Source organism: Natrix helvetica (assembly GCF_964273705.1).
Source record: "Natrix helvetica genome assembly, chromosome: 4".
NCBI classification, from domain to species: Eukaryota; Metazoa; Chordata; class Lepidosauria; order Squamata; family Natricidae; genus Natrix; species Natrix helvetica.
This window is the reverse complement of record NC_138550.1, coordinates 126315399-126459577: the sequence shown is the minus strand read 5'-3', so window position 1 is coordinate 126459577 and position 144179 is coordinate 126315399. Positions and strand designations below refer to the sequence as shown.

Here is a 144179-nt window from a genome sequence, read left to right as displayed (position 1 = left end):
AGAACAGTAGATTTCATACATTAATTGCTTTCTGCTGATTCAAGGATAAGATGTAGTGCATTTCAAGTCAGAAACAGAGAGAAAGCTCCAATAATATGTAAAATTATTGGGCCTGAACTGCTTGCCAAAGAGAACCTAAGGGCCAACTCAAAATAAGCAGATAACTCAACCCTGTATTTGCACACGCTGTGGTACTATAGTGTGCAATAACTTTTTTATCTTATACATTTCAAGGAAGCAATTTTTTCATTCTTCCTCTGTGTGAACATAATTTAGCATAGAAAAGCGTGCATAATCTCAAAGGTTTGTTGTAAAGATGGGCAAACCCCACATTTATGCATCACTGTTTCTCCTTTGAGTTAGGAAATCTAGATACCATGCCCATTGCAAACAATGTAGATTTGCCAGAATAAGGCAGCTGAATATTTTAACAACCAGAATTTCTCAGCCTTCAGGAAAACATGTGAGCAGATAAGGAAATCCCAATCCTATAAAAGATCAGTAACTTCTAATAAAGAAAGATTATATTAACCATCTAGAAGAATACAAATCAAAACTTTTCCCATTATAGTCGTTCACTGTTCTGCCCATGCCCAATTGGCTTTTCCATTTCAAGGTAATAAACATTATGCAAAGTATAAAAAAGTAGTAAAAAAAGTAGTACTAGTAAATAAGAAAACAAACTATAGCTAATTCTAATTAATTCAAATCATATTCAATATTTTTATCCATATCTTACTGTCTTTCCCCCACATTTATCATCCATAAATACATTGAAGAACCAAAGTAACTTGTACATCCACATCTTAGTCACTGATCAGTGTTGAATCATTCATTAGACATTTCTTTTTACATGCATATTGTTTTATTCTATGCTTTGCCACATTCAGTAACTGATCTTCAACTCAATACTTGAACATTCCAAAATTTAAATATACTTATTGTATCCTACCCTTGAATTAACAGTTCACACGAGTCATACTACTCAGTTCTAACAGCTTTCACCAATCATTTTTACCTCTACTCACATCATAACTTTCACTAATTCACTAATTCCTCTTGTACAATTGCTACTTCCTTGACATCATTTTTTTTTAAAAAAAATAGTGGAGGGGAGGGAAATAAGAACTGATTTCTTAAGAATTAGTATAACTTGCATCAATTTCAGTAAGCCAATCAGAATTCTAATTCCAGGATAATAATTCAAATTGATGAAAATAATAAAATAAAATATACTTTGATAGGACTTATATTGACTATACAGCTGTCAAAAGGTGCACTTTTATGTGCAGCTTTCAGTAGGGATTTCTACAGAATATATTTATCAGAATCATATTACATTTCAAAAACCTTACCAAAACAAACTGCTAAAATTATCTTGGAAAGTAGGAATTCTGTCAAATCTGGCCTTAAATCTTTGCAATTTAATAGGTATCCATTAAATAAATACTTGAATGGCTCTCAGACACACACACACACACGCACACACACCGTTTTTACATCCTTCCTTCTAAGGTGTTGGTAGATGTGCATGATCATATAATCCTCAGGCAGCACATAAAATAATCAAATTCTAAAATAATACCTAGTCAAGGATAATAAATGCTGAATTGACTTATAAGATCAAACCTTTTTCTGAGTGGGAGCTTATCAACCATTATTAACCCTTATTCAGTCTCAAGATCCTACTCTACCTTCAGCCAATCAAGTTCTAGTTAAGATTAAACCTATTTTTTTTCCAGGAATGTAGTGTCTTCCTTTCATTATCCCTCTTCTCAACACTGATCTTTAAATCCAGAAAATATTTCCAGTGACAGTAATAACAGCTTTTCTCTAGCCTTGAAATCTAAATTGCAGTGGAGAAAGGGGCATAAATCCAGGGCCCATGATCTTAGGCAATATTGTTTTTAACAACAATGCCTTTTAAAACTCAATATTAAAAATCTCTTTTTTATTAAAAGTTTCCCCCATTAAAAAGACATGGGCATGATTCTTTATTTCTCCTGAAAAAAAAGACAATCTTTCTGGCTGATCTAAGATGAAAACAGTACTTCAGAGGAACAGTTGTTAATATTTTTCCTTAAGTATGTGCTTTTTTATTATTTGGTTATGGAGAAATCTTTTTTTCAAGTAGTTTTCACAAAGGAAAGCTTTCAGTTGAAAGGTTGAGAACTGATTTATTATTGTCTACTTTTTTTGATGATGGCTCCCCAGATGGCAGAGAACATGCAATTTATTAAAATCCCTTCTCATTCCACTCAAGTTCAGGTGTCAAAGATGTTTTATTGAAAATCCCTGTTGATTTTTACCTTCATGTTCCAAGTCTTATTTCCAATTACCTTTATCTCCTACAGCTGGCCACAGTTTTAGCATCTGATTCTCATTTTCAACCATAACAATATGCAATGTTACCTACAACTGACATGTCATTTTATGAGTCATCAATGCATACAACATCATAATTCCCAAAGATCTATTTAATGTGCTTGGTGTCCAGTTAGATGTTATGCTGTTAACCTTTTCGGAGGGTGGGGGGGGTGGCACCGTAACATTAAGTTAAAATTGCTTCCTGAATGTTAGTTGTATCGCTTAACATTAGTAGCAGGTTTCAGGTGGTTCTGCTCAGAAAATACACCAAATATTTATAGTCTAAATTTTCCCAACCAATTCCCTTGGTTTATCTAAAAGAATGGGCAATTGATTCTGGCCAAATGTGGCAATATCACTGTATTCCATAGACAAATATTGCCTAACCATCCAACCACCAGCATTTTAATTAGAGTTTATTTATTTAGGTTAGTTGGATACCATTTCTTGCTTTCCCAGCCAAAACTCACTAATGGCTTACATTATCAACTCCTGAGGTAAGTGCTAGATGAACTTGTGATTCCAAAGTTTTTTTAAGCAAATTATTCCCATGTTTATAAATGTGACCAATGCGTATTACATACAGATATTTTGAGGCTAATTGATTCTTTATCTGTCATCACAGGTTCTTATTAAATGTATTAAAGAGACTCATAATTTTTATCTGATACTCCTTCCATCAGTTACTTTTAAACTAGCCAAATACCAATAGTCCAAGCAGAATTATTTGATGCTAACTGAGTGCTTCTTTTAAAATCCTATATTGTTAGAGTACACATTGAAAATATATTTAAATATATATTTGTAAATGCAGAATGTATATTAAGACTGAAGATTAATTTGGAAATGGAATGAGGAAGATTTAGGAATGAATACACGTAAAACGAATATATCCTGCAAATAAACAAATTGAACCATTTTTAGCAAAACAAAGACATGAAGGAAAGGATTAGGGGAACTGTGTGAGGAGACATCTGGCTATACAGTGTTGTTTATACATGAGCATTACTTCCCTAAGAACAATATCGACTGCAAGCTCAAAACTGAAATCAACAGACAAGAAAAGTAAATGAGCTGCTGAAGTAAAATATTGCCTTGCTTTTATACAGAAGAAATAAAGGAAATTGATAAAAGAGAAATATTAACCAGCAGAGCTGTAATTTCAGACTTTCTTAAAATAATTGTAAATGCAAGCCTATTCAGATACTGAGCTATTGTATTGTCCAAATTGATGCAAAGAAGATATTAACAGATATAGAACTGTGATGTTAATTAATAGAAACAGAAGTCCAGGCAGTTGTGTGGAGAGATGAATATTCCCATTTGTATCATTATGGAAAGAGATTTAGACTAATCACTGACCCTAGGCTTTCAACCATTTAGATTTAAGCCATTGGTAATTTGGAAATGGAGACTATGTCAGCAATTCTTCAATTACAAAGAGAGTGACTTGTCTCATTATCAACATAATGCAGAATAAATTAATGTTCCAAATATTGATTTCAATATTCAGGTCATGTGCTGTAGACTAATTGGAATAACAGTTAAGAGGTTGGATAGCACCTGAGGAGGCTCAGATTCAAATACAAAGTCAGTCATGAAAACTCACTTTAGGTGAGTACCTATCAGAACAATAGAACTCATAATTCTTCAGTCATATTCTCTCCCCTCCCCCTATGATAAGGCAGCATAGCAAAGCTTGTGAGGGTCTTTAGCCAGTGGTAAGATATTATTTTCTAGATCTCCAGGAGATTCAGAATAAATGTCCAATAACATACTGGTTTTATGGGTCCAAAATTGTGTGTTGAAAAGGGATACAAACCATTTTCTCCCTTATATTAGTAGGGAAACTATTAGAATTTCATGGACAAAAATCAGCAATTTGCTGCCCAGTTTTGATGATGCAGTGTGGAAAATATAATGACACAATCAGCCCCTGGTCACAGATTGCTCACACCTGTCCAAAACTATTATGAAATTGTAGTATGGCCAACCTTTTTGAAATTATGTCCTATGCATTCCCAAACTGAAAGCAGTCTTGAGATTTTGGCTGTTAAATAGAGTCACATATCTTTCCCTCATCTCCTTCCATCCCCTTTTCATTCCTTTAACTGATGATTGTTAATTGTATTGTTCTAGAGATGTGGGCCCTGATTCTTTGACCTCTAGATATGCCATTTATATGACACCCTTTCTTAGAGAAGCTCTCCCCTAATTTTATGTCCAAGAACAACCTTGCAAAATTGAATGTGCTGAGAGAATGTAATTGTCCCATGGTCAGGTAGAATTGAAACAAATATGTCATTTGTTTTTAATTAAATCTTTTCAAAGAAATTAATTTTGGATAAGTACTGGCATCATAAAACACCCCATACATTGAACCCACAGACATATACTATCATCCTCCATTCATTGAAATTTGAGGATACAAATTACACATGCACTATTCTTTTTGCTTTCTTTATGTAATTATGGAGGGTGTCATTCCCTGTCTGCAGACATTATCAAGCCATTTGAACATTAAACAAAATATGTCAAGGAGTTGTGGAGGCCTTACTGGTAAAAGATGTATGCTTTAATTCTTTCTCTCCCAAATATCAGGTAGAAAACAGAGGCGACTCAAAGATGCTTTGGGGTGTTGTTGTTTTTTTGACAGATCCTATTTATGGAATGCATTTGCTCTTTTAAAAACAGCTGCTTGGTTGATCAGGGTTGTTTTTTTTTTTGGATAACTTCACAATCACACTGTGGTGTTTTGTTCAACTGTTCAGCCAGCCATTGCCAAATACAGACAGATGTTGCAGCTCTTGACCTGAACAGTTTGAGAGGTGGTGGAGGAAAGGGGCAGGCAGGGAAAGAATTAAGTCAGTTAGTCAAAGAAAAAGAAGGCATAAATGAAACAAAAATACACACCAAGCCCTCACCATACACAATAGCTGGAAGGCGGGAGTGGAGTGGTGTTTTCCTCTGTCAATGGATCAATGTGTTCTGTAAGCATTTCCATCCTGTCAGGTCCCCAACTCAGTCTCCACCTGCTAGTTTGCCAGCTCTAGAAGAACAGTGTCCTGGCCCCTCCCTCACTTTGCTGGCGCCAGCGTCTTGATGGGCTTTGCACTTTGATTATTTGTGTTAACAGTTAATTTAGCACCAGGGACACGTGTGCCAAAGCTGCCTCCACTTCCTTCAGCCGCCAAACAAATGGAACTTTTATGAGATGCTTTTTAGGACTCACCCGCATCCTTTGCCTGGACTCCATCTCCTCCCCCCCCTTTCCCGCCTCCAGACTCAGCTGTAATCTTTTCTTCATCTTGCAGGAAAAGAGCTATTTCTGGCATCTCTGTCTCTTAACACTCACCCCCGTCAAACTGATTTAATGGAGATTTATAGAGGCTGGGCTCTGGAGCTCTCTGAGGCCCTTTCCCAAACTGTTGCGCCTACATTAAGTATGGAATGTATTTAATGTTTTATATAGAAGCATCAACTATTAACAACACTATAATAGATTTACCTAATGGGGGGGAGGGTGTTGCAAGCAAAATGCAAGCAAAAATGTGTTGTTCTTGGCCCCAGTTACAATCTAGATCATCCTAGGACAACTAGCCAAAGGTATTTTACTGCCTAAAGAAAGGAGGGCAAGAAGACACTGTTTGACAATTTATCATACTTGTTCAAAACAGATAACAGGACATTATACTCTATGCATGCTGACTATGAAATTCTAGGAATTGAAATCCACACAACTTAGTGTTTCCAAGGTTCAGAAACACTAATCATAGATGGCTATCATGCATGATATCACTGCACTCTTCATGATTCTCCTGAAACCCAAACTCTGCCATCCGTATCTAGTAATGGTAAAGAAAGACAGTTTAGCTTCAAGCAAACCAATTTATGTGAGAAACCCAGTTTAGGTCCATTAAAGCTGAGCTGATATAGTTAAGATCATAGTTGAACAACATCTATGTGTATTGATGGTACTTAATAAGAACTTTATCAGACGAAAAGAACCAGCTTCAGGTCAGAGTAGGCATAGCATGTATTGCTCTGATGATTGGACAACCTTTTATAACTAAAGTTACACTTTTTAATCTTGTCTTTTGGTGGATTGAAAGTAACAGGACACGTAGATGATGTGAGGAGATCGTTGGAATTTTCTTCCTTCTTTTAAATACAGAGGTACTGTATATGTTTAATAGAGACCCAGGGGATGTTTTAAAATAGCTTTGTGCACCCATCTTAGTGCTTACTTTCTTATTTTAACAGCATAAAAACAAAGCCCAAACATCAGCAATTTGGAATCAGTTTTGTCAATGAATGTTTGTTTGCTGCAAGGTTGGGAGTTCACATGTAGCCTGCAGCCACCATTGTTTCATGAGGATTCGCAGAATCAATTTTCTTTCTATGCTTTGCCATGCATTCTTTACATTATATTTCCACATTCTAATGTTCAATTTTCACTTTTTTATGGTCTCAATATTTTCTTCACCCATAAAGAGAGATTAAAAGGCATAATGTGCAATACAGTATAACTGCTGGGACTGTTTCCCATACCTCCTGCTCTTTCATGTTGGTTTACTATATTGCTTACTGAGTCTTGACAAAGTTAGATTGCTAATAATGTGGCCCCTTCTGCACTCCCAGGGGGTGCCAATGCAGGATCAGCACCACACCCTGTGTGTCCACAATGCCAATGATCTTGAGGATGTTTTCAGCAGCTGAGCTAATTAATGTCTGACTTCAGAGGAAATATGCTGAAGAAAGTGCTGCAGTATTTCCTCTTAAGCTGTGAGACAGGCAGTTTCCCATTGGTGGAAATTCTCATCTCATTCAACCTTCCTGTTTCTCAGCTTTTCAGAAGAAAATGTACTGTTCTTCCATTCTGCTGAGTGGATCTGAGGAGCACTTGGGTTGTTTCAATGTTCTATTGTTTTTGTTTTCTATACTGCAAAACTAATGGGATACGGCAAGGACAGAAATAAGGATATTGATAGGAACGCCAATTTTTATGTATCGCCATTCGAAAAAGTACTCTTCATGGTAGAAGCAGTGTAAATAGTTATAGAATGCAGCTCTGAAGGTTTGTGAGGCGTAAAAATGATGGCTATGTATCAGTCTCCTCTTTGTTCTTATCCAACAACTGAAACAGGGTCTTCCATGCTGTAGAGACCTCAGATTCCAAGTACAAATGCACCCTGGGGAAGTTCTCTGTCTAGAGCAGCACTTGAATTATTGCTATTGTTAGCCAAGTGTTCAAAATCAACCCAAAATTTGTACAAAATCTCAGCCCATATTTATCATAGTGGAGAATCTCTCAAGGTATCCAGGGAAGGTATGCAGAGCAAAAGATGCTGATAGAGTAGTTAGCAATATTCAGAAGACTACAGGTTTCTGTGACTTGTATTAACATCTGTGGGGGAAAATATGACTAGCCACTGCAGTCTCCCCACATAATTAATATGAGGTAAAGGTTGATACATAATAATTCAGGTGTTAAAATAACTTAAACAATAAACATCTATTGTTCCATGTTTACAACCCCACAAAACACCATCCAGAGCATCCTTAGCAATGCTTTGGAAGCCTATTCACAACATACAACAGTCATTAGAATGGCCTGCTGTAATGTTGTGAAATGCTTTGTTTTAGGCAAACACAACAGTCCCCAATCACACAATAGCCATCCCAGAGATATTTATCCTGTAAGGGAAGGAAGGAAAGGAGCGTTTTCAGGGAACTATCAACACTGAGAGGCATTCAGATATAGTTCTGTCTATCTGAAGTCTTAACCATACAGTCTCAAGAGAGAGCTAATTCACAATATTATGCATTTGAAGATGAGCTGTCGGTGATAAACTACCTGACATACCCAGGGAAAATTTGTGTGGGGTTTCTATCATAGGAAAATAAAGGAATATCAAGATCTGTGAGAAAGTGCCCCCCGTGATCACAGGACAGAAGAAAACTGGGTTGAAAGAAACTTCAAAGATTTAAGGAACTGGTACGCAGAAAGGCGGTGCCTACTGTTCAGCTCTCTGCCTCCTCTCCTTTTCATTTCTAGTCACTGCTCCCCACCTTGGAACAACATTCCAAAGAAATAATCCACATGGCTGAGGGTAAAATGAAACAACACATTAGAAACTGTAATTTAATCTAATATTTGAGGCTTGGCAAATGTACCAATGGGGTTTTAATGAAAAATCCTATATCTTTTTCATTTTTGAGCAATTAACCAGAGGCCCAGTTCTGCTGGCTCCAGCAAGCCGCTTAGCTCTCAGTTTTATTAGCTATTTCTCCCTTTGCCTGCATGAGCTCCGGTCCTTGCAGCTAAAGCACAAAAGAACAAATCCCAGACTACTAAGGTGCTGCAAAGGGGCCACCACAGACAAGTGCCAGGCAGTGATTTCAAAATTAATGTGGAGCACACATCAATGTGACATATTTAGATCCAAATGCTGTGGTGTGGAATCATTTATGTGTGGCATAATTAAAAACATCCAGCAGTCATTTCATGGAACCCAACTAAGAACAGACATAAAGTCTAGCTTGTCTTCTCCCTATGCCCCTCTTCTGCAATTTTAACTCTTGGAGGAAGAGCAACGAGGAAACTTGAGTTACTCACTGCAGTTACAGAAAGTCTTTTGTTTATATTCCACTTTATTTAAACAGAGTACAAGACGCTCAGCCAGGGCCCAGAGGGTGTGTGTGTGGAGATATAAATAGTAATCACATTTAACTAGCTCTAAAAATGTCCCCTCCCCCCCCCCAGCAACAATGCTAGGAAATGAATTGTTGATTTGTACAGGGTGCATTGTTGGAAATTATGTGGCAAGATTAATTATCTTCTGGGGTTGGAGAAGAGAAGGGCTATTTCACCATACAAATCATGCAATTCACAATTCATAAAATTTGAATTTTGTACATGTCTCAAAAAAGCATGTGCTTTTTGTTGTTATATATCAGTATCAATTGATTGCTATGTTCATGTCTGTTCTAGAACTGAATTTGGACACCATAGACAGGGAATACTATAATATGATAATCCAGACTCCATGTCTCAGAGTGAGCTACTGCAAGCTGTTATAGTTAAATGCTTGTTTCCAGAATATAACAAGACCTCCTTTACAAGTTTGTTGAGAAGACAATTAAAGCCTAGGCTTTGAATATTAAACTTAGAAACATGCAGTTAACAGGATAGGCATGTTTTTTTTCTCTTAATTCTGCTTCCCATATAAACCTACTGTATTTATATCAAAAAGCAAAGGAGCATTCAAACCAAATCTACAATATTTCTCTCTTTTGCAACTAATAGTGAATACAGTATTCCTACTGACTGTAAATGAAAAGTGTGTTAACTGACTGCAGTGCAAGTGTTTAACCTATCACAAAAAGGTAACGGTAAAGGTTCCCCTCACACATATGTGCTAGTCATTCCGGACTTTAGGGGGAGGTGCTCATCTCCTTTTGAAAGTTGAAAGTCAAGGTTGTCCGAAGATGTCTCCGCAGTCATTTGGCTGGTATGACTAAATGCCGAAGGCGCACAGAATGCTGTTACCTTCCCACCAAAGGTGGTTCCTATTTTTCAACTTGCATTTCTACATGCTTTTGAACTGGTAGGTTGGCAGAAGCTGGGACAAGTAACGGGAGCTCCCTCCATTACATGGCACTAGGGATTCGAACCACCGAACTACCGACCTTTCTGATCGACAAGCTCAGCGTCTTAGCCACTGTGCTAACGCATCCCTTGCCTATCACAAAGCAGTTTACTATTGTATTAAGAGGGAAATACACTTTAAAATCTCATTATATATAATGAAAAAGGTCAGGGTAAAAGCCTTTTTGGTCTCTTATACATGATTATTTTGTCAGTTCCTTTTATTGTATTGACTTTGGGCCCCCAATGGATTGAATTGTATACCCATTAGAAAGTGCCTTACTTCCTGGGGAGGGGGGGTGTAAATTGTATTCTTTTCCCATCTATTTCTAAGCAAAGGCAAGCCATACAGGGGCCGAACTCAGAAAATAGACTCTTGGGGTGAGGGTCACAATAAATAAAGCTTGGTTATATGCAAGCACTAAATTTCATTATGTGATTCAGAATGCAATGCAAACATTGTAGTACATAATTATGTGGCACATTGTACAGTCCCTTCATTCCTTATGACCTTGCATTATCTGCTTAGGATATGGGGTTACGACTTTTTCAGACAGCTAGTTTCACAATTCAGCAAATTTATGCCAAAGCCATTTCTTTCTTTCTTTTTTTTAACAAAAGGTGGCTCAGCTATTGCAACATGTTATTAGATTTTTCAGTGTCAACCTGACATTTTAGTGTTGGTTTGACCAGATTTCACCATTCTTTACACAAGTTTGCAGCCAATATTGATGGCCTCCGGAGACTTCAGCCATGCTTTTAAAAAATGGAATGGAAGAAACTAATTCTGAGAGTGCATAGATGTCATTGTGAGGGTCACAGATGTCCTGGCTTGCAACCTTATTGATTGCCTTCCCTGACAACTGGCAGAAGTGAATAATTGCTAAAGAGCTGGTTCTGAAAACCAATGGTCATCACACACTTGGTTTTCATTTAGCCCAAGGGTGTCAAACTCGTGACATCATGGCAGCATCACGTGACATAGCATGACTTTTTCCCCCTTCGGTAAACCAGGTGTGGGCGTGGCCAGTGCATGGTGCATCTGGCCCGCTGGCCCAAGTTTGACAGCCCTGATCTAGGCAGTGTGTATGAGAGGTCTTGCAAAAACAGAGCCACACACACACACACACACAGTTTACTATTATAGCAAAAGTCACACTTCTGCATAATCCCATCAAGGGCACAAACACCAAGCAGCTGCCATAAACTATTGCAAGAGCATACTGCATGTTATGAAACATCATCAAGTCTTCTAAAAATCAATAAAATTTAGCAGTCGCAGTAATTAAACCCACAGCAAACTGTAAGCACAGTTTGACAAAATAAGACTTTCTTCTAAGTAAATAAGTCCCTTTTCACCCTTCCAATGGAACTGATTTCCAAGAACTAACATTTTCTATTTGATGGAATGCATGCTTAACAGTAATGTAATACAAGTCAAGATAGAAATTAAGTTAACCCTGCAACTTTATTAACTCTTTATTAATTCTTAACATAGGAAATCTACAGCAATGGTATGGGCTAATTCCTGTGCTGAGACCAAATTTGTCTGGTAATCTCCTGCTCTTGCAAATGTTCATGTGCTTAAACTAACTCAGAATCTGAGCAGGTACACTTGGTTGTTTCGACTGGTTCCAATTACAACTGCCCTTAAAGTCATAATAAAAGTTTAATCTTAACAGTTTCCAATTCATATTTAAAGATTGCAGCAAGGAAGGTGTGCCTGTGGCCCCAAATCCTTGACTGCTAAGTATAATGGTTTGATGACAAATTCAAGTTGTGCCCAATATTTGGAAGTCTGCAGGTACTTTATCCCTGACCTGCCTAGCCTATTTAATCAGCATCACATCTACTTATTCTTTACCTGAAGAAGAAAAAACCCTTCATTCAGTATTTACGTAATTAAATATAATCTTTTTTTATCAATCACTGATGATGCAAACTGTCCTTGCAGTTTAATAATCCTGAGGACTGGTGACTCCTTTCAGTACAAATATTAGAATCATAGATTCATGGAAATGGAAGGAATCAGAATCTCTGCCATTTTGCATGAACATGATGTAAAAGCTATTGATAATTTATTGCTACCCTTCATGACACCAGTGCCTTTATTTGTTTCTTTGTTCATTTGTTTACACTATTTGTAACCTGCTCTAATCTGGGAAACTAAATTAAAACCAAAATGTATACAAATTATACATAATCCTGAAAACAAAACACGTAAGGACATAATTGAAAATTCCTCGATTATAATCCTTAATTAACCCCAACTAAAGTTCCTCTGTAACAAATATTGAATGTTTTTTCTGTACACTTGTGTAGGATTTGTGCAAGAGTGGTGAGGCTACAATGTGAATACTAGGCTTAAAGAAGAATTCACATTTGGTGTTTCATACTTAAGGATCATTGTCTGCTAGTCTTTGAATCTTGGGCTTTGCAGATGCACCTCATTAGTTTCTTTAGTAACAATGATGTCATCTGAATAGCACTCAGTGTCTATTCAGTGTCAGTACTCTCCCATAGATCTCTGCCAAAGTGCTGTGCAGATGTGACTCCAAAACCAAGCCTATAATAATGATATGACCCGTTGTGTATAACAAATAGATAAATTTTGGAATCTTCTTCCATTTCCCTCTGTAAATAAACCTCTGCTGGGGCTAACAAAAATATCCTCAGTTCAAGTATTACTCAATGTATAATAGTAGATTAACGATAACTTTAAATTCACCATAGATCCTGGCAGTCGGATTCTTTCCAGCTACTAGATTCCGAAGTATAGGACATGGGTTCCAATCAGTGTTTGGGGGAGAGGGAGAATCCCTCAGCTTGCATCTAATCTAGTTCAGTTTCTTCCTTTGTGCATATGGCACATAGAAATGATCAGAGGTGGGATTCAACATTTTTTACTACCGGTTCTGTGGGCATAGCTTGGTGGGCATGGCATTGCTTGGTGGGCATGGCAGGGGAAGGATACTGCAAAATCTCCATTTCCTCCCAAACAGCTGGGACTCAGGAGACAGAGAACAGATGGGGGCAGGGCCAGTCAGAGGTGGTATTTCCTGGTTCTCCGAACTACTCAAAATTTCCGCTACCGGTTCTCCAGAACTGGTCAGAACCTGCTGAATACCACCTCTAAAATGGATATGCTTTTTTGAATCCTAGGTGTGGCGTTTTCTAGGACACTATTTAATGTTTTGTGTGCTTGAGTATACTAAAGTCACCTTTGACGATAGATGAAACATTATCACACAAAAGCTTTTCCAGCTTAGTCTCAGTGATTACAGGCTCTTAATGGAACTCAACTCAAAGGGCAATTTCCTCAACCAATCATCGGCCCATAGTCTGGTCCACCCATTTTCATAATATGCAAGCCAAATGCACCTTGCTAGTTATTGTACTTTGCTATCGTTCAGTGGAAATTATCTTTTCTCTAGTATCCGTTTTTTAATTATATTTTTGATGACTTGAGTTTAAACATCTCTGAAATCTTGCTAAAATTTACCTGTAGTGTAACTGATAACAGCCATGGGCATCAACAAGAGCTTGCTTTTTATAATAATGATGAAAGCACTATTGCAGTATTATGCTGCAAGCTCCGATCCCTTCACACATGCATGTGAAATCATGAAACACATAGAAAAGGCATGGAACTTGTACGGTGATGCTGCAATACTTCTTTGCTCTTCTGCTCTAGTCTTGCCTCTCCTAGCAACATGCTTGCCCGGATGCAAAAGAGCCAATGCCCAATTGCATTTGGATGGTTTTGACATTCACCTATGTTGCTGGTTTCATTTCGTTATTTTTTTTGTACTATAAATCTCCAGGTTATCAATCCCAATTTCACTTTGTTACTGAAATTCCTTATGTGTACATTGCATCGCTGTATCTCTTTTAAAGTAAAGCTACAGTGGCTTATCTTTAGCAAATGGTTTGCTTTTATCCTGATTAACGAGCTCTCTGAAAATACCCTAACGTAGTGTGTTTTCTGCACCTTCTCCTTTAAATTTACTTTGGGATGCAACAGTACAGTTCACATTTATGTTTTCTTCTGTTTATATTGCAAGTTTATTCACTTGGCTTTTATTCCTGCCTGCTGCTCCCAGCAGTCTCCATGGAGATAGCAATTTCACATGCTCTCTTCAACGGTATCCCTGCATCTTTGAATGCTCTCTTTCACAATTCCAGACCAGCCAATGGCTCAATGCATCCTTTGGCCAGTCACCAAATTTGTAGACATTCAACTGCACATGCTGCAGTAGATTCCCCCTCTTTCTGTTTGTACTTTGGAAACCTGAAACGCTCGCCATTCACTAATACTTTTGATGCCAAACATTCCTGGGTTATTTTTATTAGTTCTGCAAAGCTGAATTGCAAGAGAAACTTCATAATAAGGAGTATGGTTTTCTTCCCACAACAAACAGTAAAACAGACATATTTTTTCTGATCTGCCTCAAAAAAAATCTTCAAACTTCTCTGTATTTCATCTCCAGTCATTGGAGCCACGTCTCTCCAATAAAAATAGTCTTATTACTGTATTCTTTCCGCCTTTGTTTTTAATCACTGTGACCCAATCAGTGTTATTCGTTCTCTGTTTTCTACCACCATTTGGCTCATTTCAGAGATAAAGACAAGCTTGAGGACTTTTATGTTTTATCATCTCACCTCATTGCCATTGTTGTGACTTTTTGACTGATCTAACAAAAGACACTAGAATCAGAATAGGTCGGGGGGGGGGGCTTTACTTTATTAACAAGTAGTTCCAGTGAATCTGCAAAAATTGCAATGCAGGATAAGATAATCAGGTAGAATTATATTCTTTTACTTTACCCTTGTTTATTTAGCTTGTTTATATTTTTGTTTTTGCTTTCTCTTAATATAAGCAGTGTTTTCTTTTTAAAAATTGAACCTGCTGAACATCAGAATCTGCAATCATCAACATAAACTACATTAATTATAGTCTGTAAATGTGTTTCTATGTGCAGCTAATTTAACAACAATCCTACAGACTTAATTTATCCTGGAAGACTTATTAGCTTGTTAAGGGGTATCAAACTTGCAGCCCAAGGGTTGGATGCATCACACGCTGGCCATGCCCACCCACCCCCTCGGTTTAGCAAAGGGTCACGATACATCATGTGACAACAACGTGATGCCACAAGTTTGACACCCCTGGCTTATTTCATTCCCTCATCCTAATATCACCCAAACAGATGGTAATTCCTAGCCAATCTTGGCTGATAATGAAAGCTAAGCAGGGCTGGATTTGAACAGGAAGTCATCAGGAATCCCAAGGCAATTGCCTACACTGGAAAGGCTTCAAAACAGCCCCAAATCCAGCAATTAAAAATATGTCCATAGCATGTCAAGAAATCTATTGTACATGGGTGGGTTTGTGTAGAACAGGATTTCAGCTGGACACAAGTGACCCTTTATTTTATTCTAATTTATTTTAATGTATTTATTTCAATGATTCATAGAACCACTGTTTCCTTGTATTTATTAAATCTATATGGTTAGTAAGGAATGATAAAAGGAGCAAGGACTTCTGTTAAATTCTACTTGTCACCCTTTAATACCACCGGAGCAAGCAGTTCAATTGGATGCAATAATTATTGCTTATTGTTTCATAAAAAGAACCAGTCATAGGCATGAACAGAAGAATGAAGTCTCTGTCAACAATAGAAAATTCTTCTAGTTATAATCCTGATAAAGATCTATTCCATTTATAAATGAAAACAGATCATGCTTTATACAGTTTTCTATGGCTGAAAAGTCAGCCAGACGATGGATTTGGACTGCCCTAAATTCTCCCTGGGTTAAGAAGAGATCTTGAGATTGCCCATATGTACTGCAGAGACCTGGTTTGTTTGTTTGTTTGTGATAAATAGCAGCAAGTAATGTTTTTCCGGTCTTTTGCAATCTGCTGTCTGTCATGGGATTCCATTGTGCTCAGAGCTGCTAATCAGGGTTGGTAATCATTTACCTTCCCTACCAGTTCACAAATATGAGCGCGCGCTCATGCGCTCCACCTTCCGCGCATACACTTTGCCTTTAAAAAGAGGCTAAATGGGACACCGTAGAGCCAGGGTGGGTGGGCGGCGCCACCCACGATTTCTGCTGCCGGTTCGGGCAAACCGGTCCGAACCGATAGAATACCACCAGTGCTGCTAATGTAGAATTTACGGATTCAAAGATTGACCGAACCTCATTTTATAAATCACCTTGGAGTTTTTTTATTATTATTATTGTTTGTTAATGATTTAAAAACCTTCAAAATCGTAAGTATTCACTGGGTGAGTTTCTTTTCAGTTTGCTTAGAAAGTTACATGAAAGGCACAGGCTGCATGTAAGTGTCTCGTGCTCTCTATTTATTAAAATCCTGCTGGGATTTCATCAGGAATATTTTTCAGCTCCTGTGACCTGCACTGGGCCTTTCACAGTCTCCCCCATACCTGAGGCACCCTGCACTCCTTACTTGGGACTCCATCTGCTTAATGACTCATGATATTCCTTAATGACCATAATCAGGGAAGCCAGGATTGCAGCATTGAGTGAAGTGGTCACATGATGCCTCCCTTAACAACTGCTTTACTCAGTGACTCACATTTTGATCTCTATTGTGGTTTTAAATTGAGGATTATCTGTACATTGTCTGTTTTGTGCTCCCACCAGTACAATAGAAGTGTCACCATCTTGACTTCTTATTTTATCATACTCTGTGGACTTTCCTACCACTGATGTATTCTTGGATATGACAATTCTAAAGAATCCTGGGGCACTAACCTATATTAAATTAAAAAGAAAAAGGAAAAAAGATGATTCCTGGAAATAGGCAGTGGCAAAGAACTTCTGAATTTCTGTAACTGCTGGAAAAGTCATCAGGAGTCAACTCAACTTGAAGGACATTTAATCTTATGCTACATTTAAAATGAGATGTAAATATGCTGACATTCTTAAGGAATCCCAAATCTAGAACAGGAAATCATGCCCCATTTCTACTTCAAATCCCACTGAATTCTGTCAGTTAATTCCCCAATAAATATGCCAAGGCTGTAGCCTAAACATATTTTTTAAAGTCTTTGTCTTACCTGAGGCAAGCAAGTAGCAGGATTAAGTTCCTACCTGTTTAAAAATCTGAGACTTGAATGTTTTCAGTGAGAGAATAAAATTGCAATTTTTAAAAATTATATAAAAACTGGCTTTACAAACTGTGTTGCAAAATTGACATGGAATTGGAGAAAACAATAAAGTTACTTATTTAGATTTATATTCTGCCTTTTCTCCAAGGTTCAAAGTACCTGACATGGGAATCTTCCTTCACCTTGGTGTCATAACAATCCTGTAAGAAGATTGAATGAATGAAAGTGACTGGCTCAAAGTAACCCCTTGAGTTTTCATATCTGAGGGTGACATGAACTTGGGATTCCCAGTCCATTCCATATTTTAATGATGACACCACACTTGCTTCTCAAAAAAGGTTTCTAAAATCTGTCAGGTACATAAGAATTATAGGTAGAAAACAACTGATTTGTATGAAGCAGAAGTGTCAAACTCACGTCGTCATCACGTGATGTATCGGGAATTTTTCCCTCTTCGTTAAACCATGGCCTGCACATGATACATCTGGCCCCCGGGCCATGAGTTTGGCACCCCTCGTAATGAAGGAAATGAAGGAAAGCATCTTATTCAATGTTGTCATAGACATTTTTATAATAATACCTGTGATGTTTTGAAGAGAAAATATATTCATATTCTCCAGGTGCCAGTCCCAAAATTGCAACGGTTGCTCTACTTAATGAGTCAGCAAATTCCATCAAAAGTTTTTCTGTGGCTCTTGGCAGAATATTAGTTATAAACTGAAGGCCAAAATGAAAACCATATGTATGATTTTTTAAATACTATTATTATGACCAATCATTTATGTGGTAGGCTTAAATACATGCTGTACTTCTTCAGAAAAGCTTAAGACACGTTCTTTTTAATTCAGGATTGCTGTGTTTGACAAATGTTTGCTGAATAGATTACAAAAGTAACAAGTTCATAATTTTAAAACAATTAGCATTAAAAAATGAGACAAATTATGTTTCACTTCTGCCACTTGTTTCTTTGTTCTGTTTATGGTACACCTTACAAATATGGAGGGTGGGGGTCGAGAGCCTTCACTCTCATGTTATATACTAAAAATGTAGCAAAGGAAAAGTAAAAACAAAGCAAATGTCTATGGAGATTCGCAGTCATCCAGGTCCAAATTGTCCCAAAGATTGTGCTTTTTTTTTTCCTCTTTCAAGAGACAACTGGACTTTCGGGAGGGGAGGAGGGGGTTGAAGACATTTTTATTATAATTGAACAGAAGATGAAGAAGCTTCTTGGATGAGAAGTGAAACGTCTTCAAAGAAAAACCAGAAAGTCCAATTGCCTTGTAGGAAGTTATCACCCAGCCCTCTCCCAGAAAAATGAAATATCCTAGGAAATATTGAAAAGGCAGAATATTTCTCTGGATGTGAAAAGAAACATGTTTCAAAAAGACAAGGTAACTCTCCCTGCAGCTTCCTTCCTCCATCTTTTGTCCATGAGCCATTAAAGCCCAAGCTAGTCCACTTTACATAATAAAAGACTTCTCCCCTTCAGCTCCAGGGGGATGGGAATGAAGGCATGGCAATATAAGCCTTTAATCAACTGACCACATGGCATCTGAACTCAAACCTGGATTCAAAACTCAGCCTAGAGGATTGCCCTTGCATGGGCCCATGTGAGTCTGAAACCAATCAGAATACATTTCTTACACAGGAACAGGAAACAGAGAGGTGGGACTGAACAGATTATAAAAAGCCCTGCAAGCCCTTCTTCGACCCTTCTTCCCTTTTCTTCTTCATCAACCAACACCTGGAAGCATGTGATCACCTTTTTCCCCAGGACCTCCAGCCATGCGTCCTGTCCTCCATTAAAACATTAAACCATCTTTGTAAGCAGCCTCCATTCCTCCAGTGTATTTTTCCCCACTTGGGGGCGAACCCAGAAGGACATTTCTTCCAACAGCCTGTTGAGAGGAAAAAAAATAAAGCACCTTTGGGATAAAAAGAAAGCATCAACTGCAAAAAGTAAATATTCTATTTATTACCATATGCTTTCAACAACAACATTGTGGGAGCGGGGGATTCAAAAAGGCTTGGTTCTGCCATCTTTTTTGCCCTTCTGGAGATGCCATTCTCTCATATGCATTTTTGTCATTATTGTCCAATATATTTTTCTGAACCATTTTCTCGCCAAATTAGACATATGAAAGGCTGCTTTTAAAATATATTTCGGAAGCTTTACTGAGTATAAAATTCATTAAAATATAGAGAACCCTTTTAGATAAATGCTGGGTCATATCTAGACTTTTCTACTCTGAAGTCTATTCTGATTATCCCAGAAGGAATTGAGTGTAACAGTTCTAACCATTCCAGAAGTATTTGAACTCAGTTTCCTGCTCTTAGACTGGTGCCTTAAGCACCAGTTCAAACTGGTATAAAAAAAATCCTGCCGTGTTTTGTCGGTTAACCATTTTGTTGTTTGCTGATGTTTAATAAATAAACATAAAACTGTATGTTTGCTAACTGAACTGAGCAGTATGTGTGTTTGCTTTGATCTAGACACAGGGATAAACTGGGGAGTGTGCCTGATGCAAACCAAATTGGATGTTACCCACAGCAGTTTTCCAATGTGAACTCAATGCTGCACTTTTTAAAAATGCAATTCAGTTGAAAAAGATGGAGCTTTGGTTGAGTGTCCCTGCTAGATCTTCCCACTAGAAAACGATCTGTAACAAATGATAAATGACAAATGCGTAAAAATTTAAAGGATAGGTCAACTGTAAAAAGGCCATTTTCCTGCATAATGCTGGAATGAACCCTAATTAAAACAAGCCAGTATTTCTCAACCTTGACCAGGAGTGAAATTCAGCATGTTCTGACAGGTTCTGGAGAGCTGGTAGTGGAAATTTTGAGTAGTTCGGAGAACCGGCAAATACCACCTTTGGCTGGACCCAGAGTGGGGTGGGAATTGAAATTTTGCAATATCCTTCCCCCAGGAGTAGGGAGGGAATTGAAATTTTGCAGTAACCTTCCCCTGGAGTGGGGTGGGAATGGAGATTTTGCAGTATCCTTGCCCTGCCATGCCTACCAAGCCAAACCGACAGAACCAATAGTAAAAAAAAAAATGAATTTCAACACTGACCTTGACCAATTTAAAATACTGTATGTGGACTTCAACTCCCAGAAATCCCTAGTCAGCATGAAGGGATTCATACAAGTAGAGGCAATCTCTGAATTATTCAGATATGTCAAATTACATCTCTGTCTATCTCCTTTATTCTTTTCTTTCATCTGCCCCAGTTGCTTCCTCTTCCTTCAATTCCACTTTCTTTTTTTCTCTAAAGCAGGGGTGTCAAACTCACATTGTCACAGTGACATCATCTTTTCTAAACCGGGAGTGGGCGTGGCCTGCATCTAAAGTTTTTTTATGTCAGAAATTCTCTCCCAGAGCAGCTTTGTGGAATCCTTTGAACCAAGAAACATCTTAGGGAAGTTATTTGAATAGGCAAAGTCAGGGAAAGGGAAAGAGATGGAGAAAGTAGGATCACATATATTTTTCCCGTGCTCAAAATCTAGCACTAAGAAATATATTTGAGATAGTTTAAATTCCAATCTTCAAATGTGTAAGTGAAACCTAAAAGAATGGAAAACATATAACCTAATATACATGATTTGTACATTCAAATAATGTATAAAAGCAGGTATTCTCTTCCTTAAAAGTTCTTCTACACCATCTTTAATATGAAGTCTACTGGTTAATTCCTTAGTCCTTTTTCTTCAGTAGATCTATAAGCTGTGTATAAATGGATTTGTACACATTGATTTCCTGTTATCTTATACACACACACACACACACACACACACACACACATTTCCTTTCTTTCTCTCCGATGTCTCCTTCTTTATCAAAGCTTATCCTATATAAACCGCAAAGCAGAAAACTGTTGTGCTGCATAACTTATGCAATGAAGTTCTGTGAATAATGATGACATTTGTAAATACATCAGGGAAAGAGTGAATGAGTGAGAAGACTCACAACCTAAAGGCCTGAATCAACATTTTTCAGCTGGCCAAAATTTAACTTAAAGAAACCACATCTCAGCCAGGGGTGGGATTGAAAGAATTTAGCAACCAGTTCTCTGCCCAGTTGCTGGGTGGGTGTGGCCATAGGGGCATGGCCTAGTCAACTTCCTGCACCATAGTAGGCCCATTTATCACTCTCCCCAGGCTCCGGAGGCTTTCCTTGAGTCTCCGGGAGGGTGAAAACAGTCTCCCCCGGGCTCCGGAGGTCCTTCAGAATCAGGTCTGTTTCTGGACTTCCAGAATGTATGGTAGGCCCATTTGTCACCCTCCCAGAGCCTCCGTGCTGGCCCTGCACTTACCTGGCATGATGAACGGGCTGCATGGGACTCCTGGGAGGGTGGGGTGAGGTGGGCAGGGTCAGCCAGTCCTTGTAACTACTGGTTTGGCAAACCAGATTAAAATTAACATCCGGTTCGCCTGAACCTGTCCAAACCTGCTGAATCCCACCCTTGCTCGAAGCCCTGTTCATGTATTACATAGAACCACTTTCTTAGTTAGGCAACCCCCAATGCAACTCTCTCAAGTCTTCAAGCAATATGCCTTATTATGTTCACAGATCCAAAATCACCATGGCTGGGTCAGGTTGACAAGAAGCCATTATGAAGAAGCAGGTTGCTTTCTCCTTTGTTTATCATATAAAAATATAACACTGGGTTTTTGAGACTGAAATTAGTCCACTTCAACAGCTTGCAAGCAGATTTGGATTTTTACTGACAATCTATGGCAGAATGAATATGAAAAAGAATGAAACCTGGCTAACACTGTATTCATCCTTTCCGAGAAAAGAAAATCCATTACAGAATAAGTTGAGGATTGCACATCTTTTCTAACATTTCTTCTGTGGACAAGGAATCTCTTTGATCCTGTTTTTTAAATCATAATATATTGAAATGGGTAAGTACAGGGTTTTTTTCTGGCCACATTCAGTGCAATATTAAACATCAGCATTTCTCCATCCTTATTGAGTCCACCAATAGCCAGTCAGCTGCCCTTGTTTAGGGTGACCTGCTTCCTGCTGATCAGGAATAGTCTACTGGATTATCTACAGAGCTGCTGTGGAAAATATTCAGGCTATTTGGTGGATAAGATCACTCAAGTTGGACCCCAGAGGGCAGGTGCCAGAGACTTGGTCTTGTGGTGACCTGGGATAAGTTTGAGTCTGTGACACCCGAGGAATTGAACAGGATCTCTGTACTCTTAGTTCAGACACCTGTTTATTGTACCCGGAGAAATGACCTATAGTTGGTTCAATGCTGTAGTGTCAACATTGTTGAGGGAGGAGATATAGTCTTCGACATAGAAAGAGACAATGGTACTTCCCTACTCTAGAGATTGGCCTTGGATGCAACAATTTTAGATGGCTACCATCCTGTCTTTCTTTTTGAGGGAAGGTTGTTGAGAAGATATTTAGTCTGCAGACAATCCTGGAGGAAGTGGATTGCCTATATCCATTTCAATTCAGTTTCAGCCAGGATTCAGTACTGAATAGAGTTTGCATGTTCCAGGTCCCTTAAATTAAATCTGTCAGGAATCAGGAAGCATGCCTGTTTTGTCATGGTATCTTTGCTACAGAGAAAGCCTCCAATAGAATCAGAGATCCTCTACATTTCGGGCAAACAAATGTAACTACTATGCTATTAGAACAGTATTAGTAGCAATAGCTGCAGCTAAACTTAGAGAACAACAGGGAAACCACTGTTGCCCCCCATATGTGACCCACCCCCCCACACGCTTGTGTGGCAGACCCAAAGACCAGGAGTCTGGTGGGAGGCATACGCACACGCATGTGTGGCAAAGCTGAACTGGGGAGACGACTTGCATGCCAACATAGAGGGCGCTGCATGCCACTCCTCACACACATGCCATAGGTTTTTCATCATGGCCCTAGACCATACCTTGTACAATTCTCCTTCAGAAAACTCAGAATGGAAAATGCGAAGCTGGGATTGTATAAAAGCATCTGCCTATATGTTACATCTAATGTAGGGTAAGGAAGGAATGGTTTGGGCAAGGTAATGGGGGAGGATATTTTCTTTTATACTTTCCTAACTGTATACTCTGTATCAGCAGTCACTAACTTATAGTACATGAGAAAATTTTGGTGGTCCACAGAAAAAATATTTGCATTTTTTATATTGCACTAAATCAGGGCTCCTCAAACTACAGCCCCTGGGCTGGATACGTGCAATGAACGTTTGTGTTGCTGCAGAGAGTCTCCCCCTTCAGGGTCTTTTTGTGTGAGTCAGAGGAGGGAGAAATTCCGACTTGGGGTCTGCTTCGGCCTCCTGGTACGGGGCCTTGGGCGAAGGCTGGAGGGAAGTGCCACTGGTGGCGAAGAGCCAGAGGGCCTTGTTCCAGTGGGACTGCATCATGGCCTGGAACTAGCTGACCATCTCAGCCCGCTGAGCCTCCAGGTGCCGGTACCTGACCTTGCACTTCTGCAAGTCTTCCCTCTGCTTGGAAAGCCTTTGCTTGTTGTTCTCAGTGAGGTGCTTCTGCTGAGCCTCCTTCTTGGTCAGATCCAATTTGAACTGAGTCAACTGTTTTGCCAACTCTTTTTCATGGTGGCTGCTTAGCTCCAACAATTGCTTCCTGTTGGGACCCTAAGGAGCCCGGGTGGACAGGCGAGGAATGGGTAGGAGGGCAGGGGCGAGTAGAGGCTGGCAATGCACCCCTTGACATGAGTGACATTGAGTTAGCTACCCAGTCACATGACCACCGAGTCACGCCCACCCAGCCGGTCATTAGGTAGATCATATTAGTGGTCTGCAGAATTTAAAATTATGAATTTAGGACATCCCTAAGGTCTGAAAGGTTGGTGACCCCTGCTCTGTATCACTATTTTGCTAATTAAAATGTAAAAGAGTTGCTGCGCTCTGCTCAAATAAACCAAAAGCCTACCTAGTCTTCTCTTCAGCTGCCTCTGGAAATTCTAAGCAAGCCAAGTAAGATTCTTGTAGGAAGAAAAGAACTGTTATCCATATCTCTGACTTATGTTAGCCATCTGTTTGGTGACAATTTCTTTTCACTCTTCGGTTATATGCAGTGTATACAAGTAAGACATGCAAATTAATAACAGTCTTCTAGTAAATGGTTCATTTAAGCAGGGGCTTTTTATGCCAAGTGGGATAATTGCCTTACCATTTGCTTGTCACTTTTAATGTAAACAAGCAATCAAATCAACAAATACTATAGGGCTCATTTCTCAGTGTCAAATTGATGGGTGATAATAAAACGCTTCAAAAGGTAGTTGCAATATATATGAGGGAACACTCATATAAGGCAAACAATTGTCAAAATTCTGCTGAGTTTCACAGCTTTTGTGAAACATATTTCAGAGGGAAGGGGATCACTTTATTAGTATCTGTTTGTAGAGACATTTTTAGTTTCATTTTAGATTTGCGTCATCTTTTTTCCTCTTGTATTGTCCATCATTTTTACATTCAGCTGTAAAAATAATCTCTCTGACAAGCTTAACTTTTTTTTTTTTTTGAAGAATTAGAATTGAGAAAATTACTTCACACTATTATTTTCCATTTGGCCTGTATATCTTAAGACCACAAATGTGAATATTAAACATGTGATAAAAAAGAAAAGGAGACAATATCCTTAAGCCAACCAGTATTTATAGCATTGGAATGAAGCTTTCCATTTCACATTATATAGAATATAGTGGCCATTATTCAGTTCAAAATACTACTATACAAATATACCAACAATGTGAATGAGTTCTACTTTTTTCCCACAAGTCATTCATAATAGTTAAATCCCATGCATAGCAGGAAAGAAGTAAAGTATAAGACTCCATCAATGGCTAGGTTCACACATGCTCAGTAATAATATGATATGTGGATTGTAGCATAGTGCAATAGGTGAGCCCATCCATTAGAGTTTTTTTTTTAAATCTTTGCTAGGGAAAACAAATTGAGTTGAACTTCTCTTGGGCAGTTTTCTCATCAAATCTTACCTGTTTTGATGTGGAAATTTAAACTAGAACTTAGTATAAAATATGTTTTTAATTCAAAATATTTTCAACAAATTGGCAGACAGAAAATACTACAGTCTTTTTTTATTCCAATTTATTTCAGAATGCTATGTTCCTGATATAGCACTTCTGAAGGCAACAAGCTACTGTGTAGTCCCCTACAATTTCACAGGTGAGATCTATGAAACAGTTCAGCTGAGGAGTTAGGAATGTCAACGCTATTAGTGGATGTATATGACAGCCATGAATCAAAAGCAGCAGATTTTCATTGTATTTCCTTAGGTGTGTGTTTTTTAAAAAAAAAAATTGACAGGGAAGGTGCCAAAAATTGCACATCTATTTAGTTGCAAAGGCTAGGAGCATGTCTTAAAATTTGATTATTCAGAAAAGAAATATAACTATTCTGGATTGATGCCATTTCAGAATGCATATAAAGGTTTTTTAAAAGGTTGCCTACATCATAAACTCCCAACCTACAGAAACCCTAAAATCTTTGAAACAAGTTTCATATTTTCCCTTATACATTGTGTTTCTTCTATGTGAGAACATTTAAACATGCAAGTCACATTCACATTCCAAAATAATGGGATTCCAGAATAACAATATCACACTATGTAAGGTTTCAGATTATTTTTAGACTCAAATCCGTCAACTTTTCTGGAGGATAATCAGATGTATGCATATATGAAAATTCTAATAACTTATTATCCCAATTGCAAAACGATGCATCATCAGGATGCTTCCCATATTAAATCCAGGACAAAATATTTCAAAATAAGAATGAAATTCATTTCAGAAATGAAATTAAGTTTGCCCACATGACTTTTCTTTTGATGTTCTTGGGCATTAGGGAACAAACTAATAGAAGAAAAAGCAGTGTGTGTCCTAGGGCACATTTTAAAGCATGATCTCATGCCTTAAAAGTCAATATACTAAATACAGTTTATACATAATTACATTTTGGGGTAATGTTTTAACTCTTTTCAGGTATGCATGCTGGTCATGATTCCAGCAGAGACAGAGAGAAATATTTCCTCAGTGTAACAATTATGTACAATATAATTAATATATGAAAAATAACATTTATAAAGGATTTTGTTAATGTGAAGTATGTGCTGATCCTATACTGAACATTCCAATAACTTGGAGTAATAATACAATAATACAATAGTAGAGTTGGAAGGGACCTTGGAGGTCTTCTAGTCCAACCCCCTGCCTAGGCAGGAAACCCTATACCGTTTCAGACAAATAGCTATCCAACATCTTCTTAAAGACTTCCAGTGTTGGGGCATTCACAACTTCTGGAGGCAAGCTGTTCCACTGATTAATTGTTCTCACTGTCAGGAAATTTCTCCTCAGTTCTAAGTTGCTTCTCTCCTTGATTAGTTTCCACCCATTGCTTCTTGTTCTACCCTCAGGTGCTTTGGAGAATAGTTTGACTCCCTCTTCTTTGTGGCAACCTCTGAGATATTGGAATAATGCTATCATGTCTCCCCTAGTCCTTCTTTCTCTTAAGCTAAACATACCCAGTTCCTGCAACCGTTCTTCATATGTTTTAGTCTCCAGTCCCCTAATCATCTTTGTTGCTCTTCTCTGCACTCTTTCTAGAGTCTCCACATCTTTTTTACATCGTGGCGACCAGAACTGAATGCAGTATTCCAAGTGTGGCCTTACCAAGGCATTATAAAGTGGTATTAACACTTCACGTGATCTTGATTCTATCCCTCTATTTATGCAGCCTAGAACTGTGTTGGCTTTTTTGGCAGCTGCTGCACACTGCTGGCTCATATTTAAATGGTTGTCTACTAGGACTCCAAGATCCCTTTCATTGTGAGTAGAATCACAATAATGTACAGTATTTGTCCATGAAACCTCAAACAACTGGATATGCAACACTGCATTTTATTGGACCTTGACTTGACTGAGGCTGATGTAGAAACAGCCATGAACCAAAGTGCAACAAATGTGCAACAGATGTGCTACTGACTTGCTGCTCAAATTCATTCAAAAAATTCATCCTTCTCCTCCAGGGAATGGAACAAATAGCTTCTTTGAAGAAAATGGAAAAAACTTCAATTGAATAACCATATACTTTCAATAATATTTCCTTTAAAAATGAACGTTTCAGGGGTTTAGCAAGTAGTTTCAATATCAAACCCTGCATTATGTCTTTGACTTATATCATCTCTTAACTTGGCTCAAAATCTAAGAAAATGATCCAAAAGCGATAAACATCTGCTGAGGTCATTTTTATAATTCTGTAGTGCTACGGTTCTATCCAATGCGGTGGGCCATGCATGGGACACATTCCGTTGTATTAAGCAAGTCCTGCTAAGCTTTGGGAACTTGTTGCAAAGAGTGGCATCTAGTGGTGCCTATCAGCAGGTGGGTTTTATGCATCGACTCAAACTTGGAGCAACATAAAGAGCTATACAGAAAAAAATACGAAAGTGCCTACAACAGAAGTTTTTAAGATGCAAAATAGCAATTATAAAGCAACAGGGTAAAGGCAGCAGGAAATCATTCTTTGAGAAAATTCTTGGCTTTGTACCCAGCTCTGCATTATGTGTCAGAAGTGCTTTGCTGAAGCAACAAAACAAAACAAACCCCTTTAGAAAAATGGTTGATGGTATCCTTGTAAATTAACCTGTTTGGGTAGCCATGAAGCAGAAATGAGCTGTGCTAAGTCAAAAATCACAAGAGGAAACTAATTGCCATATTCAGGGTTTTTTTTAATCATTTAAAATGATAGGCATTTCCAGAATCAGAATTCCAAAAGCAATTTTGGCTTCTATTAACCGGCACCCAAAAGATTTGATCAATATGCAATGATATATGGTTCCCTAAAAAAAAAGCTCTGAATGGCCCCCTTTTAGATCAGAAGGCTAAAGGTGCTTGCAACATCTAGAACCTATTTTCTTACAAAAATGCTTGTAAGAATGCTTGTCAAGAGGCAGAATTCCCAGGAAACTTTACAGAAAAAGATCTGAGAAATGGTTGAGTTAGCTTACTCTATAAAATTAATTGATTAAATAAACCCAAATGAAAGAATAACCAGTTACAGGAAATCTGAATAATTAACAAATCATCCTAAAAAATGGAAACTTTTACCCCAACACAGTCCCCCATTTCCTAGATCAGAAATCTAACTTGTTTCCATTTCCTGAATAAAAACTACCTTCTGCATCTTTTGTATGCTGTTCTATGCTGTCTCTATTTTCTATACTGCCACTTTTCATTAATGATTTTTATTTTCATTATTTGTTTTTCAAAAATGAGCTTAGAAATAGACTTTGGGTTAAGCTGAAGTCTACATCATAAACCAGATTGAGTTGTAGCCAGTGTGGAACAGAAAAAAAAACAATTGATCTCTTTCAATTCAGATTCTCAATTTTCACAAATCTCCTTCCCTCATCTATTTGTTTGGAGTTCCATTATATTGGAAAATCATTATTTAAAAGAACAGCATTTTTGTGACATTCCATTTTGGGCAGGAAGAGGAAGATGTGAGAGAATTGCATTGACAAGACTGAAGTGATGTTGGAGAGATCCTAGTGATTAGTAACTGTGACAATAAACTCCACCACATTCAGAAAAGAGCACTATCATTTCTCATTTCTCTCACCTTTTTTTTTGCATATTGCACTCCATGTTCTAACCAGAAACTGGCCAAGCTGTTCCCCATTACAGGGATTGTCATCAGCAGTGGGTTTCACATTTTGTTATCATCAGTTTGCCATGTGCGTGCCCGCACGCTTCCCAGGCGCATATGCCCCTTCTGCACATGCGCCCAGCCTTCTGTGCATACACTTTGCTCACAAGCATGCCTTCTGCACATGTGCCCTGCCTCAAAAACATGCCTAAATAGGACAGCATAGAGCTGGCGTGGGTGGGTGGACCCACCCACAATTTGTCCTACCAGTTCGGGTGAACCAGTCCGAACTTGCTGAATACCACCTCTGATTGTTATTGCTGGAATTTTCATTAACTTCCATCTCAGAAAATTAAATAGTTCAAAAACAATATCTTTGATTGCCATAAATTGGGCATACTTTTACATTCAATCTGGTTCAATGTATCCATTGAAACTGGATTGCATTAAGCTATCTCTGGCCTAGATCAAATAATTTCTGAAGGTCCAAATTGGAATCTAGGTGGTCTTTACATCAAATCCATGAACTAAATTTGAATAACCTACTGTAGACTCCTGGCATAAGAGAACATGTAATGCCAGTGGAAGAATTCTATGTTTCTTATATGCCTCTCCATCTATTTCCTACAGATTTATGTTGTTAGCATGAGCCCAGTAACCAAACTTCACAAAGAAAACTCCAGCATTTTTTATTATTGGATCATTATTTAATACTGGATCATTATTTGGGGAGGGGCTTTATTATTTTACTTATATAAAATTTAAAAGTACTGTGGATACAAATAAATATAACTAATAAACATATTCATTAGATGAATTAATAATAACTTATAACACAGAAATATTACATACAAATAATCTTTTAAATGAATTTGTGCACTAAAGACTAGTAGGTGATCAAGCAACTCTTACTCAAGTTTTATTAATAAAAATAAAATGATTAGAAAGTGGAACAGTGTGAATGCTAGTTCTCCCTGAAAAATGAAAGATGGCTAGGGATTTGAGGCCAGTCATATTATCTCAGCCCAACCTGGTTTCACAGATTTGGCAACAGCTGTGACCACAGGGAAAGAGAGGTGTAGTGGCAGTGATTATCTGAGATAATTAGAAGGCATCCAAGCACCTTACTCCACAGATTGCCCATTGTGAGATACTGTTTCTTAAATTGGGCAACAGCACAGGAAGGCTGGGATTATTCTGGGATTATTAACTTCACTGCCTGAGCTCCTGCAGAGGAGACAGGGGAGTTTCCTGGAGTCATGGTCCTAGGGACTTTAATCTGCCTTCACTGGGCATGGGTCAGAGGTAGCTCAGGAGTTTGTATCTACTATGGCAGCCATAGACCTGGGCCAACTCATAACAGTGGTAATACACCTGATCTGGTTTTTCCTGTTGGGACAATGCTGGAACTTTCTGGATTGAAAGAAATATGAATGTCTCCCTTGCCATGATCCATCCAGTAGTGCCAGATCTCTGCTGCCATCCCTCTTTACTGGGAGTCTGGGCCTACTAGATTGGCCTTTTCCAGGTGACTTATGGACCCAATTGAGTTATAGAGGGAGCTTAAGGTTATTCTACACAACCTGTTTCTAGGTCTGATTGAAGCTTTAGCAATTGCATGAATAACAAAGCAACAGCAGCTTTAGATTAAATTGTGCCTAAGTGGACTCTCCATGCCCAGCTTTCCGAATGCTCACCATGGTATATGATGGAATTCAGAAAATTAAATGGGCTAAGAGATGCCTAGAGCACTGCTGGTGAAAAACAAGGCATGGAAATGACCAGGCATGAAGAAGAGCCACTATTAGGCCCTGTCTTGTGGGAGTAATGGTAGCAAACTGTGTACTTAAAGAACTGTCTTTTCCCAAGAGTCTGTACCTGGCCAACAGATTGAGCATGCTGCAGGTCCTATCAGTCAATGAGTGTCCAATGATGGGAACTAGAAGACTTTTCTGCTATAGTTGCTGCCTTATGGAATGTTCTTCCCTTAGAGTTTAGAAAAGCCCCAATCCAGTTGGCTTTCACAGCTTTAAAAACTTGGCTATGTACATGAGTAAGAGGCTCAGAATGTAATAAGAGACCCATTACTTTACTATTAGTTTATTAACCATGATGGTTGCTGTTTGTACTTATTTATTTATTTGTTGGGTGTTTTTGTTGGATGTTTTACTGTTTTACTTTCTTAATTGTTTTATAATTTTAAAATTGTAAGTCACCACAAGTCCCTGGGTCGAGTTGGGCAGCTATAGAAATTGAATAAATAAATAAATTCATCTAATGTTGCTGTGGGGAAAATAGGAAAAAGGAGTATTATATACACCATCTTACACAACAATGCAACAAATTAAAACTATTTAACTTGACAGACTATGCCATCAAAAAAATGGAGTTTGCTAATACCTAGGAAATACCCTGTCAGAGGATTATTCCGTTCTGGGGTTATATGATCAGCCTTAAAATTAAAAACACCTAGACTACAAACTGATTTCCCCTAACTCAATTTGTTTGCCTTTGGTTATTATCCAATTTCAAAAGAGTTCTGATGTTGGCAATTCCTGTTCATGTGTGGGACCAAATAAAGAGTTCTTTTTTCCTTTGGGTTAGTCAATGTATTTTTTTTTATTTGCTGTATGACAAATCACCAGGGGCAATGATCCTCTAGAATAGGATACTATTAAATAAACTAAGAAAAACACAGGTTGATTAATCTGGTTAAAGTAAGGAAAATAGAAATGAATACATGGTGAATGTTTTGAAGCACTGAGAAATAAAACAGGATATCTGTGACTTGCTAGATACAGCTGCATGACTAAGGGAGAAAAAACCTGAGTAATTTATACAGTTAGAGTCATGGGTCACTGCAGCAGTGGTGGGTTCCTACCACTTTGGACCACTTTGGCCAAACTGGTAGTGGCTTGGCAGCCTGGTCACTGGAACCAGCAGCGATCCAGGCCTGCCACGTCCCGAACCAGTTTCCCATCTTGTTTTCTGCATGCGCAGAACAATTTTAATCACACTGCACATGCACGCACAGCATGCATCAAGTGCACGCACAAAGCGCACATAGGAGCAAACAGGCAGTAGTGCCTTCAGGAATCCACCCCTGCACTGCAGTGATTGCAGTTCAGAAGAGCATCCTTCTGTAGCAGAATATATTGTATGATTAAAGAAGACTGATTTCAACTGCATTGGATTCACAAATTTCACTTAATATACATTTTATTGTTATCTTCAACAAAAGACATTACTCCAAAGCAATTAAACTATATGTTTTGCCTAATATACATATTGTATACACTTTTAAATACTGTAAGTTACAACACAAAAATCAGAAGTGTATTTTGGCATACAACTATATCAGTGGTGGGTTCCGGATTCCGTTCCAACTGGTACAGTTGGAATGGGCCCGGTGGCGTCCACATGGACGTGTGCAGTGCACGCGTGCAACACATGCGCACATGTGTGAAGTGTGCCCATGCATCTTATCATCCAGTGGTGCCTCCGTGAACCTCTGGGATGCTCCAGCTGCTTGGCAGAGCATCGCACAGGTGCTGTACTTGCCATGTGCACGGAAGCATCGAAGACTTTAAAGACAGGTAAGGAGCACGGGCAGGTGGGTGGGCCCTCTGGAGCACCGTACCAGAATGATACAAGTGCTCCGGGCAGGCTCCGGTACACCCTTACCGGGGCATATCACCTGCAACCCACCACTGAACTATATTCTAATTCACAGACAGATTCAGGAAGTAGAAATGGGTAAAGTCTTATTAAACTAGGAACTAGTGCAGATACATGAGCTAATATAAAGCCTCTAGAACTGAATGAGCCTATTGTATTCCAATTATTTTTTATCCAACCATTGTGAGAGTAAAGTACAATTTTCTCTTCATACATAGCAGAGTATTTCACTGAAGTAGATCATGATCTATGATATAATTACTAAGTATAATGTAAAAAGTAGCTTTTAGATCGTTAATCTAATTATTTAATAAATAACTTTGATTATATTAACTTTTTGAGAACTTTTAAGTATTCAATTAAAATTCTTTTTGAAAGTACATGTGGAAAATTTTCAGATTTTGTTCATGTGTAATCTTCCAGTGTTTTGGCAGAGATTTTAAGAACCATGAAATTAGTTCTTCACATACTAAGTAACCTTGGAGCAAGGATTTTTCAAATTATCCCTCTTCCAGATAATTTTAAGAATAACTTCTACAACAAATAGTGAGCTTGGATATTAGGGTTTGTTTTTTTAATAAAAAGTAAAATCTCTTCACAAATATGTCAGAAGACATGATTAGCTGATTAGCCATCAAATCAGTGTTTGACTCTTAGTGACCTTGTAGACAGATCTTTTCTAAATTGTTCTGTGCCCAGGATGGCCTTCAATTCTCCCAATGTTGCACCTATAGTTGCTGTAATCATCTTGCTACTAATCATCTTTGTTTCTTTCCTTTCCCTTTTCCTCCCTCTCCTCAAGAGAGCTGCTGTCAGGCCTGCAGCCATCATCCTTTTGGATCTTTGGCTTGCCACACTTCTATTCTACTATGTTATTTTCTATAGTGGGGAATAGGGAGGGGGAATAGTACAGAGTAGAATGTTATGTAGCCAAAATAAAATTCCTTCCTAGATTGCCAGGGTCATCCTTTGTCTTGGTATCTCTGCACCTGACGGGAACTGGATGGGTGGAACTGCCAGCATGGCAGTGGAAGATTGGACTATGTGATGGACTTGTGGGTGTGGGGGCAAGATCATGAACTTTAACTTGGGTTGGGAAAACTAATAGGCTTCAGATTCGGGTTTTCCCAGATGTACCAGCATGGCTGTCTTAATAAATTGGAATTTGAGCAATACTTTGCCTTGGACTCTGATTTAATTTTGGATGCTATCTGGAACGCTGACAGCTGCATTTTCATATAATGTGTCCAAAATACGATAATTTGATATTTATGCCTCAGAACTCTGCATTAATTTGATCCATTTGTTTGCTTTCCTAGATGGCCAACCATAGTATTCTCAGGACTCTTTCTTGGCTAGTCACCGTATTCTTGCAAGGTTAAACTACTTTGTTCTATGATCCAATTGTTTGTGTTCTTGGCTATCCCAAGTTCAAAATTGTCTTTCTGCCTTGCTCTTTCAGCTTTCACTTCCATGTTATAAAAAGTCCACTTGCAGTTAATGCTTGATCATTCTTTTCAGCATTGGATCAATTATTTTACCAATTATTTTTTCATCATTACTATGCCAAAAATGTAATATAAATAATTGCAGTTTATGTCAAAAATATTAGATCTTATAAAATGTCATTGACTAGCATCCTCTACATCAGTTTGCTCTGTTAATACATCCAATCCACTAGTTATGATTAATCAAATTTTGCCATTTGCTTTCAGGATGTGTGTGTGTGTGTGTGTGTGTGTGTGTGCGTGTGTGTGTGTATAAGTATGCATGTATGTATAAAATTGTTTTATGATGATCTAGCAATACATTTTAAAAAACAATTTGCAGTATTTGGGGAAAGTATTTCAGTAAGCATTTAAATAAGTAAAGATTACTGATTTTTCTTCCCTAAACAGGGTGATAATCTTTTGCTCCATTCTTTCCCAAATCCATCCTGGATTGTTTTCCAATTTTCTTCATATATAGGTGACATATTATAGCAATGCTGATTTTCTGAATTTTTTATATCAGTAAAGCATAACATTTTTAAGCTGAGGAATATATTTAGTGTCCAAAGGTTTGCGAAGGCCATATTAAAAATATGGTAGACCAAAACAAAAATTTAATGACAATTTAGTTTAAATAAAAAGAAATATGTACAGCATACATGATTACTTCCCTGTATTTAATTAGTTTCTTCTCTATCATATTAAAGCATTACAATTTTTGATACACTAGGTAGACTTCACCAAGCACTTATAGAAGCTTTATACAGTCATAGTGTAATCTTTCAGCTCAAAATAACAACAAAGCTTTGCTCGCCAGATTTCAAAGCTTTTTCTTCAACATTAGTTTAGTCTGTGATAGAATCTTGGACACAACTCAGTGACAACTCATATCTTTATGAAGATAAAATTTATTGAAGACAAAAATGAAGCAAACTATTATAGAAGATCTGCCTACTGCAGTATATAAGAATCAGAGCCTATGTATGTTAATATTCTATATATATATATATATATATATATATATATATATATATATATATATATATATATATATATATATATATATATATATATATATATATATTCTTCCTCCTGCCATTCTGAGTTAAGTTACATATACTGTATATAACATGATAGATAGATAGATAGATAGATAGATAGATAGATAGATGATAGATAGATAGATAGATAGATAGATAGATAGATAGATAGATAGATAGATAGATATAAAACAGAATATGTCCTATCTTAGATTCAGATGCAAACAACTATGCAAGTCATTCATTTATTCATTTGTTGTAAAACAGTCACAATGGGAATTGTGCATGAACCATATATCATACTTTGAACATTAAAAACCCTATAATTTACGATATTTAAATATAAACAAGTTATATATTTCTATCATTCACTATGAAAAATGTTAAGTCTACCATCATCACCACTGCCACCAAAAAAAGAATACAATAATGTTTGATGGTTAGTTCAATCTTCATTTGGATTATTCCCTAGTCCAAAAGCTCATCATCTGAGTGAGGTTGGTGTGATGCTTTCTGGGATCCCAGTTTTTTTTCTAGTTGAAAGGATATCAGATCTTTCCTAGTGATTATGCCAACAACTTTATTCTGCAAATCAACTACTGTTAAGTGACGAAGACCCAGAGATCGAAATATGATGTATGTGCGTTGCAGTGAGAAATGAGCTTGAACTGATACTGCTGATTTGTTTATATATGGATCCTGAAAGATAAAATAAAGAACAGATTCAGAGAAAAAGATTGAAACTTTAAAAAAAAATCTTACTAGTAGTTTAAAATGATTAAAAAAGGAACAATTACAACAACAATTGGAACCAGAATTTCAGTGTCTAAACAAGGTGGTTATTAAATGAGTCATACCAAATTTTATGACCTTTTTTGGCCACAGTTGTTAAATGAATCACTGAGGTTGTTAAGAAAAGCACATGGTCGTTAAGTAATCTTGCTTCTTCAACTGACTGCTTGTCAAAACCAGGCTGGGAAAATTGCAAATGGCAATCATTTGATCCAAGGATGTGGCATGTTGTTCGATTAGAAAAAGATCAATAACTACATTTATCAGTAAGTGGAAACCCTTATAGACTTTTTGCTTGAAACAAAGAGAAATTGTGATTTATTTGAGGATTGAAAAGAACTTTATGGAAAGAAGGAAAGCATGATGTAACTTTAGATAGCAAGGGTAAAATATAAATGCATTTACAACCACAGACTATTTATTTATTTATTTACAATTTTTCCTCATGTTCTTTCTTTTCTAATATTTATACTGTTTTTTATCTAGTTAGAAATTTCTTTGATAAAAGTTACATTTTTTAAAAATAGCACATTTTGCAGAGGGATAGCCAGACTGGTGCGATTTTTTTTTTTCATTTATCAGCTCCCTGGTTTTCATTGCTATATTATTAGGGGTATGGCTAGAGAAACGGGGGGGGGGGGGAATGAATGCAGAATACTGCGCCTTTGTGGTTGCATAGAAATCAAATATTGACTTTTAAAGGATATGTTCTATTAACATTGCATCTTTTTGATAATCTGAAACATTTTAATTGCTGGCCCACATGCAATGGTTGTTTTCTTCTTTCCTTTTTTTCCCCTTTGTTGGCTCATTGTATCAACATCTGTTATGTTTATATAATATGAATTAAAACTCAGGAATGCTGTTTGTACTCAGTTACTTTTGTTGAGAGTATATCGTCCCAGGATTGGCAGTGTTTATGTAAATCAGTGTAACTGACACAGCCGTCATAAACAGAAGAGAAAATATAACAAACACATTGTAGGCAAAGGAAATGTGTGCTTTTAGAATTGCTTTCACTCTTACCAGATTGATGAAGAGTTGCTGATATCGAGGGTCTGTAGTATAGCAAGCCAACATAGCAGTCATCCACTGCTGATTGGGTAATTTCTCAGTTCTGATCTGGAATATACAGTATAATTGCTAGAATAATACAGTGTAATTATATAGCATACAAAGACTCCAACTGTGTAGAACAATTCAACCAGGTTGGTTTTATAGCAAGAAAAAGAAAACTCTGGAGCACTGAAGAATGCATGCTTTTTTTTTTCATTCTATGATGCAAAATCCTTGTACAAAATTCAATATTTACTTGCAATTTTTCTCTCTGAAAATCATTTTCCTATGTAGTTATGTTTTAAAAAAGCAACAAGTGCTTTTTCAAAAGAATAAGATATATTCGAAAATGTATTGCATAAGATTAATAAAATTGCAAAGCCCAGTAAATCAAGAGCTGCTTAAGTTCGAGCAGAGAATACAAGCCAATAATTATGTATACATATACGGTACTTTGTTTTGCAATTGTTGTAATTTATAAGGCTTCATGAATACAGCAATATTCTGAAACAAGTTTATTATAGCAATACATAATAAATAGAAGTAGAAAAACCATGGAATAAAATATTCTATTTTTGTGAATAAATCAATTCATTATTGGTGAATAAGTGCAATTCATCAAATAATTTAGTCCACAGATGTAATAATTTTGGAGCAAGTGTTTGGTAATCAAACAATCATATATTAAAGAAAGAAATAAGGAAGCTTGCTTCAGGAAGAATACCATTTTTGCAACTTGGGGAGCTATTTAATCTTTGTTAAAATAATTATGGTAGACTAAGAAACGTACTTCATTCACAACAAAAAGCAGTTTTTAAGAAATAAAAAGAGGAACAGTGGGTAGAAAGATAGGTATACTGGTTGGCTTTTTGTTTATATTTTTCAAGCACTGACAAGATTTTTGAGGACAGATGCCAGTATGGCTTTAATGATGTCAGTAGCAGTAGTAGATAATTACTATAATAGAACTGCACAGTTGTATATAAATTATCTCTAAATTTCTTGTGAGATCAGGAACTAAATTTTCCTATGAGGCATACTGAAGCTCTATCCTATTATTTTAATAATTAAAAATGGCTTTGATAACACACAACTGCAGGTTCATGTTGTAGAAATACAGTTATGGGCCAAACCAGGACTTTTGAAATGTAATGTATGATGTCTCACTGGAGTAGAATAATAAGGAAGGAAGGAAAGAAGCAAAGAAGGAAGGAAGCAAGCAAAGAAGGAAGCAAAGAAAGAAGGAAGGAAGATACATCAACTCAAAGTGTTCTATACTATTTATTTTAAAACCTAAAATGCTGTATTATTTCCATAGTGAACAACCTTCCTTCCTAACTAAATTTTCATATGAGAGACAATTTTAAAAAGAAAGCAAATATTACCTTCTGATAGGGCAGAAAAGGTGGATGGGATTCAGTGTCTTCCATTTCAAAAATGGTCTCATTTTCCAGTAGCACACAGAGCTCAGGCCTAGTTTCACAGAAAGAACATTTATCACCAGATGTCCATGTCCAAAACTTCTATGAGACTTCTATGAGAATGTTTTTGCTTTGTTTTCTTTTTAATTGGCAAAATTTTGAATTTGTGGACTTTAGTTTTTTTTAAATTTAGGATTGATGTTCTTATCATATTTGGTCCTGCTAGCTATGGATTATGGGATCCATAATCCAAAGTCACTTGTGGACCCAGGATAGATCATAATCTCTGCATCAGGATAACAGCAGTGACAAAGTTTTGCACTTGTACACTTTTTTAATTTCCCTGAAAGATGGGAAGCCTAAGGAAAAATCTTTTTATCTTTATTTCAACATTTGTTTTTAACAGACTTGCAAATACTAATACAGAGGGGGGGGGGAGAGGGAGAGAGGGAGAGACATATATATTCTGATAATTAGTTTAATACAGTAAAGCATATTTAAAACATCAGGGAATACTGAAAACTATTTATTTCTTATATTAATAAGTATAAGGTATGGGTAGGTGATCATTCATATAACATAGAACAGTGATGGCTAACCTTTTTGGCACCGAGTGCCAAAAGCGCACATAAGCACATCCATAACGCAATGCACGCATGACTCCCCCACATGTGCCCGCCCCCACGCATACTTTCATGACCTCCCACGTGTGCCATGCACATGCAACCCCCGCTGCTCCCTGTGCATGCTTTTGCGACCCCCTTTGAATGTGCATGTGACCCCCTGTGTGCCCTCTGCCCCACGCAGGTGCACATGACCCCCCATGTGCGTCCTTCCCCCTCCACAGATGTGCCCCACTCACCCACACAACACACGCCCCGGCCCCTGCTGATGTGTGCACAACCTGTGCATATGTGCCCCGCCTCTCCGTGCATGCACAGCAGAGACCTGAAAACCAGCTGGCCATTGGGAGATGTGTGCATGCGCCGTGGAGCTGAGGTGGGGCGACAGCTTGCATGCCCGCAGAAAGGGCTCTGGGTACCACCTGTGGCACATGTGCCATAGGTTCACCATCACGGACATATAATAAACAGCATTAGATTACATTTTGATCTGATCTAGAGATCTATAACATCTTTGATCTTTATTTCATGCCCTTAACACCTGTGTATGTCAAAAGAGACACCTCTTCAATTTTCAACCTATTGATATATAAGCATACATTATATGATCCCAACTTGTTTGCTGGAAAATATTACTATTAGTAATTAAAAACCCAACATGATACATGGTACACGTAAAGGCATAAATTGCAAGCGCATAAAGAAAGAAAGAAATCCACCGGATCAAGAACTTTAATCAAAATAAGAAAAACAGCATTGTACCACTACTCAAGCTTTATCCCTTTCAGTTAAATGTTAATATAACTGCTCTTTTTTTAAAATATATTTTTATTATTTTTACATTTAAAACAATGTAGTACCGCGAAGTCGAAGTGACCATATATTCACATTACATACAGCTAGTCTCAACCATTAACAATTAGCCTACTTAATACATTGTCTATCCTTTTGTCCAATCCCAATATATACAGTTTGGTCCAGTCTTGTCACCTTGTCTTATACCAATCATAAAATCTGTTCCAGACTTCAAAATATTCTGATTCCCCTTTATTTTTAAGTTCAAGAGTGAGCCTATCTGCTTCCGCACAGGCCAACACTTTTCTGATTATATCTAGCTCTGATGGTGTATTCTCTTTTTTCCAATATTGTGCATAAGTTTTCTTTATACGCCATAGCCATTGTTAGTTTCTGATTAAGTATCCAAAGTTTTTCCCACTTAGCCAATTCCACATTATAACCGAAATTTTTCTCCCAGGTGACCATAGTTTCTTTGACATGTTCCTCCTCTAGTTTATATTCCAACAAAAATCTATACAATACTTTGATCAGCCTGTTTTCTGTCTGTATCAAAAGTTTATCTAATGTTGTGTAATCTTTGGCAATACCTTCCTTCTTCCTATCCTGTGCAAACCTTGATTGTATCTGTAAATAAGACCACCATTCTACTTGTACCCCTTGTGATGTCAATTCTAATCTAGTTTTGATCTCCCCCTGTCTGTTCAATAACTCTCTTTTTATAACTGCTCTTTTTGTCATCTGCCCCTCCCTTGATCCTCCCTCCACCACAGATGTCTTGGGTACATGAGCAATTTCATTTCACTTCACCAGTTCACTTGTTTCAAACACAAATGATAAATAAAAAATAAATTAATAGTTTGGAATTATAACAAAATTTAGGGTTATAATTTATTGTATCTGAGCAAGTAAATACTTTAAACTAGTAGTTGTTTATTATACTAATAGTGGTGTTTTGGTGAAGTTAAAATGTATGATACATTGAGTACAATGGTAAAGATCACAAACATTGATTTAGCATAAGAGTTTGACTAGCAGATTCAAAATTATTCAGAATTGGTCTGAAATAAACCAATAGGGCATCACAGAGGAGTCAGACTTTTTGTGGGGGGATCTATGTAATGAAAAAGACATATGTACACATATTGAAAGAAAGAGTTAGAACACAAGCAAAAAATGAGTGTCCATTGTTTGACTTAGACTCACTGAAGTTACACTTCAGAAATATAACAAACTTATTCTTTGACGTTACATATATCCTTCCTATCATGTCTTCAGGTTTTTAAAACTGAACAGCCTGAGCATATTTCACTATATTTTCACGTTAACAGGAAGTTCTAGAGATCAGATATTGAATTGGCAATTGTTCCTCTGTTCTTTATTTATTTAGAAAGGAAGAAATCGCTTTAGTAAAAAGTATATTTTACAAAATAGTCTGGCAAAGTGATTTAGCATTTCCATTTCATGGTATAGGCTTTACAAAACAAACATCCTATACCCAATTAGAATAGGATACTATTACTTCCAACTCTCACATTAGATATTAACTTTCCCATTGCTTATGCTGAAATCTATAAGCTTGGGAAATGTTTTTTGCATCAACCCTTGCGGAAATGGCCATTTATCTGTTACACATTACAATGACAGAAAATTTAAGAAATTGTTTCAAGCCAGCTACAAAAGATATATACAGTTAGAGTCTTTCTGCACAACAACATTATGGCACAATAAAGTCTGTAGGTCTAATAAAAATGTCCAATTCATACCAATTTACTGGTCACCCAGATGATAACAATATTGTAATATCCAGTAGCTAGTTCAATTATGGCACCTCATTTCTTTTCAAATTCCATCTTTTCAAATGCAATCTTTCTTCATGATTCAGTCTATCATTCAAATGTATGGCAGTTTCACAATGCTTTCTTTTTCTAAAAAGTGCCAGGATTTCATTTGCTCAAATTTACATTGTTATATCTCACTCTCCCTGCCTTCCCTAACTAGTTTCCAAATACCTCATATTTATAGGAGATAAACTGATGGATTGTAAAAATAGAAGAAAAAAGCAAACTGCTAGCCCATTAGTCTACTATTTTTGGTGGAAGGAAGGATGATGGAGTGTTATATTCCAGTCTCACACATACTCAGCAGAAATAGCAGAGGAACCTGGAAACAGGCAGGAAGATCACATTTTAAACACTTAAATGAGGTGTAGCCAATCTGATGCCCTCCAAATATTTTATGATTCAGTCTCAGACTGAATCCCAACTAGCATAGCCAATTACAGAGATAATGGTCTAAAACACCTGAAAGGTATTAGTTACCAGTAAGAATAACAAATCCTTAAAAGTCTTCTCATAATCATTAATTGCACTTCATATTACATTTCCATTCTAGTCTCCAAATGAAATCTTGGTGACCTGTTGCTCACAATCAAGTACACTCAAGATTTTGTCTCTTTCACAGCTTTCGGTAGCTATTCAAAACCAGACATGGGCTTCACCAACTGACTAGCTGATATTTTGTATTGATTGATTTTATTTGTATGTGAAGAACTACTCTCTTCAAATACAACTTTGAGAGGTCATACAAATTGAATAAGGTAATTGTGTAGGTGATAAAATGTAAAAATAACAACAGTGTCAAGGGTTGCATATGTTTAAAAGCAAAATTGCAGCTGAGAAATATTGTATCCAAATTTAATGATGAAATTCACCTGAAAGAAGGGCAAGAATGGATGGAAAATAATCAAGGAGAGAATCAACCTCGAACTAAGGAGAAATCTCATGAATGTTAGAACAATTACTCAATGGAACAGCTTGCCTCCAGAAGTTCTGAATGCTCCAACATGGGAAGTTTTTAAGAAGAGATTGGAAAATCATTTCTTTGAAATGGTAGGGTTTCCTGCCTTATTTATATTTCATGGAAAAATACATGGGAAAATGCCTTGGCAGAAAATCCACAGGGTTAGGAATAGGTCTCCATCAATTTGGAGAGGAAAATGGACATCGCAAATGGATTCAGAACACATCAGTATGGTGAGGAGGATGCATAATTTTCAAGCCTGCCTTATCTACAATTTTGATAAAATACATGAGAAAATCACATTCATGGAAAATCCATTTAGGATTAGAGTTAAGTCTTCATGAATTCGTAAAGCGAAATGGACATTGCCAATGGATTGAGATCACATGAGTATGGTTTGGAATGGACATTCCTTTTGAGCCTGCTTTACCTACATTTTCTGAGAAAATACATGGAAAATCCCATTCACCAAAAATCCGCTTAGGGTTAGGGTTATGTGTCTATTAATTCAGAGACCTTAATGGACATCACGAGTGGATTCAGAGCCCATGGCTATGGTTAGGAGCATGCATACCTTTCAAGCCTGCCTTGTCTACATTTCCTGTGAAAATACATGGAAAAATCCAATTCGCCAAAAAAAATTAAAAAGTCCAATTACCTTTCAATTTTAGACAATTCTACCATGTACTTATTGTAAGCTATAAGACAAATATAGGATCAATATTTCTATGCATGCAATTTTTTTCACATACATGACATCAAATTGCTCTTGCCTCAAAAACTCTTACAGATTGCAATTCAGCTACATTTGTTTTTAACAGACCTTTCAGAAATTTAATTCACATTCTATATTATTTTTATTTGTTCTGAGGAATGTGCATCTGCATAGCTGCTCATGTAAAAAGTGAACTCTTGATGCTTAAAATAATTTTAAAAATCATCTTTAAGATCTTATATAAAATCTTTACCCAAGCACTTCTCTAAATAATAGTTATAAAAGCCCTACATAAAATTAAAATGGTGCATAAGTACCTGTGTGTGCATTTGCATTTCTCAGATTATTTCTATTTACAATACTAAATAAGAAAAATCTGTTCAGAATTAAGAAAAAAATACTTTTTAACTGCATCAGTTTTATAGGCAGACGTTCAAATGCACATCAAATGTAGGAATCCAGGCAGTAGTACAAGACTGGAAATCATTGTTCATAGGTCAAAACTGTTACTGTTGTTATCTTAATAAAGTGCTTAGTAAAGTGTGTACCCTATGCTTTCTAGCAGTGCTATGCTTTCTAGCATTGCTTCATCAAGTCATACTCACAAGAGAGACATGTTTTTTTTATCACCAATCTAATTTCTCTTCCTCTGCCATTCTCCTGAAAACCCGTAAATAGTGCAATCAATGCCTCAAACCATTCCTAGTTTTCAAAAATATTTTTCTATCTTTGCATGACATTAATTTCTATTAATCTAATTTAATTCCATGATGGCAAAGACACATTTCTTGGTCCACAGATGACTTACTCTCTGGAAACAAATATTGTGGGGGTAAGACACCCCTAACACCCCTCAGTGTGTGTGTTCTGCTAAAATACAGCCTGTTGTGCCTTTAAATGGCTTCTACTGTACTGCTGTAAAATGGCTTCTACTGTACAGTGCAGTGGAGTTGCCATGGTAACAACTTCACAGTACTCCACAAGAGGGCTTTCTCTGGTAAGGGGGAAAATCCAACATTAGAAATTACATTTGGTCCAGACATTTTCCCCCTATAAATAAATACCCAGGCAACATGAGGTTATGGGCTAGTTACTTTCTAAAACAGGGCAGTTGGAAAATATTACAGACTGAATGTTATTGTGTGAAAATATATAAGCAATGTAAGAACGCCTCTATAAGATTGTGCTACAGAGGACAGCATATATTCCAAAGTATTGCTTTAAATACGAAGTCTTAGTACTGTTAATTATGACTCAAACCTATTCATAATATACTTATAGCGTTGATGCAATAAATTATATGTAGAAATAATACAATAAATTTGAAAATTTTTACCAGATCTTTTGTACTTCTGTACTCAGCAATTGAAGCAATTCAGAGAAGAGAAGATTGGGAGATTGCATTCAACAAATGAAAAATGCATGCATAATTATTTATTTGGTTTTGTTTTGTTCATTTGTTTTTCTTTAGAAGAGAGATGATGCAGAAAGCAGTTGGATCAGTTTAAGGCACTATCAAAATTCCATCAATATTTATGGGATCTTCGTTATTTATATAAGAGGTTCAGAATGGTCAGACATCTTTCCTTTATTAACATTAGTTAATTGCAAAATTATTGTACTACTTAAGTTACTAAACATGAGCATCTCTCTTTTTCCTAAAAAATGGTGAAGATCAATAACTGCTTTTGAAGGAAGAAAAAAAATTATGGGATTATTCAACACTAGATGTTGTATCAAGAACTGTGACCTACATATCAACTCTACTTTTTTGCTCAAGCAGCACATATCCAAAGCATACCTTTACGCTTCTGGAACAAATTGGCCCCTTATCATTTTGGCTTAGTAAATTTTTTATTCTCTTTGTCAATGAAAAGAAATCACTAAAAATCACCCAGTAATATATAGACATAAATAAGTTATTTCTGTCTCGAAGGATAATGCAGCTTTAAGTTTTCAACTTTGTCATATTTTCTAAACTATAATGTCTTCAATTTACTTTCAATTATGCAACATGCACTTTACTGGAGGGAAAGCATGTTTTAGCTAAACATTGTAGTTTGGCTTTAGTATTCCCATGGATCATTGTAAAAATGTTTCTCTCAGCAATAGTGTCATTATTGTTACTAAATACAGCTGCTCAGCCATCACTAATACAGATGATTTTTAAAAAACTGATTTGTCTACTGAGAAATTAGTTCAGGACTATGGCTACAATCAGGTAATCTTTAAACCATCAAGTTCTTTCTCTGTCATATTTCTTGTCCTGCTCTCACACCTTCTTCCTATTTTTAATATTCTGTTGCAACTGAGTATGTATGGGTAGAGCGATTTCTCCAAAGAAGGAAAGCAAACTGCGATCAACTGAAGTTTTACTATTTTGGTACTACATAGAAGATGTTGATGTAGTTTTGACTCAAATGCTAAGTATTAGCATCAGTTCAGGTGAAGATTAATTCTAGGGTCATATTACATATTGTTTATATAGTTTGAAGAAACTTCACAGTCTTTTTCCTCATTGCTCATTGTTCTTTTCCTGCTAGGTAGGTTCTCTAGATAGAAAATTCAATTTTTTCATTGTCAAATTTATACTATAGAAACTCCAAGAGAGTTGCTGGAATTCACACATTAGAAATTTGATACCATATATTTTGGGGGGTTATATTTTGGTAAAGCAACACTGATTCTGCAAAGAAAGCTAAACCTGCAAATATTTTTATAATAATGAACCATGAGGAATATCTGGAAATAAGGGATGAATGAATCATCTAATGATTATAATAACACTTCAATATTTATGACCTAAGGTGTGATTTTTTTAAAAAAAATATCCAGGAGAAGAGAATAATTCTAAAATGTTTCATTATTTCATTTTTAAAAGAATAAACAACGTCACTTGCCATAAATGATGTTGTTTTACTAGTATAAATCCATCCCAAAATTGGAAATAGAAATGCTTGGTATTTATGCAAATGACAATGTTTAGACATTTGTTTCTGTTTTGCAAAAAGTACAGAGAGGAAAGAGAGAAAGGGGGTTTCTTGATTCCTTCCATTTCTGCACTGTGTTTCTCAACATTGTTCTAAGCCACTTTTACAAATGGATAGAAAATATGGGGTCTTACTATCTTTTCCCCTATGACTTTGGGGAGGAGTTAAAGGATCTTTCTTCCTCCCAATTCATCCATTCAAATGAAGGAACTCTTACACCCTTTTTCAGTTAAGTTCCCTAGGACACGGGTGTCAAACTCGCCACATCATATTGCCATCATGTGACATATCCAGGGGTGGGATTCAGCTGGTTCTGACCAGTTCAGACAAACCGGATGTTAATTTTACATCTGGTTTGCCGAACCGGTAGTTGCAAGCACTGGCTGGCCCCACTCCACCCCTCCCAGGAGTCTCCACGCAGCCCATTTGGAGGCTCTTGGAGGGTAAAAAACTGGAAGTTCTGGGAGGCCAGAAATGGGCTCATTTTCGGCCTCCGGAGGGATTCCAGAGGCCAGGGGAGGCCGCTTTTGCCTCCAGGAAACTCGAGAAAAGCCTCCAGAGCCTGGGGAAAGGCAAAAATGCTGAAGTTCAGGAGGCTGAGTAGGCCACATACACCATGGCCACGCACACCCAGCAACCAGGCAGAGAACCGGTCGCTAAATTTTTTGAATCCCACCCCTGGGATGTATCATGACATTTTTTCCCTTCATGGAGCTGGGGTGCGCATGGCCTGTGTGTGACGCATCCAGCCCATGGGCCACCAGTTTGATACCTTTGCCCTACAGAGGCCATGCAAGGAGGCTAGAAAACAAGCATTTAAAAAAGAGTAGTCTGGTTTAAAAGCACTGATTTAAGAGCACAGAAAACCATGGATCAGTAGGAAGGGATATTAGGCAAGCTGGAGAATAAAGAGAATGCTGTTCATACATGAACTATGAACAGAATCTGCCCAAGAATTATGGTTTTCTTTTTTAAAAGAAATATGAAAATTGAATTTGGTACTGTATGAAAAAGCCTGCTGCTCTCTCCCAGAAAATAACAGGTTCTATAGAAAAGGAATAATGATAACAGTTTAAATATTTTAAGGTCTCTACTTTTTAATCTTTTACTATTTCACATGTGAGACATACAGTACCTTTAGCTTTTTATTCTAGTTGTTTTAAAATGTATTATATAGGGTGTATAAATATAAAATCCAAATATCTGAACTCTACCACTCTCTACCATTATAAGATTCAGAATGCTATGGACAATTTAACAGGGAGAGAATGAGACAATCATTTTGGCTCACTTATTTATTAGCATCAGTTCTTGTTTTATTGCAGCAGACAGCTGGGAAATAAATGAGTGGGTTAAGCTTATTTAATGTAACAAATTCAACCTGGTGAAAACTCCATAGTTTACAAACTATTAAGAAGTGTAGCTCTGTGATTTTTCAGACACTTCTTAATGACATTTAATGGATGCAACAATAAGACAAAAGTCAAAGCATTTTAAGAATGTCAGCTGGCCTATTCAAACATTGGGTAGGATCCAAACTAGGTTTGGTGAACTTGTTTCATTGAGATCAATAGGCTGTTATTTGTGATTTAAATCTAATAATTTCAATGAGAATTAAGTTCATACCAACCCATGTCTATGATTTGGCATACAGTACAAAGAGTAAGGTAACTTGATCAATAGATTGATTGAGTCTACATTATGCATGATAGAGATATGTTCAAAAATGGTATACAACGTGTAGATAAAACTTTGATAGCTTGAATTTAAATCAAATCGTTCTAAGTGTAATGAATAATTTGGAATTTGCTTAGAACACTCAAATGATATGGATAATTTGATCTTTTTATCCACCACCTTGAATATGAAAGAGATATCTAATTGCAATAATATCTAATTGTTTTAAACATTTGTATTCCCCAATACTATGGATCAGTATAATTGCAATCCATTCTACTTTCTGTTTTACAAGGTACATTTCCTCTGTCACAGCTTTATGTCCACATAAATTCACTGCTCTGCTTTGGGGCAGCCCAGATTCCATACACGTCCATAGCATTGCAAAACTTTCCTCAAAAGCTGCTATTCCCTCAACTTCCTAAAGGACCATGCATGATAAGTTGATCTGTGACTTCTGAGGAAGCACCTGGGCAACTCAGAGTATGTACAGAAAGTATGTGCAACTTCAATTGGTCTGAGGAGCATTATAAATCATGTGTACTATGTCTAAAAGTGGGTAATGTTTTAAGGAATTTAAGCAAGTGATTTTATTCTTTAATATCGTCCTATTTACAAATGCAAAAGGGAAGGGCTAAAATGTCTGGACCCACTTAACACTAGTGGGTCAAAGGCAGCTCTGGAACACATTTTGGGCAGCTTTGATGTAAAGCTTTTTTTTTTATTTTGAAGGGGGAGAAGGAAAAAGAAAAGCCATGAAATGGCTCTAATGACTTTTTATTAATGGCTCTAATACATTTTCAGAAAGAAAACTATTTTTTCCCCTGAGGACTTAGGTTGAGTTTCATCCTACTATGTTTAATATATGCTTCATCTTACTTAACTTAATCTTGCTATGTATGTGCTGGGGACAAGAAAAAACAATGCCTACAAATGTTAAATTATTTTGCATTCCTATTCCTCTGCAAGCAATTGTAGTGTTTACCTGAAGTTCTTAAATTAGCAATCATGGTACCAGCATTGTTCTACCAACATCAAATACTCCATTGTGGCAGGAGGGGGGGGGAGAAAAATCCCAGATCCCAGATTGGTTTAAAGATGACCTGAATCGAAAGTGTTACAGCTATTTTGTATTTCTACAAGTGCAAGTGGGCAAAATCAGGATGTTATGATACATTTCTAAATGATTTACAGTGGACAAGATTACAGCACATCTCCCAGTTACAATAACCCCAGATCAGAACTGGGCTAGATATAGTCAAGGCTTCAGATACAAAAGAGGAGCTGTAGTGTGCAAGATTATGTAAAGTTAACTTTTTCCCCCAGAGGAAAGATGTATATTTTGGGCATGAAAGTAAGATGATAAGACACCTAAAATACTTTGCAGGCTAACAAGTAGCAATTGAGTCAAGTCAATACTAATTTTCTGGCAAGGAAAGAAACAGTAATTTGCATTTTTGATTCTCTGCAATCTGTAGAGTACTGTAGATGTCCCACATGCAATTATCTTTGATGCCTATAATTCATCTGACCACCCTCTTCAAGGTATGCATGAGATTTCACTATGAATCAGTAGACTCTCCTAATAAGAAAGCTGCTTTTGTAGAAGTGCCCTAAAATTATCAGTTTTGATATGAATTCCTGATAACCATGAGCATTGGGAAGGAGGTGGTAGTAAAAATATCTGTCATTAATTTCCATAAATTATGTACCTGACTGATAAGTTGTGCTAGATCGGGTAAAGGAAGACATAAAAGGCTAGCGATAACAGCTCTTTATTGAAGTATGTGCAAACATCCACTGAGGAGATGGTCGGACAGCTCCCCTTTTTAAATGGGAGCTGTCCAACCTCTCAGCCAATCAGGTGCTCCTCTATTCCCGCTGGCAACAGAGGACCTGAGTGGAGACTTCTATTGTTTCGAAGCAATAGAGGGGGAAGTATCTAACACCCCTCCCCTCTAGGATGGAACATTCTAACTGGTAATGTAGTCCCGTAAATAGGCAGGCCTTTGCGTTGCCCTGATGGACCTGCGCAGTTCAGTTTGCTGATTGCCCTCGCGCAGGTTGGATGGACCTGTCGTTTCTTCAAATCCGCCTGGTGGAACTTCCTGGAACCTGGCTAGAACTTCTGGTGGTGGATCTCCCCGGCCCACATTGAAGTCAGATAAGTCCCGTGATATGTCCGGAACTGTCGGGGGTGGTGCTGCTCGAATTGTGGAGGAGTTGCTGTTAGTTGTCGGAGTGGGGAGTTGGTCAGTCGACCCCGGAGTTGGTCAATGTGTCTCCTCCAATGTCGTCTGTTCTCGAGTCTTACAGAGTAGGATCTCGGGCTGGTGATGCCAACGATGGTCGTGCGTATCCACAGCGCCCCCCCCCCCGTGTAATTGTATGCATATACCGGGTTGCCTATGCTGAATGATCTGACCTTGCTTGTGGAATCTAGGGGTGTTTCTGTGGAATAGTTGGGGTGTACCCAGTCCAGGTGGGACCTGAAACGGTGGCCCATGAGGAGTTCGGCCGGGCTTCTTCCAGTGGTGGCACTGGGTGAGATGTGTTGTATTAATAGGTCTATTCACGTTTGCCAGTCGCCCAGGCCCATCTTGTTGAGGGCTTCCTTTGTGGATCTCACCATACGTTCCGCCTGGTCATTGTAAGTCGGATGGAACAGTGCGACCAGGGCATATTGGATACCTTATGCCGCTAAGAACTCCTCAAAACCCCTTGCCGTGAATTGTGGGCCATTGTCTGACACTAGCACATCGGGGAAACCATGAGTCGCGAACAGCTTCCGTAGTGCCTTGATGACCATGTCTGTGGTAGTGGATGTCATCAGGACTACCTCTAGCCACTTTGAGAATGAATCCACAATTATGAAGAAGGTTTAGCCGTGGACTGGCCCGGCAAAGTCTATATGTATTCTAGACCACGGGGCTTGAGGCTGCTCCCACTCTTTTGCGGGCACCTCTGGGGGAGCTGGTCTGGATTCCTGGCAGGGTGTGCATGTGGCTACCCACTCCTGTATGTCTCTGTCCATGTTGGGCCACCACACATAACTCCTCGCCAGTCCCTTCATCTTGACTATCCCCAGGTGACCCATGTGAAGCGCCTCCAAAACAGCTATTTGTAGATGTTTTGGAATGACCACCCGGGGCGCCCAAAACAAACAACCCTTGATTGCCGACAATTTGTCCCTCTTCGAAAAATACATTTTATATTCCGGCCCAACCGGCCCATCCACACCCAGTTCACCCAGTGATGATGGGGTCCTTTGTGGAGTGGTGTGTGACATCATGGGAGGAGACGGGTCTGGAGTCTAGGCAGTCAAGCAGGAGCACCACGGCCTCAGGGGGTGGGGTCATCGAGCAGTTTTGGTAGAGGGAAGCGGCTCAATGCATTGGCGTGTCCTAGTGTGGTGCCTGGGTGGTGGATGAGCCGATAGGAATAGGCAGCCAGCAAAATAGTCCATCGGGTCATTCGGGGGGAGAGTGACACCGGGGTGGGGCGGTCCCCCGCCAACAGTCCCAGAAGAGGCATGTGATCTGTAATTAGGTCAAAGTCCCTGCCGTACAAATATTCATGGAACCGCTTGACTCCCGCCACTGCAGCCAGGGCTTTGCGGTCCAGCTGGCTGTAGTTCCATTCCGCTGTGGACACTGCTCTTGAGTAGAATGCGATGGGGGCTTCCTTTCTGTTCGGCATCTGATGGCTCAGGATGGTGCCGATGCTGAAGGGGGAGGTGTCGCAGGTCAGCACCAAGGGCAGGGTCTGGCTGTATTGCACAAGGAAAGAGTTTGCAGATAACAATCTTTTCACGGTGGCAAATACTTTGGCCTCGGCTTTGCCCCATGCCCACTCTGCGTTCTTTGCCAGCAGCTGATGTAGTGGTTCAGCAGCCATCGCTTTCTGCTTTAAAAACACGCTATAGGAGCCTGAGGAACGCCTGCAGCTCGGTCTGATTCCTCGGTGTGGGGGCTTCCTTAATAGCTTTTATTTTTTGGTTAGTCGGGTGAATTCCTGAACCATCGATCATATAACCCAGGAACTCCACTTTTGGTACATTTATTTTACATTTTTCTCTTTTGAGATGGAGATCCTTGTCTCTGATTCTGCTTAGAATGGTGTGTACTCATTTTTAAAGTTGCGCTTCATTGGCGGCTGATACCAGTATGTCGTCGAAATAGTGGATGACTCCTGGTATCCCCTGCAAAAGTCATTCCATAATACTTTGGAACAGTCCAGGGGCGATACTAACTCTGAATTGCAGGCAGTTACATTTGAACGCCCCCCTGTGCGTCACGATGGTTTGGGCCTCCGCAGTAGCCCCATCTACTGGCAGCTGCTGGTATGCCTGCACCAAATCTAATTTTGCGAAAATCTTTCCCGGACCGAGGGAGTGTAACAGATGCTGGACTATTGGTACGGGTATGCGCTTTGTTGCAATCCTTTATTAATTGTGCATTTATAGTCAGCACATATTCTGATAGATCCATCAGACTTAACGGGGGTCACGATCGGCGTCTCCCAGCAGGCGTGATTTATTGGTTCGAGAATGCCCTGGCTTACCAGTTTATTGATTTCTTTGTCAATTTTTGGCCAGAGAGCGAAAGGTACTCGCCTGGGCTTCAGTCGAATTGGAACTATGCTTGGGTCTAAGCTAAAGGAAATTGGATCCCCCTTGTACTCACCCAGACCGGAGGCGAAGACATTCTCAAACTCCTTAAATATGGTTTCAGCGGCGCTCCCGGTGGCGGCAGCTGGCCCTTCTCCGGTCTGCTGCTCGTCCACAGCGTTGACTTCAGCCACGACCATCCCCAAAGCCTGAAACCAGTCCAGTCCAAAAAGGCTTTGTAGGTCGTCCCTGACCATGATCACATGTAAGTTCTTGCTGATCATCTTGTAGCGCACCCTGAACGTGCCTTGGCCCACAAAGGGAACCAGGTTGCCCTGATGGTCGCGAAGGCGGATGTCTGGGTGTCGGAGCTCCTTCTTTTGGATAGATGGCACCGTTTGTTTCAGTACCACTCATGAGATTATCGTTAAGGATGACCCGGTGTCGATCTCCATCTTGCAGGGGGCATCCTCGATAAATACTGTGACCTTTAGCTTCTTGGGTCGACTTGTTCGGATGTGCCTCACCGGAACGGTGATGTTCGGCTTTTTGGTGCGATCCAGGTGGCCTCAGCTGGTCGACGTGAGGTTGGTGATCCTGTCGTCAGCCTCAGCCCTCCCGGGGTACCTCTAGTTGGTACGTTGCCTTCGGCCCGGTCCTTTCTCCGACCTCTCGGGTCGACCGGAGGCTGTGGGGAATTCTCTGGGGCATACCCTGGTGATGTGCCCCTTCCGTTCGCACCACTGGCATGTCGCGTCTCGGAAATGGCAGGACGATCTGATGTGATCACCTCCGCAGCTGGCACAGGGCAGATTTTGTGGCTTGAATTTTTGCGCCAGGGTTGTTCGGTTACTGCGCATGCGATGGCTATCTTCATCCTCGCTCTCGGAAGTTTCGGGTTCTGTAGTTTCGCGGTGGACTTGGGCGTTCTTGGGCGCTTCCATCTCTGAGTTGTGGTGCTGGAGGGTCTCAACAGACTTGTTTGCCAATTCTGCCGCCCTCACCTCGTCAAGCGCAATTTGTAGGGAGAAGTTGGATCTGGCCAGGAATCTCATCTGTAGACTCCGATCTCAGACTCCCAGTATTATCCGATCTAGGAGAAGATCGTCCAGTTCGCGGAACTGGCATTGGGCTGCGGCTTTCCCGAGGCTGCCACATGCTCGTTTATGGACTCGCCTTCCCTCTGGTTCTGTGTATTGAATTGGTATCGGTGAATGTACTTCAATGGCTTTGGCGCATAGTGTGTTTTCAGCATTGCTTGGACCATGAGACGGCGTGCAGGGATACCGGCTCTGAGAGGTTCTTCGCCATTTCCAAGACTTCGGGCCCGTAATAACCTAGGAATAGGTTTTTCTTCCGAATTTCCGGAATGCTGCCGAGATCGTTCGCCTCTAGGAAGACTTCAAATCTCAATAAGTATGCGTCCCAGTCGTCTGTGGCTGGGTTGAATGGAGGCGGTTAGGCGTAGGTGGCATCCCGATCTCTCTGGGTACTCAAAACTCACTAGGAATCCGCAATGGCCCCGCTGTTGCCTTTCTTGCGCTCCGGGCGGATGCTGCCGCACGATTAGGCTCTTTTTGTCCGATGGACTTCGCTCTTTTGTCCGCCTAATTATCTTCCGATCCCACCTTTGTCACCAGTGTTAGATCGGGTAAAGGAAGACACAAAAGGCTAGCAATAAATCTCGTTATTGAAGTACGTGCAAACATCCACTGAGGAGATGGTCAGACAGCTCCCCTTTTTAAATGGGAGCTGTCCAGCCTCTCAGCCAATCAGGTGCTCCTCTGTTCCCACCGGCAACAAAGGACCTGAGTGGAGACTTCTATTGTTTCGCAGCAATAGAGGGGGAAGTATCTAACAAGTTGGATCATCAGACACAATTATATAATGGTGGAATTTGTGTAATGACATCATCAGGCATGTGTCTTCTTTTATATATGTCACCTCTAGTGGTGAGCAATGAAAATCAACTATAGCACAAAAACTTTTTTGTGATCCTTCCCTACAACAAAATCCACAAGTATTGCCATTTTCCTTCCTTAATGTATATCTATTCAATTCCTGCAGCTATACTGGGGCAAGCCATTCTAAGTATTAGGTCTTTCCTTTGCTGTTTGAATGTTGATCTACTTTATCTTTTTTTTAAAATGAACTTGGATACAAATAAGAAAGGTGGCTACTGATTTCCCCTCGTTCCAGTTGTATGAGAAGTATGACTAAAGAAATGTTTCTGTCTTTTTCTGGAATGCCTTCAAGTCCCTAAGATTTTATTCTGTTTCTAATGTCATATTGGACAGTAATTCAGAGTAACACACAAAGAACCTTTTGTGTCCAATATTGGATAAAGCTATATACACTGTTGTTTCAAGAGCAAACAGTTGTAGCTTGTAAGGCATCTACTCATAATACACTGTGTTAAATTCTAAACATTGACCAGAGGGGCTACTCTAAGGAGGAATGTAGTGTCTTACTTTGTAATTGTTCCCAGAAACACCTTGGACTGGTCTGGTTTAGATTTGTAAACTACTGGGAATCCACTATGGCTGGTGCTGGCAAGGACCTGAGCCAAGAAAGCAATGTTTTCCTTTAAATTGAGGACTCTGACGTGAGGTTTCATGACATCTTTGGCAGCAAACAATTCCAGATTTAACCTGAAAAATACAAAGCAGACAGGCATAATTTATTTAGTAAACAAGAAACTAGGCATGCAATACCATTTTAGCATGTGATGGTTTTATAGTGTGCTAGTGAAGTACTCCAAGCTAAAATTAGGTTTATTTATGAATATTTTGTTTAAAGCATAATTACCCAATAAAGAAGTGATCAAGCATAGCCTTCTTTCCTATGAGTAAAATCCATGATAAATTCAACCAGATGCAAACCATGTTTTTTTTTTACTAGAGGACAAGCACCTTTCGTCAATTTTTTTTTAGCTTTTTGTTTTAACATCCTAACTGAAAATGAAATGCCTAGAAAATTACATTCAGTTAGCAAAATGTTCTTGGAGTGAAGAAAAGTATGACAAAAAGATAAATCAATCTTAATTTTATAATACTAGAATAATGATTATGTATGGGTGACACCAATTGTCCAGTTCAATATCCTGCTTATGACAGTAACCTGTGAGAATGGTTGGTGATCTTAAAAACCATGAACAACTGCTTACACAATGAATAACAACATTTGTGAACATGATGGTTTTATTTAGAATATTTTTAATAACGTAATAAAATCTCCCACAATTTTCATAGAGTTTTCATGGATATAAAATAGAAGATATAAAATTTGAGATAAAATCTGCTGGTCTTCGAAAGGAATCAGTTATTACAATGCAGCAAGGCAATTAAGTCACACTTAAGATATTTGGGTATGGAATTAGGTATGTCTAGTTTAATGAAAAGAAGGATTGGGGGTTTCATGATAGCAGTGTTCCAATATCTCAGGGGTTGCCAAAAAGAAGAGGGAGTCAACCTATTCTCCAAAGCACCTGAAGGCAGGACGAGAAGCAACCTAGAGCTAAGGAGAAATTTCTGAGTCAGAACAATTAATCAGTGGAACAACTTGCCTCCAGAAGTGGACGTTTTTAAGAAAAGATTGGACAACCATTTATCTGAAATAGTATAGAACAGGGGTGTCCAAACTTGGGAACTTTAAGACTTGTGGACTTCAACTCCCAGAATTCCCCAGCCAGCCATGCTGGTATAGTAATTCCTGGTATAGAATTTCCTGCCTGAGCAGGGGATTGGAAGGTAAAGGTAAAGGTTCCCCATGCATATGCGTGCTAGTTGTTTCCAACTCTAGGGGGCAGTGCTCATCTCCATTTCAAAGCTGAAGAGCCAGTACTTTTGTTTCTTTTAGAGAAAGATATATTTTGTCCAGACTTGAACTACAATGAAATATATTAAACTAGAATTATCATAACTAGGTACAAGGATCCTGGCATTCAAAATAAAACATCAGAATGTTTCGTATCATTTTGCTGCCATCTCATGGATATCCAGATGCTTGCAGTTGACATATAATCCTGCTATAAACCTACGAGAACATTCCTCTGGAATAACTTTTTTTAATAGAATAAGGATCCTTATACATAGCCATAAGGATCAGTGCAAAGGAACAGACAGTTTTATTTCATTCATAAGTTTTACCATAGTTTGTGTTCTCACTCAAGATATTCACTTCATTTGGTGGGAATGTTTATCTGTTATTTAGCTAGAGATTTTCATCAGAACAACATTGGATTTTAGTTTACTTTCTTGTAAACCATTTTTTTATTATGCTGAGTAACTATTAAACCTTATATAAATATATTTCATGAGTTTATTTTGGAGATGGCTTTATTTTCATGGTAATTGCCAGTTTCATTTGGTTAGCTCAGCAATGTTTGGATTCTGAATTATATACAACACTGTAGGTTTGCCTGTTATTATTAACTAGATCTATGACTAAATCATATTGGTTGTTTACCATTTATGACTTTTTTGCAGTTATTCAGTGCATCTAGTTTGCTTGGAAAAAAGTAATTAATGTCACTACTTATAAGGTTATGTTTCATATTCACATTTTGATTCTTTACATTGTTGAATGTTTATATTTTATTTTGGTACACCATTTAATAACTAAATAAAAAACTAGAAAAGTCTCAGTTCCCCTTTATATCTGATTTTCTTTTCTTTCAAAATGAGGGAAGGATTCTAGCAATGTCAGGTGAAAATTCTCTTAGGTTATATAAAAAGAAAGATGATTTGATTGTTCAGTTACAAAAGCAGGTGGGAACTTAAATTTGAAATATATTTCAGTTAATTTAATGCATGTGCCACTTGTTCATCCACAGAAGATTTTAAAAGTTAGTTGTTTTTCAACTAGTAGTAGAACAGATGAGACATAACATTCTATATGTATTCTGAAGAGAATGCAAGTCACAAATCTAACCAGAACAAAATCATTTTGAGGTTTTTTGAAGGCATATCTTACTTGAATCCATCATCTGTGGGCATTTCTATTGACTTTTATAAAGTAAGCTAGCAAAGATTTTTGCAGCTGGATTTTACTGCAAAAATCCAGTAAAATCATTTTGCTTCCCTCTTTTGAATTTTTCTTTGTGCTAAAAGAATTTTGATAGTGAGAAAGCCACATTACTACTCTGAGTTCTATTATAGCAATACTTTATTTATTGTGATTGTACGTATATATACAATTTACACATACAATGAAATTCACATAACACCCAGAGATCAGGCCCAACACACATAACAATCCCAAAACACCCCCTACCCACCCCAAAAAATTCCCCACCCCTAAACCACCCAAGCATCCATACAACAGACCAAGTAGCTGTCCAATAGCTTACTGATGGTGGCCTTTAGCACTTAGACTTACAGTATATACTGCTTCACAGTGCTTTACAGCCCTCTCTAAGTAATTTACAGAGTCATCATATTGCCCCCAACAATTTGGGTCCTCATTTTACACACCTTGGAAGAATGGAAAGTTGAATCAACCTTGAGCCTGCTGAGATTTGAACTGCCAAATTGCAGGCAACCAGCAGTCAATAGAAGTAGGACTGCAGGACTGCACTCTAACCCCTGCACCACCATGACTCATTATCAGTTGTTATATTCAATATCATCTTAACAACATATACAGTATTAAGTTACAGCTGTAAAAATAGGATTTTTTGATTTCCAACAATTTTCTGAAGCTAGAATTTAATCAATAGGAGGCTGAAAGTGTTCATTTCTGTAATGTTTCTAGCACTTCTCTGCCAATCATGTGGCATCATCATGATTGAATAAATATTCATGTCCGCAGTTAATATGCCTCCAGTGTCAACAAAATGTTATTTTTACTTTTATCTATAAAGCATTGAATGTTGTATTTAATAATATTTAGATTTATACTTTTCGTTACATCATACAATCTAGCTATTATTTACTGCAAATAATTTTGCTCCTCAGTCAACAACAGAGCATCATCACAAAAGGTACGCATATATTCATATCCTAATCCATTAAGTGTTTAACTTCATATATATTTATCCATAAATATATATTTATAACTAAAGGGACATTACAGATTTACTAATCTCTGCTCACTGTTGAGCCAGTTAAAAATATATATAGAAATATTTTTTTACACGTTTCACTTCTATTAAATATTCCTCTTAGATTAGTCAACCAACATTAAACTCAATATTAGCACAAAATAATCCACAATTTAGGTCTATTCACTTTGTCATATGCTTTCTTTAAATTAAAATACAATAAATTTTATTTTTTGCAATCCTATTTTTCAATTATTTGAATAAATTTATGGTTAAAACACATTCAGAACTGAACTTTTTCTAGTAGATAGTCAACAAATAATTACCCTTTTCATTAATTCCCAGAGGCCCAATAACTTCTTTTCAGCTCAGTAACTTTAATATATTCTCTTATCTCGTTCTCACCCATCCATTCATGCTCTTTAACAGAATAGTTTTTCCCTGGATCCCATTCATCCAGAATGTTGCATAATTTCCATAAATTCACTCAGAATAAGGCTGAATAAATCATAACTGGCCAAGACAAACATGTCTAGTGACACTGTAAATAATGAATTAAGAAAGGCTCCAACAGTCAACCATAAACCAGAAAAATGTGACATGATCTAATCAAACACATGTTAAAGCACCATAACAAATATAAAAGCTATCTCAATTATTCATAAGCAATTAAAATATAGCAACAAGACAGTGGCGATTAGAAGTTAAACAAAGAGGCTTTAAGTATATATTGGAAACCAAGCTTAGCACTTGGGGAGGTCATTCTACAATCTAGGTCTCAGAGAAATGGTATTATCTGAACCTCTCCAGCTTTCCCATTATGCCAATAGATATGGAATAGGATTCTGGCTGCTAATATTAAATATCAGACAGAAAAGAGGGGGAGAAAGGAATCACATTGTTATTATTCCTAAAATACAACAGATCTTTGCATTTATAAATAGACCTCAGTTTAAAAAATAATAATAAGCCAGCTCCATCGGTGTCTGCATTATCACAGTGGGATGATCTGGTTGTTTTTAAGCAGAAAACCTCAGTAATTTCTTTTGTCTGCCAGCTGGTGACTAGATATTGGAACAGCCTTAACTAATTAGTAGATTGTCCCATCCAATAACTAGATTCACTGTGTCTACCACCTGCAAACTACCGCATCTGAGATCAATGAACTTCTTTCTGGCACATAGAAATGATTCAACCTCTGTTTTTCTCTCTCAGCAGGAAGTCAGTTGCTCTCTGCATATTATCTATAATAGCCCCCAAAAAGAATGGAGGATACATAAGCAGTCCATAAGCCTGAAACAAAATATATGAACTCCATATGTTGCTCTCTTGAGCTTTGTTCTGCAAAATAGACATGGAAGAGATTTTATTTCATGAAGCTTATCAGAAATAGGAAACTTAGAAATCAGTATAGTAGGAGGGAGTGTTTTAATACAACACAAATACCCATAAAGAATAACAGTTTTGGCTACAGCATCTGCTGAGCTTTTGCTGGTGTATTGTTCAAGTACTAAGAAAGAATGTTCTTGTCGTACATTACTGGATTAGGTAAAAAGTAGACATGAAACCCCACAGGCAGAAGAAAAGAGGATATAGGGTTTAATGTATTATGTGAAGGATGGTCTAGATAGGCAGATCCCAAACCAAAGATAGGGCTTCCGCAAGTGGTCTGTGGAAATTAATTAATGAATTAATTAGTTAAATAAATTGTATCATGAACAACCTAAAGTATAATATGAAATAGTGATGCTAATCTTCATGCAGTTTCTTTTATCATTCATGTTAGATACTAGCTTCAGCTATAGCGGTTTCCACCAAGGTCCTCTATTCCGGCAGGAACAGAGGTTTAATCTCATTGGTCGAAGGATCTGACAGCTCCCTATAAAAGGACTGCTGTCAGACTCAACCTTCACTGGATTGTACATAGTTGCTACTGAGTTAATAAAGAGCTGTTGTTACCATTAGCCTGTGTGTGCCTTTCCATTACCCGATCCAACAATTCATTTCAGTTATATGTATATACATGTGTACTGCTATATGCTCTTGATATATTCCATGATGGAAAAGTAGAGAAAATTGCTATTATGCTACTGATATTAAATTGCGTTCTAAAGTGTATTGTAAAATGTTTTCTTTTACCTGGAGAATGTAACTATTAATAACTTTAATAAATAAGATGTGGGGTTTTTTAAAAATGTTGTTAACTTGAATTGTACTCTGCTCTTCAATAGGATTTATAGGGCAATTCATCATCCTATTAGAATCATCAAAATTTAAAACTGATTGTCATATGATTGTTCAACAAGCAACTTCTAGGATTTACTATATCACAATTAAAATATGGGTATTCTAGCGGGCATTTCTTCTGTCTTATTTTTCATCTTTAATCTCATGAGATTGCCAAAATGTACAACCTCGTACCTCAGATCTACACACTTCTCTCAAACTCACTGGGAAAAAAATACCCAAATCACCCTAGAAAAATTGGAATTATTTCAGACATAATTTACATTGAACTTTCAGGTGACAGATTCCCACCTAAAATGTTTCAAAGTAATTTTTCTATGCACTAATTCCATCAATTATAAATATGCATACATTCCAATTTTCAAAGTCCATATTACATTGTGGAAGAGGAAATTTGACAAGTATGCAATAAAATCAACTATTCAATATAATGCCATCCTGTTTTTATTTAAAACAATGTGCAATGGCTACAGCAGGCTACAGAATTCTTGGCTTCAGCTTTATCAGCTCATCAGCGGTATTATGTGGTATGGCAGGCAGAAATCTCCAGTGAAAGCTTTGACAGAAGTAATGTTAAACTAGAACAGACTAAGCATCAGACTGACTCAAGTCTTTAACTGACCTTATCGCATTAAAGTGCTAGATGTAAGATATTTTCTCTTGAAGTGTACAGGGGTTTATAAAAGCAAGAAGCTCTGCCAAGTTGTGGATGTGTTCAAGAACTCTTGCCCTTATTAAAAGGCACTTCTTGGCACCTAGCAACTCTGAGCATTCCAGCCTGCTAGTTTATAGCTAGTAATGCAACATAAGTAGAAGTCAAAGAGCATCCTTTTTACTTACATTCATCTCAATCAGCCAAAATTTAAAACATAAAAGCCCATGTGATCAGAAATAAATATTTGCACACAAAAGTGAATAACTACACTATGCAATAAGAAAAACAGCCTTTCTTGTTCATTGTTTATTAATGGAAAGCATACTCAACATTTGAGACTTTCAATCTGGGGAATCAGTCAAACTTGGCTGAAAACAAACCACGATGAATACATTGCCTTTTTCTCATCTCAGAGTACAAAGAAAGAGCAGTTCAATGTATATCTATTCCACAAAAGAGCAGAGAGACAGAAGAACATACATATATGTTCCTATTCCTCCTCAAAAAAAAAGGAGTGCCATCATTCATTACATTCTAAGTCACTTTTAATTATAACACTGAGCCATTGTGGACCCGCTCCCGGATGGAGGACCTGGTAGCCGCATGGAATAGTGCGGCCGCCGGGGGCCTTAGACCGGGTTGCGCCTTTGCGGCCTCTCCTGTGGCAACGAACCACCCTGGCTCCTTGGTTTACCGAGGAGCTAAGGGCGATGAAACGCCACAAGAGACGCCTGGAGAGCAGATGGAGATCCTCCCGTTCCGAATTTGACCGAACACAGGTAAGAACCTACCTAAGGACATACCTTGTGGCATTAAGTGGCCAAACGCCGACATTGTGCCGCTCTTATTGCGTCCGCAGACAACCGCCCTGCCGCCCTGTTTCGGGTGACCCGCTCCCTCCTGTCACAGAGGCCGCGGGAAGCCCCCTTGCAGGGCAGGGCAGAGGAATTTGGGGGATATCTGCAGGATAAAATCGCTCAAATCCAAAGGGAATGGGTCCCCCTCAGTGATCTAGGGGGGACGTCCGAGGCAAGTCTTGAGAGACCATTCTGGGAGGAGTTTGACTCTGTTGCCACCGATGATTTGGACAGGTTGCGTGGGCGACTGCGAGCCACCACATGTTTATTGGACCTGTGTCCCTCCTGGCTTGTACTGGCATCCTGGGAGGTTACACGAGGCTGGCTCTTGGGACTAGTGAACGCTTCGTTGAGTGAGGGGTCCCTACCGGCCACCTTGAAAGAGGCGGTTGTGAGACCCTTACTCAAGAAGCCTTCTCTGGACCCAACTGAGCTAGCTAATTATCGTCCCATCTCCAACCTTCCCTTCTTAGCGAAGGTTGTAGAGAGTGTGGTGGCCCAACAGTTCCCACGTCACCTGGAGGAAACTGATTATCTAGACCCACGCCAGTCCGGCTTCCGACCCGGGCACAGCACAGAGACGGCCTTGGTCGCGTTGGTAGATGATCTCTGGAGGGCCAGAGATAGGGGCTGTTCCTCTATCGTGGTCCTATTAGATCTCTCAGCGGCTTTTGATACCATCGACCATGGTATCCTATTGCGCCGGCTGGAGGGGCTGGGGGTAAGGGGCACCGTTTTGCGGTGGTTCTGCTCCTACCTCTCCGACCGGACGCAATGTGTGTTGGCAGGGGAGCAGAAGTCGACCCTGAGGCCGCTCACTTGTGGGGTGCCGCAGGGATCGGTCCTCTCGCCCCTCCTGTTCAACACATATATGAAGCCGCTGGGTGAGATCATCCGTGGTTTTGGGGTGGGATACCATATGTATGCTGACGATACGCAGCTGTACATCTCCACCCCGAACCACCCCAACGAGGCCGTCGAAATGATGTCCCGGTGTTTGGAAGCCGTACGGGTCTGGATGGGAGACAACAGACTTAAGCTCAACCCCTCCAAGATGGAGTGGCTGTGGCTACCGGACCCCCGGTTCAACCAGTGGATTCCATAGCTGGCCATTGGGGGAGAGCAACTGGCCCCCGTGGAGCGGGTGCGCAATTTGGGCGTCCTCCTAGATGCCCGGCTGTCTATGGATGACCATGTGGCAGCCGTGGCAAGGGGGGCGTTCCACCAGGTTCGCCTGGTGCGCCAATTGCGCCCCCTATCGGACCGGGATGCCCTTCGCACAGTCACTCATGCGCTGGTGACGTCCCGCCTGGACTACTGCAATGCTCTCTACATGGGGCTCCCCTTGAGATGCACCCGGGGACTACAGTTGGTCCAGAATGCAGCCGCGCGGGCAATTATGGGGAGTACGAGATACTCCCATGTAACACCTCTCCTGCGCAAGCTGCACTGGCTTCCTGTGGTCTACCGGGTGCGTTTCAAGGTATTGATTACCATCTTTAAAGCGCTCCATGGTACAGGACCTAGTTACCTGCGGGATCGCATCCTGCCCCATACATCCCTGCGACCAATTCGCTCACACAGAGAGGGACTCCTCCGGGTGCCGTCCACTAAGCAGTGCCAGAGGGTGGCGCCCAGGAGTAGGGCCTTCTCTGTGATGGGCCCAGCCCTCTGGAATGACCTCCCCCCCGACATTAGGACAACTACTGATCTCCGCTCCTTCTGCAAGAAACTCAAGACCCACCTGTTCCAACTAGCCGGCCTGGCTTAATTAGAACTTTATTCTCTAATCCCCCTGGCAATTTTAAATTGTAAATTCTAAATTTTAGGGTATTTTAATTGTTTTTAACTTTATTGTTACTGTCTTTTAACTCTGTGGCTATTGTTATTTATGAACTGTAAAATGTTTTTTATGTATATACCTCCTCCTGTGCCATATGCTTGTGTATTTAATTGTACGCCGCCCCGAGTCCCTTCGTGGAGAGGGAGCGACTTATAAATTGAATAAATAAATAAATATGTGATTATAAAAAATATGGAAATAGGACAAGATACTATTCAAGGCCAATAAAGTCTTGGCCAATCAGTTATAGCCTTCTAACTGAGAGCTGCAACCCATTGGAATTTGTTACAGAGGACCTGAATATAGGACTTGAGTGAATGGTCTTATATTGGGACAGGCAATAGACCTACTGAATAAGTGAACTTGAACAGCTTGCTGCTTGGTAGAGCATATTGCCATTGATGGAAGATAAGAAAAGGTCTATGAGTTTGCGGTCACTTGAAATTGGGCACCAAGAGTGAGATTGGGGACATATTCCCCCCTTTCCTCCCAATGTATCATCTTGGCCCTAATCATCTGCCATGGGCTTACCTAGAAATGTCTCCAGTAGTAACCAGATTGTCCCCAACTGTGGTGGGACAGAGAGTTGTTGCCATCTAGATTTGAAAAAGTAGGGGTAGATGGCTTGCAATATTATGTTGTAGGAATAATTCTTAATATTGTATGTTTGAATGAATGGTACTATTGTATACTGAAGGGAGACCCAGTGAAAGGTATTTCCAACAGCAGGCTCTGTGTGCATTCTGGTTGGGTTGAAGACTCCCATTTAGTTATATGGGCATGGCGGTATTAGGTAGCCTCAGCAAGATTTGGGCATAGATAGTTATATCTTTGAGGCTAAGGCAAAGCACACTAGATTGGCCACTGAAGGAGTAGAAAAACCTCCAATATCATAGAGATCTTGATTTCTGACCCACCCTGAGGCACCATCCTAAGAGTCAGATGGCTAATTTGCTGGGTTACTTTGCCTCAAGGTTCTTAATGTAAGTGATGCCAGGTCTTTTTGCCATTAAACTACTACTGCAGTTGTTGGCACCAGAGAGCATGTCAGAAGAAAATTGGCCCCTTTCAAAGATGTGAAGGGAGGAGGTGAAAGAGAGAGAGAGAGAGGGAGAGGAAGCTTTCAAGCCACTGGTCACCTGGCTTGGCAACTACCTGGACTACTTCTTTCAATTTTCTAAGAAATATGAAAGATATAAGAAAAGTGTTTTGTCATTGCCTTCTTTGTAGAAGTGAGTGAGAGTAAATAGTCCAAAGTTATGTATCTGGCTTTATACCTAAGGTACAACTAACCATCTCCCTGTTCCTAACCTGGTATCTTAACCACTACACCAAACTAACTCTCTTAGAAAGTATTAGTGGGATCAAAAAAGTGGTGGGATTCACATTTTTTTTACTACCAGTTCTGTGGGCGTGGCTTGGTGGGCATGGCAGGCTTGGTGGGCATGCTGAACATTTCATCAAAACCTTGTATCCTTTATCAATTATTTCCATTTTTAATTATAAATACGAAAATCAATAATGCCATTTTTCCACTAGCATATGTACGGAAAGACTTGTTAAACACTTATTTCAAAAATATTTTCAAGACAAAAGACAAAAAAGACAAAAAAGATAAGTATAAAAAGTGGAGGGGGGGGCATAACGAAGGCAGAATATCAGCAAATAGCCCAAGCCTGTAAAGATGAAGTGAAGAAAGCTAAGGCTCACAATGAAGAAAGGCTTACCACAAAAGTAAAAAATAACAAAAAAAGATTCTTCCAACATGTTAAAAACAAGAAAAAAGTTAAGGAAACAATTGGTCCATTGCTGGGAGAAAGTGGCAAGAAGGTGACAAGCAACAGGGAGAAAGCAGAACTATTTAACTCATGTTTTGCATCTGTCTTTACACAAAGGGATAAAACAGTCCAAACTATAAAAAACAGCACCACAAAAATCAGATTAGGAACACAAGTCGAAATAGGGAAGAAAATGGTAAGTGAGCACCTGTCTACCCTAGACAAGTTCAAATCACCAGGACTGGATGGATTGCACCCCAGGGTTCTGAAGGAACTGGCAGACGAGATATCAGAACCACTGAACTATATCTTTCAGAGATCCTGGAGCACCGGGGAACTGCCAAAGGACTGGAAAAGAGCTGATGTGGTTCCCATCTTCAAAAAAGGGAAAAAAACAGATCCAGGAAACTACAGACCTATCAGCCTGACCCTAATACCAGGAAAGATTCTGGGAAAGATAATCAAGCAATGAATTAGCGAACACCTAGAAGCAAACAAAGTAATAGCCAAAAGCCAACATGGGTTTGTCAAAAACAGATCATGCCAGACTAATCTTATTGCATTCTTTGATAATGTGACAAAATTAGTGGACCAGAGGAATGCCGTCGATATACTTTATTTGGACTTCAGTAAGGCATTTGATAAGGTAGACCATAACCTACTACTAGATAAAGTAGAAGAATGTGGTTTGGACAGCAGCACCACCAGATAGATTCGTACCCCAAGGTTCTGTTTTGGGCCCAGTACTCTTCAACATCTTCATCAATGATTTGGATGAGGGAATAAATGGGGAACTCATCAAATTTTCAGATGACACCAAGCTGGCAAGAATAGCCAACACTCCAGAACATAGACTAAAGATACAGAAGGATCTTGACAAACTTAAACATTGGGCACTATCTAATAAAATGAAATTCAATGGTGAAAAGAGTAAGGTTCTACATTTAGGCAACAAAAATGAAATGCACAGGTACAGTATAGGTGGTACCTTGCCCAACAGTAGTCAGTGTGAAAGGGATCTTGGAGTCTAGTGGACAACCATTTAAATATGAACCAGCAGTGTGCAGCAGCTGCCAAAAAATCCAACACAGTTCTAGGCTGAATAAACAGAGGGATAGAATCAAGATCACGTGAAGTGTTAATACCACTTTATAATGCCTTGGTAAGGCCACACTTGGAATACTGCATTCAGTTTTGGTCACCACGATGTAGAAAAGATGTGGAGACTCTAGAAAGAGTGCAGAGAAGAGCAACAAAGATGATTAGGGGACTGGAGACTAAAACATATGAAGAACGGTTGCAGGAACTGGGTATGTCCAGTTTAATAGAAAGAAGGACTAGGGGAGACATGATAGCAGTGTTCCAATATCTTAGGGGTTGCCACAAAGAAGAGGGAGTCAAACTATTCTCCAAGGAACCTGAGGGTAGAACAAGAAGCAATGGGTGGAAACTAATCAAGGAGAGAAGCAACTTAGAACTGAGGAGAAATTTCCTGATAGTTAGAACAATTAATCAGTGGAACAGCTTGCCTTCTAGAAGTTTTGAATGCTCCAACAGGGGAAGTCTTTAAGATGTTGGATAGCCATTTGTCAGAAATGGTATAGGGTTTCCTGCCTAGGCAGGGGGTTGGACTAGAAGACCTCCAAGGTCCCTTCCATCTCTGCTATTGTATTGTATTGCATTGTAAATTAATTCTAAAAATATAAAGAATGTTAAAGCTAAGATATTAGTGAGTCTTAAATTCAATAGCCATATGTGCCATATTGGTCTTCCATACAGATGCTTGTTAAATATTTACTGTTCTCATTCATTGTTGTCTCCAAATGGCCTATTTTTTCTGCAACTTTTTTCCATGTTTCCACCCACCCAATGTTATTGACAGTAATTATATACAGTATTGCACACATATATCCCAAAATATTTTTGACACTATTATAATTTAAATTAAATATGTTTCAGCTCTACAACAAATTTCAGATCAGAAGTCACACAAAATGTCATCTGATGTTTAATGCTGAAAACACGACTGAGTAAGGCACACCACCCATTGTATGGTCATTTGATCCACCACTTTCCCAGATTTCATTTAAAATGTATGTTTGGGGGGGGGAAACACTCACCCATTTTTATTCTGGTAAACAAATGGTTCAACATCTAGATATGGTATGCTTTTTAATTTCAGTAAAGAACTGTACAAAGACATGTTAAACCAGTCGCCAACCATTTTTGCTAACATGACAGCCAGCATGATGAGTAACAAGGATTGTACATCGTTTGTGATTTCTACCTAAATGTGGAGAGAAAAGAAAGAATATATTACTAGAAAATAAATGTATCAATGATATCAATAGCCTTATATAACCCTTAGTTATAATTACAATGCAGTCTTTAAATAATTATTACCATTAAATGAACTATGTCATCCGGAGATAGAATATGGCACATAGTAATTTTTTACATCATATTTCTTTTCTGATGATTTTCTGCCTGACAACGTATTGTTTTATTTAATTCTATAGAGAAGCCTGCAAATTGTACCTTTGACCTTTCACTTGAACAGCATGCCCTCTACACTGAGCATGGCTGGCAAAGTAGGAAGATATCACTGAATAGTTCAACTCCAGCAACCACTCTAGATAGTGTCTCCAATGACTTGTTTCTACCTATAAAAGTGATAGATACTTTTTCAAACTTTGTGTTAAAATTAGTCAATTACAGCTACAAGGCTGGTTCCCCTCTTTATTATTTCAGTGTGCATGAATCAATTCATTGGCAGTAGCATCACCAACTATCAGAGATAATCTGCTGCTATCAAATAGGAACTCTTAAACCAGTGTAGACTTCATTAGGAAAGTGCTGTGAGCAATATCATCTAAGTTGCAACATCTTAATAGTAAATGGAGGATAGAATGTGGGAAGGCAAAGAAAGCAAGAATTAGAAATGGAGAGATAATTTTTCCCTGGGCTATTGTCTCAGGTAAAATCATCTCATAAACTTCAGTTTTATCCATGGGCAGAAAAACATATAGTTATTTCTCTTGGGTAATATTCTTCTATAAAACAAAGAGGAACTTTGGATGATCTAAATTTCCCTGAAATTAGAACAAAGTAAAGAATGAAATCAATCTTCCCACACCATTGCCATCCTAATCCCAATCAGGAGAGCCATCGCTGGCTTTCATTGTTCATAAAAAGAAAAATAAACAGTGAGAGATCCTATTCTAATGCTCCCATCAGATTTGCTTTGTGGCATGCATGACTTTGAAGCTTAAAACCATATTTAGGTGAAAAACTAACATTTTTATTAATAGCTTTAGATGCTATTCAATAAAATAACCATGCACCTTTATGATACTAGGTACATAACAATTTATTAGGCTCAAGGAACTGAGAAAAAACATGATGAATAATTGCTCAGAGAAGTTTCTTTATTCCTGTTAACCCATAGACAGGAATCTTGCCAAACTAAAGCACACTCTGCATAATTATCACACATATCCTGTGAAGATTTAGGAAGGATCTTTCCTAGGCCTCTTTCTGCATGCCAAGGACTGATTTGCCTCTTAGCTGTTTGGGAAAGACGCCCTCCCTCCTGCAAGAACATGCAACTGTTACAATTCTGGAATTATATCTTAATTCACAGCAACCCTATTAAATAGAAAAAGTAAAACTAGTATGATGATATGACATTGGTTTAACCCCCCTCCCAATGCTTACCCAGAATCTTAATACAATTCTCTCCGATATAGTATTCTACTATGGATTTTAGTCATCCAGAGGAAAAACCAGAAAATAGTGTGTTCAACTAAATGTCCTTAAAATGTATACATAATCAGGAGTTGTGCCTTCTCAAGCTTCCTGATAAACAAATGATTCAAAGTATATTCAATATGCATTCCAAAAAATAAATCAGATTTAGTAGTGAATGCATGCAACAACAAAAAGGAATTAAAATAACCTACATTTGAAAATGCCATAGAGAATCCTTGCATAGGATTTTCTGACCTTCTCTACAGTATTACTTCTTGAATATGCATTTCTATGCACATTCAATAGACAAAGGCTGATTGTACATGATGTTAAGTCCTATTTGACATAGCCGTGTGGATTTTTAAAAAATAAGGATGGGACAAATTGATCAGGGATTTTATTGCATAGAGAAGGGGATTTAATCTTTTCTTCCTGTACTGCAATCTTAATCAGTCAAGTTCCTTTTGGAAATGAAAGGTTAATTTCTTTTCACTAAATAACAATTATTGGGGGGGATTTCAACCAAGTCTGCAGGGCTAATAGAATAATCTAATTATCCCTTCTCTCAGGGCCTATAATAATTCTATATGCATCTTCTTACCTGTCAACAACTTCTTCAGCTTCAACCTCAATAATACACAAGCAAACAATCAATACAAATTCAAGGTAAAAAGCTCCAAACTCGATTGCAGAAAATACAACTTCACCAACAGAGTGGTCAAAACCCAGCTGGTTACATCCTCAAACCATCACAGCTTCAACCTTAAACTGTCTACTGTGGACCTCACCCCATTCCTAAGAGATCCGTAAAGGAGACATGCATAAGCGCCCCAGCATGCCTACCATCCCTGTCCTACTGTCCCCATTTATTTGTATTCATTTCCTTTGTTTCTGCCCATGTTCATCCTTATATCTACTATCTTGTACATGTTTGACAAACTAAATAAATAAAATAAAATCTTCCCAATCTTAGTCTCAGTTTTCAAGTGCCTATACCAAATGTTTAATTGGGATTCTCATTGTTTTAAAATTATGTCCTGGTGCTTCTTTTTTTCCCCCTCCAAGCATACCATCTTTTTTTTTAAAGTACAAACATTTTTCTGGACAGGAATCCCAAACCCATAAAAATTTGAAGAAACTAGTTAAAGCAACTTTTGGAAGCACATTAGTAGTGGTGGCATTGCAGTAGTCAGGAGGAAGCAGGGGTTTACTAGTGCCTCCCTCCTACAGTAGCTGGGAAAGATACTGCAAAATATCCGTTCCCACCTCACTCCAGGGCAAAGATACTGCAAAATCTCCATTCCCACCCCACTCTGGGGCCAACCAGAGGTGGTATTTGCCGGTTCTCCGAACTACTCAAAATTTCCGCTACCTGTTCTCCAGAACCTGGGTCACCCCTGGTCTTGCCCCTTCCTGCCCTCTGATAAGCAGAAATGAGGCAAGACAAAATGGCCAGTAAGCATGCAGACAGCATTTTGGAGCTCGAGCGTGACCGAGATTGCTCGAGATTTTATTCTTGCCTGGACAAAGAGAGATTTTACTTCCTTTACCAAAACATAATATATAAAAGCTAAATTGACTGAACAAACCCTGATTTATCAAAGAAAGGGTTGATCTGAGAAGCTGTTCCAAACCCTTTTATCTCACATATTGGTTTGTTGCATTTCGCCAATTGTTGTGATGCATTTCTATGCCAGTTGAGTTTTCATTATTTGGAATATATTCTCAGGTAAGAGAAACTAATACAATAAATATATATTCCTCTAGATGTCCCTCACTCAATAATTGAATATGTTTTTTTTCCTTTGGGGCTTAGGAGAAGATTGCTCCCATAATGGTGAGCACTGCTTCATCCCCATTTATTCTATTGGGGACCTATTACTTTGCACTCTGACAGACAAAATGTGTTCTAGGAAGAAGAGCAAACATTTTTCTCTGCACCATATTGAATTTTTAAAGTACATTCTTTTTTGCCCCTAAACTTCAAATGTGGTTACCATATGATGACTGTTAGGTATAATTATAACTTTAGTTAATAATAATAATAATAAATTTGGATTTATTAGCCGCTCCCTTTCCGGGCAGGACTCGGGGCGGCGTACACCAAGACATATATAAACATACATATATACAAAAGACATACATGCACGGAGGAGGTAATAGATTAAAACATTAAGACAAATTAAAACCATTAACAAATAAAAAATCCAATATACAATAAAAATTTAAAATTTAAAAAAGACAGTCAGGAGGAATATGAGAAGATTACGGTTGAGCCAGGCCGGATGATTGAAAGAGGTGGGTCTTCAACTGTACACGGAAGGAGCGGAGATCGGAAATAATCCTGATGTCACGGGGGAGGTCATTCCACAGGGCTGGGCCCATCACAGAGAAGGCTCTGCTCCTGGATGTCGCCCCCCGACACTGTTTGGCGGACGGCACCCGGAGAAGTCCCTCTCTGTGTGAGCGAATTGGTCGTAGGGATGTGTGGGGCAGGATGCGATCCTGCATGTAACTAGGTCCTCTGCCATGAAGCGCTTTAAAGATCATAATCAAAACCTTGAAACGCACTCGGTAGACCACAGGAAGCCAGTGCAGCTCGCGCAGGAGAGGTGTTACAGGGGAGTATCTAGACCTCCCCATAATCACCCGCGCGGCCGCGTTCTGGACCAACTGTAGTCTCCGAGTGCATCTCAAGGGAAGCCCCATGTAGAGAGCATTGCAGTAGTCCAGGCGAGACGTCACTAGCGCATGGGTGACTGTGCGTAGGGCATCCCGGTCCAATAAGGGGCGCAATTGGCGCATCAGGCGGACCTGATGGAACGCCCCCCTAGCCACGGCTGTTACATGGTCATCCATGGACAGCCGGGCATCTAGGAGGACGCCCAAATTGCGCACCTGTTCCATGGGGGCTAGTTGCACGCCCCCAATGGCCAGAGATGGAAGCACCTGGTTGAACCGGGAGGCCGGAAGCCACAGCCACTCCGTCTTGGAAGGGTTGAGTTTTAGTCGGTTGCCATCCATCCAGACCCGTACGGCCTCCAAACACCGGGACATCATTTCGACGGCCTCATTGGGGTGGTTCGGGGTGGAAATGTATAGCTGAGTATCATCAGCATACAGATGATATCCCACCCCAAAGCCACGGATGATCTCGCCCAGCGGTTTCATGTATGTGTTGAACAGGAGAGGCGAGAGCACCGATCCCTGTGGCACTCCACATGTGAGTGACCTCCGGGTCGAACTCTGCTCCCCTGCCAACACACGTTGCGTCCGGTCAGAGAGGTAGGAGCCAAACCACCGTAAAACGGTGCCCCTGACTCCCAGCCCCTCTAGCCGGTGCAACAGGATACCATGGTCGATGGTATCGAACGCCGCCGAGAGATCTAATAGGACCAGGATAGAGGAGCAACCCCTATCTCTGGCCCTCCAGAGATCATCAACCAATGCGACCAAGGCCGTCTCCGTGCTGTGCCCGGGTCGGAAGCCGGACTGGCACGGGTCTAGATAATCATTTTCCTCCAGGTGACGTGGGAACTGCTGTACCACCACATTCTCTACAACCTTCGCTAAGAAAGGAAGGTTGGAGACAGGACGATAATTGGCTAGGTCCGTTGGGTCCAGGGAAGGCTTCTTGAGCAGGGGCCTCACCACCGCCTCTTTCAAGGCAGCCGGTAAAGATCCCTCACCCAGCGAGGCGTTCACTAGGCCCAGGAGCCAGTCGCGCGTAACCTCCCAGGATGCCAGTACAAGCCAGGAGGGACACGGGTCCAATAAACATGTGGTGGGTCGCAGACATCCACGCAACCTGTCCAAATCCTCGATGGCAACCGAGTCAAACTCCTCCCAAAGCGGTCCCTCAAGACTCGCCACGGGCGTCTCTACTGGACCACTGAAAGGGGCCCATCCCATCCGGATTTGAGCGACTTTGTCCTGTAGATATTTCCCAAACTCCTCTGCTCTGCCCTGTAAAGGGGCTTCCCGCGGTCTCTCAAACAAGAGGGAGCGGGTCACCAGAAACAGGGCGGCAGGGCGGTTATCTGCGGACGCAATAAGAGCGGCACAATATTGACGTTTGGCCGCTCTTAGTGCCACAAGGTACGTCCTCAAATAGGCTCATGCCTGTGCTCGGTCAAATTCGGAACGGGAGGATCTCCAACGACTCTCTAGGCGTCTCTTGTGGCGTTTCATCACCCTTAGCTCCTCAGTAAACCAAGGGGCCAGGGTGGTTCGTCGCCGCAGGAGAGGCCGCAAAGGCGCCACCCGGTCTAGGGCCCCGGCAGTCGCACTGTTCCATGCGTCTACCAGGTCCTCTACTCGAGGGCGGGTCAGATCCACAGGAGGTGGCCCAAGCTCCGTCTGGAACCTATCTGGTTCCATCATGCGCTTGGGGCGGAACCATCTAATGCCTTCCGGTTCCGCCTCCTCGCGGTGGGGGGTAGCACCAGGGAAGTCAAGCCGGAGAAGTGAGTGATCCGACCATGACAGGGGAATAATAGCTAGATCCCCTATTCCCAGATCACTCGTCCATTGGCCAGAGACAAAGACAAGGTCCAGCGTGTGGCCTCCCTCGTGAGTAGGGCCCTGAATTAACTGGGTCAGGTCCATGGCTGTCATGGAAGCCATGAACTCCCGAACCCCCTCAGACGCTTCTCCCATCGACGGCAGATTAAAATCCCCCATCACTAACAGTTTGGGGGTCTCAACCGCCACCGATGAGATCAGCTCGAGGAGTTCAGGCAGGGCCGCTGACGTATAGCGAGGAGCCAGGTATACTATCAGCAGGCCCAACTGCCTCCCTGGGCCCCATCTCACGACAAGGGACTCACACCCGGATGTCTGTGGCACAGTGAACTCTCTCGGCTCTAAGTCTTCCTGGATAATCACTGCTACCCCACCGCCCCTTCCCTGGGCCGGAGGCTGGTGAAATGCTCGATAACCTGGCGGGCACATTTCCACGAGGGGTAAACCACCCTCGTGGCCCAACCAGGTCTCGGTTATTCCTGCGAGGTCCGGCACCCCCTCCAAAATTAGATCGTGGATGAGGGGGGCCTTATTGACAACGGACCTCGCGTTGCATAACATCAGTCTCACAGTTGAGACTGACAACATCAGTTGAGGTAATAATTTAATTAAAAATGAATAAAACACATGTTTGATTTTAGTCTATGTTTCCTCAACATTGGGAGGGGTAAGCCTAATCAGCAAACCCATGATTCTGGAAAAATGTTACATAAAATTACATTTTCACGAAACTGTTTTAGATAGATATACTTTCCCATGAAATTATACCTTTTTGTTTTCTTGTTCATAAAAACTGAACAGTTCCATTTTGAAGTTGTGCTGAACATAGCCAGAAAAGCACTTAATGTCACCAACAGATGTTTTGCTTTGCCTTTTTGCAGCAGATGGAAGCTTTGTCTTTCTTTCCCAGGAGGAAATGCCAACAGGGTTGTGATCCAGCCATGACATCAAACTGCGACAGTTTACTCCTGAGTATCAAACCTTTATCACTGCTATGAGATCTTGCCATAGACTGCAAATATTTATGACACCAGCTGTACTACTGTTGTAAAGACACGAGTAATGATATTCTGCTTCTGTCAAACCTAGGTTTTATTCTATATATATTCATGCTTAGTAAAAGAGTAAACTCTTCTATACTTTACCACAGTAACAATGCAAGAGAAATGTTTATCACTTTCTGAGTTAGTTTTTGCCATTGCTTGTCACTATTTGAACATAAATAATATACATCCATCTGGAATATCTATGGAAGTTGAAAAATGTACCAGGTGAAAATATAAATCAAGATTTATTTTTACCTGTAGAAATGACTTCCCTATTATTAAATTGTCTCTTGTTGAATTACTACTTTAGGAACTCAGAATCCTCCAAACTTATACAGCAGTGTTTCAACCTTGCTGCCCACTTTAAGAGGGATGTACTTCAACTCCCAGAATTATCCAGCCAGATTTAGTTGAAGTCCATTCCTCTTCAACCGGGGGGGGGGGGGGGGATTGAGAAACACTGCCGTAGTGGCAGTGCCAGTCAAAGCTCCTGATAGGATCAGGAGTAGAATCCTTCCACCTTTAATTTCAAAGGTGGAGGGAAGCTAAGAAATCCAGAGCATAAGGACAGGTAAAATCCTGCAGGTATAGAAGAATCTAATTCACCCAGAAGTAGCAACTTCAAAATTATACCATGACAATCCACTTCTGTGTTGTTGCCAAAAAGCCCACATAAACATAGCTGAAATGTTTAAATCAGTCTGGGAGCCAAATAAAGGTAAATATAAAGGTTCCCCTCGCACATACATGCTAGTCGTTCCCAACTCTAAGGGGCTGTGCTCATTTCCATTTCTAAGCTGTCCAAAGATGTCTCCATAGTCATATAGCCAGCATGACTAAACGCCAAAAGCACACGGAGTGCTGTTACCTTCCCACCAAAGTGGTCCCTATTGTTCTACTTGTATTTTTTACATGCTTTCGAACTGCTAGGTTGGCAGAAGCTGGGACAAGTAACGGGAGCTCACTCCATTATGCAGCACTAGTGATTCAAACCACTGAACTGCCAACCTTCTAATAGACATGCTCAGCATCTTAGCCACTGAGCCACTGCGTCTCCATGAGCCAAATAAAAAGACACCTAAACTGGATAGACACTGCTGTATTATTGAGGAAAAAAGTGAAACTTTCATAAGCAGATGTGGAAAAGCAGAGGATGATATCAATTAGAATTAATGGATATCCAATGAACATCAATTTTACACACACACACACAGTGTATACGTGTGTGTGTGCGCGCATGCAATAGAGAAAGACATTGAGGAATTTTGTGACAAATTGTAATATGTGCTCAATCAAGAAAAGATGGAGTACTATTAATCAGTGACTGCATAGCAAAAGTTTGAAAATTGAGATAGCTGGAATCGCTGGAACATTTGGACTGAGCAATGAAATAAGGGAGGAGAAAGGTTTATGGGGATTTCTGAAGAGATTATTTGTTTATTGCCAAAGCCTGCTTCAAGCAAAATAAACTCAGGTTCTATAAAGGGACACCAGCAGATGCAAACACTGGAATCAAATCAAATACATAATGGACAACAGAAGATGGGTAAATGCCATCCTATCAGACAAAATAGTTCCAAGTACAAACTACACAACAGACAATAAATTGTGTTAAATATATCAAGTTACGATCGGAAAATTCATGAAAGGAGCAGGAGGAGTGGAATAATGTAAGTCAGGATATAGGATGAACATAAAGAAGAGACTAAGTATATTTACCTAATGTACAAAAAACCATGAGACACTATAGGAAGAGCTAAGATATACTCTTATGAAAGCTGAAGCAAATATATTATAAAATTTCAGTGAATCCAAATGGATTTTGGAACAAGTTATTGTGATAAACAACCACCCACCCATTCTTCGATCTCCCTGTCCATGTTAGGCCACCACATGTAACTCCTCGCCAAAGACTTCATCCTGACAATTCCAGGATGTCCTACATGTAAAGCCTCTAATACTGCAATGCGCAGTTTGGGTGGAACGACGACTCGGTTCCCCCACAGCAAACAGCCATTAACAACAGACAATTCATCTCTCTTACAATAGTACATTTTGAAATCAGACACAACAGGCCCCTTGGGCCACCCCTTCCACACCCAGTTCAAAATTTGTTTGATGGTGGAGTCTTTTGCAGAGTGGCGAGCAACGTCACTAGACAAGACAGGGCCAGTCTCCAAGCAATCAATAAGGAGGACTGGCGTCTCGGGGGTAGGGTGTACAAGTGGTTCTGGCAGCAGGCAGCCACTGCAGCCAAAGCCTCATGGTCCAGCTGGCTGTAGTTCAGCTCAGCAGCAGACAAGGTCCTTGAATAATAGGCTATGGGAGCCTAGTTCCATTGAGCATGCAGTGGCTGAGGACAGCTCCGATGCCAAACGGGGAAGCATCACAAGTCAATACCAGTGGCAGGGTCTGGCTGTACTGCACCAGGAATGTGTCTGCTGAGAGAAGTCTTTTTACCACGACAAATGCGGCAGCCTTGGCTCTGCCCCAGGACCACTTTGCGTTCTTCGCCAGGAGACGATGTAAGGGCTCAGCAACGGTGGCTTTCTGTTTAAGAAAGACGCTGTAGAAATTAAGGAGCCCAAGGAACGCCTGCAGCTCGGTTTGATTGCGAGGTGTAGGGATGTCCTGGATTGCTTGAATTTTTTTAGTGGTCGGGTGAATCCCAGAGCTGTCAATTAGGTACCCTAAGAATTCAACCCTTGGCATGTTAATTTTGCATTTTTCTTTTTTGAGACTGAGGCCTTTGTCTCGAATTCTGGTCAAAACAGTTTGCAAATGTTTGAAAAGTTGCACCTCATTTGCAGCCGATACCAAGATGTCGTCAAAGTAGGGGACGACTCCTGGAATCCCCTGCAAAAGCCATTCCAGGATGCTTTGGAACAGTCCAGGGGCGATACTAACTCCAAATTGCAGGCAGTGACATTTGAATGCACCCCTGTGCGTCACAATGGTTTGGGCCTCCACCGTAGTGCCATCTACAGGCAATTGTTGGTATGCCTGTGCCATGTCCAATTTAGCGAATACTTTACCAGGGCCTAAAGAAATGCTGTACAATGGGTACAGGGTAAGCGCTTTGTTGTAACGCTTTATTGATTGTGCATTTGTAGTCCACGCAGATGTGGCCAGACCCATCAGATTTGACAGATGTCACTATGGGGGTCTCCCAGCATGCATGATCAACCGGCTCTAGGATTCCCTGGCCTATGAGCTTTCCAGATCAATTTTTGGGCGGACAGCGAAAGGTACTCTCCTGGGTTTTAGCTTTATGGGGGCTATGTTGGGGTCCAAATTAATTAGATTGGAGTCCCCACATACGTACCCAGACAGGTGCCGAAGACGTCCTCAAACTCCTTAAAAATTGCTTCAGCGCTCTCATCTTTCAAAGGGTTGATACCGGTCACTTCTAGGCCCAGGGCTTCGAACCAGTCAAGCCCCAGAAGGCTCTGCAGGTTGCCATTGACCACCATCACTGGGAGATGGCTGCTGTATTTCTTGAATTACACCCAGAAGGTGCCCTGGCCCACGATGGGAACTCGGTTCCCCTCGTAATCGCAAAGGCGGATGTCAGGAGTGCGTAGATGCTGCTTCTTCAGGCTAGGAATAGCCCGTTTGAGCATGGACCATGGCATGATGGTCAGTGATGACCCCGTGTCGATCTCCATTTTGCGTGGAGAGCCCTCGATGAGGACTGTGACCTTCAGCTTTTTTGGCCGTATAGTGCGGACTTGGCCGATTGAGGTGAGGTAGGTGACTCTGGTGTCACCCTCTGAGCACCATGGTGGCTTCTGCCATGCCCCTTGGTTGGGCCTCTGCTGGCGGTTAGATCGGCTTCTTAATTAATTTATTAAACTTCTAGACCGCCCCCTCTCCCCGAAGGGACTCTTGGCTGCCAGGTCCTCGTGGGATGCTCGCTTCTGCAAACTTTGGCGATGTGCCCATTTCACTCACAGCCCTGGCAGATAGCGCCATGGAAACGGCAAGCCGATTGGGCATGGTCTCCTCCGCAGCTAACGAAATGTGGGAATCGTGGTTCGAATTTGTGTGCCGGCTTGGCGCAGCTATTGCGCATGCAGCAGCTGTCATCTTCTTCACCTTCTGAGCTCTCGGCCTCTGCAGCGTCGCGATGTACTCATGTGTTCTTTCGCATGTCTTGAGGAGTGCTTTGGTGCTGCAGGGTTTCTGTTGACTTGATGGCCGATTCTGATGTCCTGGCTTCATCCAAGGCAATTTGTAGAGTGAGGTTAGATTTGCCAAGTAACCTTCTCTGTAAATTAATGTCCCACACACTGCATATGATGTGGTCAAGAATAAGTTCGTCTAGGTCTTAGAATTCGCAGTACGCTGCGGCCTTTCATAGTGCCACAATGTACTCGTTGATTGATTCGCCTTCCTTCTGGTTGCGAATATTAAATTCATGCTGGCGGACATGCTTAGACAGCTTGGGAGTGTAGTGAGTCCTCAGTGTCTGCTGGAGCATGGACCAAGCCACCAATTGTAGCGGCGTTGGCTGTGATAGGTCTTTGGCAGTTTCGAACACTTCCTGTCCACAGTAACCGAGGAACATGTTCTTCTTGCAGCCTTCAGAAAGGCCCATGAGGTTGTTGGCTTCGAGAAAGCAGTCAAACCTCAGCATATACAAGTCCCAATGCTCGGTGACTGGGTCATACGGAGTCGGTGGGGCATGCATGGCCATTTTGTGTTCTGAGGGCATTTTGAGTTTGCCACTCAAAAATGGTTGCTCGAAGCCGTGCTGAACTCCGGGATGGATTTACTTGCTGGATTGCTACAGTCTTTTTGGTTCACCTAGTTGCCTTCCAATCCCATCCTGTGTTCAATCGGGTAATGGAAAGGCACACACAGGCTAACGGTAACAACAGCTCTTTATTGTAACAGAAGGTTGAGTCTGACAGCAGCCCTTTTATAGGGAGCTGTCAGACCCTTCGACCAATGAGATTAAACCTCTGTTCCCGCCGGAACAGAGGACCTTGGTGGAAACCATTATAACTAAAGCTAGTATCTAACAGTAGATATTGGTCCATGCTGTCCAAAAGAATAAGGCATGTTAGGCTTATATCCCTGCTCCTACAAATTTCTGTTTGTCCTTCTCATTCTTTGTCTCTATATTATTCTTTTTCAATGTTTCCTGGAACATCTATATCTTCCTATATCTTCTGTTTATGTCCTCTTTTTGTTTTGCTACTTCTGCACAAGTTCATAGGTTGCTAGTTCTCTTTAGCTTCTTCACAGAAGAATATAATAAGTTTCATAAACTATTCATACTCCTCTTCTGACAAAGCTCAAGGGAAATAGTAAAATGCTGCTACATTTTTAGTAGCAATTTAAACAGCAATCCATACAGCTGCAGGACTACATCCCACAGGAAAGTGGTGATAATATACTAGTACAGATGGCAGTAACTGGATTTAGATGATAAAATAGAATGAGGAGCAAATGAGCTGGAGAAAAACATTGTAAATCTCAAGAGCCAAATACATTTGTAGCCAAAAATAACAGCTGGGAAATTGGCCTTCTTTGCCCAAGAGAAAATCAAGTGTCAGTTGGAAAGTAATCTTCACTTTCTCTTGCAATAGTTCTGCTGTTGTACTCAGACATTGAGAATAAAATATTATACTTTTAAAAAGACAACATAAAGCCAATGGGACTGGTTTGGGAGCAGAAGTGTAGCATTCTCCTAAATTCTCTCTATAAAAATATTTACTTACTTCAAAAGTCTACTAGCAAATGTCCTCACAATGAGTAAGCTTAAAACTGTGATTAAAGAACAGGGCACAATAAAGGAGATTAATAGATTGCATGTGTTTTGTAAATCTTTTGGCTTTATATGTCATGCAAGCACAGGTCTAGACTACTTAATATTATAATATACCAGAGATTTAAACTTCCCATCAAATTAAATTGAAAGGAAATATCTTTTTGTTTATTTATTTTATTTATTTATTATTCACATTTATAGACCGCCCCCTCTCCCGGAAAGGACTCGGGGCGGTGTACAGTCACTAAAATGCATTATAAAATACATAGACAAAACAGTTAAATAATTAAATACGTAGGTGAAGGAGGTTATAAGACTGTAATAGAATAATAAATATAGTACATTAAAAGCTTATTAAAACCCCAAACCCAATTAAAATGAATAAATCCCCGGGAGGTGAAACTAAGAAAGTGCCAGGCCAGCTGATTGAAATAGGTGAGTCTTTAACTTTTGCCGGAAGGAACGGAGGTCGGTGGTAGTTCGAATGTCTGGGGGGAGGTCATTCCAGAGGGTTGGGCCCATCACAGAGAAGGATCTACTCCTAGGTGTCGCCCGCTGGCATTGCCTAGCAGACGGCACCAGGAGGAGCCCCTCCCTGTGTGAGCGGATAGGTCGCAGGGACGTATGTGGAAGGATGCGATCCTGCAGATAACTAGGTCCTCTGCCATGGAGCGCTTTAAAGATGGTGATCAATACCTTGAAACGCACCCGAAAGGCCACAGGTAGCCAGTGCAGCTCGCGCAGGAGAGGTGTTACGTGGGAGTAACGTGTACTTCCCATAATAACCCGCGCGGCTGCGTTCTGAACTAGCTGCAGTCTCCGGATGCGTCCCAAGGGAAGCCCCATGTAGAGGGCATTGCAGTAGTCCAGGCGAGACGTCACCAGCGCATGAGTGACCGTGTGCAGGGCACTCCGGTCCAGTAGGGGGCGCAATTGGCGCACCAGGCGAACCTGGTGGAATGCCCCCCTTGCCACGGCTGCCACATGGTCCTCCATTGACAGCCGGGCATCAAGGAGGACACCCAAATTGCGCGCCCGCTCCACAGGGGACAATTGTTCGCCCCCTATGGCCAGCGATGGAGTCAGCTGGCTGAACCGAGGTGCCGGTAACCACAGCCACTCGGTCTTGGAGGGGTTGAGTTTGAGTCTGTTGTCCCCCATCCAGACCCCGACGGCTTCCAAACACCGGGACATCACTTCGACAGCCTCGTTGGGGTGGTTTGGGGTTGAAATATACAGCTGAGTATCATCAGCGTAGAGATGGTACTCAACCCCAAAACCACGGATGATCTCACCCAGCGGCTTCACATATGCGTTGAACAGGAGAGGCGAGAGGACCGACCCCTGTGGCACCCCACAAGTGAGTGGCCTCAGGGACGACCTCTGTCCCCCTGTCAACACACATTGCTTCCGGTCGGAGAGGTAGGAGCCGAACCACCGCAAAACGGTGCCTCCGACTCCCATCCCCTCCAACCGGCGCAATAGGATACCATGGTCGATGGTATCAAAAGCCGCCGAGAGGTCTAATAGGACCAGGATAGAGGAGCAACCCCTATCTCTGGCCCTCCAGAGATCATCAACCAACGCGACCAAGGCTGTCTCAGTGCTGTGCCCGGGTCGGAAGCCGGACTGGCGTGGGTCTAGATAGTCGGATTCGTCTAGGTGTCGCGGGAACTGCTGCGCCACCACATTCTCGACAACCTTCGCCAAGAAGGGGAGGTTGGAGACTGGACGATAGTTAGCTAGCTCCATTGGGTCGAGCGAAGGCCTCTTGAGCAAGGGTCTCACCACCGCCTCTTTCAAGGCGGTTGGTAAGTATCCCTCACCCAGTGAGGCGCTCACCAGGCCCAGGAGCCAGCCTCGTGTCACCTCCCAGGCTGCCAGTACCAGCCAGGAGGGGCACGGGTCCGTTAAACAAGTGGTGGGTCGCAGCCGTCCACGCAACCTGTCTAAATCCTCGGGGGCAACAGAGTCAAACTCCTCCCAGAATGGTCTCTCAAGACTCGCTGTTGGCGGCTCGTCTGGTCCACTGACGGAGGTCCACCCGCTCCGGATCTGATCGATTTTGTCCTGAAGATATTCCCCAAACTCCTCTGCTCTACCCTGTAAGGGTGTCTCCCGCGCCCTCTGCGATAAAAGGGAGCGAGTCACCCTAAACAGGGCGGCAGGGCGGTTATCCGCGGACGCAATAAGAGCAGCACAATGTCTACGTTTGGCCGCTCTTATTGCCACCAGGTAAGTCCGCAAATAGGCTCTTACCTGTGTTCGGTCAGATTCGGAGCGTGAGGACCTCCACCTGCTCTCTAGACGTCTCCTGTGGCGCTTCATCACCCTAAGCTCCTCAGTAAACCAAGGAGCCCGGGTGGGTCGATGCCGCAGGAGAGGTCGCAAAGGCGCAACCCGGTCCAAGGCCCCAGTCGTCGCCCTATTCCAGGCAGTCACTAGGTCCTCGGAGCGGGAGCGGGACAAGGCTACAGGAATTGGCCCAAGCTCCGTCTGGAATCTATGAGATTCCATCAGGTGCCTGGGGCGGTACCAGTTTATAGAGTCTGGTTCCGCCTCCTCGCGGTGGGGGATAGCGCCAGGGAAGTCCAGCCGGAGGGATGAGTGGTCTGACCATGACAGGGGCGTGATGACTAAATCCCCCATTCCCAGATCACTCGTCCACTGTTCAGATACAAAAATGAGGTCCAGTGTGTGGCCCCCTTCGTGAGTGGGGCCCTGCACTAATTGGGTCAGGTCCATGGCCGTCATGGAAGCCATGAACTCCCGAGCCACCTTGGAAGCCGCTCCCATTGACGGCAAGTTGAAGTCCCCCATGACCAAAAGTCTGGGAGTCTCAACTGCCGTCGCTGAGATTAGCTCGAGGAGCTCGGGCAGGGCTGCTGATGCATAGCGAGGAGCCAAGTATACAATCAGCAAGCCCCACTGCCTCCCTGGGCCCCAGTTCACACCAAGGGACTCACACCCGGGTATCTGAGGGACAGTGAACTCCCTCGGCTCTAAACATTCCCGCATAACCACCGCCACCCCTCCACCCTTACCCAGGGCCCGAGGCTGATGGAATGCACGGAAACCCGGTGGGCACATTTCCACGAGGGGTAAACCACCCTCGTGGCCCAACCAGGTCTCCGTTATCCCTGCAAGGTCTAGCTCCCCCTCTGAGATCAACTCATTAATGAGGGGGGCCTTGTTGGTGACAGACCTTGCGTTGCAAAGCATCAGCCGCAGGCCCTGGCTCTGTAGGACCTGTCCACCTAGACTGCAGGGGTTGGTACAAGCGACCGGGCGTAACCAACAGCCACGGTCTCCCAACCGACCTTGGGATCTTATCCTGTCCTCGCATCCCCTCCTCCCCGCGACCGTTGCAATAGGACAACCCTCTGCTTTAGTGACCTTTATATTCCCCCCCTCCACCGCATCCCCGTCCTTCCTGGACTCACCTGTCTGTCCGGCTCTGGCCCTCCTCCCGGTCTGATTAACCCTCCCCCCCACCCTGGGACCCCCTAAAAAAGATAAAAAACATTTTACTAAAAATCCCCTTAGCTTCCGGTTCCTGCACCTCTCGGGGTCCACGAACCCGTCATCAAGGCGGGCCCTTGAAAGAGCCAAGGGCCATGCCTGCGAGAGAGGGGCCTCCCGCAGGCGGAGCAGGTCTAACCTCGAGTAGATTGTTAAAAACCCAGTGGGGTAAGGGTGCTGGTAATAAAAAGTTGGTAAACGGGGGTAGAGTCTCAATAGGAAGTAGGAGGCTTCAATGTCCAGATTAGTACTTGGATGAGGGGGGGGGCGGGAAATGATCGAATATCCTCAAGTGGTGAGAGATGGCAGAGATGACAGAAAGGTGGGAGACAATCCAAGGTGGTTCCAGATGGGGGGGCGTTCTTGGCCCAGTTGTTCTTGGCCTAGGTAACTGTTCAGGCCTATCCATGGCCTTGAAACAGGGCCTCCAGTGGCCTCCGGTGTTCCAGGCCACCCCCAACCGTTGTTTATACCTTCGCCCTCACTCCTGGTTTCCATCCAAAACGCCCAGGTGGGCACGCTCCACCTTGGCCCCCCACTCGGCGCTCCAAAGTTCTCCACTGATTAGGATAATGTTCTCCAAAATTCTCTAAGATCGTAAACCATTTGGCGTCCTCTGCTGGCGCCGGCAAGGCCCGGGGGGGGGCATGGGAGCAGCCAGGATACGGCAGAATACCAGAAAGGAGTCCCTGGCAGCGGCGCCACTCTTTCCACTGTTGAATTTTGGGGCACAGAAGCTAAAGTATAATAAAGCTTAGAAGTGGTAATCATTATAGAACTGCAGGTACTATATGTTTAATTTACTATCTCTAATTCAATATGCATCTGAACAAATAATGAAAATAAGATGTATTCTTGCCAAAGAAATCTTCCAGACTAGCCTCACCAAGTCACTGCTCTGGCAATATAAGGCCTGTTTGCAATAGTGATTTACTGCCATAGCAAGACACGAGTTATGCTATTAATTAGTACTCTGGAAGGCTTCTGGAAAAGCCCTGCGTGGTCACAGGATTTTTTTCCCTTATATTTGTTTTCACACAAAGGGGAAAAAGTGGGTCAGGGGATGATTTCAAGGACATTGGCAGGGAATAACCTACACTTCCTGCATTATATTTAAGTTGTCTTTGTAATGGATTAGAAAATGGGAATAAACAAGATATAACTAAATGAGCCGCATGACTTAACCAAAAGCTAAATCTTCCTCTAAAAGCAATTCCTATAAAATCAGATTTATGGAAAATGTATGAAACAGTACATATTATTTTTTTCTTTCTATGTTATTGTACTAATAACAAAAGAAGGTGTTTCTACTTTATAGATAAAGGTAAAACACCATCAGATTCTGTAAATGTAGCTGAGCAATTTTTATACATTCTAACAAACAAGTCTGACACTGTTATCCACGGTATAATAAACAGAGGTGAACCTCCTCTAGAACACTGGTGCTTAAATCCTTAGTCAATTCATATGACCTGTTAGGTCAAGGAATGTCCATTTATTCCAGAATATAGTCCCTGATAATTTTCAGAATTACCCGCACATCCACTTCCTCATCTGAGGCATATGGTCTTCTAGTCCAACTCCCTGCTTAAGCAGGAAATCCTATACCATTTCAGACAAATGGCTGAATCTCTTCTTAAAAACCTCCAGCATAGGAGCACCCACAACTTCTGGAGACAAGTCGTTCCATGATTAATTGTTTTAACTGGCAGGAAATTTCTTCTAAGTTATAGGTTGCTTTTCTCCTTGATTAGTTTCCATCCATTGCTTCTTGTCCTACCCTCAGGTGCTTTGGAGAATAGCTTGACTCCCTCTTCTTTGTGGCAACCCGTGTGATATTGGAACACAGCCATCATGTCTCCCCTAGTCCTTCTTTCTATTAAATGGGTTTAATGGGTTTCATTAATATCCAGTTCCTGCAACCGTTCTTCATATGGTTTAGCCTTCAGCCCCCTAATCATATTTGTTGCTCTTCTCTGTACTTCTACATATAAGATGGGTGATATTAAAAGATTTAAGGCTATCTTAAGGTTTAAACAAATCCAGTGAGTTTTTAACAAAATATACTTGCAAAATGATAAGGGACTTGTAATTTGCCTTATATGTAACCTGCCTAACTACACTCCCTGCTCCAATCTTGCTTCATTTTTAATTAAATCTTACATCAATTCTTACTCCAATATACTATACTTCATGAAAGCTTCTGCCTTTTAATAAAATTTGTTAATTTGAAGACTTCTTCTGATTCAGAGCTTCTACAGTTATCTGACTTATCCCACTGCACAAAACTTTGAAGTAGTTTGTCTGGTTATACTTCAATATACCGTATTCCCATGCACATTCAAATATAATACATGCCCACCTCTTCCTTTACATCCATCCATGCATTGCTTATCTGTACCTTATACAGTATTTCTCCATCTCGCATAGTCTCTGAGAGACTATGTAAAAAGCCAAAACAAACATTTCAAAATTATTTTGGAATCTGTCAGACAAAGAAATGTGTGCATTTACAGTTTAGTTTTTCAGCTATGCTATTACACTGTTCATGTCCTTTTACTCTTGTCAAAAATATATGATGCCTGTATTTACTTTGGAGCAGTGGTGGGTTTCAAAAATTTTTAGAACCTCTTCTGTAGGTGTGGCCTGCTTTGTGGGAGTGGCTTGCTGGCCATGTGACTGGGTGGGAGTGGCTTGCCAGCCATGTGACTGAGTGGAAGTAGCTTGGCATCATGTAACTGGGTGGGCGTGGCCAACTTGTAAAATGTGGTGAAACTCACTTAACAACACTCTTGCTTAGCAACCAAAATGTTGGCTCAGAAACTCTGGCATTTGAAACATGCAAGTCTTAAAGTTGTTAAGTTACAAGACTCTTGCACCCCTAATCCTTTAGAAAAAAACACCCCAGGTGTGTTCAAACTTGACAGCTTTAAGACTTGTGGACTTCAACTCCCAGAATTCCTCCTCCAGTCATGTTGGCTCAGGAACTCTGGCATTGAAGTGTGCAAGTCTTAAAGCTGTCAAATTACAAGACCCTTGCACCCCTAACCCTTTAGAAAAAAACCCCAGGGGTGTTCAAACTTGACAGCTTTAAGACTTGTGGACTTCAACTCCCATAATTCTTCCTCTCGCTCTTCATCTTGATGATGTGTGGACGGGCGGGGGAAGGAGCTGGAACCGGTTCTAAAGGCACTATAGATTTGTGGAACCTCTTCTATAGAAGAGGTTAAAACTGGCAGGAACCCACCCCTGCTTTGGAGGGAGATGAACTGAAGTTCTACGTCCCAGTCTAAAGAAAAGGACTCACAAGTGTTATAATCGCCATTTAGAGGTGCAATGCTAGGGAGCCAAAGTTAATACTAGCCATTGCTTTATGCTGCTGCTATCCTTTTCTGCTTCTATGGATATTGAGTTTTCCTGACCTTTTAATCGGAAGTCAGTTGCACTGAACATAACATTCCACAAAGCTCCTGAACAATGTTCAGATAAAGGTTTTGTTTTGCTCTTCAGATATTTTATTTCCAGAAAAACGATATTAAGACTAGGGTTTCGATTGTCTTAAAGTCCAAATAGATCCTTTAGTTATTTCATTGGTAGTATATAAGTAGTCCAAGATAAATAATATCTATATTCTATTTCAAAAGAACATTGATAACACATTTGCTATATAAAAAGCATTTATTATTGGGAAGTCAATGTCCTCTAGGTTTAGATTTTTTTAAAGGAGAGGAATACACCTTGAAGACTTATTTGTTTGAATCTAGATCCAGTGCCAAAATCAGGGATTGAAATAAGATGAACTATTGGCTCTTCAGACCCAAGAAGGAACTTTCTTAAGAACGTTCTCTAAATTTATAAAGATGTTGATTATGATAACCAAGAATTTGGTTCCCATGCCCTCATGTCTAAAATGCCACATGTCATCTATGTTTTATGCCTTCTCCCCAAATTTCCTATTATATCTTTATTTATAATGCCCAGTCAAAAGTATAGAAACATTTATCTTGTAACTAATTATCAGTTTCTTTAAGAAATGTGATATTCCTCAAATCCTAGCATTTGGTCAGAATTTAGGGCAATTCTAGACAACATCAGCCAGATTGGAAAAATCTGAATTCCAGTGGTATTTATTAAAGCCTCACCTTTAAAGTTATGCTTATTCTAAAGTGACATTGTATTGTTTTGTGTGTTTTTTATATTTTATACTATACTTAATGTAGTTTTCAATTATTGACTGCCTAGGGAGGCAATTTGTGAGAGGCCATATTGTATAGAAACATAAGATAGAAGAAAAGAACTATTACAGACCTGTAGGCATAAGTTTCTATTTACATCAAATAGTTATACTTCACCCAATTAGCAACATCTGGGTGAATCCAGTAAGTTTCTCATTATCCCTTCCTAGTGTAGCAAAATCTTCCAAACTTTCTTATATAAAAAAAAACCTTCTTCAGGGCAAAACTCTAGTGATTCCAGCCACTCATTCCCATACTGTTAGTCTCTCAGTCAGGCAACACTTCATCAAATACTCTTTTGATCTAAGGCTTTTGATCAAACGTCTCTTCCTACATGTTATCTTAAACATACCATGATGACTGTAAGGGATATTGTTAGTCTTGAAACACCACTGAAAAAGGAAGCTGCTCCAATTGCAGCAAATAATCCAGGATCAATCCATGCATGACTTTCATCAGTCTGAATTCCAAAAATGGAAACTAATACCAAACCAACAATTCTCCCATATAAAGCTCCTATGTATCTGCAAAAGAAAAAGAGAGAGAGAATTCTGCACTGAAAATGCTTCACATTGTGCCTATTTGATGATAAACTATTAGTTTTATAATGATAAAATTTGGGTTATAGTCTGATTCTCATGTTTAATTTAGCAATAATGCAATAGAAGGATAGCTTTTGACTAACTTTGGCTGACGTGATTAGAGCACCAGGAACTCTACGAGTTAAATTGGAACATTAAAAAAATATTAACCAGTCTGTGGCTAACCATTTGTTTATTGTTGCCAAGAAAATTATATGAATAAATCCATGTAGTAACTAGGAGTCATACTTAAATCAACAAATTAATATTTGCAAATATTTTATATTTTACTGCACAATAATTCCCCTAAAAGTGTTATTGGTATTCACAGCCCAGGCTGCTTTTTTTTTTTCAAAATTATGAAAGTGGTATTGTGTTGTAAGTTCTGCCCCTTTATGACATACATGTGATATCTCAAAGCACATATCAAACAGCTGGGGCTTTGGAGTTCAACAATGTTGACACTGCTTTCACCATATTGACTGATTTGGCCATCTCTGCAGATGCCACTGAAAATGTCCTGATTCTTCCATAACTACAATTAAGTTACAAAGGAACTTCTCCCACGGGGTTGTTCAAGAAACAGAAGCAGTGAATGACATTATGGAAAGGTGTGTGTAACAAAACATGTGTGTAGCTCAAAAACAGCCTCAAAAGAAATATTTGAAATATTGAAATGTTGAAAATAAGTTGGGGAAAATATTTTCTGTAATAGGAGAAAACTTTGGGAAAGTTAAAGGACAGCACCATTTAAATCTTGAACAGAAATCTTGAACAGAAAAAACAGTTTGTTTTTTGCTTTGCTTATCAAAGATGACAGCATCCCAAAGCAGTAGAAAATTAATAGCATACTTACAGCATAGGTATAACCAAGCCACTTGCAACAGCAGAGCCTGCAGTCAAGCAGGACAACAAGAAATAGAAAAGAAGTGCTATAAAAAGAGAGGGATATCCAAATTCCTCATGAGTCCCACGTCTGAATAAGTACATGATTCCTTTCATGCCATTTTCTGCCAAGAGGGCAGCAGCTTTAAATTTGGATGGAGAGAGACAGAAGAGAGGAGAGTTCATAATCTAGATTTGTAAAACATACAGACACAAGATATACACCACATTCATTATGGTTCCCCCTTTTTTCTTTTTAGTTCATCATGCTCAGTAAAATGCATATGGATACAGATTGTAAACTGTTGTTGTTATTGTTACTATTATTCCAATGATCTATGTTTTCTTTCAAAAGGATGTTAATAGAATAACGGAGTTGGAAGGGACCTTGAAGGTCTTCTAGTCCAACCCGCTGCTTAAGCAGGAAATCCTACACTATTTCAGACAAATGATTGTCCAATCTCTTTGTAAAAACCTCCAGTGTTGGAACACCCACAACTTCTGGAAGCAAGTCATTCAAGTCTTTGTGACTTGGCTACTTAGCTTAATGTCTTACATAAACAGTAAACGCTCATATCCTAAATGAGAGTTACAAGCAAATTTATTTGCTATTATTATTATTATTATTGACTCTAATAGGCAGAGGTGGTGTCTGATGATGAGATCATCTTATCAAGGGGTTTGGCCAATTTTTTTCAGTCTTTCTCCTTTTACTTTTAATTCTTTTTTAAACTCTATGGAGGAATCTAATCCAGATTCTTATATTCAAATTTTAAAAGCTGAGAGTTTTAGGTGCATCATGGCATCAACAACATATTTCATGCAGTTGGGTGTTCCAATACATAAAAGGGCTTTCATGCTATCCCAATGAAATGTGCTGCCTTCATCCCTGCTGTAAGTACATACTGTAAAAGAAGATACCACATCCATTATGCCCCTGTGCTGTGGGAAAGGTAGATTCTACTAAGCATGTCCTCTTTTACTCCCAGTTTTATAGGGAATCCCATAGAGTCCTAATTATTCCATTTCTGAATAATGTCACAGAATTTACGATCCAGCAAATATGCATGGTTCCTGCCATCTGACCCCAGTTGCAACATATTCAGATTATATGTGGATGAATATGAGCAGCTGAACATGTTTGATTATGGTCTGCTAGATATGAAATTACTTCCAGCATTATATGTAGGATTACCTGTTGTTTATACTAGCCAAAACCACTTGTATTAAGTGGTAAAACTTTTTCTTTTAGTTAAAATTTCTGTTTTTAACTTACCCCATCATTTATTTTAATGTCTTTAGTTTTATTCTTGGATCAACTATTAACTGAAACATTTTATCTTTAAATTTTTTTCAGTTGAAATTACATCTTTACCCTCTGTGTTGGTTAGTAACTACAGTAAAGATTTGATTTAGCCTCCTTTTACCCCAAAGGAGGAAATTGACAGCACCGGAAACTATCAGTATTACTAGCAATTTTGGTTGTACAAACTGGGATTATAAAATAGGGTAAAGACTGCTGGGTTATCCATCCCTGTTCTGGGAGAAAATATTGAAAGAGTATAGTATGGCTGGAATGTTTTAAGTAGCGAAAGTTCACAAATTCCCAAAGTGGCATAATTTGAATCCAGATATTGCTGAAAACCAAGTTTAACAACATCATAGGGCTTCTTGTAAAACTGATAGGTTTGTATTACAATCAGGGACTAGTCTTCAAAACATTTGTAGGTGAATCTTGTAGAAGAATATTTAAGCAAAGTTGTTCTTGAACAGAGAGGGGAAGGGAAGAGGTTTTTTTTTTCTTTTACCTTCATTGAAGGTTTCGTTGAAAAATTCTGTTTCATTTGATCTACTTTGTAAAGTGGCTGGTTTACAGTTATAGTCGCATATTCGCCAGCTAAGATGATGTATAATTGTAACCAAAATAAAAAGAAATCATAATCAGTTCATGATAAGAATATATAATGCAGGTGCCAAGGTAACTATTATCCATGTTCTCCTTTCCCAACAGTATCTGAAGCTCTTAATTTGCAAAGTTCCTTCACGTACAAGATTTCATCTGAGCTAAATCACTTGAACAAAAATATTCACTAATGTCAAAAAAACGCTTTCAATTTCAGTCAAACATTTGGGAGGTGGTTGAGGTAGAATACATTTTTTACCTATATGATTTTTTTAATGCATCGTGAAGTCACTCATCCACCTATTCAAAAAAGTTGTTTCCCAGTGAATAATTCTAAAATTGGTGATTATTTGTAATGTTCTACTGTATGTATACTATCTTTTCAGAGTGATGTCTGATTCCATACTTTTTGACATCACTCTGAAAAGATGCTGGTACTATCATAAATCATTACAGAATCTCTAATTATGAGAAGTACAGCATTGCATATCTGAAGTGAGTATATATTCCATTTCCTGTGCCTCCACTATGAAATATGTTTATGGACTAGCCATCCAAGTATTCCACCCAGGTCATATGACATGCCTTGAAGCTACACAATTGAATCAGTTCTCAAACTGAAGTCTGAGCCATTTTAATATACATGTGCTTCTATCCCTTTCACTACTTACCTCTGTGACTTACTAGTTGGATCAGATGCTGGCATCCTCCTGACAGGAGTGCAGTGAAAAAAATATGGCAAGTAGACCGTAGCAGTAATAGTTAAAACCTGCACATAGTATTTTAAAATACAGAAATAAATGTTTAATGATAGTTTAAAATCAGTCAGTTCAACACCACAGGAACATCTATAGTTATACTCACTCAATCTAGATAAAGCAATTGTACCTATCAGATTCACACAATATTTCAGAGAGGAGCATTTAAGCTCATGAAAGAGCAAAAATCAGAGCCAATGATCCAATAAAAAATTATCTTCATAATACTAGAACTGTCAAAACTATTTTTACTCATAGTTTACTGGTCTCCAGATTGATAGTTTGCCCATAGTTTGCTAGTCTCCAGTTCTGCAAACTGTTACCCTTTAGAAATACTGTAATTTAATTATTGAATGCCACTGCATAATGAATTCTAGGAATGGTGGGATACATGAGTGGCATAATGGAAGGCATTGGATTGGGAGAAACAAGAATATTGCACTTCTTTAAAAGAGAAAGATCTGTTTCTGAAAATGGTCTGAAAATTTCATTCATCTAAAATAAACTGCAACACAATTAACAGACTAATCGGGTCATGTTACAGCTTGATGTTTGATGATGATAATCTAATTCAAAACACCACTTTGTATTTGGCCTGAATTCAATCAACAAGTTTGGAAGTGTGTTAGAATTGTACTTCAATTTATCTGATCACGTCAGCAGAAAGAAAGGCATTTTGTTCTTTAAGTATGCTTTATGTACTGTACTATATGTATACTTGGCCAAATAAAGTTCAATTCAGTTCCATCCATACGTAATGAACTGAGTTTCTCTATCATACATTTACATATTCCTATATTCATAAACAGTATTTATCAATTATATTTCCTTAGCTTCATTCTTAAACATAATTCAGATAGAAGCATTATGTTACATTTGAATTTTTAAAGTAATGTTTCCAGTTCTTTCAGCTGTTCACCAGTATCAGGGAAACTCTGTTTTGTTAAAAACTGAATATTAGATTTCCTTGTAACAAAAATTTGCAAGGAAGAGAACAGTCTGATTTTATTTTTTATTAATAGTTTTACTATTTTATAATATTTAAGATTAGAAAATGAATATTATTTTTAAAAGAACATGTTTTCAGTTAATTTTTCTTTTCTCTATTATATTGGCATGTTTTATTTCCCACCTTTGTTATATTTATAGATGACTCAAGGTGGCAAAACTACCTAATCTTCCTCATCCTATTTCCTCCACATCAACTCTGCGAGGTAGGTTGAGCTGCAAGAGAATGACTGGCCCAAAATCATCTGGCCAGCAGGATTATAACTCACCATCTTTTGGTTTCTAGTCTAATGCCTTAACCACTATACCAGGGGTATCCAAACTTGGGAACTTTAAGACTTGTGGACTTCAACTCCCAGAATTCCCCAGCCAGCATGCTGGGGAATTCTGGGAGTTGAAGTCCACAAGTCTTAAAGTTCCCAAGTTTGGACACCCCTGCACTAGACCAAACTGTCATTTTTATGTCTTTTTAGTCAAAACTACTTTTAATTTCTATACATATAGTAAAGTAAAATAAGTTTAAAAATATATTGATTATGAATGTCTGTATTAATGGTATTTTCTGTTGGTTAAGGAACTATTACTACTCAAAGGTTGCAATTTTCAGTCCAAATGCAATTGATAGTGACCAAGCCTTTGAGAAAATTCAGAAAGAGTGTAAAACATTGGAAGAAAATAGCAATAGCACTTAGACTTACATACTATATCACAGTGTCCTACAGCCCTCTCTAAGCAGTTTGCAGAGTCAGCATATTGCCTCCAACAATCTGGGTCCTTATTTTACTGACCTCAGAAGGATGGAAGGCTGAGTCAACCCTGAGCCAGTGAGACTCGAACTGCCAAAGTGCTGGCAGCTGGCAGTCAGCAGAAGCAGCCTGCAGTACTACATTCTGCAGTACTGTGCCACCATGGCTTATGGTGCAATGCAATGATGATGAAAAGGTAGTTTCTCTGGAAAAGCCAACTCCAAGGAAATTCCTTCTTATGGTCTAACAGATAGCGACTGAAAAAACTGCCAGTTTCAAATGTTTAAAAATTGAGCAATGTTGGACTTCAGGGCTTAGTTACCACGGTCTAGAAAACAGATTTCCTGATGTTTGCCAGAAACTATGATTAGTATCTTCTGGAGGAATCTTCTGTATAGCAGACCACAGCTGCTGGCAAAATGTCAAGGTATCTGTTGTTTAGACCATAGTCACTAAACCTGGAAGCCCAACACTACCCAACAGTGAAAGCCTACATCAGTCAATTGAAAAAGAGTCTAAATATCTATGTCTTACCATTCTGAATCTGGTATAAATGTATCTTTGGAATGCTGAAGAAAATAACATTCAATACTTACAAAGATCAGAATACATTCAAGAAGTTTGATTGACTTTCTGAGGAATGATTTTTGAATTGTGCTGAAGAACCACAGACGTATTTTATTAATCCTTATGTTCAGAAAAACAAACAATGCTCCTAAAAGACCCCCAAGTATTCCAAGGAAAATGGCCGGAAGAAAGGCTAAGACACTCATATCCAGTAAGTTCTTAACCTAAATAGAAAGGAAACAAAATAAAATGTTCTGTAAATTTATCTCCAGGATAAAAAGTATGTGATGCAACCATTCTACATATAAAATGAAATTAGGTGCATTAAAAAAGATTGTTCTTATAATAGTTTATAGGTCATCACCAAAGTCTTTTTTCCAAAACTTTTGTGGTCTCCAGTGGTCCTTCTTATCTTGAAGATTAAAATATAAATGTTTATTATGGGATTGTATAATTGATAATATTAGAAATGACTTAAATAACCTATTGGATAAACTCATACTTGCTGTTTCAGGGCTTTGTTTAGCTATGAGGGTCTTTCCGCATCCCCAAGCAGACTTAAGACGTTTAGGTAGATAGATTTATTGTGGAGAAATAGAAAGCCATAAATAAAAAGATGTTTCCATTTAAAGAAATGGAATGGTCCTCAACCCCTGGCTCACTACCGGGCCACTACTATGGTCTATTCAGAATTGGGCCATGCAAGTAGATGGCTGAGGCATGCACAGCCCAACTTGCACAAGTGGTAGCCCAGTGGGTACTCATGCACATGCGTGCGCGTCCATTGCTTGCACAAGTCGAGCTGCATCTGTGTGCACCAGCATGCTCACACAAGGGCATGTGCACATGTGCTAGCCTGTTACTATGCAACCCAGTTCCCCTCTCCCCGCCCCCCTCAGCCAGGCCGCCAAGCCACAAAGGTTGGGGACTGCTGATCTAAGGCACCCCAGAACTTTCCTTTCTAGATTTGTGATTTAAATTTTGGGTTGCTTTATTATATCTTTTGAGTAGCCGCTTATTTCCCAGTTTAAATATTCCTACTATGTGTCACTTCTTTACAAACTACCTTTCTATGACCTGAAAATCAGAGATATCCACCTCACTGGCTTCCATTCTATTAGGTTCTTTAATAGCTGGCTAAACTGATAATTCTTTTCCAAGCACAATTATTATAAAATTTTATTTAGTGAGATTTCTGAAATGGCTGGAAGAGAAGTCACAAAGCTATCTTTTAAAAAGGCAATAAATATTCTGATAGGTTTTCTCTTTCATTTTGTTTTGTTCTTTTGGTGAATGGAGAAAACGTGCAAAGGAAGTAAATAAATTAACTGCTGCTTTTCTGTTAGAAATTACTACTTTTGTAATGTGCTTAGGGTACTTATTAAAAATAAAGCTTCAACTTAAAAACACTCTAAAACTGCCCAACAGAAAATGGAGTGTCATCTACAGCCTATTCTCCAATGGTTGAGTTGGCTACCCTGCCAAAATTCAATATGCACACATAAATTCTTCATTAGTTTGCTACATGGCATTTCTAATTCATTCATTCATTCATTCATTCATTCATTCATTCATTCATTCATTCATTCGCTCGTTCTTTCATTCATTCATGCATTCATTCATGCATTCATTCCTCATTTATGTATGACCACATCTCATAAAACATGACTCTGGGTGGTGTACAATAAATAAATTCCTATAAAACAGTGATATAAAAACAAATAAAAATATTAAAGTTATAATTAAAGGCAAGGAGAAAGCAACAGGTATTAACAGTGGAGCCACCTTAACATCTCACCATTCCCTTTAAACTCCCAGATCTGATGGCACAACCAAATTTTGAGGGACTTATGGAAAATTAACAGGGATGTAGCCAACCTCACTTCAAAGGGGATGATAAGACGGACACTATGGCAGAAAAAACCTCATCTCCCGGATCCTGCCAGACTAGCTCCTTGCAAGTGAGATCCACAACATACCTCTTTTGCCAGATATGATGGAATGAGCAGATCTAATTGGTAACAGGTACTATATTAAATGACTTAACCCCATGTCATGAAGGGCTTTAAAGGTAAAAACCAGCACCTTGAATTATGGATCTGGAAGCACACTAGTAATCAATGCAGCTCATAGAGCAGAAATGTAAAGTGCTCTGTTCTAGGGACACAAATAACTGCCCACACTGCCATGTTCTGCACAGCTGAAGTTTCTGGATACGCTTCAATGGTGACCCCATGTAGAGCACATTACAGTAGTTCACCCAGAAGATGAACAGAGTATGAGTAACCACAAGCAGAGCCTCTTGATCCAGGAATGGGTGCAATGGCACATAACACAAAACTATTCTAAGGCCCTCATACCCATTATTTCCACCTGCTCTTTAAATAGGATTTGCAAGTCTAGAAGAACACCCCAAATTTGTGTCCATCCCATCTATCACCAATGATGTCATAGTTCTAGAAATGGCAGGCCCCAAAACCCAGAACCTCTTATTCTTGCCAAAATTCAGTTGAAGCCTGTTGTTCCCTGTCCAGAGACTCACAGCTTCCAGGCTCTGGGATAAGAAATCAAAAGCACACTTAGTTTGCCTAGACAGAGGTGTATAATTAGGTATCATCAACATACTAATGATACGTCAGCCCTTGGCAATGGATGAGCTCACCCAGTGGTTTCATGTAAATGTTGAATAGGAGCAGAAAAAGCACTGAAGCCTGCAGCACCTCACATACTTGGGACCTCTCCCTTTCCCAGTCACCACTGACTGATATCAACCCTGGAGATAGAAGGGGAACCCAGCACAATACATTGCCAATCACCCTCAATCCCCAAAGTTGATCCAGAAGGAACCATGATTAGTAGTATTGAAGGCTGCTAAGAAATCCCGCCAAACAAGGATGAATGTACAACTCCCACCTAAGATTAGCTAAAAGTGTGACTAATGCCAGTTCGGTTCCAGAATCAGGCTTGAACGTATATTGAAAGGGATTAAATAATCCAGAGTTCTCAATCAAAAGAGTCAACTAGTCAAGTTAGTTCCAGGACATGCATATTGGTGATGGTTCCCAAAATAAATTCAGCAAAGCATATCTCAACTCAGTAGCGTTCAGAACTCCCCTATAACCTAGGATGCAAATTTGCAATTACTTGATACCTGTTGACAATTTTATTTTTATATTTTAACTATAGTCCTAAACAACCCCAGATAAAGGGGGATGTTATCGATAAAATAGTTTGTTTTTAACTGCTCCTCAGAAATATGGGAGTTGACATTATTTGATTTGGTATCAACTTAATACATACCCAAAATAAAATCCTCTTCTCAGCTTTGAAAAATCCAAATTGACCCCTGTATACAAACCCATAGAGAGAAGAGGATAGTAAATCTGAAGTGAAAGCAGCCATCAAGCAACAGAAGAATGTTTGCCAGGCCAATTTGATATCCCAGAAAGAGGCCACCTCCTCTAATGTAAATAAAAGTCCACCCACAGGAGCATGGAAAACAGAGGCAAGTGCTGCTCCTGCACCAGCTGTAACAAAATTCCTTCTGTAACAAAGATGAGAAAGAATTCTTTTTTAAAAAATACTCTATAGGATTAAATTACATGATAAAACAATTGTGCACTTCATAAAACGGGACGTCTCAATCCAAATATTAACTCCAAACCATCTACTTTATGTAGGTACATATTACAGTTAGGTTGAGTCCCAATATTTAAGTAGGTTACAGCTAACACAAAAACAATATTGTTTAGAATTGGTTTGTCAAATTGAATCATATCAAGGTTTTTTGTGAAGAAAGGTTCAGAACCCAGTGTGTTGGCTGTAATGCAGATCAGGTAGAATGAAGGTTCCATGGTCTTAAGTGAATGTAAAAATATATTTCTGAAATCTACATTATTGGTCATGGCCCAAATGTTTTCCATAAGTAACAGCTTAAGAAACACATCCCATATTCCTTTCACAAATTGCTGAAGCCAGTTAAAAGACAAAATGTATTTTGTTTATTTGGGCTGTCAAGTTGTCCTTGGGCCACAGATAACTTGTAATAGCTTTTTGTTTGGAGATACAACAAACAGTATGGTCAAAGGTTTGGATGTTATTTACATATTTTCATAATCACTGTTTTAAAGCAATAGAATCTGATCCTTCAACCCTTTCCAAAATCTGAGCTTGACGTGAACAATAACACTAGCATTTTGTTTAAAATAAAACTTTCTGGGTATACCATGGATTTGCAAATGCCATCATTTTACAGATAAAAGATAGGGTTTGAACTCATATTCATACTCCAAGAACTGCTAATTTATCACATCCAAATACCTTGAAAGTTTGTTACTTCATACAAATTTAGTATTTTATGCAAGTTATATTCATGTAAAATCCTGTATGAATAGAAAATTTTCACATCTGACCTGTAGTATGATAAGCCAGCCACTATGTCAGTTCATGACAGAAGACAATCAAAAATCAACTCCAGAAAATTAAATTCTTATAGTCTTTTATGCATTTGGCTTGGCAATGTTATCATATTTTTGTGCTATCTATATTCCAGAAATACTGTGCCCAAAAGTATAGCATTAATTGATCTCTCTAATGTCTCTAATTTTCTTTCCCCAATTAAAAAAATCATTCTAAATTGATGTGTTGCTTTCACATATATTATACAATCTTTCTCCATCTTGTTGTCTCATAGATAATTCTGGTTGTAAATTGAGGCTACAGCTTTGGAGAATTTCAGACTGAAGATCTCTAGTGCAACCCAGTCTTCCAATGTATGCTTATTTGTAATAGATATAAGCATATGGTAACAAAAACTTAAGATGGTGATCACAACCACACAACTGAAGCCCTGATCCTTTTTTGTGTTCAACACTCATAGGTGTATGGCTATGATTGGACAGTTGTGGCCATTATCTTGACTTCTTTGTCAGTCCCCTCCCTCTGCAGATACCACTGGAAAAGTGAAGTTGCTCATGTATTGTATAAACAGCTCACTGCTCTTTTCTGCAGTGGGAATGTAAAGATATTGAAGAAAGATGGTCCCAAATGTTCATAGCACATCTTTTGAGATTCATAATCATTACAACCACTGCAACCAACCTCCAAAGACAGGTGACAATAAGTCCAACTTTCACTTCTGGAATGTTTTATGTTAATAAATAAAGAGAAGTAGAGTTGGAATTAGAAATAGAAGATAGTATCTAGATGCCACCATTGAATTGTTGTGGTGAAGATGGGATAGTTGTACTGTGTATATTCATTTGAAAGTTATGGAGTCTTATTTATCCCCAAATGAAATGTTTGTGCATTCTGTTACAAATATGTCATATGAACATTGTCTAGGCTTGGAAGGAACTTTAGTGATCTTCTAATCCAAGTCCTTGCCCAGTTCAAGAAATTTCCAGACAAAATGAATATCCAGTTGTTTGTTTGTTTTTAAGAGTGATAGAGCACCTACTTCAGAAGGCAGGCTGTTCCACTACTTAATAGCTCTCATGGTCAGATATACCCTCTGTCTTCTCTTTGTGGTTATGTGTTTTCCTGAGTACAGAACCTTATATTTATAATTGAAGAACACTTTGTTGACTGAAGCCCAATGTTCAAATATATCAAGGTCCTTTTGAACATTAAGCCACTCTTTTGGGATGTTAGCAATACCCCCAGCTTTATATCATCGGCAAATTGAGTTCTATTCCCCTCATCTATATTATTTTTTTAGACTGTGAAGAATATTGGACCTAGGAAAGAATTCTGAGGCATCTCATTACATATCATCCTCTGCATGGGCATAAGAATCCCAGACTGGCTACAGTTCTTCAGCCAACTGCAAATCAATTTGGTAATGGGATCCTGCATCCTTCATTATTGCAATTTGTCAAAAAGGAGGCTATGACCAACTTTATCAAATGCATTATTAAAGTCTAAGTACACATGCAAATGCTAAATCCACAGCATTTCCTTAGTCCACTACTCATCTGATATTTTCATTCTTATACATTCCATGATCTACCCTGAGGCAGTCCTTATTTTATTTCAGGAACAATTTAGAAGCACAGAGTTAATAAATTCCCATACCTGTCAGCTGTATTCCAAAATCTGATGATGGAAGGAAAATAAATTCTAAGAATCTTGGGTCTGAAATGGCTCAATCCATATCCTATGTTTGCCCTAGAAAAAACATTTGCAAGCGTGAGTCTCCTTATAAATTTTCATGAAATTAAAAACAATATACCCCAGACCAAGTTATAGAGTTATTTATAATTTTCAGATTAATGATTATATATTCATTCACAATTTAGAAGTGGAATTTATGGTAAAAACTGCAGCATAACATACTTTTCTTCATTCATCTGATTCTTTCCATTCTATTTCTTCCTCATCCAAGTTTTTATTTTACTCTCCACTTATTTCTCAATTTGTATCCATTAAATATGATAAATGTTTATGGGGTTGCACCACATTCTGTGTTTGTTAGAAAATTTATAGAACCTTACTTAATTAGTAAAACCTAGTTATTTTTCATTACTATGACCTGCACTTCATTAGAATGGGCATTTTGCCTTATTCGACATGTTGTATGAGAAAATTAGGGCCCTGATATTCTACCTTTTGTGTAGATTCATGCAGTAGAATCTGTTTAATTAATGCAGCAATGCTTTATTTTTCTACCAGTATGTAATTTTAAAAGCATAAATTATTTACCCCAAATGAATCATAGGCCCTTCTGGTCCACAGAAGAGTCCAGATGCTACAGCTAGAACACAAGAGCCAAATGTTCCGGCAAAAGTTCTAATATTAAAAATTTTCTGAATTGAAGCTCCATTCAGAAAACCAATGACTTCAGGCAATCCACTTGGGGCACCTGTTGGACAAAAGAACTACAAAAAAAGGAAGAATATTACTGTAGTTATCGTATTCATAGTTAAATCTAAGTTTTTGTTGCTCTAATCAGAAGCTTACTTGTTTTATTTATTTATTTATTTCGTCAAGCATGAATTAGATAACAGATATAAGTATGGACATGATTATGAATACATGAAATGAATACGAAGACAAAGGAATATTAGGACAGGGAAGGTTGGCATGCTGGTGTGCTTATGCATGCCCCTTAAAGACCTCTTAGAAATGGGGTGAGGTTAACAGTAGACAGTCTAATGTTAAAGTTTTGGGGGCTTGGGGGAAGAAACCACAGTGTCAGGTTGTGCATTCCAGGCATTTAAATTATACAATAATACAATAGTAGAGTTGGAAGGGACCTTGGAGGTCTTCTAGTCCAACCCCCTGCCTAGGCAGGAAACCCTATACCGTTCCAGACAAATGGTTATCCACCATCTTCTTAAAGACTTCCAGTGTTGGGGCATTCACAACTTCTGGAGGCAAGCTGTTCCGCTGATTAATTGTTCTAACTGTCAGGAAGTTTCTCCTCAGTTCTAAGTTGCTTCTCTCCTTGATTAGTTTCCACCCATTGCTTCTTGTTCTGTCCACAGGTGCCTTGGAGAATAGCTTGACTCCCTCTTCTTTGTGGCAACCCCTGAGATATTGGAACACTGCTATCATGTCTCCCCTAGTCCTTCTTTCTCTTAAGCTAGACATACCTAGTTCCTGCAACCGTTCTTCATATGTTTTAGTCTCCAGTCCCCTAATCATCTTTGTTGCTCTTCTCTGCACTCTTTCTAGAGTCTCCACATCTTTTTTACATCGTGGCGACCAGAACTGAATGCAGTGTTTATGTTTGGTCTCAAGGAATCTTAGAAGTTATAATATCTTAACAATGCTCAGTCAGAAATAAACTAACTAGTGGATTGCATGGGTTTGGGAATCAGCGAACAGTTCTACCAAACCTCCTTCCCTCCCCCTCCCCCCATCTCTGTGGGGTGTGGGTATGGGTGTGTAAAGTAGAATTTTGGTAAAATCATAGGTTACTTTAGAAACTGGCTGAGTGGTAGAAACAAGTAAGTTCCCAAATCAAATATTCATATAAAATGATATTGTTATGGTCTCATGATCATGCAGATTTTTGCAGCCCAAATATGAGAGCCCCAGTGATAAATTAGTTTAAGAATAGGGCATTGTCCATCATAATGTTAACGTTTAAAATGTTGCTTTCTAAAGTATGGTAGCATAAATAATGAGTTCTTAGTCATTTGTACTGGAGTTTCATTTTTTTCACTATAAGGAAACATTTCCCATCTTTCAGAAATTGTTTCAGATTGTTAAGTAAGGTATTTAACACTTACCACAACTAATCCTGATGATAAGATGATCATTGCAAGTCCAATTCCCAACATGTAAATCCAGGTGATGTGAAAGTTGCCTTTCTGTCCATTTTACAAATACATGGTAAGCGAAAGAGGAATGTTATAACTCTTATCACAATCATTTGCTCTACATATTCTGTTAAAACATTGTATGACCTCCTAAGATTTATTTGATCTACATACTGCCTATGATCTACATACTGCCTTTATCATATGGAAAAAAAATATCTCAATGGATCAGAGGAATGGAAATGGGTCAGTGCCGTGCGGTGAGGGTTATGGCTGGGGAGGCTGGTGATGTCATCAGGAAGGCGGGGAATGGGACCACGTGTGCAGACCACGTGGTCTCATTCTCCGCCTTCCTGAGTGAACATTAAGGGGACCGCGGTGTAGCATTGCTTCCTCCACCGGCACCAGTCCCTTTCACCCCGCTCAAGCCTTGCCGCCTGCAGCCACCGCCCGCCCTCGCTGCTCCTTTCGTTGCTTGCCCGCCCGCCTCTAAGGCACACCAAAGCCTCCTTCGTCGTCCCCCCAGCGCGCGCCCTTTTTATTTCCCGCGACACCCCCCCCATTTCGGGAAAGCTTTCCCCATTGCCTGGGGAGTGAGGGGGGCGGCTCCTCTCCCCCCACTCCCTCCGTCCCTGCCTCTCTCCTCAGCCCCAAAGCTCCGTCCGCGCGACTCACTTCCAAGGCGGTGGCTGCTCCATCCCGCTCCGGCTCTGGAAGCGACCGAAGATCAAGCTGCGTCGCTCGCTCGCTCGCCGGACTGCTTCGGCGCCATTCTGGCTACCTTCGTCCATCCGCGCCCGGGAGATGCGGAGGCAGAAATGTTGTCGGCGCCTCCAGATGATGAACCAGTCGCTTGCTTTCGTCATCGGGAGGCCGATAACATTTCTGCCTCCGCATCTCCCGGGCGCAGATGGACGAAGGTAGCCAGAATGGCGCCGAGGCAGTCCGGTGGATGAGTGACCGAAGATCTCGCTGCCTCGCTCGCTGCCTCGCTCGCTCGCTCGCCGGACTGCTTCGGCGCCATTCTGGCTACCTTCGTCCATCCGCGCCCGGGAGACGCGGAGGCAGAAATGTTGTCGGCGCCTCCAGATGACGAACCAGTCGCTTGCTTTCGTCATCGGGAGGCCGATAACATTTCTGCCTCCGCATCTCCCGGGCGCGGATGGACGAAGGTAGCCAGAATGGCGCCGAAGCAGTCCGGTGGACGAGTGACCGAAGATCTCGCTGCCTCGCTCGCTCGCTCGCCGGACTGCTTCGGCGCCATTCTGGCTACCTTCGTCCATCCGTGCCCGGGAGACGTGGAGGCAGAAATGTTGTCGGCGCCTCCAGATGACGAACCAGTCGCTTGCTTTCGTCATCGGGAGGCCGATAACATTTCTGCCTCCGCATCTCCCGAGCGCGGATGGACGAAGGTAGCCAGAATGGCGCCGAGGCAGTCCGGTGGACGAGTGACCGAAGATCTCGCTGCCTCGCTCGCTGCCTCGCTCGCTGCCTCGCTCGCTCGCTCGCTCGCCGGACTGCTTCGGCGCCATTCTGGCTACCTTCGTCCATCCACGCCCGGGAGAAGCGGAGGCAGAAATGTTGTCGGCGCCTCCAGATGACGAACCAGTCGCTTGCTTTCCTCATCGGGAGGCCGATAACATTTCTGCCTCCGCATCTCCCGGGCGCGGATGGACGAAGGTAGCCAGAATGGCGCCGAGGCAGTCCGGTGGACGAGTGACCGAAGATCTCGCTGCCTCGCTCACTGCCTCGCTCGCTGCCTCGCTCGCTCGCCGGACTGCTTCGGCGCCATTCTGGCTACCTTCGTCCATCCGCGCCCGGGAGATGCGGAGGCAGAAATGTTGTCGGCCTCCCGATGATGAAAGCAAGCGACTGGTTCGTCATCCAGAGGCGCCGACAACATTTCTGCCTCCGCAGCTCCCAGGCGCGGCCAGACGGATGTATATAATATTATATATATATAGTATATAATATTATATACTATTATTCCATGAAGAGAGGTGAGGCCCTGCCTCCCTTGCCTTTACTGACCGCACGTCACTGAAATGGGTATATTTTAGCTTGGGGAAAATATATGTTGGAGATCTGAATTCAGCATGAATCCTTGTTAAAGAGTATGCTCCTGTACAAAAGCAGAAGAATCCTGAATAATTAAGTAACAGGACATTCCATTAAAAATGCTCATCTTCAAACTGAGTATTGTTTTATCTGCCCAGAGTGCAGGCTTATCCCAGCTATCAATTAATAGCAACAGATATGCATATCTTGTACTTGAAACTTTGATCTATTAAGAAGTATATGAACCCAGAAAGCCTTCACTTCTGTGTACACTATATTTTATCCACAGTTGTTTCAATAGTGAGATGGGCAGCATATAAATTTAATTAATAAATATATATTAAAGTGTGATAAAGGGAGGGAGGAAAGAGAAAGGAAATTGCCTTATTGCTTAAGAAATTTATTAACAAAAGAACAGGAGAGAATTGAATGTAGGAATAGTGAACATCCTTATTAGTGGCTTGTCATTGGCTCTAGTGGTTAAATAGGCTTGTAGGTGCAAAGAGATAGTCTAATCTCCAACAATATGAGTACAGGGGAATATAAAATCATTCTTCATGTATCTTAAACAGTAGCACACAAAAGAAACCATAACCTGTGCTTTATCATCTCAGAATACAAAAAGGTCTCAATTTTTCAGAAAGAAGTTTTCAGAAAAAATACTAATAATGAAACAAATCAACAGTATTGCCGATCAATCTTCCTTTTGCTGGAGTTTTTAATCTGCCTGCACTGAGCAGACTTTGGAGTTGACTACCTAAATCAGTGATTCTCAACTTGTGGGTCGGGACCCCTTTGGGGGTCGAATGACCCTTTCACAGGGGTTGCCTAAGACCATCGGAAAACACATATTTTCGATGGTCTTAGGAACCGAGACACCAATTTTATGGTTGGGGATCACCACAACATAAGGAACTGTATTAAAGGGTCGTGGCATTGGGAAGGTTGAGAACCACTGACCTAAATTATCTTTCCAACTCAGCTTGAAGGGTTCAACCAGTCCACAGAAACATCATTGTCTAACTGGTATCAGCAAATAGAAGTATCATAGTCATGAACATCTATAATAATGCTCTTGACTTTCATCCCTCACCTTCAGACATATTTTTGTTCACAATCAAATCCACATAACAATAGTGAATTGCTAGCTCAAAACAAAGGTACAACTGCTGATGTCAACGGTTTATGTGTTGAGGCTAAGCATATGTTTATTTGTATAACATTCACTGCATCTCTGCCAATGTCTAGTGCTATTTTTATCAATTAATAAAATATGAAGAATTCCTTCTCCCCCCCCCCCACATATAGCAGTCCCTGTTTCATCTAATAAGCCATCTCATTAGCCTCCAAGCCCTATAATAAAAATATAATAAAGCAGTGGATTTATATGCATTCACACAAGCAGAAAGCCATCTTTGGTATTTTATCTATTTAGATTTATACATTTATTTTTAAATAAATGCATACTAAATTGGCTTAAGCTAAAAATAGTAGCTTCTGAATGTTACACATATTGCATATATTTAGTATATACCGTAATGTTCATTTACTTTAATTTGGAAAGGTACTGACTTAATAATTTGTTCCTACAATAATAGTCAATCACAGTGTTCCTGACTTTGCAAATTATCTTGTAATTCAGCTACATCTATAATATAATAATAATATAATTATAATTCCAACTAAACAAATATTTCTATTGCCAACTTTATACTAACACTCAACTGATTTAATATAGGCTGGGTCATATTGAGAGCAGAACTTTGGTACACATTCTGAAATAAATCCCATTGATTTGAGTAAAATTGTGACAATTTCCATCCAACTCATTGATCATTAGTGAGTACTTTATAAAATCATCATCACAGAAGCCCATACAAGATATTTTCTACTTTATATCTTCAGCAAAATATTGTTCCATCTTCCAACTTTTTTTTTGCTTTTGTTTGTGTTGGAGTCAAGATGTCTGGAGTGCCCATCACAAGTAAATTGACTCCCATGCTTCTGCAAAAATGTCATGATATTGAGGTTAGATTCACTTGTGGCTAAATGTCAAAGATGCCTCCAAGATGAAATGGTTCAGCAAGCTACCACAAATTTCCTGCTGTAGCTTCAGGCCAGATCTTTTGACTGTAAATTGCAAACATGTGGGTACTCTGTAGTAAATCAGGAAGACCAGATATATAAGCCTGAATCTACCACTTCACAAGTTTAAGTGGTATTTACCTCAGTCTTGGAAACATTTCCATAATTTTCTCAGGTTTCTTTACATATGACTAGTAGTAGATTCAACGTTTTAACAGAATCCTGATAACGTAAAACACACAAAAAAAAACTTATGGGCTAAAATCTTCTCTAAGTCTTTGGTACCAAAAAAAAAACCTATTCTTTACAATTTCTTAGCATTAACAATTATTCACAGCCCAAATCTTAAAAACTCTTCTTGGTCTGTAGATGCTTTATTGCTACATTGCACGTCATATTTTGGTATTTATATTGAGTGATATCTTTGAAGGCATCCTCTGTTTTGGATCCAAATAATCTGAACCCTGTGAACATCCCTGTCTGCACTCATGATGCTTTGCCATGATTTATGTTATTTGTCTTTGATCAGACATTTGCTAATAATCACCATCTCTATTTTGACCCAGAATATTAGTGGACTCAATATAAGACCCAAAGATAGGCCTCGGAATTAAGAACAGCACTTCCTATATTAACAGTAGAGGACAGCAGTCAGCTTTGCAATGCTCCTGGACATTTTCCCCTACAAAAGAAAGGAAGGTATTGAGAGCTAGCTTTGTTTAGTAATTAAAGCACCTGACTAGTACCCAGAAGATTGTGACTTCTAATCTCCACCTTAAGCATGAGAGCTGGCTGGACAACTCAGTTGACAAGCTGGTCAATCAGTTCTCTCCACAACCAATGGATCAATAATCAATTAATCAAGGGGGGGGAGATCATTTCCAGTCACTGAAGGCGACGGACGTTGTTGGCCGATGTTCGTCTCTCTGGTGGGCTCCTTTTAGGAGCACAGGGGGTCTCGGAGGGGCCACCTGCCGCAGGGAGGCTTGCTGGAACCCCCCGGATTCGGCGGCAGCAGGCGTGGGTGTTTCCAGCCTCGCCCCAGGAGCCGAGGAACGGAGGGGGGGCATGGAACAGCATTTGGCTTTCTGCCCTTTCGCTGAATGGGCTCCAGGAGGAAGGAGTTAATTAAGGAGGAGCGTCTGCAATGCGGGTGGCAAGAGATCCGTCCTAATCTCCTTAATTATCATGAATGGATAAGCAGCAGACTATTGTAAGTTCGTGTTCAATCTATTTGAAGCTGGAAGATTAGAGTGGGGTTTCTCTTTCTCTTTACCTCCCTCAGATAAAGCGGCATTTGAATTATCTCTCTCTATATCGGAATGGAGAGAGAATAAAGGCTGACTTGTCACCTGTATTAACTATGTGAGAAAGATTCATATCACAACTGCAAGAGGTGATTGCTGAGCTGTTTTCTTAAGGGAAAAAAAAAAAACTTTATGGAAATCTTTGTTCTTCCCCCTGTGAAAGGAGGAGCCATGATGGTTCCCCTCCGTCTTCGTTTTTGTACTTACAAATGAAGTCTGCCTTTTGAAACTACCTTTGAAAAAATCTCTGGCATTGTACTATTACCCCCCTGAAGGACCCCTGGACCTCTCCTGTTATAAGGTCTTCCTGGATTTTGATTATTTGATTTTCCCCTTTCTGGTGTGCCTCCGTGCCTTGGGACTGCGATGGAAACTTTTCACTTTCGGATTTGCCTGCCTCCTTTGATCGGCAGAGCTGCGCACTCAACTGACGCCATTTCTTTTGTAAAAGATTTATACCATCTCTGAACTCAGATAAATGGGGCCCCAAAAACCACCAACGGGCAAGTCATTCTCAGCTCCCACATCTGCCACTTCCAGCCCAAGTATGCATCAGACAAAAATTACTTCATTGTTACAACAAGAAGGGACTGGAAAGAGCTCAAAAGACTTATCCGTTACCCAAATGTTTCAGGAAATTATGAGGGGTCAAAATGAGTTGAAAAAGGAGGTGACAGACCTCAAAGAAGAACTCAGAGGTGTACAACACCATATAACAGAAAACAAACAAAGAATTAATGTGTTGGAGGAGGGGGCGGCTGGGCTGGGGGAGGAGGTTAAGGCAGTCCGGAAGGGGAATTTAGAATTGGAAAATTTTATGGCAAAGATAGAACTTGAAAGAATGTCCTTTTTTCTCTGATTCCAGAACCTACCAGAGACAGAAAATGAAGATCTTAAGGATATCATGAGTACAATTTTAGCAGAATATATTAAGAGAGACAAAGAACAGTTGTGGTGGGATATGGATCTGGTTTACAGGATTAATTCAGCATATGCTAGAACACATAATGTTCCAAGGGAGGTACATGTTAAATTTCTTAGGAGGACCATGAGGGATGAGGTGCTAGGGGCTCAAAGGGGGGGACCACTAAAATATAAAGACAAAGAAATTACCATTCTTAAGCAAATTCCGAAAAAAATAAGAGAGAAAAGGAGGAAGTACTCCTCCTTATCAAAGAAATTATATAATAAAGGAGTTTGGTTTAGATGGTTATTGCCAGAGAGAATGTTGATCTTTTGGGAGGGAAACAGAATTAGAATTAATACAGTGGGGGAGGAAGAAGCCTTCATTAAAAACACAGTTCTCTCCTAGAGGACAAAAATATAGGAGGTAGTGAAAAAGGTAGTAATGTACAAGATATGAAGTAGGGAGGGGATGTGGCTCCATCTGGGGACAGGGAGGAGGGAGCAATATCGAAAAGGCTCAGGTCACAAAAATAAATGCATTTGAAATATTATTGTAATTGTTGATATACTAGACAGTGACAAAAAAAGAGATGATTGAACACATGGTTGATATAATGTTGTAGAACAAGATTCTGTTTTTGCTTATCTTTTATACGTTGACTTTAACATTGTAAAAATTGTGAGATTTGGAGGGATTTCTACCACTAGCACGGGAGCTGCCAAAATTTTCTATGTCCCCTTTTACCTTTCCCTTTAAATGTTTAAAAACCAATAAAATTCTTTTTTAAAAATTAATCATGGGGGGTGGGAGCTGATCCTGCATTTGTGAGAAAACGCTAGGAATGAAAAGGACAAAAAAAGAAAGGTATTGACCATATTGTCACTGACTGTTTAGTGGTAGAAAACTAAGAATGAATTGTGAAGCTGCAAAAGCTAGAAGCTAAGAATCTGAGACCAAACAGGTAAAAACCCAACATAGGTGTCCTCTACATCCAAGAAGACATGAGAAACATTTAAGAGCAAAGAGACTTAGAAGAGTTGCATATTTATTTATTTATTTTATTGATAGGCCCTCAAACATCCAGCAACTCTGGATAGTTTGAAATGCACTTTTGAAATGCAGTTTTAAACACCCTTTTTATGCTGGAGTTCCAGAATGGCAAGATATTAAAATGCCACTGACCATAATTTTATATCTCAGCTATATTTCTCAGACTATTTATATTCAGAGTTTTCATTTATCAACATAAAAACAGACTTTTACTTGTACCACACACTTGATTTTTTAAAAGGATCTTCTGCATTGTTAGCAATAAATCAAGGCTTGTGTATTTGCTGAATTCTGCAGGTCTTACACAGAAAGTATAGCTTTTTCAATGCTTTAAAAAAAATCTGCTTTTGTGGGTCTATCAGCCCTTTAGGATAGATTTTAAGAGTAGATAGTACAGCATCAGAAAATATGGTAAACAGCAATAAATGCGTTATTGCTCATGTAGTTTTAAGACATCGGCTATTAATTCTAAATTTTCATACCTAAAAAGAAAACATGCTTATTTTTTTACAGTGCTCTATTTTGCACTTTTAGAATCTCAGAGTTCAAAAGTTTGGATCAAACAACAAAATATATAGAAAGCTACCAGAAGTACTATATCAGGGAAGTGAAAATAGACTGGAAAAGGAAATGAGATGGGCATCATATGTATGTATTAATCCAATTTTATCTCCATTATCTGCTTTGTGGTATGAATAATCTATTGCAGATTTCACTGAAACAAGCATATAATCAGAATGAATCACTAGAACTGTCTATTCTAATACTTTAAGAATGAAACACACAAAAAAGTGATGGAATAATATAAAAAGTAGGCTTAGGTCCAAGATCAGGCAATATTCTGGATACATTGAGGACCATGACTCCATCCTCCTTAAAGGCCATAGTCTGTCATGACCAGTGGACTTTTTGATTGGAAATTAAGGAAGTTGTAGTTGAGATTGGGCAAGGATGTGATAAACTATTGAGAAAAGAATATTCTGCAAAGCCTGATACTTTATTGAAGACCCAAAGGGGTTTGTCTCTGAAAGCTGCACTGAATTACAGGATTCAGTAGGCAAGTTTAACAGAACAACATGGTTGAAAAGTAATTTCTATGATAATTGGAAGTGTGGCAATTAAAAACTTGCAGGGTAACCGAAGAAAATATTGGACATGTTTGCCTTCAGTCTCAGAGCACCAGTAGGACAAAAACAGCTGAAGTAAGTCCTATCATGTTTTTGATTATGGCCAAATCCAATGGCACAAAGACAAATGCCTTTTGTTTCTTCTGGCTGCTGCTCTTATAGGTATTGGTTAAAGCTTTCCTTTGCTTTCATTTTCAAGGTTAAAATAAAGACCAGATGTGCAGAACTACATATTCATCAGGCTTCCTCTGCTGACAACTGTGTCCTTGTTGTCAACACATTCAATGATATGCAGATTTCTTATAGGCTGCTCGACTTCAGGCATTCAGCACTTCCCTTTGATCTGACTCTCAATATTAATAAAAGAAAACCTGGAACTGAAGAATGCTACTTTACATGGGCAGCAACAGGTCTCTAAGGCTAGCTGACGTTTTTCAATTATGTAAATCCTCCCCCCCCCCAAAAAAAATAGACAAAGAAGCATAATTTGCTTTATTAGATTCAATGAGCAAGCTTGAAGAAAAATGGGAAGAATTGCTAAGTAGGACCTGATATATTGCATAGGGTTGCTTTAATCACTGTGTGGAAGAAAGAACTCCAACTGGATAATTGGACCTAAGTTCTTCTATTCATCTTAGCAGGTTTCTAAGGCATATTAGGTGCCACTGCCCCACTCTCTGTGACAGGGGGAAGGTGTCAAAATACTGTGAATGCATGATCAAAGCTCCAACTCTCTTTTCATCACATAATCTATTTTAACTTTTTTAATATCCCCTTACAGAACCTCTGCCCCCATATTATCTTTCTTCCCTTGTGTGTACATGTGTGTTGCTTTATTACCTTTTGCTTGCCATTTAGTGTTATCCAGATTTATATGGCCCGGATATAGTTGCATGCAAACCTTTGAAAATAACTCATATGGCTGCTTCTAAAACTGTCCCTGGTTCACTCAAATAAGCATATGTTCATATGCAGACAACAAAAGTCAGAAACAAAGAAGTCACCTTATGGATTACAACATGTAAATGTACAAACCATGGGGGTGGGGAGTTTCTTGCCAGTTCTAACCTCTTCTATAGAAGAGGTTCCAAAAATCTACAGTGCCGTTTAGAACCGGTTCCAGCTCCCTCCCACTGCCCTTCCACACATCATCAAGATGAAGAGCGAGAGGAGGAATTCTGGGAGTTGAAGTCCACAAGTCTTAAAGCTGTCAAGTTTGAACACCCCGGGGTTTTTTTCTAAAGGGTCAGGGGTGCAAGGGTCTTGTAACTTGACAGCTTTAAGACTTGCACACTTCAATGCCAAAGTTCCTGAGCCAACATGACTGGAGGAGGAATTCTGGGAGTTGAAGTCCACAAGTCTTAAAGCTGTCAAGTTTGAACACCCCTGGGGTTTTTTTTCTAAAGGGTTAGGGGTGCAAGACTCTTGTAACTTAACAACTTTAAGACTTGCGTGCTTCAAATGCCAGAGTTTCTGAGCCAACATTTTGGTTGCTAAGCAAGAGCGTTGTTAAGTGAGTTTCACCACATTTTACAAGTTGGCCACCCCTACCCAGTCACATGGCTGGCAAGCCACTCCTACCCGGTCACATGGCTGGCAAGCCACTCCCACCCGGTCACATGGCCGACAAGCCACTCTCACAAAGCAGGCCACACCTACAGAAGAGGTTCTAAAAAAATTTGAAACCCACCACTGGTACAAACCCTATCAAAATTAGTTGTGACTCATTTGGAAATCACAGGCTATTACCAAACTTTCCACCTGAGACAAATTCCTTGTGTGTCTAATCACACTTGGCCGACAAAATATTATATTCTAAACTGACATTTATCATTAGTTGTCCTCATTTGGGGGCTGAAAAAACTCACCTAGTATTAAGTAAACAGGAAAATGACCTCACTGAATTTTTATTTAAGCAAACTGGGACAAAGTCCTTTTTATAAAAATGGATAATTGTGTGAAAAGAAAGTATGCCTTATGCAGTGATTGGACCTATAAATATTATCTTACCAAGCCATACTTTGCTTAAGCATGTTGATGGGTAAGTCCTATTTGGCTAGATTTGCAAAACACTCCAAAACATGCCAAATTTCATTTATGGGCTGTAGTAGCTGTGGCATAATACACTAAACAAAATAAAACAAATCTTATCTTGATGTGACCCAGCCACAATTAAAGGCAATTATATTCAATACTTGAGCAGAAAGAAAGATAACGAATGTAGCATAATCCTACTATCAGTCAAGAACATTTCAGTTGAGTTTAACTTTGTAATAAAAGCTATATTGTATAATTTTCTTTTACCTGAAGATAGTCTTCCACCAAGCCCCATTTTAATCTGATGAGGTAATCAATTATTTGGTGAGTCAGGAAACCTAGAATTCCGATTGCTGTTCCAATGATCCCCATCACCAACCATTGATCCCAATCTGTTCTTTAAAAAAGAGGGGTGGGGGAGAAGAAGCAATTCCATATCAGTTGCAAAAAATATCATGGGGTTAATTAGTGGCTTTGAGGCAAGAAGTCCATAAAAGTTAATTAGTTATTGTTTAGGATAATGGAATCTAGGTTTTAAAACTGATTCAGTGACTTATCCTGAGAAGCCAGAGACAAGTAGGAAAACCTCCACTAAAAAAAAAATGACTTCGTTTGATTCTACTCCTCTATTTTGTTTCCTTTTTGCATAACAATCCTACATTCTAAATAGCATGTGTACCATACTGCAAAGTCACTCTATTAACCCTGAGACAACTTATTTAAGAAAAAAATTCAACAAAAGCAAACTGGTTTAAATTTCATTATGTATTCTAATGAGAACTTTTGAGAGGTCCAACCTTTTGCTTTTGAGATACCCTGTATATTATTTATGGGTAACATTCAGCTTGTTTTGTTGTACATTGTGGCCACATTTGAACTAAATATGTTGTTGTTAGTCACAAAGTCATGTCCGATCCATCACAACCCCATGGACAACGTTCCTCCAGGCCTTCCTGTCCTCTACCATCCCCCATAGTCCATTAAAGCTCACACCAACTGCTTCAGTGACTCCATCCAGCCACCTCATTCTCTGTCATCCCATTCTTCTTTTGCCCTCAACTTTCCCAGCATTAGGCTCTTCTCCAGTGAATCCTTCCTTCTCATTAGGCGGCCAAATTATTTGAGCTTCATCTTCAGGATCTGGCCTTCTAAAGAGCAGTCAGGGTTGACCTCCTCTAGGACTGACTAGTTTGATCGTCTTGAAGTCCAGGGGACTCACTGGAGGCTTCTCCAGCACCATAGTTCAAAGGCCTCCATTCTTTGGTGCTCAGCCTTCCTTATGGTCCAACTTTCACAGCCATACATTGCAACTGGGAAAAAAACAGTTGGGAACTAAATATACACAGGTGTAATAGCTCATTCTTCATTGCTGAAATGTGAAAATAGTTTGCCAAATCCAGCCTCATTTTCACCATCATTCCAGTTCAGAAACGTTTAAAGAATCTTAGCAAGCTTAGTCCCAGTTTTCCTTAAGCAACAAGAAGTCCATCAGTGCCCCCAGGCAAGAAACATTTTTTTCTTACAATGTTGTTCAGGTGTTTTAGATTGCAGTTTGTCAATAAAACTGCAAAGAATTATTATAGTTAAGTATCAAAACACAATTCTTTCCATTCTTTTACCACACTCTTACTTTTAAGTTGCATATACTGATATTGTTATTCTGTGCATTCTTTGATTACTTTTAGCAGGAAATTAGAAATAAGCATTTTTCTTTAAAAAATTCATCATCCTGGCTTATAACACTTATTCCCCCATCTTGATTGTTAGGCATCTTGCTTGGTTCTTCTAATAAAAGAGTATGGATTTCTCAATAATGGATGTGCTTTTCTTCCCCTAATATGATTTGTCTTCCTAATCCTTTAGTTTATTCAGGCATTCCTCTCCCATCTGATTTGCCTGCACTTTTCACTGTCATCAACAGATGGCACTGGAGGACTTTATAATCTTTGTGCAGAGAAAAACATGCAAATGAAGATATTTTCAAACTAGGAAATATTTAGCGTCTCAAATGAGATAAGATTCCTCAGGTGCCCTGCTCTATTTGCTTGTGGGAGACAATTGATCCTGTAGTTTCCCCCATGTGTATTCTCTATAGTTAGTCCTCGATTTACAACCACAATTGACACCAGAATTTCTGTCATAAGACACTATAGTGATAAGTCAAGTCAGAACTGATTTGATGACAGCATTTACAGTGTTTATTAAGCAAATCACTGTGGTCATTAAGCAAATCATCTGGTCATTAAGTGAACCCAGCTTCCCCAATGGATGTTTTTTTAACAGAAATTGGCAACTAAGGTTCCAAATCATGTGACCGAAGGATGCTGAAACCAGTTGTGATCTGGTTGCCAAGTGCCAAAATTGCAATCATATGACTGCAAGAGTGATACAATGGTCAAATATTGAGCAAATAAGTGAGGTCAGAACTCATTTTTTTCTTGAAGCTGCTGTAACTTTGACTCGTGGTGAAATGATTCATTAAATTGTTAAACCTGGGACCCTTTAGTTCTAGCACAACACTTTAATCTCTATAGCACATTTGAATGTTTATTTGCAAGGTATTCACTAGATTAGAGATCTTAGTTTGCATAGAATAGTGTGAGCATATTTGGGCTTTGGTTGTGCTTGTAGTTTAAGGGCAAAAATGTGCCAAAAAGTAGCTCATACTGTTTCGATTCTTAGCAAAGAATAATGCCTATGGCATAAGTATGACTAAGGTACTTAATTCTACTCCTTTCTTACTAAAAACATTATTTGAAAGCATCAGCTGACGAGACCATGCTTGATGGCAGCAATGAAAGCATATGAGCTGACCGATGGCATCACAGTTTCAGATGTAATAGGAGCGAATAGAAAAAGAACTAGAACAGGCGTGTCAAACTCACATTGTCACAGTGGTGTCACATGATGTATCAGGAATTTTTGCCCCTTCACTAAACTGGGTATGGGTGTGGCCAGCGCGTGACTCCTCCAACCCATGGGCCAGGAGTTTGACAGCCCTGAGCTAGAATGTATGACATTGAAGAAAAAAAAACTGATGTCTTTTACAAAACCAAGAGAAAGGGGAAAACTACAAAAAATTGACAATGGTCTGATCCTGTTTAGTGAATTTATAGGTTTAATTATGAATAAGTGATATGTCAAAAATATTAATTGCTGTTATATATGTAGGTTGGTATACGTACAAAAATGGGGATACATAGATTGACAATGTTTATGATAGCTTTGTAGGTGACAAAAGAGTAAGAGAAGCTCCAGAATGCAGTAGCCCTCATGTTCACCTTGGTATATCAATACGATACAATACAATAGCAGAGTTGGAAGGGACCTTGGAGGTCTTCTAGTCCAACCCCCTGCCTAGGCAGGAAACATCAGACAAATGGCTATCCAACATCTTCTTAAAGATTTCCAGTGTTGGGGCATTCACAACTTCTGGAGGCAAGCTGTTCCATTGATTAATTGTTCTGTCAGGGAATTTCTCCTCAGTTCTAAGTTGCTTCTCTCCTTGATTAGTTTCCACCCATTGCTTCTTGTTCTACCCTCAGGTGCTTTGGAAAATAGTTTGACTCCCTCTTCTTTGTGGCAACCCCTTTGATATTGGAACACTGCTATCATGTCTCCCCTAGTCTTTCTTTCTATTAAACTAGACATATCCAGTTCCTGCAACCGTTCTTCGTGTTTTAGTCTCCAGTCTCCTAATGATCTTTGTTGTTCTTCTCTGCACTCTTTCTAGAGTCTCCACATCTTTTCTACATCGTGGTGACCAAAACTGAATGCAGTATTCCAAGTGTGGTCTTACCAAGGCATTATAAAGTGGTATTAACACTTCACGTGATCTTGATTCTATCCCTCTGTTGATGCCGCCTAGAACTGTGTTGGCTTTTTTGGCAGCTGCTGCACACTGCTGGCTCATATTTAAATGGTTGTCCACTAGGACTCCAAGATCCCTTTCATAGTTACTACTGTTGAGCAAGGTACCACCTATACTGTATCTGTGCATTTCGTTTTTGTTGCCTAAATGTAGAACCTTACTCTTTTCACCATTGAATTTCATTTTATTAGATAGTGCCCAATGTTTAAGTTTGTCAAGAAGTCCAAGTAAAGTATATTGACGGCATTCCTCTGGTCCACTAATTTTGTCACATTATCAAAGAATGCAATAAGATTAGTCTGGCATGATCTGTTTTTGACAAACTCATGTTGGCTTTTGGCTATTACTTTGTTTGTTCTAGGTGTTCGCTAATTCGTTGCTTGTCTTTTCCAGAACCTTTCCTGGTACTGATAGGTCTGTAGTTTCCTGGATCTTTTTTTTTTCCTTTTTTTTTTTTTTGAAGATGGGAACCACATCAGCTCTTTTTCAGTCCTCTGGTAGTTCCCCGGTGCTCCAGGATTTCTGAAAGATATAGTTCAGTGGTTCTGAGATCTTGTCTGCCAGTTCCTTCAGAACCCTGGAGTGCAATCCATCCGGTCCTGGTGATTTGTCCCTCCCTTTCCACTTTTTATACTTATCTTTTTTGTCTTTCAATTTGTCAGATAATTCTTTATGCAGCCATGCTGGTTTCTTTTGGGAGCTGTTATTTTTCTTCTTAATGGTATTGTGCTAGATTGGGCTTTTATAATCTCATTTTTCAAAATTTCCCAAGCTTCTTGAGTTGTTTTTCCCTTGAGGATTCTCATCCATGGAATTTTTCCCAAGCTCTCTCTAAGTTTATTGAAATTAGCTCTCTTAAAGTCCAAGACTCTAGTTTTACTTTGTTCTACTACTTGTGTTTGCATAATGTTGAATTCCAATATTGCATGGTCATTTGCCCCCAGGGTTCCTGTGGCTTTAACACCTTCTATCATTCCCTCTCTGTTAGTGAGAATTAAGTCCAATATGGCTGATCCCCTTGTTCCCTTCTCTACTTTTTGGGAAACAAAGTTGTCTGCTAGGTTAGGAACCTGTTGGATCTTCCCAGTTTGTTTCCCAGTTGATGTCAGGGTAGTTAAAATCCCCCACTACTATTGTGGTGTGCTTCCTACATACCTTATTTAGCTGACTAGCAAAAAGTTCACCTACTTCTTCTGCTTGGTTGTGTGGTCTGTAGTATAGACCTATGGCAATGTCATTTCCCCACCAACCTTTAATATTGACCCAAATGCGTTCAAGATGGTTCTCATCATTGTTGTGCTCTATTTCTGTAGAGAGGTAATTATTTCTTATATATAGTGCAACTCCACCTTCTCTTTTATTTGGTCTATTTCATATCCATGTTACATATTGCATTTCTGTAAGACTATATTCTCCAGGTAGACTCTATCCATCCAGTGAGATCCAGTAGGTGAGAATTCAATCCCTAAGAAATCTCACCAGAAACTTTGAGGGTAACCTTCATTGTAGGAGTTCCTACCCTATGGAATAGCCTCATCCAGAAGACAATAAAATACTGGCTCTTCTGGATGGTCTTGAGAATAGCTGAGGTGGCTACATGATGCCTGGTGTTATTGTGCCAGAAAATTGTGCATTGTTATGTTCTTACTCAAATTATAATTCAATCTAGCTACTGTCCAGATTTGGTTTGAACTGGAGTGGTATATAAACTTTAGAAAATAAAGCTTACTGGCTGACAATTAGATCATTGAAGTTCAATGAATTTGGAGAGGACCGGAGTGGGAAAACAGATATGCATATTCAGAAAACTACTTGTAATTGTTGTGGGGAAAATTGACTATATAATACATGTCTTTTCAAGAGAAGCAAACTCAAATTTAATCAAAAATCACACAGGTTTACTCTAAATAATCTGTTTTACCTGCGGAATTGTTAATGGCAATTGCAAATATGAAAAAAATAGATATTCTGGCTTTGCTGTCATTAATTTCTAGATTTTGTTGCAGACATTAGAAATAGTTCATGGACTGAATGATCTGACTCACATAAATTATTTATGAAGGATAGGTCTTATTCTGCCATATTTGACCACTTCCCCTTGATTAGTATTAGTGAGGTGAACAAGTGCATTATTTAAAAAAGTGCTTCACTTTAGCAAGATTATATGCCTAAATATACAATAATCCTAATTTAATTGTGAAATCATGTCAATTGACTCAAGAATGAAGCCTACTAGTTTGGGGGGATTTACTCCCTGATTTATAACCCAGTTAGTTCCTCAGGCTCACCAGATGTGTTCAATTAATTCCCATAATCGCTTAGGAATTTATCTGGTAGCCATTATATCTGAGTAATTTTAGAAACTTGATACACATCTGACGACATCAAGCTGGACGCAGCTGCCATAAATGCTATATTAATTAATAATATTAAAATCTACATATTTCATTTGGATAAGTTTCTGAACAAGAGAAACTTCATTAGCTTACTTATTGCATCAGATTCTTCATCCCAAAACCATTATTAATATACAATACAATACAATAGTAGAGTTGGAAGGGACCTTGGAGGTCTTCTAGTCCAACCCCCTGCCTAGGCAGGAAACCCTATACCATTTCAGACAAATAGCTATCCAACATCTTCTTAAAGACTTCCAGTGTTGGGGCATTCACAACTTCTGGAGGCAAGCTGTTCCACTGATTAATTGTTCTCACTGTCAGGAAATTTCTCAGTTCTAAGTTGCTTCTCTCCTTGATTAGTTTCCACCCATTGCTTCTTGTTCTACCCCTGTAGTACCCATTGGTACTGTATATATAGTACCCATTGGTACTGTACTTTGTCACTGTTTCCATGAAAGGCATTTTCAACCATGTGAACATACTTCATATCTATGATTTATTATCATAAATGCATACAGGTAGTCCTCACCTATCGCAGTTGGGACTGGCAACTCTATCAAGCAATGAGATCATGACGTAAAATGTCATGTGAGAGTGCCTGATTTACAATGTCAGTTCAATTCCGGTTGCAGTTGTTAAGTGAATCACCATAGATCGTTAAATACTTGACCACAACTAGCAACTTTCTACCAGCTTCTCCAATTGATTTTGCTTGTCAAATGCTGGCTGTGACTGTGGGATGCTGCAACTCTCATAAATGTCCACCAGTTCCTATGTAAGTGCTCCAATCCTGATCACGTGACTGTGGTAATGCTGTAGTGTCCACAACTTTGACTACCATTTGCAAGTCTCCTTTTTCAGTACTAATCATAATTTCAAACAGTTGTTAAATTAGTGCTGGTAAATAGGGACTACCTGTATTGGCAATTCCTAGTAAAATTCCCAGCTTGGAGTGTTAATTCTATGAGGATAATATCCAGAGTCTCATAGTTTCAAGACTTCCTGAAATTAATATGGGAGATATTCTCAAACTTTATAGTAGCATGTCGCCCCACCACCACCACCATAATTTATAAACATATGTGCTTCCTAATGAATAAAAAAATCACTTCTTGGGATTATAGTGAGGTAAGAAGTAAATACTGCTTCCATTTAAAAATTAAATTTTAATCCATTTATTAGATACAATTGTAAACCAAGATGAGCTCCGATTTTTTTTGCCTATGCAAGCCTGAACAAGTTTTTAAAAACACTGACACCTTATGGGTGGAGGGAGGCCCGGCTCATTGTTTAATAATCCTACAACCAACACCTCTCAATGTCATTTAAAGAGTTATAGCAATAGCACTTAAATTTATATACCGCTTCATAGTGCTTTACAGCCTTCTCTAAGCGGTTTACAGAAGCAGCATATTGCCCTCGATAATCTGGGCCCTCATTTTATCAACCTCGGAAGGATGGAAGGCTGAGTCAACTTGAGCCTGGTGAGATTTGAACTGCCAAATTGTAGGCAGCGGACTGTCAGCAGAAGTAGCCTGCAGTACTGCATTCTAACCACTGCCCCTCTTCCCCCCCCCCCCCCAAGCTATAAACTTGATCAGTGATCACAGAATCCTAACTGACTACTGAAGAGGGAGATGAAAATTTAAAGAGGAAGCTGAAAACAGCACTCCGTTTGTTCCTATAATAACAATTCTAAGATACATATACATACAAATTTAAGTCAAGTACCTGTAAGCTTGCTCCTGCAGCCACTTCTTATAAATGTTACTGTGTGAAGGCAAATAATCCAGACTTTCATGGACTGAATGTTCATCTCCCTTCTCTTGAAGACTGTTTCTTCTAGAGCAATGACTATTGTTAGAATTCCTTCTGCATTGGAGATCAAGAGAGTCAATCAAATCAGGCTGCTCTTCTGCTAGCAACATTTGATCTTCTGCACCACCTGTGCACCTCTTGTGAGAAAGAGGGATTGACATAAAATCACACAGCTCACAAGTTTGCAGCTTGCGAAGTTGTCTTGCTACCCAATCGGATGGGTGGGAAATTCAACAGGAGGAAAGAATGTAACTGTACAAGAACTTGCTGATGTTGTGGTTTGTATATTTTGGGGCTGCAAGATACAGATCCAACACGTTTGCAGCATCTACAGCCAGCCAGAACCAAATCTTGCTTTGTATGGTAATCTTCTCACTGGAAGAGACTGGACTGGCATGCAACAGACTAGATGCTTTTTTCTTTCTTGAACAGAGGTGACTTGAAATGATAGATTTAGGAATTAAGTAGCTGCTAGAAATAATTTGGCTATGTAATACAAAATTGTATTCCTTTTGTTTATTAAGTCAAACAGAATTTGGAAGGCTGCAGAAACATATAACAAGGCAGATATCAAGAACTATTGTATAAGTCAAGTGATAAGGCCCATCGCTAATATCCAACTGTACTTGAATTTGCTGCTTCCTCTTCCCTTGTGCTACTGCTGTTTACTTTCTCTAAATAAGAGCAAAAGAACCCTGTTGTTCTCTTGCCTCAAGCACATGGGGGAAATAATGAGAAAAAGAATTTCTCATTTGCCCTAAATGGAAGATTCATAGTGAATGTCTTTTGAGTATTGTGGCAATCTGGGTCAATTATTTTTGTGACCAAGAATACAGGCATTTTCTCTCCTTACAAATACATGTACATGTTATTATCCTCAGAGATGACTTCTATGGAAGATGATTACCTGCCTTGGGTGAAAACAGAACATATGAAATTTCCCAGTATAAAATCTTGGGGTATACTTGCACATCCTTCGTGAAACAAGGTAAGGTAGCTGGAGAGCGGAGCATGCTGTTTTATGTTTGTGCATGGACGCTAGCATCACACAAATCTTTACAAAAGTTAGAAGAAATATTGCTTTTATATATAAATATAGTATTGATAGGCAATACACATAAGAGTAAATAGTAGCATACAGGAATGAAGGAGACAATCCATGACAAAATCTTCTGAATAGATACTGCCAGTTAATGTTTCTAAGGAACACGTTTCCTTTGTTCTTGTACCACTATGTTTACTGTAAACTGGAAAACAGTATCAATACTGCCTGTTTACATAAAAGGGCTTGTCAAGTCATAACTTAAAAGTTTTTCATCAGGGCCATTATTTATGCAGCACAGTAGAATACTGCAGCAGATCAGGCAGAGGATTTTGGTGGGGTTTTTTGTTTTTGTTTTTGCTTTACAACATAAAAATGAAAGACACATTTTAATTACAAACTCTTGAATCTCTTTATGAGCATAGCATGACTCAGATTTCAGATAGAGCAACATCACTGGTATATGGAAGAGAGTGAAAATGATGGTGACCTTCTGACCATCAGGACATATCAAACTATCAAAAAGCTTCATTTCTTTGAATATGAAGCTATTTGAATATGGCTCTCTTGGCTGTGGAAAGAAAACTACCTTTTTAAATTGTAAATGAATACATAAAATTTGTTCCCATGACAAATGGTAGACACCTGTGCATATGATTAAACACTGTCATTAAATATCTTTTATGAAGTGTTTATTGGGGTGAAAATGTAATAAAGATATCCTGAAGCGTATCATCCAATTCATTTTCTTGCTAGAGATAATACCTAAAGTATTGTTGTATTAAGTTACCCTACAATAAATGACACTGAAGTTTTAATTCTATCCTATAGTACTCACTCAAGGTCAGCTATGAACCTTTTCCAATTTTCATGTGCTTCCCTCAAAAAATATATATTACAAATTTGTTTTTACAAGATGCAGTAAAACTTAATTAGAAAAGGACAAGCCAGATTAATGGAGAATGCAAAAGTCTATTGCCCATGGCAACCAGGTCGGTAATAACAGTACCAGAAGATTGAATGAATGATGAAGAAGAGATAGAGTTTGCCAGGAAAAGCCAATTCCAGAGAAATTCCTTCTTATAGTCTAACAGGTAGGGACTGAAACACTTCCAGTTTCAGAATGTTTAAAGGGTGTTACTCAACGGCAGCAACTTTTAACATATATGGACTTCAACAACCAGAATTCACCAGCCAGTTCAGAATTCTGGGTGTTGAAGTCCACACAACTTAAAGTTGCTGAGGGTGAGAAACACTGGTTTAAAAGATGCTTTCCATTTTGCGAAGTCTAAACCTAACAGTTTTCATTCGTGGAGTGGGGGATTTGGGGGAAGCAGATTTTCTTTGGGTGGGGTTAGATACACAATACTGGGAGATGGGGGAAGGGGGTTTCTCCACCGATGTTATTTTGTTGTTGTTTAGGCCTTGTAACAGCAGGATTATCTTTGAGCAAACATAGAGCTTAAAAATGGCACTTGTTCCAAACATTTATTATAGGTAACTACAGTGAGACAATCAAACACTGAGAAGCCAATGCAGTCAACACACATTAGAAAACAGAATACTAATAATGTACTATTCTCAGTATATCAGAATGAGTCGGACCCTCAAAAAAAAAAAAGATCACTCATAGAAAGCCGGTGCAATACATTTTGCTGCCTGAGGGAAAAGACAAGATGACATCTCTTTATTCAACAGACATCAGCTGACCAAGTTGATGGCTGCATCTTGTTTCAGCACTACCAATGAGGCAATATTTATCATTAATAACCCAAAGTAACCAAGATAGTTAGGCCTTGGAGCCATCATTTGATGCACACAACTCTGATCTCACATCTTCCCAAATCCTTATTCCTCAGTACTTGCTGAGGTAGCTGCCTTTTTTTCATAGTAAGAACCTGCACATCTAAAGGCTGGGTTGACACATCACTAACTCTATGCCATAAGGTGATTTTAGTTTTAGTTTAATGTGGTGTGGTAGCCCAGTAATTGTGGCTTATATAAGCATAACTGATGGCTTAGTATTGCATATGCAGGCCATAATGGCTTATTAAAACAAGCTATGGCTTAGCACTATGTGGAAAGCCTGTATTCTGTATCATACATGGTCTGATGGATTCGTATTTAATAATATATTTTTATTTTGTATATTGTGTGACTTCTACAAATTCTGGCTTCTTCCAGAAACCATGGTTACAAAACAATGGCTTAGTACAAAGTTTAAACCCATTCTCATACTTGTTAATTATCCTTTAGCAATAACCTTTATTTCCAGGCACATTTTTTAGAAATTATTGTGCTCTGGGATATAGGAAGGAAAAACATGTTTGCTTGCTTTATTTATACTGTTATCACATATACATATTTTGCACCACCAAATAGATAATTTAAGGCTGATGTCAAGTTGCCCTATCTACACATGGCTCTGTGCTCAAGGAACTTTGTTTTTATAAACTTACTAATATCATTACATTGAAAAGTTGCCAAGCTTTAAAGGGAAAAGGCACAAAGTGGCTTTAGGGGAATAATTCATCAAGCTTCAAGGCTCCTACAGATGTTTTTTTGCAGCTGCCCACTCCCAGTCATACTGTTCCACACTTTTCACTCCTGGCACCTCAGTTCATGTGATCTAGATTTTGTATGTAGAATCAGGTAGTCAGTCACATATACTCCTAGTTTATCAAATGAAGCCCAGATAGAATCCTTATCAAGGAAAGTGTAATATTATGTATCAATAAATTATAGTGGAATGGAAATGGCTGGTCAACTTGGGAAATGTATCTCTCAGAATTTTTCAAAAATAAAGCCTCCTTCTTATGATTAGCTTATCATAGTGGAGGGTTTTTTCTCAAAACGGTAGGAGTTATGATAAAAGACTGTATGTATGTAAATACACATACACACACTAAAAAGTTAAGTTCCATTACATTCAGAAAGCTCATAATCTAGCAAAATACATTTAGGAACTCAGGTTTGAGGCTTACTTACCATGTGTATATTTAGGGCAATTTCCTATAAGACAATTTGTAAGGTATCAATATCCAAATATAAAACATGAATTATGAAGGCCACATCATGAAGAAACTGCTGTTCACTTTTAATATATCTGAAAATATGGATTAACCTTTTCTTGATTTCCTTTTAGTCTGAAGGTAGAAGCTGCAAACTGCATTTCATGAAACACAAAATTTTAACATTTACTAAGAAAGCATCCCTTAAACAGCTGCTTATCCTGTTCATTAATTTAAAAGGAACAGAGAAAAAAGAATGTATTCTTCAATTAACGTCTCCTCTCATGTAAAATGAAGGTGGCAAAAAGAAAATATTTTTTAAATTAACACTTACACCCTACAAACAAGATTAGGCTGAGCTAATAAATTATCCGTCCACAATGGCTACACAGATCAGAAGCTTCTTTTATCTTAGATAGTACCTTAGTTGCTAGCATATGAATAACAGACCTCAATTCATTGAAGGAGTTTGCATGCATATTTCAATCAATATGAAAGAAAAAGAAATATAAGGCAGAATGAATTTTCAACACCTTAGTGTCCATCTAGGGTTTCTTGAACCACCGAGCAGCAATTGCACAAAACACAAAAGCACCTAAAAAGCCAGCGATAACATACTTACAAGGAGTTGTATCTTTCCCCTCTTATTATTTTTAATACTATACCTGCTAATAGCAAAGAGAGTTCAAGAATTCAACATACGAACTGAGCATCACAAAAGCAAAAAGGTTACAATTAGAGGGTCATTTAGTTCAAAATTAAAGAAAAATAATTACACATGCAGAGTCTAATATAACTGGTTCCACTAAAATTGCTCCAGCAGCCTAGATACCAAGAAAAAGAGTAATTAAGACAAGATTAGGAGCAACATTTGACTTTTCAATCTTGCAGGGGTACTGCCAGCGTAAATTTAGAAATAGCACAGCCTCAGGGGATATTTTTCACATTTTATTTACATTTGAAGACTATCTTTATTCTCAATCACATATCCATACACCTATTTCCTTTTTTTGTTTGTTGGTTTCACTAAAACTTAAATGCATGGTTTATTAGAACGAAGACTGTAAACAAATATTTGCAATGTCCATTACATGAAACACACAGGAGCTGCTTAAAAGAAAATCATTCCCCCATTTTATAAATACAAGTATCAAAACAATCCTGACCATATTCTGAGACACTACTAGCAGTCAGCACCCACACATTGCAAAAATTAAACAAGTTGAGCAATGGTATTTGCAGTACCTGCTACTTAATTGTTTTAATCTGCAGCTCTTTCACTAAAGCAAGATGGATAAAGCATGCCATTAGGTTTTTTTTTCTTCTTGCAAAAAGTTTCTGAAACATTATTCCACAGCAACCTGACACTTCCGATCATGCGCTCATCTTGAAACACTGGAGTTCCAAATTTAGGCTACTTCAGGCTTATGCTTAAAATGATAGTGCTTGGTAAAGAGGAAAAATTGTGCTGCCTTTTTTCTCTGATTGTGCCTGAAAACATATGGGGCATACATATACATATATATTCTTTCAATGTCCAGATCATATACACCAGCAGAAACTCTTAATGTGTGGGTGGTTTGCATTGTGAAATTGAATCAAGACATTAACATAAGTAGAAGTTGTTTAAGACAAGTTTGGGATTCAGCTAAAATTAATTGTTGTAAGTTTGCCCTTCTGGAGGTTGTGGAAGCTTCATATTTTCTTTGGACATCATTAGACGCCTTAACTCTTGAAGTATAACTTTAATGCTATAAGAATTTTGCCATTTTCCTAACACTGGTATGCTCCGTGCATCCACCTATAAAGAAAGAAATCATACATTTAAACCAAGAATGTAAAATAATTATTCTAGAATGATGTCAACAGTCAGCATGTATATTTCAGAAAATATGAACACCAATTTAAGCTTGTGGGTTGGCATTTAAACTGCTGCATTAATTTGTAAATGCAGAAAATGACTACTGATTATTGCAACATAAGAAATTATAGCTCACAGTGTCTCAAATAAGAATCTTTATTTTGGTGCCCTTTGAATTTTTTTAAAACCCAAGTAGGGGTGTCAAACTCACGATGACATGTCATCACATGATGTATCACAACTTTTTCCCCTTTTGCTAAAACGGGGTTGGGCAGGGCCAGCGTGTGATGCATCCTGGCTGTGGGCTGCATGTTTGACACCTATGCTATAGAGCAGTGTTTCTCAACCTTGGCAACTTGAAGATGTCCAGACTTTAACTCCCAGAATTCCCCAGCCAGCTGGCTGGGGAATTCTGGAAGTTGAAGTCCAGACATCTTCGTTGCCAAGGTTGAGAAGCACTGCTATAGAGGGATACTTTCAAGGAATGAATATAATTTTTCCTTAATAAATAAAAAAATGGAAAAAAGCATATGAAAAGCAGGGAATTTATGCATATATATTTTATACTGTCATATTCAGGAAATACTGTTTAACTGTTCATATGCAATTACCTTTTCTGGGAATATTACATCAAATACTCAGTGACACTGCTTTATCTTTAAAAAATACTCATCTATTCATATTTAATTTCTGGATCATGCAGATCATGTCGGCTTTTAAAATAGAAATTCTTATACAGTAGTCTTCAACAGTTTGCAGATACAGTCTTATTAATTGTTTATCTATCCAAGCAGTTCGATTAGATCTATACATTAAGATGATTATCAGAAACAGACATATTTAGCCTCTCCTCCATCAAAGTCCCTTTGCAGTTGTCATGGCAAAGTGGGATTACAGTTTCTACTACTCCCTCTCACAGTGCAGTTCCCACAGTTCCATATTTTACTAATCTGATACCAAATAAAACACTATGGAATTAAAAGTTTTAACTTTTACTTTTAATTGCTAAATATCTTATTGTGAGCTATTTTATATCTGAGTCAAGATTTTAATACTATGATGTATTTACCAATATGCAATTTTAAAAAAATTGTAATCAATCTCCACATCATTTTGGCAATAGTTAGAATGATCCAGATATACTATATATAGTTACACACAATATATAGGACAACGTATAAAGAGGTATGTTCCTTAACGCAAGGATGCCCTACGCACGGTCACTCATGCGTTGGTGACGTCCCGGCTGGATTACTGCAACGCTCTCTACATGGGGCTGCCCTTGGGACGCGCCCGGAGACTGCAGTTAGTTCAGAACGCAGCCGCGCGGGCTGTGATGGGGAGTACGAGGTACTCCCACGTAACACCTCTCCTGCGCGAGCTGCACTGGCTACCTGTGGTTTTTCGGGTGCGTTTCAAGGTGCTGATTACCATCTTTAAAGCGCTCCATGGCACGGGACCTAGTTACTTGCGGGATCGCATCCTCCCACATACATCCCTGCGGCCAATTCGCTCACACAGAGAGGGACTTCTCCTGGTGCCGTCCCCTAGGCAATGCCAACGGGCGACACCAAGGAGTAGGGCCTTCTCTGTGATGGGCCCAACCCTCTGGAATGACCTCCCCCCCGACATTAGAACCACTACTGACCTCCGCTCCTTCCGGCAAAAATTGAAGACTCACCTGTTCCGATTAGCAGGCCTGGCATAATTACAACTGTCCCTCCTGGCAAATGTATTAACTGGTTATTTTAGGGGTATTGTTTTTAACTTATTGTGTGTGTTTTAGGGGTTCAAAATCCTATATTTATATATATTGCTTTGTACAGTTCTTTTAATTCCATTTTTAACCTCCTCCATTCCAACTGTACATATTCAATTTTTATTGTATCTTGATATATTTTGCATGGACTGTACACCGCCCCGAGTCCCTTTTGGGAGAGGGGGCGGTCTAGAAGCATGAATAATAAAATAAAATAAATAAATAAAACGCTAAGCCTAACCTCTCCTGCCAAGTAGAATCCTTCACAACTTTCCTGCCAAATTAATTGGCTCATTTTGCATCCAACTTACCATTCCATTGGAATTATTTATTCCATTCATATTAATTTTAGTTACAAATCTAACTGTTGGAGGTGCTTCAGGATATTTAGGTCCACACTCTACTTTCAAGCTGTATATTCTGTTTTCATAATTTGTCTAATAAACAGAGAAGAGAAAAAGTTAATTATAATGAAAATATGCATTTCCAATTTTAAGAAAACAACTAAATAAAGTCAGCCATATTTCAGGGCTGGTAGACTTTTGCTGAGCAAATGCAGCAGAAATTGAAGAATGCTAGACATATATTACCATATTTACTTCTGTTAATCAGCTGATTAATAATTTTGACTTTTTAAGACTTGCATTTACAGCCATTCTAATTAACTGTAGAATTATTACCATTCCAAAGGATTTGTGTGTAAACCTAGTTCCAATTCCACCTAAAAATGTCTATGCATAGGAACCCTAACGCAATGAGGAAAAGTAATACAATATTTTCAATTTAATGAATATAAGCATGGCCACTATATGATTATCTGTTTGCTTCTCTATGTGCATTATAGACTATTTTAGGCATACTATATTAAAGGTTTAAATCATATTTCCCTTTTCAATTTAACCAAGCTATATTTTCTTACAACCCAATTTTTCGCATTGAACAACAGTATGCTTTATACTCGTTACATGTACACTTATTTAGTTTATTCTGTCTTTAGCATTTGTATAAATAAGGGCAGCAAATATACTCAATACTCCTTCCTCCTACTATTTATTTTCATTACAACAACCCGATGAGATGGCCTGAGAGAAAGTGACTTGTTCAAAGCCACCCAGCCGGCTTTCAAGCCTAAGGCAGGACTAGAACTCAAATCTTCTGGTTTCTAGCCTTATGCCTTAAATTTTGCTGCTATTATGTTCTGATGGATATTGACCTTTCAGTTTCACAAATTCAAGGCTATGCAATGATTGGACTACATAATTTACAAAGCAGGTTTTACCCTTATGCAATGTTATTTTCTGATCTCAAGGGGTTCCCTATCCCTTTACCGCAGATTTGAGAACTGCCTAGAATGCAGTCATTAAAAATAATTTCTGCTGGCAGAATGGTATCCACCACAAGATAACAACCCATTAAGGTAGAAAGATTCAACCCATTAAGGTAGAAGGTTTCTTCACACCTGTTTACTTCCATTTTCCATACTTGCTCAAGAAGCAATTCAGATTTGAGCTAAAATAATACAAAATGACAGTATTTAGGGCACTGTCCTAACTAGAAAAAAATGTTGGTTATTTAAATAGATTTTTTTATGTGTACAAGTAAAAAGTAGTTATTTCAAGTCAAACTTGATTCCTGGTGACTTTATGGTTATACTTCTCTCTGCAGCAGTATGGAAGTTGTTCGCCAATATAGTCTTTGCTTTTTTCCCTCTAGTCTAAAGGCCTGGGAATTTTCAGTTTTCCACTAAAGTACTAACTAGCCCATGCTCAATTAGCTTTCCTGCCCAGCTAATGTTACCCATATTAGGTAGTATACAATTATTTAATCTCAATTTGGCTTATTAATATACAATGATTAATGAAGTCATTAGTTAGCAAATGATAAGAATGCACAAATCAAAAACAGAATAGATACATAAACAGAACTGAGAAAACTGTGGGCATGCATCAAACTAATCATCAGTGAGATCACTAATTCTGCTGATTGAAGATTAATCTAAAAATGTTACAAAATAGGGCTATCAACTGCTTTCTTTCCTAGATAGAATGGTATTTAGCATAAAGATTACAAAAAGATTATCTTATTATAATTAAAACATTCTAGATAGAACTAATTCTTAAAGCTTCAGGCAGTGAAGTTGCAAATAGAGTCTTTACTGGACCTAAATGCTGAGGGTTTATAATCTCTTATTTTCAATCTGGATTCAGATTAACTGAAACTCTATGAACTCCAACACTAAAATTTTAAATATAAAGCAATAACTAAATATATGTTTATCCTTCAAAGGAGAAAAACCTTCTATACCACCACCATATGACACAGTTGGCAAAACAGGAAGAAATCCTTATAAATGAATAATAATTCTACTGTGATAGATTCTTAATGATTTTGGTGCAATAAACAGAAATATTTTTTGGAATTTTGTAACACTTTAAGCCCTAACTTTTAAGTCTAATTATGATTTTCTACATGATCACTGAAATAATACATATGAAAACACTGATGATGTAAATTCTTAATACTAATTGTAATAATCCATAATGAGTGTTGTGTATATATTTAATTCTTTTATATTTACAAGTACATTAGGCAGATGGTAAACGAAGTGTCAATCCTTTATTGTAATGATGACTTAGAGGCATTTGCTTACCATAAATTAATTAATCAAATTCATCTTTTAGATTAATTGAAATCTAAAAATTGAAACCTCCTCCTGATCAGTTACAACTTTGGACTTTTAAAAAAAAATAGAAACTCTTATGAAAGCTGCATTTGAAACTGTATTAATCATCCTGGCTGGTAAAGAATATTTTATAAAAGTCTCAACTGAAAATTTATGTGCAAGAACCCTAAAATAGTTTGGGAGAAAACTGTAAAAGTGTTAACATGTCCTTCCAGAATGCTTACTTCTATAGTTCTCATGTGACAATTCTAATGACTATCATAAAAACATTTGCAAGTAAATTATATTTGCTTCTTTTTCAAAGCAGGAGTGACTGTCATTATTATATACTTTTCTAGCATTAATCCTGACTGAATCTTCTGAGTCAACCAAATTCAATTTCCTGCATTCAGGCTGAAAAAAAATATTTATTATTCCTACCCTGTAAGAGCAATTGGAGTCTTCAACTGATGCAGAGTGTGACAGCACGGGCAGTTCCTGGGGTCCCTAGAATGATCATGTTACACCACTGCTCCGCGAATTGCATGGGCTGTTTGGTCTGCTTCTGGGTGCAATTCAAGGTTGTTATTACCTTTAAAGCCCTATATGGCATGAGTCCAAGGTTGCCTGCCTCATTCCACTGAGACTGGCCCTCTCAACACGCACCACCAGAGGAGGCATGCTACGGGCTTTGGTAGCTAAGGAATTTCGGCTGGCTGGGTCCAGGATTGTTCTCTGCCGTGGCTCCAGCCCTTTGGAACATCTTACACCCTGAGATGAGATTGGCTGCCACCCTCCTAACCTTCTGCAGGACGCTGAAGACCTGGCTCTGCCAGATGGCTTGGGACCCTAACTGGGGAACATCATACTAGAGGTGATTGATGAATTAAGAGGCAATCCCACTCCCCCGCTTCACATATACATTCACATCCTGTTCCTTCCTTCCCTCATCTTTTTATTATAAATGTATCTGTATGGGGACTTCTATTTTTACTGTTTTAGATATATTTATATGTGACGATTTTAATGTTTTACGCTGCAAGCCATCTGGAGTCATTTCATTACAAGATGGGCAGCAAATAAATTTAATAATAAATAATAATTCCCTCAACAGCACTGAGAAAATCCTCAAATTTCTCAGTTCTAAGATCTCCATTCTGCAGAACCTCATTCAGCTTCAACTAATACAATTACAAAAAAGAAATACAAAAAAAATAAAAGAACTATAGTGTAAGCGCCATCCTACTTAAAATTCTTTTATACCAAATAAAATTCATTAAATTGTGCTCAGTTCTAAGCTACAAATTTGTATCAAAGAGCAAAATGCTTTATAATACTGATACACAAAACTAACAAGGTCGTCATGTCTAAGTTAAAACAGGCACAATAGCTAATGTTGGTATAACTAACAAGAAAATTATACTCCAAACCCAGCAACCGACACACATCTAGGTCTAAGGAGGATGCAGTGGTGGAGGGTTTCCACTTGACAGGACCTCAGATTCCCTTCTGTCTTTCATTTTATCTCACATATTAACTCTGGGGGGAAAGCCCACAAAAAAGGGGGAGGAAAAGCAACGTATCTTTGGATTCTTTAATGCAGGCCAATTGATCTCTTGTATACATACATACATACACACACTAATGGAAAGGAGGGTGATCTGCAATAAAGCCTAATATGACCAAATTTTTTTATTTCTTAAAATCAAATCAATTTCTTTGCAAACTGTAGCTATCTAGTAATTTCAATAGTGAATCCATGGAATAAGATAATATATTTCAGTTGCATCACTATTAGAGAGTAGCACTCAAAATTAATGTATCCTTTGTTTTGTGAAATAGCTACCAGTGAGCTCTATTTTCTCAGTAAGATTATTACAGAGTTAATGAACATATACATATAAACGTTTTTGCCCTTATTATTTTAAGTATATTGTTCATGTCTTAGATTGAGCATATAAGAAATATTTCCAATAATACCCAAAAAGAGAAAATAATTTTTTGTAACTACCTCTATTTGTTCCTATTATTTAAAAGAGTCCTGACAAATTCCGCATTTACATTCAAAGGAAGACTGGATTGTAATTATATTAACTACCACTGATCATGTTCTCTTAAAAAGTGTTTCTTTTTAGAAAAATATTTAACTTCCAGCACCAACCCTTGGTGGTCCAATAATCATGCCTGTCCACCGCGTAAGTGTCATGTCTTCATCATCTTCCAGACCCCAGCTTACTGTACCATCTCCTACTCCTTTTTGACCCTCTTCAAGTTCTTCCAACAAGCGAAAATTACGAGGGACTTTAACTATTAGAGAGAAATGAGGCAATATTAATATTTTTAAAAACAGTATTAGAATAGAATAGAATTCTTTATTAGCCAAGTGTGTTTGGACACACAAGGAATTTGTTTTTGGTGCATATTAAGGAATTATTTAACCTGTTAGTAAATATGTTTCATCTAATCCAACCATTATAAAGCACACATCAGAATGTGTGATTTTAAGCAAAACAAAACACTTTCATGGTAAACAAAGTACATCCCAATTGAAAATTAAACCATTATGCATAAAATAATGTTGTTCTAAGTCATTCAGAGCTGCTGCGAACTGTGAGATGAGCAGTATATAAATTAGATGGATTCAAATTATATGGATAAACGTTTAATTTATTTTGAAATAAAACACTTTCTCATGAGTCTTATTTTAAATGATATTCTAAATATCAAATTTCATACTTGAAAGTCAAATCAAATCAATTTTCTGCATCAGAAAATAGCTCTTTTTTGATAGTGAGGATTTTTTTCAATTCATGTTATCAATCTCCATGAAACATTATCAAATGTAAATAATCAAATCTTGACTTAATACTTTTTCTTTCCAGAACATATAACACTTTTTTCCATAGTGAGACACTGAAATTAGATTCTAACTACTAGTTTTCGAACAAGTTAGAATATGAAGCCAATTCCAGATTATGATTTATAATTTCTGATTTGTTGTAAAGCTGATGACAGTAATTTTGTGGTTTAGACAAAATAGGAAACTACAGACAGAGTATTTCTGATTAATTTTATTATATTGAGCAGGCAACAGCTCAAGACATGGGTGCTCCGGGCAGGGGTGGCGGGACTGACTATTGCCGTTCAGTATAGCACGGCCAGGTACAAGGTAGGTGCTCCAGGTGGTGGTAGCATGAAAGAATGTCTGGAGAGGGAACAGACCTATGCCGTCACCTCCCAGCTTGTGGGAAGCTGGCAGGGAAGGTCGCAATGATGATAATGTGACCATGGGATACTGCAACCATTGTAAATGGGAGTGTGTAACTTTGAAGACCAGTCAAAGATATTGCTTGTTCAGCACTGTTGTAAATTAGGACTACACTTTGCCTGAAAATTAAAGGCTTTTTGTTGTTAAGGTATTAGGTCTGGGAAAACATCTGGTGCAAAATAAGTTTATAAGATTTCATTTTCTTATCAATTATATGCTCCAAATTCACACTTTTACTGGTCACTGAAATTGCTATCAGATTATTCATTCAAATATTGTCATACCTGATTCTTTGTCTAGATTAATAATTATGCAAACACAATTAAGTTGGTTGAATATTACTATGCCCACAGAGTAATTTTGCTTTTGGAGGCACAAACTGAGGAAAGATCTATGGGTTTTTATTAGATGGTACCTGCAACTCAAGATAGAAGTCTGAACTTTATTTTATTAAAATATACTGAAAAAAATAGCAATTGTAACTATCATACTAAAATACACAAATAAGAAAAAGACTCAATCTATTCCATGCTGTGAATTCAAACAAAGTTGAAAAGGACATCTTAGCAAATTCTAAACAGCTACCTTTTCTTACAGAAAAGCAGTATGTTTTATTTTTACATAACGTAAGGGTATAAATATACACTATACTTGTTCAGTACATACTTATCTGAACTAGATATATAAATTGCTTTTCTCATGTATGTAAGAAGTACTATCATTGCTTCCCATAAGACCTCCTAAATTTGTCAAGTTTTAGATAATACTTAAAAACACATGTGTTTATTATACTTTTTGAAGTAATACTAAGACTCAAAACTCTTAATCAGATGCTTGTTATTAAAACATTTGTGTAGATACAAATCTATTTCAAATTTAATCAAATTAATTTATTTTAAAGTAATGGCTTATTTTATTGCTTTGTATACTGCACTGGACTCTTATGAGGGAGATACAAATATAAAAATACTGTACATTACTTACATTTAATAATTTAAGCATCCATTGTGTGCAAAACACATCCTGTTTAACAAGAAACAATATTTACAGTCTAAGCAAATCAGAATATAAGGGCATCTGCCAAAGGCCTAGTTGCCTTATCATGGCAATTGGATGCCCATGGGAAACTCAGAAGTTATGAATAAAACAGCATCTCCAGGTAATTGTGATTAATGTTCACTGATTTAACAATCCCATTCTGTATCAACAATTTAATAATTAGATATCTTAAAAGCATCAAATTAATGATCTGCAGCACTAGAACACTTAAATACAGAGTTGAGATGCAATGTTGCCATTTCATGAACCCAAAGTAAGAACTGATTTAATCCAGATTTTTTTAAATAATTCAGGATACTAGAAAAATAAATTTTGTAAATATAATACATATACACACTGAATTGATGTTTTATTTTTCCATACTCACTGAAACGCCACATCATGAATTTAAGGTGAATTTCTGGTTAACTTATATGTTCTCTCTACAAACAATTTTTTTAATCATTATGTGAACAATGAGATATGGATAAAATACCAAGAACATCCAAGTTAGAGTAATATAAAAGACAAGGCATACTGCATGCTACAAAGGAGCAAGAATATTCACATTTATCATACAGCCTAAACAAAAAATGCAGAGCAACAATCAAAAAAGGAAGAAAACAAAACTCCAAGGTTATATAAACTGCTTAAGTGGCAGATCTTCTTTCCTGAGATCCGAAGGAAGTTAGCCAAGATGACAGAGGAGGAGGAAAGCGCCTGAGATTATCAGATAGAAAACCTTAAGAACAAGCATTCTTCAGAACCAATAGAATAGTAAGCGAAGATGCCAAGCCAAACTCATTGGTTGTGTTTTTTTAAAACTCTGTTAATCAGGTAAACCCCAGACTTTGATGTCTGTATTTTCGAAACGAAACACGCGAGCGAATTCAGTCTGGCTTGGGAAGGGCCGCATTTGTCAGCCTTCTGACTGGAAAGGGATGCGACCGAAAACATTGCTCAGCTCGCACAGCCCTTTAAGCCCTGTAAGTTTCCGCCACAGAAACAGGTTCGAAGACCCAGAAAACCGCTCCCCGCCCGTCAAGATCCAAAAGCCGCCTTGGAGGGCGCGTCTGACCCCCTCGACACGTTCCTAACCCGTTGTCTTTCCCCTCCCGGGTCTCTTCCAAGCGAATTCTCTGCCCCGGCGCCAAGCCCTCGGCCTCTCCTCCGCTTCCCCGGGTGGGACTTCAGTCAGGCTGTACTGACGCCGCTCACCCGCCCTCCCTCCCGAGGGTTAGTCTCAGCCCCACGCTCAAAGCCTTGTCATCGGAGGACCTCTCCCTCCCAACGGACAGCGCCACAGCAAGCCCCGAATGACCCCCACCCCAATCTCAGCACAGACCTGTGGATCCGGCCATCTTGTCCAAACCCCTCCCCCACCATCCGGAAACACACTGGCGGCCAGCCGTGAGTGTTGCTTTGCGTGCAACGTCATTTCCTGGAAACAAGCCCCTCCCCTTCACTGAACTTTTTGTGTGTGTGTTTGTGTGTGATGGTGGTGAGATCCGTCAATCTCACGGCTAGCATAGAATGAGGGCTTTTGCATCCGGGAAGGGAGGGCGAGATAAGCGCTGCCGCGTAAATGCAGGGAGGTGGGGCGGTTCCAACCAGTGGAATATTCTGGAGAAATCTGCTAAATAGGCTGTTTTCGGGAAGCTGCTACTAATGTGCTCAACAAGTATTTTAACCATCTGAGCAGTTAATTCATTTCACAGCATATGATACTTAGCTTTTTGCTGGGCTATGTAGTTTTGCTGACGAACAGGCTTCCCTGGGCAGTAATCACTGGCTGAAATTCCACTCAAGTATAAATTTAAAGTGTGCCGACCAGTTTTTACAGATTAGGCTGGTGAGAAAGAAGATCATAGGAGTGACTAGGATGAGGAGGAAGTACTTGTCAGTATGTGTGATTTTTACCTTGAGGAGTGGTAGCTTTTATTGACTCCTCGCTTGGTTTAAGATCCAGCCTTACCACTCCCAGTGCTATGTTGATAGGAATTAATCATAGTGAAACGGTATATGTCCAAGGTTCAGTTTGAAATTGAATGGTGTCGTCAGACTTATCAACCTTCAAAACAGCAAATGACACTTCACAACCACAGATAAGGCTATCCGCGCATTTAGTATTTAGTATTTAATAACAGCAATTACAGTAGAATATCTTTTCATTTTTTACCATAATCTCATACGTGAGTGTGTCTATATTCCCTTCACAGACCTCATTTCTGTTGTTTATTAGATTTGAGAGTTTGTTAATGTGTTGTTTTTTAAAGTATGCAATGTGATATATTACTTAATATATGAGAAGGAATAGATTTAAAAACAAGCTTTACAACATTATTTGCATGTTTCAGTTTTAATTAAGCTGTCAAGTGACAGTTTACTGGTTAATATGTGTCTTTGTTTACTTTTAAAGGAAAAATGCGCTTCTGAAGGGGAATTAGCTCAAATGGTAGAGCGCTCGCTTAGCATGCGAGAGGTAGCGGGATCGATGCCCGCATTCTCCAAAATACTGCTTTTTTTTAAAAAAAAAGATCTTTATGCAGCCAGTAGTTAACAGTCCCCTTATTATGCAAATTGCTAGTTAATCATCCAGGGAAGATTATTACTGCACCAATGAGTGTTACGAACCACTGTGGTTTTGAATGGATATCCTATCAAAGTTTCTTGGGCACTTGACACAAGAGGAGGAAGATTGGAACATATTTACGGGAGAGAAACATATTTGATAATTCAGAAGGAGTAGGGGGTGGGGAGAGAGACTGAAGGCAGGAAACGTCTCCCAGTTTCAGCTGCAATTAGCTGCCTTTAAAAAAAATGTATTTTGGCTCTCTTGATGCTGATTTAAGTTTCTTCCAAAGCAGTGTTTCCCAACCTTAGCAACTTGAAGATGTCCGGACTTCAACTCCCAGAATTCCCCAGCCAGAGAAAGCTGGCTGGGAAATTCTGAGAGTTGAAGTCCGGACATCTTCAAGTTACCAAGCTTGGGAAACGCTGTTCCAAAGGAACCAAGTGTGAATGCTGTATTTGTGGTGGTGGAGAATGCATCGTAGTTACTTCGTCCGAGCCATTCATTTCCTGTGGTGATTCATCAGAAGCTAAACACGCTCTCTCAAGAGGGGAATTAGCTCAAATGGTAGAGCGCTCGCTTAGCATGTGAGAGGTAGCGGGATCGATGCCCGCATTCTCCATGGTGTTTTTTAATATATGTATATATAGGAGAATACACGAGAAGAGGGGCAATTGGGATATTTAAATTAGGTCGTGAATATTTCCCGGGGTCAAATATATTCCTTTTAATAAAATGAATATATAGTAGTTTAGAATTTGGGAGTGAATATTTTTTAACAAAATCTGAGACTACCATATTGCATATGCCAAAAGTAAGGGGAATTAGCTCAAATGGTAGAGCGCTCGCTTAGCATGTGAGAGGTAGTGGGATCGATGCCCACATTCTCCATCGTGCAGTTTGTTTGTTTTAACACCGTCTTTTTAATTATAAAGCTTTGCTTTTGGCTGTTACAGAGGATAAATGGAAGATCGTCTGGCAAAATTTCCCATTTCTTCACATACCTGCAATTGAATGGTTACAATGGTAAGAAGTCGGTCTGGCTTAACTAAACATAGAAAGAGAATTACAATTAGCATTTATTATTTGCTCTTGTTTTATCATAAGCACAAACTTCCAACTCCTGATATAAAGGGCTTATTTTCATTATAGACTGATGCTTTGCAATGTTGATGCTGAATAAACTGTGAATCAACAGAAACCCCCCGATAATTGCCTGTTCTTTTTAACAAAGCTTATACAGCAGCTGCCAAGTGCAAATCGAGGGAGGGGAATTAGCTCAAATGGTAGAGCGCTCGCTTAGCATGCGAGAGGTAGCGGGATCGATGCCCGCATTCTCCAGTTTTTATTTTTAGTCCGTTCTACCAAGAACTATTTTGTTTTTTGAAAATGTAGCATGTACTGCAATAGTTTTTGATCAACAGCATGTCATACAGAATGAAGAGGAAAAAAGGAAACCAGACAGTCTTTTATCTTCTCTTTTCCTTTTCTGGGGCTGCTATGATTATTCAAATATTAAAGTAATTCTGGATCTTAATTGTTGCCTTAATTTTATATTAAAATTAAAACAATAGTGAAATTTGAAAAAAGTAAACTAATATTAATAGTTGTTTATAAAGTGATTACTGTTGTGAACACTTTTTAATTTATGTTAATCCCTAACAGCAATATTTCACTGATTTAGATTTGCTTAAAGAAATAACCTTGATAAATTGATGTTTGTTCCACAAAACAGAACCCAGTTTTTTGTAAATCATTTGCTATTTGTACTTATTTATATATTTGCTAATTTGATTTATATCCTGTCTTTCTGAACACAAGCTGGTTTATGTCAGAAAGCAAACATATAAAGGAACCATTAAATCAAATATATGGTGTGCTTTAATTAATCTTGAAAAACATCAGTTCCCAGAATCAATGCAACAGAATACTCTCTCCAATCTGCCCACTTTGAAAATAAAGATCTTTTGTGAGGAATATAATTTTCAATAGATTTGTAACAGGAATGGTATGTGCTCAAATGGTCAGGTCTTAAGCATCACACCAAGCATTAGCAATCACTGTAGATCTTCCAGTTTGGGGATCATGGGACCTCTGTATCAGAGATTAAGTAGCTACCTATGTGATGTTTTTGCACTAATTTCTGGGTTCTATAATCTCTCAGGATTTGAAATGGACACCTAACATTAGAACCATAACAAAAAAGGCACAACCAAGAACACTTTTCCGGCAGCAACTTTAGCAGTTCAGATTGTCCCTGGAGCTGTTGATACAGTTGTCCAGAGGAATTATTGAGTCTGTCATTTGTACTTGTTTGGTACAGCAACCAAACAGGAGAGGTACAGACTCCAATGGTTAGTTAAGACTGCATAAATAGAATATAATAACAGAGTTGGAAGGGATCTTGAATGTCTTCTAGTCCAACCCCCTGCTTAGGCAGGAAATCCTACACCACTTCAGACAAATAGTTATCCAACATCTTAAAAACTTCCAGTATTGGAGCGTTCACAACAACTTCTGAAGGCAAGTTGTTCCATTAATAGTTCTGTCAGGAAATTTCTCCTTAGTTCAAGGTTGCTTCTCTCCTTGATTAGTTTCTACCCATTGCTTCTTCCTGCCTTCAGGTGCTTTGGAGAATAGTTTCATATGACACCCTCTTCTTTGTGACAGCCCCTAAGATATTGGAACACTGCTATTATGTCACCCCTAGTCCTTTGTTGCACAAGACTAGACATATCCAGTTCCTGCAACCGTTCTTCATATGTTTTAGTCTCCAGTCCCCTAATCATCTTTGCTGCTCTTTTCTGCACTCTTTCTAGAGTCTCAACATCTTTTCTACATTGTGGCAACCAAAACTGGATGCATTATTCCAAGTGTGGTCTTACCAAGGCATTATAAAGTGGTATTAACACTTCACATGATCTTGATTCTATCCCTCTGTTTATGCAGCCTAGAACTGTGTTGGCTTTTTTGACAGCTGCTTCACACTGCTGGCTCATATTTAAATGGTTGTCCACTAGGACTCCAAGATCACTCTCACAGTTACTACTGTTGAGCAAGGTACCACATATGTGGTACCTGTGCATTTTGGGGTTTTTTTGCCTAAAGAAACCTTACCTTTTTTCACCATTTAATTTCATTTTGTTAGATAGTGCCCAATGTTCAAGTTTGTCAGAATTGTCAGAACAATTGAAACCAGCCTGCCTTCCATAGAAGTTCTGTATATCAACGGGAGGACTGAGAAATTATCTACAAAGACCCCTCACATCCTGGACATAGTCTGTTTCAACTCCTCCCCTCAGAACACTATTATAGGGCATTACATACAAAAACAACTAGACACAGGGAGTTTTTTCCCCTCATGCCATTACTCTTCTGAACATCTAATCCTTACGGTATTGTTTTATATCTAAATATATTTACCCATGTTGTATTGCTGTATTATTATTATTATATACTTTATTTATTAAACATGAAACTCAGCCAACTGAACATTCAAAAATGCATTACAAATACCAGTGACTGGTACTAATGGTTGATATGGTTTGCAGCCAGCTTCCTAGGTATCAACCAAGTACCTTCTTAAAATATAAGATGTTCCGAGTAGCGCAGTTTTTTGCAGTTCCGCTGGTGTTATTGCAGGAAGCTGCAATTTGTGGATGTATCTTATAAAATTCTTGGACATGGTGCCAAGTGCCCTGATGACAATGGGTATCACTGTTACATGCTTCATCCATAGCCGTGTAGTTTCGATGGCCAAGTCGCAATATTTCATTATTTTTTCTACTTCTTTTTCTTTGACTCTGGCATCTCCAGGAACAGCGATATCAATAAACTGTACACTTCAGCCCTCTACAACCATGATATCTGGAGTGTTGTGCTCCAAATGACGATCCGTTTGTATTCGAAAGTCCCACAAGATCTTCACCTTCTCATTTTTTGATAACTTTTTCCACTTTATGTTCCCATGACTTTCTGGATACAGGTAAATCAATTTTTTTACATAATGACCAGTGGATTAATTTAGCAACTCGGTCATGTCTAGCTTTGTAATCAGTTTGTGCAATTTTGCTACATTCACATATGAAATGTGAAACAGTTTTGACTTTGTTATTGCAAAGTCGGTAGTTTGGGTTGTCAATGGATTTTTGTATCTTCGCTTTCATGGCATTACTTTGTAGTGCTTGTTCTTGAGCAGCCAGTATTAAACCTTCCGTTTCTTTCTTGATAGTTCCCATCTTAAGCCATGTCCATGTCAAATTGTCAGCACATTTTCCTTCAATGTTTTTCAAGTGCTGTCCATGCAAAGCTTTGGTTTTCCATCTATTTAACCTGTCATCCAGCTGTTTTTCCTTATATTCTGCTTTTGTTTCTGTTGTTTTTATGCTGTTCTCCGTTTTCACAGCCTGCAGCAATTTTTCTGTACTTTGGTTCACATAATTGTTCAAACTTCATTCTTCTTCTTCTACAGTTTGATGGATTTGCAATAGTTCCCTGCCCCCTATTTTTCTTGGTAGGTGCAACCTGTCGATGTCACCTTGTGGATGTAAAGCGTGGTACATATTCAAAAGTTTGCATATTTTCCAGTCCAGGTTTTCCAGTTCAGCCAGAGTCCAGTTAATGATTCCAGCTGAGTAGCGTATCACTGGAACTGCCCATGTATTAATGGCTTTAATTATGTTTCCAGCATTCAGCTTTGATTTTAATATTTTGCGGACCCTCCTGATGTATTCCTTTTGCGTTGACTCTTTGACTTTTCCATTCAAGATGTTATCTGCTTCCAATATCCCTAGGTACTTGTAACCATCATCCTT

General features: G+C 39.2%; 2 protein-coding genes across 4 annotated transcripts; both read right to left on the bottom strand.

The window, feature by feature from the left end:
* Nucleotides 1-35300: 35300 nt before the first annotated feature.
* Nucleotides 35301-122313, bottom strand: LOC309392194 (chloride channel protein C-like; the record flags this gene model as incomplete). Its single annotated transcript, XM_081953194.1, has 16 exons — nt 35301-35718; nt 36838-36933; nt 38253-38340; nt 54971-55150; nt 68043-68209; nt 89131-89302; nt 90216-90387; nt 92053-92141; nt 92819-92916; nt 95256-95450; nt 98527-98770; nt 101302-101394; nt 101929-102104; nt 103464-103544; nt 114332-114461; nt 122066-122313. The coding sequence occupies 16 exons, from the start codon at nt 122311-122313 to the stop codon at nt 35488-35490; spliced, it is 2460 nt and encodes an 819-aa protein (XP_081809320.1). The 3' UTR covers nt 35301-35487.
* A 2355-nt stretch (nt 122314-124668) lies between these two features.
* Nucleotides 124669-138247, bottom strand: UBE2V2 (ubiquitin conjugating enzyme E2 V2). Of its 3 annotated transcripts, XM_081953422.1 has the most exons (6): nt 138139-138220; nt 136740-136778; nt 134649-134794; nt 131285-131334; nt 130137-130262; nt 124669-128006 (listed from the first exon to the last, which is right to left on the bottom strand). In XM_081953422.1, exons 4-6 carry the CDS (start codon nt 131303-131305, stop codon nt 127860-127862), a joined length of 294 nt encoding a protein of 97 aa, XP_081809548.1. In that variant the 5' UTR covers nt 131306-131334; nt 134649-134794; nt 136740-136778; nt 138139-138220; the 3' UTR covers nt 124669-127859. The 3 variants fall into 3 exon arrangements, with proteins under 3 accessions (XP_081809548.1, XP_081809547.1, XP_081809546.1); XM_081953421.1 differs by lacking the exon at nt 131285-131334; XM_081953420.1 differs by lacking the exons at nt 131285-131334; nt 136740-136778 and having other exon boundaries at nt 138139-138247.
* Between the last annotated feature and the right edge of the window lie 5932 nt (nt 138248-144179).

Bases quoted from the DNA above. Each gene is read 5' to 3' on its own strand.
- UBE2V2 (XM_081953420.1), bottom strand. The intron at 130,263-134,648 runs GTTGGTGCTGGA...TCTGTTTATTAG, and splicing joins TGATTATTGGACCACCAAGG to ACAAATTATGAAAACAGAAT. The intron at 128,007-130,136 runs GTAAGTTGGATG...CTTTCTTTATAG, and splicing joins TAAATAATTCCAATGGAATG to GTGGATGCACGGAGCATACC.